At 37.1% G+C, this 144,179-nt stretch overlaps 4 protein-coding genes and 1 long non-coding RNA gene across 6 annotated transcripts; 1 reads left to right on the forward strand and 4 right to left on the reverse strand.

The window, feature by feature from the left end:
• Positions 1-48,017: 48,017 nt before the first annotated feature.
• Positions 48,018-48,407, forward strand: LOC112741646 (uncharacterized). Its single transcript, XM_025790737.1, has one exon. It carries the CDS (start codon positions 48,018-48,020, stop codon positions 48,405-48,407), a length of 390 nt encoding a protein of 129 aa, XP_025646522.1.
• Positions 48,408-60,510: 12,103 nt separating this feature from the next.
• Positions 60,511-64,140, reverse strand: LOC112695335 (phosphoenolpyruvate/phosphate translocator 1, chloroplastic). 2 transcript variants are annotated; one of them, XR_003150376.3, is made up of 9 exons: positions 63,378-64,140; positions 63,149-63,271; positions 62,841-62,993; positions 62,616-62,701; positions 62,334-62,418; positions 62,080-62,199; positions 61,863-61,931; positions 60,893-61,035; positions 60,511-60,811 (listed from the first exon to the last, which is right to left on the reverse strand). XR_003150376.3 is itself a non-coding variant. In XM_025747646.3 (9 exons), the coding sequence occupies exons 1-9, from the start codon at positions 63,732-63,734 to the stop codon at positions 60,741-60,743; spliced, it is 1,194 nt and encodes a 397-aa protein (XP_025603431.1). In that variant the 5' UTR covers positions 63,735-64,140; the 3' UTR covers positions 60,511-60,740. The 2 variants fall into 2 exon arrangements, 1 of the variants encoding a protein (XP_025603431.1); XM_025747646.3 differs by having other exon boundaries at positions 60,893-61,022.
• Positions 64,141-85,517: 21,377 nt separating this feature from the next.
• LOC140183682 (uncharacterized) lies at positions 85,518-85,832 on the reverse strand. Its single transcript, XM_072232204.1, has one exon. It carries the CDS (start codon positions 85,830-85,832, stop codon positions 85,518-85,520), a length of 315 nt encoding a protein of 104 aa, XP_072088305.1.
• A 98-nt stretch (positions 85,833-85,930) lies between these two features.
• Positions 85,931-86,572, reverse strand: LOC140183683 (uncharacterized). The gene is made up of 3 exons (XM_072232208.1): positions 86,357-86,572; positions 86,094-86,270; positions 85,931-85,963 (listed from the first exon to the last, which is right to left on the reverse strand). Exons 1-3 carry the CDS (start codon positions 86,570-86,572, stop codon positions 85,931-85,933), a joined length of 426 nt encoding a protein of 141 aa, XP_072088309.1.
• A 3,060-nt stretch (positions 86,573-89,632) lies between these two features.
• On the reverse strand, positions 89,633-90,566 carry LOC140183968 (uncharacterized). Its single transcript, XR_011880561.1, has 2 exons — positions 90,500-90,566; positions 89,633-90,012 (listed from the first exon to the last, which is right to left on the reverse strand). It is a non-coding gene; the product is annotated as an uncharacterized lncRNA (long non-coding RNA).
• Between the last annotated feature and the right edge of the window lie 53,613 nt (positions 90,567-144,179).

Genomic DNA, 144,179 nt, shown 5'->3' on the forward strand with positions numbered 1-144,179 from the left:
TGCCTCTGTTATTGGGATTTCTCTATTTTGCCAAAAATTTGTAGTGTGATGAACTTTTTGGTTTCATGGATTCTTATCCTTTTTTATATTTTAATAAGTATTTATGTTTTTAGAAGAGCAATTAACTCTGGTTGCAAACTCGAATTGTTGGTCGAAGGAATGCAAATTGGGATTGGTTTTCTAGTTGTTGGTGGACTAGCCTAGCTTGCTGGATTGATTAATTCACTAATAGAAGGGAGTGGTGTCATAATCTGCATTGACTCTAAAACAAGAAGTGATGTCTGAGTTCTTTTAGTTTTTTGTATGGTTGGCGAACTAAGATGAAAATGACTCTCTTTAGAAGGCCATTTTATTGTTTCGTACTAGAGATTCCTGTGACTTATTTTGGGTTCATGGCTTGATGTTATGATAAATGTTATGATAAATGTTATTTTTCAAGTGGTACAAGGCTTTTAAAATGTTATGATAAATGTTATGATAAACTCCCATCCTTTTCGATTATTTTTATCGTTAATCCTACAATACAAAATTTCAATACTGCAGTTATCATGAAAGGCTTTTTCTATTTTGAATAAATGATTGAAAAAGTAGAGCTTTTATGTAAGTACTAATTTTTTTATTAGGCATAATCTATCATAGTGCATATAAATGTTTGCTTGACATGTCTTAGTTTGTGAAGTTTTCATTAGAAGTGTGAATATCTCTTATACAAGTCTTTTTTTCCCACTAAAATGCTTCCTAACTTATGTTTCTCTATTAAAAGTTTTATGCCTATTAATGAAGAGTAATTTCTCTGATATATTTGTCATCTATTTCTTTATAGATTTTGCAATAGGCAAAGATGATATGTACAGAACTGCAGAAGCAATCAAACTTGCTGGAGCAAAGATAAAGAATGCAAATTCCTTTGATAGTTCACATTCATATAAAATTTTATCAGCCTTTGAAGTTTTAATATAATGATATCTTCTACTGTTGGATAGTACAGTGACATTTTGCAAGCTCTCAGAAGGGGGGATCTTCAACATGCACTCCAAGATCATGGCCCTTGGAGGATGCTCCACACTTCTACCAGCTACAACAATCTAATCCTCTCCATTAAATTGCCTTGACCTTAATTATTGGAAATATCTAAGGCAAAGGGAAATGTTTTGCTAAGATGTCAAGTCTCTGGTTCAAGTAGGACAGGTTAACTAGTGAGTAAAGGTAGAATCCCTTTGAATGTCATTTTAAGATTTATTGTTAATCCTTCAAGCTCCCCAGTCCTAATTAGCCAGGTTTCGGTTTTAACCATTAACGCTCTATAGATTTTGTAAATTGTATTCAAGAATAACGAAAGGGAAGATTGGTTCCTGCTCATTTTTGAGAAAGTGCCATTTAAAGTGACATATAAAGATAATTAGATGAAGTTTGACTCTTCACCATACACTATTTTATATTTTTTCAACATCATAGTCTGATTGTATTTCGATCATTTTGCACATATACATTACACGTATATTCAAAAGAAAACACTGTCAAATCAAATTTTATAAACAGCACTGGTAGTTAAATTAGATTTATATTACGAAAAGAAAGTTAAATTTGAATATGTTTAGTTTCATTTCATATTGGAATTATATATTTTGAAAACATTATACCAAATACGAGGCATATTTAATTTCATTTTAAATAACTTTAATTATTCTTTGTGAAATGTGAAGAAGGGCAAAAGAAAGAAAATGATAAAGAAGTACTTAACCCCCCTATTTTAAGGAAATAACAAATTTAGTGAAATTTTTGAAGAGTTGATGACGAGAATTGCGTTGGTTAGGAATTTTTCTTATAGAAAGAAGAATTTCGTTGTAAGCATAGCTCCAAACCAACAAACAACTCTCACATCAAATTAAATTTGGTTTTGTCACAAGTACAAACCCCAATGAAAATTAACCAAAGTATTTAAACTCCGGGTCGTCTCACGAGGATGGCAATGAAGTGTACGCTTATTGGCTATGAAGGAACAAGGGAGTTTGATTTGTAAGGGGCGGAAAATAAATGGCAAGAATTTAAATGACAAGAAGAGTAAATCAAGCAAGTAACTAAAGGAAGCAAGTAATAAAGGGAGACATTCATGGTAAGGGTTGAGAACATAGACTTTCCATCCTAGTCATACAATGATTAATTCATCTTATTTAGTCAACTCCAACACATAGGGAGAAAGTCAAATGAGATTAATCAATCATATCACAATAATAAACAAGAATTTATCTTATTACATCATCCCCGAAGATGGAAGAATGTATCATGTTATCCTCATACTCGAAGAAAGTCTAGTAAGACTAACTAATCTCAATCCAAAAGTACTAATCAACTTACTAATGAAATTAGCAAAAGATTAGAGTCAATGGAAATCATATTGACTAACAATTCTAGATCACCAACATAAGTTGGGTTTTTATGTCTCAAGATTGCCTAATTACTCTTTCCAAGCCAAGAATGCTCAAAATCTACTCTAAAGCCCAACCAAGCATTTTGTCAAACACTTGGTAGATATAAATGGAAAGCATGGTAAATGAGAAAGAATAATAAAATCTACCAACTACTAATTGAAAGAAAAGTAAAATCACAACTCAAATCAACAATAAAAGAACATCAAACATTAAATCTCATCAAATAAAATCCAAATTCAACATGAGTGCATGAGCATCAAAGAGACATGAAAGTAAAATTAACATCACAAACTAAGAGAATTAAAGGTGTAGAAGCAAGAATTCATAAAGGAAATAAGATGAAAACATAAAATTGAACCTAGATCTAAGATGAAAATATCCTAAACCTAACCTAATTCTAGAGAGAAGAGGGAACTTCTCTCTCTAGAAACTAAACTACATGATGTTAATCCTAAAAGCAATTGCTCCCCCTTTGCCCCAACTTGAAATCTGCATGAAATAGCATTAGAAATGAGTTGTATTGGGCCCAAATGCTCTAGAAATCGCTGGCCACGAGTTACTTTTAGTAAATCACATGCACCAATCGGCGCACACGCATACAGTGCGCATGCACATCCTTAGACGTCAGGAAACTATGAAAAATTTTAATCATTTTGAAGCCCCAGATGTTAGCTTTCCAATGCAACTAAAATCGCCTCATTTGGACCTCTGTAGCTCAAGTTATGATCGATTGAGTGCGAAGAGGTCAGGCTTGACAGCTTTACGGTTCCTTCATTTCTTCATGAGTTCTCCCACTTTGCATGTTTTTTCTTCATTCCTTCAATCCAATCTTTGCCTTCTAAACCTGAAACCACTTAACAAACATATCAAGGCATCGAATGGAATTAAAGTGAATTAAAATCACCAATTTAAGGGCCTAAAAAGCATGTTTTTACACTTAAGCACAATTTAAGGGAGAATTACAAAACCATGCTATTTTATTGAATAAATGTGAGAAAAGGTGATAAAATCCCCCAAATTAAGCACAAAATAAACCACGAAATCGGGGTTTATCAAGAGTAAACAAAATTTCTAAAATGATTTCGTCCCAAATAAAATTCCTTTAATTCTTAAATAAAAGTCATGCATTTTTATGCTATAAAACCCCTTGTAGGAACCAAGACTTGTGGAGTGTCATCGAATTTAAAATTTCATTACTAAGACTATAGAGCAACTATAGAATTACATGTAATGTAACCAAATTAAAAGTCTCAAATAAAATAAAACCATAACTATTGAAATTAAGATAGGTCAAATGAAATTCCCATGCAAGATTTCTTCTTATCTTTGATTTCTAGTTTCCTTGAATCCAAAGGCATGGTTTTCAATGTAACAAGTCTCTTCTATCCTTAATTCCGAGTTACCTTGGCCTCAACCAAAACAAAAAAACTATTCACTTTTTCTTAGCTTGTTAACATTATTGTATTTCAAGCAAAAAACCATTATAAATGCATACTCATCGTAGCCATTGTTACTGCTTCACAGTTTCCTGCTAGAATCAAAGCTTCAAGCTAAGATCAAGGCCGTAGCGTCCTGCTTCGCGCCGCCCGTGATGTGATCCAGGTGCATTCTTCCCCCACTCTGGATCCTTAACTTTTAAGAAGTTATAGAAAGGCTTATTGTCTGATGCATTTGATCCTAAACGATGGTTTAAGTCATCAGTACTATCCTATAAAGTTTCAAAACCAAATGTATAGTTAGACACACAAACTATAATTAAGAAAAATTGTCCTTCATTGTTCTAAACCTTTGGATAGATAGAAAATGTACAAATTTTATCTTATGAGAGGAGCATTTGTTTAATTATTTGCTTCATTCCTCAAAAATATTGATACAATTACTAAACGGAACCAAAGAGTTAAGAATATTGACCTTCTAAAATTTCTTGCAACTTACTTCCATGACTTGGGTGTAAGTTAGCATATTGCCCTTGGAAAGAACACCTTGAAACAAATACCTTGAAACAAATGCATAGGTAGTGGTGGTGGATGAACATTATGATGAGTAGCAAATGATGAAAAATTTGCTTGGCTATGTACGCCAATGTTAGAATTGAATCTTTTGTTGTTGAGATCCAACAACAAAAATTAATAGCCAAGAACTGAATCAATAGCTCGACAAAGAAATTTTCCCGGCAAATTCTTTTTGAAAAATCAATAGCTAAGAACTGAATCAATCATTGACCTTAATAGCATCAAGGCATCAACTATAACAAATCAAATGCCTATATGAAATTAAAGTAAAATATGCATTACAAAACCTACTCAACTAGAAGAAAAGATACATATTCTGAAAGAAAAGTTATTCCACCATGGTTAACCATTTCATAGGTCTCTCCAAGGATTGGATTAAAAGTCTTCCATGTTCTTTGGTATGCATAGTACACAGATATAGCCCATGATGCTGTGATGATTAATGAATTACAAAAGGTAAAGAAATAGTCGTAAAACACATACATAAGTCATATCAATAAAATGTTTAAGCTTAAATGATTTATACTATTGATTGATCACATGTCAACACTAGTTAAAATGCTACATAGAGGTTCTTGATTTCATTTGCCTAAATCTTTAACTATTCCGCCACTATCTCCAAATAAAATAAAATTATTGTATAGAAGGATTAAAAGGGGAGAAAACACTCACATGCATACACAAACTACATGTATAGATCCTCACACTTATCTGCTTTATCAAGCAAGTGGGAGTACTCCATCAACTAATCCAAACACTTTGAAGTTCAATGAAGCAGCATAAAAGAAAAGAAAAAGAAGCAATTGAATGATGGTAAAAATTGAAGCTTCACAAACCTCGGCCATTTTCTGAAGCATAGTCATAGGTTCAAAATAACTATGATAGCATCTAATTAACTCTTTTTTCTGTCCATATAGGAAGATTGGGTGTTGTGTAGGGTGTTCTACAAGAACAGAGAAGTTGGTGGCAAACCTAATAGCATGGGAAGCTGCTATGATGACACAGGCTCTTCATCTTTTCCAGCATTAATGGATTCTTACATCAGCTTTGACCAACAACAACAACCTCAAACCCATCTTCATGCTGATGAGTATGAGCAAGTGCCATGCTTCTCCATTTTCTCTTACACCCAAACAAGCGCTATTTTAAACTAAAAATTCAGTTTTAAAATCACTTTTTAACCAAAAATATTGTACATTTAAACTCTAATATGTCATTGCTAGTTTTTGAAATCTGATCTGTCATTACTCTAATTGGCATGTAAATTCCAATAAAAACTAAAACTTTAAAAACAGCAAAACAACCCAAAGAGTCATCCAAAGTATTACACCAGATAACATGAAGAGAAAAGGAGTACATAGAAGCAATCGAAGAATAGCAGCACCCAAGATTCACCTTCAGACAAAGATTAAACAGAGCAAAATTCCACACGTACACTGATGCACCACTATTTCGTGGTACATCTTGTATTTAATTGAGTGGATTTTATCCACTAGTCTCACACTTATTCATTGAGTTCGCATGTTTTACATTTTTCTTCCCGATTTTGTGCTATGATTGAAAACATGCTTCTTTGGTCTTAATTTTGCTATGTTTAATCCTCTCTTATTACCATTTGATGCATTGATATATGTGTTAAGTGTTTTCAGAGATTACAGGGCAGGAATAGCTTAGAGGATGGAAAGGAAGCATGCAAAAGTGAAAGGAATACAAGAAGTTGAAGGAACTGCAAAGCTGTTAGCCTGACCCTCTTGCACTAAAATGGCCATAACTTGAGCTACAGAGGTTCAAACGATGCGGTTCCAGTTGTGTTGGAAAGCTAACGTCCGGAGCTTCGATTTGATATATAATTTGTTATAGTGGCTATACAGGTAGATGACACGAACGCGCGCTCCACGTGGACACATCGCATCTGCGAAAATCAGCGTGGCAGAATTTGTTTCCAGCGAATCCTGGGCTATTTCCGGCCCAGTTTCAAGCCCAAAAAACACAGATTAAAGGCTGCAAAGTAGAGGAATGAAGAGGGAAGATTCATAACTCACACTTTTCATAATTTAAATATAGTTTTTAGAGAGAGAGAGGCTCTCTCCTCTCTCTTAGGATTTAGGATTAGGATTTTTAGAAATTAGGATTTATTTCTTCTTCATCACAGGTTCAATATTCTTTTTACTTTATATTTCTCTTCCACTTTTAGATACTCTAAGGCTTTTATTTGTATTTGACTTATGTTGCCCAATTGGCTTATGAACTTTTCCATGTTAGATTTGACTACTTTTATTAATGCAATTGAGGTATTTCAGATTTATGCTTGCTTTATTCCATTTATGATGTCTTCAATTTAATTTAGAATTTTTCCTTTTGGTTCTGCTTAAGTAATTGGTGACGCTTGAGTTATCAAATAAAGCAATTGTTGAAATTGGCAGATCGCTCTAAAGCTAGTCTTCCCACAGGGATTGACTAGGACTTGAGGATCAAACTAACTATTCCACTTGACTTTCCTTTGCTTTAGTAAAGGTTAACTAAGTGGGATTAAAATCCAATTCTCATCACAATTGATAAGGATAGGACTTCCAGTTCTAATACCTTGCCAAAAATTTATTTTATTATTACTATTTTAATTTTACTTGTCATTTAACATACTTCTTTCTTACTTTCAAAACCCCCAATTTACAGAACTCATAACCAATAATAAGAACATACCTCCCTAAAATTCCTTGAGAAGACGATCCGAGGTTCAAATACTTTGGTTATCAATTTATTTAGGAGTTTGTTACTTGTGACAACCAAAACGTTTGTAAGAAAGGACTTTTGTTGGTTTAGAAGCTATACTTGCAACAGGAATTTGTTCTGAATTCTAGACACCGCAAAAGTTCCTCTCTTCACACACTCAACCGACCCAAAAGCAAAAACCCCTTTTCACATAACAAGAAATAGGTCAGAATCCATGAACCACCAAAATCAATTCAGAAAGAAAGCAACCAATCAAAGTAAACAGAGAAAAGACCAGTGAGTCAGTGACCTTGGCGACACAGATCAAAGCAAGCTCGGCTTTCAGATCCTTGATCCACTAACCCAAAAGTAAGAAGGAAAACCGGTTGCCCGCATCTGTGACGGCGAGTCGGCGACAGCGAAATCAGAAAGAAGAGAGAGTTTCAGTCTGACAATTGAGAGAGAGACGTTCTTTGAGAGAGATGTAAAAAAACTCAGGAAGGATGAAGAACACTAGAACCATTCTTCTGAATATTAATATTTTTTGTTCTTTAGATGTGTTCTTTTTTTTTATGAATGAACATATGAAATTGGAGTTTATGAAAGAGTATAAGTATAATTAATTGTACATAAATATTTAATTAGATGTTGTTTTAAGTTTAAAGTTAGTTAAATTTAAAATTTTGATTAATTTAAATGGATAGTTTTTATCCAATATAAAAAAGATATTTAAATTTTTTTATAAAATTAAATAAAAATATATTTTTTATTTTTACTAAATTATAAAAATATTTTAGTAAAAATATTGATATGATATATTTTTTTTAAAAAAAATAAGTACTAATAGAAATAATATAATCTACATAACATTTTATTATTTATCTACATTTTTATTATATCAATACGTATGAATTTTTTATCGTACCGTACCAAACGCCTTAAATTAAACACAAAAGAAACTAACTAAGACAGAAAGTTCATGCCCTTTCACATCTAATACAGGAATGATAGACATCATATGTTCGGCGAAACGAAAGCAAATGCAGAAGAAATACATATTAAAGAAATATTAATAAGGACCATTGTTTATATGGATAAAATTTAGGAAATATTATGGACCACAGATTTTAAAGATCTTTACTTTATTTTAAGAATAACCTGGTCTTTTAACAACTAAGCAGAAATATTTTTAATGTGTGATTTAGACGAAATTCATACATTATTATCTATTATGTGACATATAATTCCATATGATGTGTAATTGTAAATCAATACACTAAGATCTAGTTGAACTATTTTCTTTATGATTGATTTTTTTTTTTTTGTTGACAAATTGTTGATAGCTGTAACTAGTTTCACAACCCAAAAAAATTATATTATTTTCGAACTTGTTGCATATCAAATATGATTGGATCTTTTTTAAATGTATTATTAGTTCACGGACATAAAAGACATAATATATTTTTGACATTGATGAATTTAAAAAAATGTTTAGAGTTCATTTTTACAATTATAGGTAGTCTTATGATAACAATGTGGCGGCCAATCTTCTCAACTTAAGGAATTAATTTTCAAGAGAAATTACATTTAATAAGGTTTGACAATGTAAATTTATATATATATATATATATATATATATATATATATAAATAGAGGCTTTGCCTCTAACGAAACACACAACAGTAATAAAAATAATAAATATTTTTTTTCTCTTTCATATATTTCTCTCTTTTATATACTTTATTATAATATAATTAAATATATTAATATTGATATAGTAATTTTAGAGAATATTACTAATAGAATTATGTAATTATATTTTCATATTTTATATTTGTTATTTCTTTTTTATTTATTTATTTAATTATTTTACAACAGTTAAGTGGAATGAGTCTAATTTTTTAGTTTTAATTTAGATATAAATTAAAAATCTATTTAGTAAAGACGTAATGTTTATAGAAGTTATTATGAATAATACCATTCATCTGAACAAGTATTAATTAAAAATTAATATCTCAATAACTATATATGATGTCTAAAAATTTTTTATAGAATGAAAAAATATAATGAAAAATTAAATTAAAAAGTTCATATAATAATAATAATAATAATAATAATAATAATAATAATAATAATAATAAGAATTTTAACATGAGATTGAAAAAGCATAATAGTTAGACGGGAGGGACGGTCTCGAAAAATACAGTGTGATTTTCTCTCTCGTATAATAATAATAATAATAATAATAATAATAATAATAATAATAATAATAATAATAGGGGTTTCTGAGTGTGAAAGCATGATTTTGATATGTGATGATTTGGTAAAGTAAATAATTTGACATTTAAATCGGTCAATGAGTTACTTTTTATTATTTGTGAACTAATTCCTCTATTTTTCATCAATTTTTTTATTATCTTATTCTTTAAGGTTCAGAAGATATTTTCTCCACCCAAAAAAGTTTTTTCTTTCGGTGATAAAAGTATATTAATGATCTTAAAGTATCAAGAAACGAATTAAATTAGCAAAAAATTTAGACATCGAGTTATAAATTTTGAAAAAATTAAATTCCGTTTTCATCAAACACGTCAAAGAGATAAATAGCCCCATTGTGTCTTTATTCTTAAAAAGGTTACAGCTACCATCGAATCTATTCGAAAACACATATATTACTTTACTCCTGTTGACCGAAAAATATTTTCGATAGAAGTGAATTGAATCGAAATAAGTTAAATAAGTTAAGTGTGGTTTCTCGAAAAGACATACATATAGATATGAAGTTAGAGATAATCGGCGCTGATTTGGATTTCGATTGTTTTGTTGATCGAGTGAGCCAAATTGAGTAGAAGACTCAATTCGAGGAATTGAGTAAAGCCTTCGAAGAGCTGATCGAATAGTTGTGAAAGTAGAAAGGTTAGTGGCTTTTATCACATGAGAAAAACATGGGGAATATCTACAATCACACGACAGAAACAGTTACCAAGAGGAATTGCATTTCAAATTTGTAATTTTATTTAATTGTAATTAATGATAATTTGGTTGTCCATTACATAAGTCAGCCTATAAATACTAGAAAGTGTTAGGGAATAAGGGTTGGAACTTTCACTCAGAAAAAACACTCAAGCATACTCACATCCCAGCAATTTTCTGAGTCTGCAATCGAGTTATCTTTTTTGTAGGGTTCCTTCCATCTTCATTTCTCTTCTTTAAATTTACTTTACTTTTCTGTAAATTTGACATTTCAAGTAATTTTATTTTCTAAGTCTTTTCTATTTTCTTTGTCCAATTTATCTTCGTATCCCTTAATTTCTATGTTGAAACCCTTTGATCTAATCAAAGGTATTTTATTGTTTTCTTTTAAATTTTACACATTTATTCTTCAAAAACTTTATTTTTTAAGTTTCATTTATCAATTTATAAACTTTCTTTAATTTTACTTTCAATATTGGTCTAATCGAAGACGCTTTGATGTACTTTTAGAAAACTGGTACTCGCATAGAGGAGTAGGTTTCGCTCCCAGATCATTATATATCGAACCACCATCGATTTGCAAAAAATCGAGAAAACAAATTGGCACGCCCGGTGGGACAGTTTTAAATCGAAGTGTGTCAAATCGAGTATTACCTAGTGTATGCGATTGCGAAGTGGGAAAATCATTCAAATGGCTGATGAGATATCAATTGTGAATGGTGGTTCATCCACTAATGAAAGCATACCAGTATCGGTGCAACAAGTCGATGTGTCTTCACATTCAGAAGGTGCAATTGGAACTAAAAGTATAGTCATTACGACTATTCAAACTGGAAATGTTGGACGAAATATTCGTCCACGTGGCCCTGTGCCACCATATCAACCTCCATTTGCTGCTGGTTGGCCTCCTTTTGGTCTTCCTCCTGGTTATACCCCACCAGTGGGTAGTTTTGTTCCGCCTATCCATTTTGGGAATACAAATGGAGTAAATAACATTCCAAACCCACAATAACATTCCGAGTATTCTCGTGATTATAATGTGGGCTCCACTTCGAATGCTGCGAATTCAATGGCAGTATATTACCAACAAGTGGAGTAAATTATCGTCAAGTAAAAATTCACAATAGAGTGAGGTTGAGTCCCACAGGGATTGGTTGGTTGAGAAACTTTAATTGGAGGATTGTTCTAGTTGAGAGAAATCATAGATTGAATTTGGGATTTCAGAATGTAAATTTGGCGGGAAGCTTAAATTGCAAGAAATTAAATGTGCAGAAAGTAAATTGCAAGAAATTAAATGACAGAAGCTTAAATTGCGATAAATTAAATGGGAATGGGGATTAAGCATGAAATTAAAGAACATAATGTAGAGAAAATGGGTAGATCAGAGAATGGGGATTCATTGGGTTTTGGAGGTATTAAATTCTCCGGATCAAATCATTTTCATCCCTTCCTCAATCAATGCATTCATTGACATTGCTTGGCAATCTTAAATGATTGGATCCCAATGTCTTGGCTCACCAATCTCTCTAAGCATGAACAATTTCCTAATGTCTTGATTTAACTGCTCATGGGGAGAGATGAAATTCGGGCATTGATTATACCACACAAATTCATAGATCAAAGTATTGGTAGGATTAAATGTCACAATATCCATCCAACCCCGGCCCCCAATCTAATCCAATGTGAGAAAGCAATTCTAGCATGAATTCTTCATCCTTCTCTCAAGGATCCGAAGAATTCCAACTATGTATAGCTTCTATGTCAAGATAACTATCTAATTGAATTAAGACCGAAAGCTTTCTAACAAAAATCAAGAGAAAAGAGAGAAGAAAAAGATGAAAACTACTATTGATCCATTGAATTACAATAGAACTCCCTAACCCAATGAAAGGGGTTTAGATGTTCATAGCTCTAAGAATTACAGAGAAAGAAAATGGTAGAAAGAAATAAAGAAAGTACAAAAGAAACTAAAAGAAAAGTGCAGGAAATGAAAATAAGGGAATTGAACCCCCAGAGCCCCCCTCAGGGCCTCCCGAGAGCTCCTCCAATCTTCAACAATTCTTCTATTTATAAACATCTTCTCATCATCAATTGGATCAAGTATTTGGATATGGGCCATTGCGGAAGCGGTTAGGAGTGATTCTTAGTGATGCAGAGAAGAGAGATTGCTCAATTGCAGAGTTCTAGTATCCACGTTGGAGTCAACGTCTTCGGGCAAACATTGAGCCAAATGTCCCTTTGAAAAATAGGTTCTGGTTGCTGTCATCGACATTTGACTCAACGTTGGAGTGCCAACATTCCGCTACCCACGCGTACGCGTTCTTTGCGCGTTGATAGACAAAATTGTGACTCATACTTTTCACAACTCGAACAATTCCTAGTAATGGCTCCAAAAACTTGGTGCACAATACCATGGTTCACACACATTCTTCACAACTTTGCACAACTAACCAGCAAGTGCACTGGGTCATCCAAGTAATAAACCTTACATGAGTAAGGGTCGATCCCACGGAGATTGTTGGTATGAAGCAAGCTATGGTCATCTTGTAAATCTCAGTCAGGCGGATTATAATGGTTATAATGGTTTTCGAATATAAAGATAAATAAAGCATAAAATAAAGAAAGAGATACTTATGTAATTCATTGGTGGGAATTTCAGATAAGCGCATGAAAACACTGTGTTCCTTCTGAATCTCTGCGTTTGTACTTCTTTCATCCAATCATTCTTACTCCTTTCCATGGCGAGCTGTATGTTGGGGGATCACTGTTGTCAATGGCTACCGTCCGTCCTCTCAGTGAAAATGGTCCAGGTGCACTGTCACCGCACGGCTAATCATCTGTCGGTTCTCGATCATGTTGGAATAGAATCGAGTGATTCTTTTGCGTCTGTCACTACGCCTAACACTCGCGAGTTTGAAGCTCGTCACAGTCATCCCATCTCATATCCTACTCGGAATACCACAGACAAGGTTTAGACTTTCCGGATATTAGGAATGGCTGCCAATAATTCTAGCTTATACCACGAAGACTCCAATCTTTCGGAATGGAGGCTAAGAGATACGCGCTCAATTTAAGGTAGAACGGAAGTGGTTGTCAGGCACGCGTTCATAGGTGGGAATGATGATGAGTGTCACGGATCATCACATTCATCATGTTGAAGTGCAGCGAATATCTTAGAATAAGAATAAGCATGAATTGAATAGAAGAACAATAGTACTTTGCGTTAATACTTGAGCAACAGCAGAGCTCCACAGCTTAATCTATGGTGTGTAGAAAATCCACCGTTGAAAATACATAAGTGATAATGGTTCAGGCATGCCCAAATGGCCAGCCTCCACAAAAGTCTAAGACAACATCAAACTGATCAAAGATCTGGTCAAAGACGCTTAGTACAATAGTAAAAAGTTCTATTTATACTAAACTAGCTACTAGGGTTTACAGAAATAAGTCTAAGTGCAGAAATCCACTTCCGGGGCCCACTTTGGTTTGTGCTTGGGCTGAGCTTGAGCTTTACACGTGCAGAGGCTTCTCTTGGGGTTAAACGCCAAGTTGTAACGTGTTTTTGGCGTTTAACTCTGGTTTGTGACGTGTTTCTGGCGTTTTACTCTAGAATGCAGCATGGAGCTGGCGTTGAATGCCAGTTTGAGTCGTCTAAACTCGAATAAAGTATAGACTATTATATATTGCTGGAAATCCTTGGATGTCTACTTTCCAACGCAATTAAGAGCGCACCATTTGGAGTTCTGTAGCTCCAGAAAATCCATTTCGAGTGAATGGAGGTCAGAATCCAACAACATCTGTAGTCCTTTTTCAGCCTCCTATCAGATTTTTGCCCAATTCCCTCAATTTCTGCCAGAAAATACTTGAAATCACAGAAAAACACACAAACTCATAGTAAAGTCCAGAAATGTGAATTTTGCATAAAAACTAATAAAAACATCCCTAAAAGTAGCTAGATCCTACTAAAAACTACCTAAAAACAATGCCAAAAAGCGTATAAATTATCCGCTCATCACAACACCAAACTTAAATTGTTGCTTGTCCCCAAGCAACTGAAAATCAAATAGGATAAAAAGAAGAGAATATAATATAAATCCCAAAATATCAATGAATATTAGTTCTAACTAGATGAGCAGGACTTGTAGCTTTTTGCTTCTGAACAGTTTTGGCATCTCACTTTATCCTTTGAAGTTTAGAATGATTGGCATCCATAGGAACTCAGAGTTCAGATAGTGTTATTGATTATCCTAGTTAAGTATGTTAATTCTTGAACACAGCTACTTTTATGAGTCTTGGCCGTGGCCCTAAGCACTTTGTTTTTCAATATTACCACCGGATACATAAATGCCACAGACACATGACTGGGTGAACCTTTTCAGATTGTGACTCAGCTTTGCTAAAGTCCCCAGTTAGAGGTGTCCAGAGCTCTTAAGTACACTCTTTTTGCTTTGGATCACGACTTTAACCACTCAGTCTCATGCTTTTCACTTGGACCTTCATGACACAAGCACATGGTTAGGGACAGCTTGATTTAGCTGCTTAGGGCTAGATTTTATTTCCTTGGGCCCACCTATCTATTGATGCTCAAAGCCTTGGATCTTTTTTACCCTTGCCTTTTGGTTTTAAGGGCTATTGGCTTTTTTTGCTTGCTTTTTCTTTCTCTTTCTCTTTTTTTTTTCGCAAACTTTGTTATTCACTGCTTTTTCTTGCTTCAAGAATCAATTTTATGATTTTTCAGATCATCAATAACATTTCTCTTTTGCATCATTCTTTCAAGAGCCAATAATTTTAACATTCATAAACAACAAGATAAAAAATATGCACTGTTCAAGCATTCATTCAGAAAATAAAAAGTATTATCACCACATTAATATAATTAAACTAATTTCAAGGATGAATTCGAAACTCATGTACTTCTTGTTCTTTTGTATTAAAAACATTTTTCATTTAAGAAAGGTAAAGGATTCATGGAATTATTCATAGCCTTAAGACATAGTTACTAAACACTAATGATCATTTAGTAAAGACTCAAAACATAGACAAACATAAAGCATAAAATCAAAAAACAGAGAGATAAGAACAAGGAAGTTAATGAATAAGTCCACCTTAGTGATGGTGGCGCCTTCTTCTTGAAGAACCAATGGTGTCCTTGAGCTCCTCTATGTCTCTTCCTTGCCTTTGTTGCTCCTCCCTCATAGCTCCTTGATCTTCTCTAATCTCATTGAGAATGATAAAGTGTTCTTGATGTTCCACCCTTAATTGGTTCATGTCATGACTCAATCCTTCTAGAGAAGTGTTGAGTTGTTCTCAATAGTTGTTTGGAGGAAAATGCATCCCTTGAGGCATCTCAGGAATTTCTTGATGATGAGCTTCCTCATGCATCTCTTGAGATCCATGAATATGCTCTCTTGTTTGCTCCATCCTCTTCTTAGTGATGGGCTTGTCCTCTTCAATGAGGATGTCTCCTTCTACGACAACTCCAGCTAAGTTGCATAGATGGCAAATGAGATGAGGAAAAGCTAGCCTTGCCAAGGTGGAGGGCTTTTCGGCTACTTGTAGAGTTCTACAAGGATGACTTCATGAACTTCTACCTCCTTTCCAATCATGATGCTATGGATCATGATGGCCCGATCCATAGTTACTTCGGATCAGTTGCTAGTGGGGATGATGAAGCGTTGGATGAACTCCAACCATCCTCTAGCCACAGGCTTAAGGTCCAGTCTTCTCAATTGAACCGGCTTGCCTTTTGAGTCTCTTTTCCATTGAGCTCCTTCCACACATATGTCTATGACGACTTGGTCCAACCTTTGATCAAAGTTGACCCTTCTAGTGTAGGGGCGTGCATCTTCTTGCATCATAGGCAAGTTGAACGCCAACCTTACGTTTTTCGGACTGAAATCTAAGCATTTTCCTTGAACAATTGTAAGCCAATTCTTTGGGTTTGGGTTCATGCTTTGATCATGGTTCCTAGTGATCCATGCGTTTGCATAGAACTCTTGAACCGTTAAGATTCTGACTTGTTAAATTGGATTGGAGAGAACTTCCCATCCTCTTCTTCTAATCTCTTGTCAAATCTCCGGATATTCGCCCTTTTTGAGCTTAAAAGGGACCTCAGGGATCACCTTTTTCTTGGTCACAACTTCATAGAAGTGGTCTTGATGGGCTTTTGAGATGAATCGCTCCATCTCCCATGACTCAGAGGTGGAAGCAATTGCCTTCCCTTTCCTCTTTCTTGAGGTTTCTCTGGCCTTAGGTGCCATCAATGGTTATGGAAAAACAAAAAAGCTATGCTTTTACCGCACCAAACTTAGAATGTTGCTCGCCCTCGAGCAAAAGAAGAAAGAATAGAAGAAGAAGAAGAAGAAGATATGGAGGAGAGGGAGAGAGGTGTGGGTTTCGGCCAAGGGGGAGAAGAGAGGGTAGTGTTGTGTGAAAATGAAGAAGGATGGAAGGGTTTATATAGTGGAGGGAGAGGGGTTTGGTTTCGGTCATTTAGGGTGGGTTTGGGTGGGAAAGAGATTTTAAATATGAAGGTATGTGGGGTTTATGGGGAAGAGTGGATGGATGTGATTGGTGAAGGGGTAATGGGGAAGAGAGATTGAGGTGATTGGTGAAGGGTATAGTGTTATTGGATTATGTAAAGAAGAGAGAAGCGGGGTAGGTGGGGATCCTGTGGGGTCCACAGATCCTGAGGTGATCCTGTGGGGTCCACAGATCTTGAGGTGTCAAGGATTTCTCATCCCTGCACCTTTTAGGCGTGTAAAACACCCTCTGTATGCAATCCTAGCGTTTAACGCCATACTGATGCTTGTTTCTGGCGTTAAACACCCAAATGTAGCTTGTTTCTGGCGTTTAACGCCAGCCTGATGCTTGTTTCTGGCGTTAAACGCCAGCTTGGTGCTTGTTTCTGGCGTTAAACGCCAGGCAAATGCTTATTTTTGGCGTTTAAATGCCAGACAGCTCTTCCTCCAGGGAGTGCTTTTTCTTTTGCTGTTTTTTATTCTGTTTTTAATTTTTGCAATTGTTTTGTGACTCCACATGATCATAAACCTAATAAAACATAAAAGAACAATAGAAATATAGATAAATAAAAATTGGGTTGCCTCCCAATAAGCACTTATTTAATGTCAATAGCTTGATAGTGAGCTCTCATAGAGCTTCACAGATGTTCAGAGCATTGTTGGGACCTTCCAACACCAAACTTAAAATTTGAATGTGGGGGTTCAACACCAAACTTAGAGTTTAGTTGTGGCCTTGATAAACCACTATTTTATGGTTTATCTTATGCTCAAATTGAGTGGTTTTTATCAACTCTTTACTCACTTATTCATACAATTCGCATGTTTTACATTTTCCTTCCTTATATTGTGCTATGATTGAAAACATGCTTCTTTGATCTTATATTTGCTTATTATTAATCCTCTCTATTACCATTAGATGCCTTGATATGTGTGTTAAGTGTTTTCAGATATTATAGGGCATGAATGGCTTGGAGGATGGAAAGGAAGCATGCAAAAGTGGAAGGAATACAAGAAGTTGAAGAAGTTGTTAAGCTGTCCAGCCTGACCTCTTCGCACTCAAATGGCTATAACTTTAGCTACAAAGGTCCAAACGACGCGGTTCTAGTTGCGTTGGAAAGCTAACGTCCGGGGCTTCGATTTGATATATAATATGCCATAGTTGCTCTGACGCTAGGCGACGCGACCGCGTGATCCACGCGGATGCGTCGCATCTGCGAACTTCAATCCGCGTGGGCGATGCCTTCGCGTCACTTGGCTGCGACCTGTACGGACCAGAAAGCGCTGGAAGTGGCTTCTGGGCTGTCTCTGACCCAGTTTTCGGCCCAGAACACACAGATTAGAGGCTATAAAGTGGGGGAATGCATCCATTCATCATCATGCTTTTCATAATTCACTTTCCATGATTTAGATCTAGTTTGAAGAGAGGTTCTCTCCTCTCTCTCTTTAGGATTAGGATTTAGGATTTAGGACTTCTCTTAGTTTTAGGAGTGACTTTCAATCCCAGGTTCAATGTTCTTTTATTCTATGTTATTTCTTATTTTCAGACATTTGAATGCTTGCTTGTATTAGTTATGTTGCCTATTCGGCCTATGCCACTTTCATGATGATTTTCTTATTTAATGATATTTGAGGTATTTCAGTTTAATATTGCTTTATTTACTTATGCCATTGATTCTTCCCAATCTGAAGACGCTTTTATTCCAGTAGATTTGATTTCCTTCCTTTTGGTGTTGGTTAAGAAATCAATAACTCAGGAGTTATCTTAACTCAAGATAATTGATAACTGTTATCTTTGCTAATTGAATTGAACTTCAATAATCCCAACCTTTTCTTAGGAAATAAATAGGATTCGAAGGTCTAACTAATTAGTCCCTTGACTTTCCTTTGCTCTAGCAAAGGTCAACTAAGTGGAATTAAGATTCAACTTTCCTTATTATTGCTAAGAATAACAAAGTCTAGACTTCCAATTTCTCATACCTTGCCAAAGGTTTGCTTTACAGTATTTATTTATTTTAATTGTCATATGAATTACTTGTCATACTTCTTCCTTATTTCCAAAACCCCAATTTTACCTTTTTTCATAACCAATAATTAGAACATACCTCCCTGCAATTCCTTGAGAAGACGACCCGAGGTTTAAATACTCGGTTATCAATTTTAAAGGGGTTTGTTACTTGTGACAACCAAAACGTTTGTATGAAGGGATTTCTGTTGGTTTAGAATCTATATCTACAACGCGACTATTTTTATAAAATTCTTTACTAGCAAAAATCCTCTCATCAAAATGGCGCCGTTGTCGGGGAATTGCAAACGTGTGCCTTATTATTGGTTATTGTAAATATTTTTCTTTTACTTATTTATTTGTTTCCTCTTTTTCCCCCTTATTTCTGATAACTACTATGAATTCTCACCCCTCTCGCTTTGAGTTTGGTTCTAACTTTGGTGAAGGAAATAGAAATCACAGCAGGAATATGCATCAAGGTCAGACCAATCAAGGATGGATGGAGCCAAAAGGATCTAATCAACCCTTTAGGCAACAACACCCTCCAAGATATAATGGACAACGACCATTCTATAATGCATACCCAGTTGAAAGATATGGTGGACAACCTTGTAACTACCAACAAGCCCCACCCCGTGCCTATAGACCATCCTCTCAACATAACCTCGAATCACCACACTCACAAGCTTTTCTTCACCATTCGCCACCATATGATCCTCACTTACCCCGACTCCAATCCAATCATTCCCAAGCACCACCACTTCCCTATGTGTCATGTCCAAATCCATCACCCCGAGAATCAGAAGTTCGCCTCAAGAAAATAGTAGAACAATTTCAAACAACCATTCGTCAACTGGAGCAAGCAGTAATTCAATTAGCTTCTAGACGTTCGAACATTCAAGAACCAACCACTGCCCTATGTGGACACTCTAATGAAGACCGTAGCATGAAGGAGATACTAGAAACTCCAGTGGACAAGACAGAGCATGAATTCGTACTAGAACAAGTAGAAGAAGATGTCATTATGCAAGAAGAAGAGTTGGTTGAAGATTTAGGAGACGCTGAACATCCATGAGAATCCAGAGTTGAAGAGAACTCCGTCAAGGACGTTACAGTTGATGCTAAAGAGGATAGTGCACAATCCCCAAGGCAAGCCGTTTATGAAGAACTAGACGGAATAACCCAGGACACAAATTCCCTTGATGATGATAGTCACAAGTCAAGTTCTCTTAGTAATGAACTTGCATCCGCAAGTGAATTCTCTGAGGTCGAAGAATCTTCCCCAAGTGAACACGAAGAAGATGCAGAGGTAGATTTCTCTCAACCTCCAGTCTATGACTTAAGTGATGAGGAAGACATAGAAGACTTTGATCAGGATAATGTTGCATTTGAAGAATCTTGCAAGGAAGTGGAGGAACCCACAGAAGATTACCAGGGAGCGGAACTTACAGAACCACTGGAAACACCTACCCAAAGGCCATTACCACCTAATACAAGCTTCAAGTGGGTAAAATCCTTAGCTTTAATCTTTACTTTTCCACTTGAATATGGTTTGCTTGAAACAGATGACCAACTTAGAGCTCTCTGCAGCTTTAAGAGTAAGATGGAAATGGCTCGTACTCAGAGCTGGTGCACAAGGTTCAAGAAGGTTCCACACTTCAACTCGAAGTGCAAGGATTGGTGTCAAGCTCAATCGAATGGATCTCAGAAGACGTTTGGTCACCTTGGTGAGAATATAACTTCTGAACCGCCCGAATGGATGCATATAGATCCAAACAAAGGCGGATTTAAAAGCGAAGTCTGGAATCCTGGAAAATATTCTGATAGTCGTCACCCCGGGTACCTGAGCATATGTCTGAAGCTGCTCAGAAGCTTTACATGCTTAGTTTGGGACCCCGGAGGATGCTGGCATTCCAAACACTGGTGGAGATTCCTGGATCAGTACAAGCACAAGCCGCCATGACAAGGAGCTCACCAAATGTCCAACTTAAGGTCTTTAACTAAAAGTGCTAGGTGGGAGACAACCCACCATGGTATGATCGTTTCTTCTTCAGTTTGAATTTTTGTCTATTTTTGAGTTTTGACTGAACCTGGAATCATGCATACTTGCATAGAATTCATATTAAGCATTGCACTCTGCATACTGCATTAAAAAAAATATGCACGCGACGCGACAGCGTTGCTGACGCGTCCGCGTCACTAGTGCGTTGGGAAGAAAAGAATTGAACATAGAGTCACGCAAGAGCGTAGCTGGAGGCGCGCCATTAGCATAATTTGACCCCACGCGACCGCGTCATGTGGAACTTTGGCCTCTCACGCGACCGCGTCACCCACGCGGCCACGTGACCTGAAAATTGACATCAAAAGGGTGCATGGCCAAAAGAATAGCTGGAGTGGTGCTGGACTGGCGTGCCCCACGTGTCCGCGTCACTTGCGCCGCACAAGTTTTTCAACGCAGCCAAATATCTTATCTTCTCTTCCCTATACCTAATTCTTTTCTTCCTTTCTTATTTCTTTTCTTCCTTCTTCTTCCTTTTCTTACTTTCTTCTTCTCATCTTTTTCACCTCCATTCTATTTTATTTAATTTAATTATTTGCATACTTTCTTCCATTGCATTTTAATTTTGTACATCTTTTTATTTTCTTTTCTAAATTTATTAATTTTTCCATTGGTGTTACTTGTTCATATTCAACTGTTGTGTCTTTTCTGGTATTATTTTGGTACTCAGTGACTTGTTTTACACTGTTGGGTAATATTGTTTAAGTCAATGCTATTCTTTTATGATATTTGTATTAATTTTGCATTGACATGAATTTATATTATCTTGCACTCTCTTTCCCATTGTTGCAAAATTTTTGCACTCTTGCTTTGCCATCTACTTCTACTGTTTTCTCACTTGCATGTTGTAGCTACCATGTAATTGAGACCCTTATTATCTGGCATTAACACCCATATTTTATTTATTTTCTATCTTTATTTTTGGGTTATTTTTCTTCTTTTCCCTCTTCTTTCAGGATGGCTGATAAACCCCAATTTTGTGGTTTATCTTGTGCTTATTTTGGGGGATTTTTTATCACATTTTCTTACATTTATTCAATGAAATAGCATGGTTTTGCAATTCTCCCTTGATTTGTGCTTAAATGTGAAAACATGCTTTTTAGGCCCTAAACTGGCGATTTTAATTCACTTTAATTCCATTTGATGCCTTGATGTGTTTGTTGATTGATTTCATGTTCATAAGGCAAGTATTGGATGGAAGAAGTGAGGAGAAAAGCATGCAAAGTGGGAGAACTCATGAAGAAATGAAGGAACCGTAAAGCTGTCAAGCCCGACCTCTTCGCACTCAAACGACCATAACTTGAGCTACAGAGGTCCAAATGAGGCGGTTCCAGTTGTGTTGGAAAGCTAACATCTGGGGCTTCAAAATGATATAAATTTTGCTATATGTTGCTTTGCGTTCAGGGCGCGCGCACGCGCAATTTTCGCGCGCTCCGATGCTGTCTGTGGCCCACTTTAATGAAATCGCCCACAGCGGTTTTGCAGCTCATTTTGGGCCCAATCCAACCCATTTCTGATGATATTAAACCCAAGGATTGAAGGGGGAATGAACACACTTAGTCATAGTTTAGTTTTTATCATGTTTTAGGTTAGAATTCTAGAGAGAGAGGCTCTCTCCTCTCTCTAGATTTTAGGGTAGTTTTAGTTAATTCTTCTTGAATCCAAATTTTAATTCTTGTTTTGATTTAGTTTCTCCTTTTAATTTTTTGTTATTACATCTCTACTCTTCTAGTTTTACTTGTCATTTCCTTTATTTTGTCCTCTTTTATGTTTATGAACATTGTTGAATCTTAATTTTCTTTAATGCAATTTTATGTTTGATGTTCTTTTTATTGTTGATTTGAGTTGAGATCTTACTTTCCTTGCTATTGGTAGTTGGTAGATTTTATTATTCTTGCACATTTACTATGCTTTCTTTTTATGCCTTCCAAGTGTTTGATGGAATGCTTGGAAGGATGTTAGAGTAGATTTTGAGCATTCTTGGCTTGGAAAGAGTAATTAGGCAATCTTGAGTCATGAAAACCTAAGTTATGTTGGTGATCTAGAGTTGTTAGCTAATATTGTTTCCATTGACGCTAATCTTTTGCTAGTTTAATTAGTAAGTTGGTTAGGACTTTTGGATTGAGATTAGCTAGTCTCGTTAGACTTTCTCCCTATTTGTTGGAGTTGACGTAATGAGATAAATTCTTGTTTATATGTGTGACATGATTGATTAATCTTGTTTGACTTTCTCCCTATTTGTTGGAGTTGACTAAATAAGATGAATTAATCATGCATGACTAGGATAGAAAGCCTATGATCTCAATCCATTGCCATGAATGTCTCTCTTTATTACTTGCTTGATTTACTTTTCCTGTCATTTAAATTCTTGTCCATTTAATTTCTTGCATCATATCAATCAAAACCCCCCTTGATCCCCATAGCCAATAATTGACCACTTCATTGCAACTCTTCGTGAGACGACCCAGAGTCTAAATACTCCGGTTATTTCTTATTTGGGATTTGTTCCTTGTGACAACCAATATTTTTGATGTAAGGATTGTTGATTGGTTTGGAAACTATACTTCACAACGAGACTCCATTGGATAAATTCTAAACCGTCAAGAAATTCGATCATCAAAATGGCGCCGTTGCCGGGGAGTTACAATGGTGTTGTGTTATTGGTTATTGTATATATGTGAATAGTGTGAATAGCTTGATTTTTGGATTACTTGCTAGTTTTACTAGTTTTAGGATTTTGTTTTCTTTGTTTCTTATTTGATTTTATTTTTCCTTTTCTCTTGCTATCATGAATTCTCACTTTGGCAATGAGTTTGGTTCTCACAATGTTGTAGGAAATGTGGACTTCAATGACAACATGTACCAAGGGTGGAACCAACAAAGATGGGAGGAACCTCAAGGGATTGATCACTCCTATTGGCAACAACCTCTGGATACTTATAGGTATAATTACCATCCTAATACATGTCAATTCAATGGCTATGGTGACTCCTTTTGTGACAATCAAGCACCACTACCATATGCTTATGATTCTTATCCTCAACATGAACAAAAGGTGGATTCCAAGTTTGAGAACACTTCCACACCAAGTAACATTGTTGATGATTTTGTGGAAGTTGTTGAACCCTCTTCCATTGAGCTTGAAGGCGATGTTAAGGAGGGTGCGCAACCTCCTAAGCATATAATGAATAATGAATGATGATCCCACACCAACACATGATCCTTTGGCACTTAAGGAATCTTCTCCTCTTGAAATTGAGGTGGATGTTGAGATAAGTTCCACATTACCCCCAAGTTATGACATGAGGAGTGGAGAAAAGCTAGAAGAAGTTGGTGAGGAAGTGATTGAATGTGAAGAGCATTTTCAAGAGGTGGACATTGAAGAAGCTTGTAAAGAGGTGGAAGTTGTCAAAGAAGAGCACAAGGGAGTGGAACTTGCAAGATCAATAGGACCATCCCTTCCTAAGTCACCATCCTACACAACATTCAAGTGCGTAAAATCCTTATCTCTAATCTTTACTTTCCCACTTGAATATGGTTTGATTGAAAATGATGGTCAACTTAGAGCTCTTTGTGGAATTAAGAGTAGGAGAGAGTTGTGTAGTGGTTGGAAACATCATTCTAGGTTCATTATGGTTGCATGCTCGAAGTTGAATGGCAATGGTTGGTGTAGAACCAAATTGCATGGGTCTAGGAGAATGTTTGGGTGCTTAATTGAGAATTCCAAGGCTAAACCACCCAATTAGAGCTATGATGATCAACTTGAAGATGGGTGCAAAAACAAGATTTGGGATCCGGGAATATATGAGGATCAATTTTGGGAGCTCATATCTTGGGAAGAATCTCACACAAGCTTGGTGGAAATGGTTGGAAATTCTGATAACCAATTGAAGATCAAGCATTCTTGGAGGATCAAGGATGAATACAAGCATAAGCCACCATGACAAGGAGCCTCCCAAATGTCCAAATTAAGGACTTAAACTAAAAGTGCTAGGTGGGAGACACCCCACCATGGTAAATTCTTTTCATTTTTCCCTTTTGTACATATTGGTAATTAGTTTAATTTAATGTTTTATTGAGTTTGTTGAGTATAATTGGTAGTTTAGTAGGTTAAATAAGGTTTTAGGGTGTTTTGGTAGCTGTTTGGAGGTTTGGAATGCTTGGATTGGTGCAAGAACTTGAAAAAAAAATTTTTTTTTTTTGAAAAACAGAGCACCAACCCGCGCATGTGCACACATGGCGCATACGCGCGCCTCAAGCATTTTCGATCATCCACGCGGACGCGCCATGTACGCGTACGCGTGGATGCAAAGATTTCATCTCCAAGCTAAATTCCAGAGAGTTGTGCCTAACTTGCGCCTACTTTGTGCGCGAGGCACAAACCACCCGCGCGTGCGCGCACCTGGCGCGTACGCATCCTTGAAGCTAAATACGCAATGCGCACGCACGCACGCTGTACACGTGCGCGCCGATGGCACTACATGCCCTCCTGGTACAAAAACCAGAGAGTTGTGCCATTATTGTGCCTATTCTGTGCCCACACTGACGCGCAGGCGCACTTGGCGCGTCCGCGCCGGTCGCCAACTCGGTCAGGCGCGCGTCTGCGTACTGTGCGCGTCTGCACCGGTAAAAAAAAAGAGTTTTTTCTCTCCTCCACCGTTTTCTTTTGTTTATCGCATTCGTATACTTCTATTCTTTGCATTTCAATTTTGTTTCTATAGCCTGTTTTCAATTTGTTTTTTCTAAGTCCCTTCTTTCAATAATGGTGTTGAATTTTCTTACTCAATTGTTGAGAATTTCTTGGTTAATCTTGGTGCTTCTTGACTTGTTTGATATTGTTGGGTGATGAGCGGATAATTTATACGCTTTTTGGCATTGTTTTTAGTATGTTTTTAGTATGTTTTAGTTAGTTTTTATTATATTTTTATTAGTTTTTAGTTAAAATTCACTTTTCTGGACTTTACTATGAGTTTGTGTGTTTTTCTGTGATTTCAGGTATTTTCTGGCTGAAATTGAGGGACCTGAGCAAAAATCTGATTCAGAGGCTGAAAAGGACTGCGGATGCTGTTGGATTCTGACCTCCCTGCACTCGAAGTAAATTTTCTGGAGCTACAAAAGCCCAATTGGCGCGCTCTAAATTGCGTTGGAAAGTAGACATTCTGGGCTTTCCAGCAATATATAATAGTTCATACTTTGCCCGAGATTTAATGGCCCAAACAGGCGTTCCAAATCAGCTCAAGAATTTTGGCGTTAAACGCCGGAACTGGCACAAGAATGGGAGTTAAACGCCCAAACTAGCACAAAAGCTGGCGTTTAACTCCAAGAAAAGTCTCTACACATGAAAGCTTCAATGCTCAGCCCAAGCACACACCAAGTGGGCCCGGAAGTGGATTTTTATATCATTTACTCATCTTTGTAAACCCTAAGCTACTAGTTCTCTACAATAGGACCTTTTGCTATTGTATTTTCATCTTTGGATCATTTTAGATCTTTTGATCATCTTTGGAAGTCTAGTTCTTAGATCATGGGGGCTGGCCTCTCGGCCAGGCCTAGACCTTGTTCTTATGTATTTTCAATGGTGGAGTTTCTACACACCATAGATTAAGGTGTGGAGCTCTGCTGTACCTCGAGTATCAATGCAATTACTGTTGTTCTTCTATTCAATTCAGCTTATTCTTGTTCTAAGATATCACTTATTCCTCAACTTGATGAATGTAATGATCCGTGACACTCATCATCATTCTCACCTATGAACGTGTGCCTGACAACCACCTCCGTTCTACCTTAGATTGAGTGGATATCTCTTGGATTCCTTAATCAGAATCTTCGTGGTATAAGCTAGAATTGATGGCGGTATTCAAGAGAATCTGGAAGGTCTAAACCTTGTCTGTGTATACTGAGTAGGATTCAAGGATTGAATGACTGTGACGAGCTTTAAACTCGCGACTGTGGGGCGTTAGTGACAGACGCAAAAGAATCACTGGATTCTATTCCGACATGATCGAGAACCGACAGCTGAATAGCCGTGCTGTGACAGAGAGCGTTGAACATTTTCACTGAGAAGATGGGACTGTAGCCATTGACAATGGTGATGCCCAACATATAGCTTGCCATGGAAAGGAGTAAGAAGGATTGGATGAAGACAGTAGGAAAGCAGAGAGACGGAAGGGACAAAGCATCTCCATACGCTTATCTGAAATTCTCACCAATGAATTACATAAGTATCTCTATCTTTATTTTATGTTTTATTCATCTTTTAATCATTAATCCTCCATAACCATTTGAATTCGCCTGACTGAGATTTACAAGATGACCATAGCTTGCTTCATACCAACAATCTCCGTGGGATCGACCCTTACTCGCGTAAGGTTTATTACTTGGACGACCCAGTGCAGTTGCTGGTTAGTTGTGCGAAGTTGTGATAAAGAGTTGAGATTGCAATTGAGTGTACCATGTTAATGGCGCCATTGATGATCACAATTCCGCGCACCATTGGGTGATGAAACTTTTGAATCAATGCTTAACCCTTGATGATTCTTGTATCCTTTGTGCATTGATATGAACTTACATGTCTTTCATGACCCACTCTTTCTAGTTGAACTTGATGCTTTTGAGTGCTCTTCATGCTTTGACTTTACTCTTGCATCAAGTATTAGTTGATATGCCTCTTGCCTACATTGCTCTCTCACTTACATGCGTAGCTAACATGTAGTGAGAACCTTACTCTTATTTGGCATTAGCCCCCGCCTATGTTCTAATTGCTTTCATATCTTTGTTATAGGCTTAATTCTCTTTCTTTTTCTTCCCCTTTAGGTTGGCCACCAAGAAAGGAGGAAAAGGAAAAGCTTTTAAATGGGGCAACAAACAAGTCACCCGCACAACCCTTTGAAGAAACTCATCAATTGTAGCAACCCGTCCACGTTGCTTTTCTTTGCATGCACCGAGGATGGTGCAAATTTCTAAGTGTGGGGAGGTCGTCCGACCGACCTCCATGGGTAACAACTTCCTTTTTCAACACCAATTTTTAATTTTTGTCTTTGTTAGATTAGTTGTTGCATTGCATGATAGATTGCATGTTAGTTAGAATTTGTACATATTTTTACCACTTCCTTTTTATGTTAGGACTACTTGGTTAGGGTGATAATTTCTTTTCCAAGAAATTATTTTTAAGGCACCCTACCAATTTGAAAAATTTTTTTTGTGACAAACCTGCTTGAAGAATTTATTTTGGAACATGGTTTTTGAGCTAAGAACACAAGCATGTGAGTTTTGAGCCTATTGTGTGGTTACATCTTATAACCACTTATTTTCCATTCTTGTGTGTATTATTCTCTCTCTATAATTGTGATCTTTGATTTGTTTGATTCTTTTTGTCCATTGTTCCATGTATACATGCATTTATATGATCGAGGCCATCATTTCATTTAGCTCACTTACCGAAATAGCCTACCTTTCATCAACCATTGTTAGCCAATTTTGAGCCTATGCTTAACCCATTTGTTCTTAATTGAAGCACATTACAAGCTTAAGTGAAAAACAATAAATGTCCTTAATTTTGTTCTTTGATTAGTTTAGGCTAGTGAGGGTGTGTATCATTTGGGTATGGGAAACTTGGGACATTGGTTGAGGTAAAAGTGTGATTTTTATTTTTGTTAAAAATATTGGAAATTGGGTACATATTCATGCACTATATATAAAACCATATGCATTGATATGTTTGTATCTACTTTAAAAAAAAATATATGATAAAGAAAAAGAAATACAACATGTATATATAAAAAAAAATATAGAAAAAAAAGAGAGAAAAAAGAAATAAAAAAGGGACAAAAATGCCCCAAAGTAAAGTTCAATAAAAATCAATGCATATGGAATGTGAATTAAAAAGAATGCATGAGTATGTGAAAAAGTGGGAATCATGGGTAGCTAGGCATTGTATTAAAATTGTATAGGTTGTTATATGTGTTTAGTGAGAGTTTAGGCTAATCAAAAAGCTCACTTGACCATATGCATCATTACCTTGACCCTAGCCCCATTACAACCTATGAATAAGTCCTCATGATGAATGTATGCATGCATTAAATAATTGTTGATTGTTAGATGAAAAACAAATCTTGGAAAGCATGATTAGAGGAGAATTAAGTGATCAACCCTATACACTTGAGCGACTAGAGCGGATACACGTCCGGTGAGGGTTCGATGCTCAATTCCTTGTTCCCGGCTTTCATGAGCTTTCTTCTTGCAAGTCTATTTGAACTTTATTTTGATATTTGAATTGGTGGAGTTTGTGAGTTGTCATATGACCTTTGCCCCACTTGTTCATACATGTTCTTGGAGATTGATTTGCTTTTCACCAAGTAGGTAGAATCATCTTGCATTTAGTTGCATTCACATAGATAGCTGCATATAGTTTCTTTGCATTGAATAAATGTTCATACCCTTTTCTTGTCCCTCTTTATTCTTAGCATAAGGACATGCTTGGTTTAAGTGTGGGGAGATTTGATAAACCTCAATTTTGTGGTTTATCTTGTGCTTATTTTGGGGGATTTTATCACATTTTCTCACATTTATTCAATGAAATAGCATGGTTTTGCAATTCTCCCTTGATTTGTGCTTAAATGTGAAAACATGCTTTTTAGGCCCTAAAATTGGTGATTTTAATTCACATTAATTTAATTTGATGCCTTGATGTGTTTGTTGAGTGATTTCATGTTCATAAGGCAAGTATTGGATGGAAGAAGTGAGGAGAAAAGCATGCAAAGTGGAAGAACTCATGAAGAAATGAAGGAACCGTAAAGCTGTCAAGCCCGACCTCTTCGCACTCAAACGACAATAACTTGAGCTACAGAGGTCCAAATGAGGCAGTTCCAGTTGTGTTGGAAAGCTAACATCCGGGGCTTCAAAATGATATAAATTTTGCTATATGTTGCTTCGCGTTCAGGGGCGCGCACGCGCACTTTGCTCGCGCGCGCCAATGCTGTCCGTGGCCCACTTTAATGAAATCGCCCCTTGCGATTTTGCAGCTCATTTTGGGCCCAATTCAACCCATTTCTGATGCTATTGAACCCAAGGATTGAAGGGGGAATGAACACGCTTAGTCATAGTTTAGTTTTTATCATGTTTTAGGTTAGAATTCTAGAGAGAGAGGCTCTCTCCTCTCTCTAGATTTTAGGGTAGTTTTAGTTAATTCTTCTTGAATCCAAGTTTTAATTCTTGTTTTGATTTAGTTTCTCCTTTTAATTTCTTGTTATTACATCTCTACTCTTCTAGTTTTACTTGTCATTTCCTTTATTTTGTCCTCTTTTACGTTTATGAACATTGTTGAATCTTAATTTTCTTTAATGCAATTTTATGTTTGATGTTCTTTTTATTGTTGATTTGTGTTGAAATCTTACTTTCCTTGCTATTGGTAGTTAGTAGATTTTATTATTCTTGCACATTTACTATGCTTTCCTTTTATTCCTTCCAAGTGTTTGATAGAATGCTTGGAAGGATGTTAGAGTAGATTTTGAGCATTCTTGTCTTGGAAAGAGTAATTAGGCAATCTTGAGTCATGAAAACCCAACTTATGTTTGTGATCTAGAGTCGTTAGCTAATATTGTTTTCATTAACGCTAATCTTTTGCTAATTTAATTAGTGAGTTGATTAGGACTTATAGAATATTGTTTCCATTGACGCTAATCTTTTGCTAGTTTAATTAGTAAGTTGGTTAGAATTTTTGGATTGAGATTAGCTAGTCTCGTTAGACTTCCTCCCTATTTGTTGGAGTTGACTTAATGAGATAAATTCTTGTTTATATTTGTGACATGATTGATTAATCTTGTTTGACTTTCTCCCTATTTGTTGGAGTTGACTAAATAAGATGAATTAATCATGCATGACTAGGATAGAAAGCCTATGATCTCAATCCATTGCCATGAATGTCTCTCTTTATTACTTGCTTGATTTACTTTTCTTGTCATTTAAATTCTTGTCCATTTAATTTCTTGCCTCATATCAATCAAAACCCCCTTTGATCCCCATAGCCAATAATTGACCACTTCATTGCAACTCTTTGTGAGACGACCCGGAGTCTAAATACTCCGGTTATTTCTTATTTGGGGTTTGTTCCTTGTGACAACCAATATTTTTGATGTAAGGATTGTTGATTGGTTTGGAAACTATACTTCACAACGAGACTCCATTGGATAAATTCTAAACCGTCAAGAAATCCGATCATCAATGGCCACCACGAAGGGAGAGGAAAAGCTTCTTAATGGGAACACAAACAAGTCCACCTGCACAATCTTTGGAGAAAGGCATCAGTTGGAGCAGCCCATCCACTTGTCCATCTTAGCATGCACCGAGGACGGTGCAATCTTTAAGTGTGGGGAGGTCGACGCCGATCTCCATGGGTTAGTGCTTTCTTGTCTCAACACCAATGTTTAAATTTTCTTTGTAGCTAGTTGTTGCATTTGCATATTTATTTGATTTTGTGCATATTTTACCACTTGGTTGAAGAAATATTTTCTTTTTCAAGAAATTTTTATAGTATTTCACTAATTTTAATTGTAAAATTTGTGTTAAACTTGTTTTGAAGTTGTATTTGGAATATGGTTTTTGAGCCAAAGAACACACAACCTGTGAGATTTTGAGCTTATTTATATGGTTACATTATTTAACCATAAATTTTTATTCTTGTGTGTTTTCTTCTCTATAATTGTAATCTTTGCTTTGTTCCATTCTATATGTCCAATATTTAATATATTTACATGCTTGCATATGATTGAGGCCATTGTTTGATTCTAGCTCACTTATCCCAAAATTAGCCTACCTTTTACATCACCCTTGTTAGCTCCCTTGAGCCTTTAATTCCCTCTTATTCTATAAACCACAACACTATCCTTAAGCAGAAAAACAAATTTAAAATCCCAAGTTGAATCCTTGGTTAGCTTAAGATAGAAATTGTGTAATTGTTTAAGTGTGGGAAACCTATTGGGAACATGGATGATAAAAGCAAAGGGTAGGAAGCTGAAAAGAATGAAATAATTCAAAATAAAAATTTTGGGAAGCATGCTCATGTGAAATCAAAATAATTGAATTACCATGTGCATTAAAAAAAATTAATTCAGTATTTGAATAAAGGGGATACAAAAGAATTCCCCAAATGCAAAATAAAGCAATGCACATGGGACAAAATTAAAACTAATACATGAGCATGTAACATCAAAAGTGGGAAAAATATGGGAGAATAGGTAAAGAAGCTTTGCTTTACAAAGTATGTATGTTAGGTGATATCTTAAACTAATCAAGGATTCACTTAATTAGCTCACTTAGCCTTATATATACCCTTACCTTTACCTCAGCCCCATTACAACCCTGAAAAGACCTCATGATGTTTGCATTGGTATGCTAAATATTTGTTGATTGATTAGATGAGGAACAAAAGTTTAGAAAGCATGATTAGAGAAGAGTAGAGAGATTGACCCTAGACACTTGAGAGATTTGAGCGCATATACACTTCCAGTGAGGGTTCAATGCTTGATTCTATGTTCCCTGCTTTCATGAGCTATCTTCTTACAAGTTTACTTGTCTTTTATTGTATAATTTGAATTAGTGAAATCTAATTTATGTTTGTCTTGGAGAACTTATTTATTTTTAACCAAGTAGGTAGAAGCATTTCACATTTAGTTGCATTCATATAGATAGGATTGCATTTCATAATTTCTACCATTCCTCTTCATCTTTATAGCTTCTCTTGAGCTTAGCATGAGGACATGCTATTGTTTAAGTGTGGAGAGGTTGATAAACCACTATTTTATGGTTTATCTTATGCTCAAATTGAGTGGTTTTTATCAACTCTTTACTCACTTATTCATACAATTCGCATGTTTTACATTTTCCTTCCTGATTTTGTGCTATGATTGAAAACATGCTTCTTTGATCTTATATTTGCTTATTATTAATCCTCTCTATTACCATTAGATGCCTTGATATGCGTGTTAAGTGTTTTCAGATATTATAGGGCAGGAATGGCTTGGAGGATGGAAAGGAAGCATGCAAAAGTGGAAGGAATATAAGAAGTTGAAGAAGTTGTTAAGCTGTCCAGCCTGACATCTTCGCACTCAAACGGCTATAACTTTAGCTATAGAGGTCCAAACGACGCGGTTTCAGTTGCATTAAAAAGCTAACGTCTGGGGCTTCGATTTGATATATAATATGCCATAGTTGCTCTGATGCTAGGCGACACGAACGCGTGATCCACGCGGACGCGTCGCATCTGCGAACTTCAATCCGCGCGGCCGCGTGGGCGACGCCTCTGCGTCACTTTGCCGCGACCTGTATGGACCAGAAAGTGCTGGAAGTGACTTTTGGGCTGTCTCTGACCTGGTTTTTGGCCTAGAACACACAGATTAGAGGCTATAAAGTGGGAGAATGCATCCATTCATCATCATGCTTTTCATAATTCACTTTCCATGATTTAGATCTAGTTTGGAGAGAGGTTCTCTCCTCTCTCTCTTTAGGATTAGGATTTAGGATTTAGGACTTCTCTTAGTTTTAAGAGTGACTCTCAATCCCAGGTTCAATGTTCTTTTACTCTATGTTATTTCTTATTTTCAGACATTTGAATGCTTGCTTGTATTAGTTATGTTGCCTATTTGGCCTATGCCACTTTCATGATGGTTTTCTTATTTAATGATATTTGAGGTATTTCAGTTTAATATTGCTTTATTTACTTATGCCATTGATTCTTCCCAATCTGAAGACGCTTTTATTCCAGTAGATTTGATTTCCTTTCTTTTGGTGTTGGTTAAGAAATCAATAACTCAGGAGTTATCTTAACTCAAGATAATTGATAACTGTGATCTTTGCTAATTGAATTGAACTTCAATAATCCCAACCTTTTCTTAGGAAATAAATAGGATTCGAAGGTCTAACTAATTAGTCCCTTGACTTTCCTTTGCTCTAGCAAAGGTCAACTAAGTGGAATTAAGATTCAACTTTCATTATTATTGCTAAGAATAACAAAGTCTAGACTTCCAATTTCTCATACCTTGCCAAAGGTTTGCTTTATAGTATTTATTTATTTTAATTGTCATATGAATTACTTGTCATACTTCTTCCTTATTTCCAAAACCCCCAATTTTACCTTTTTTCATAACCAATAATTAGAACATACCTCCCTGCAATTCCTTGAGAAGACGACCCGAGGTTTAAATACTCGGTTATCAATTTTAAAGGGGTTTGTTACTTGTGACAACCAAAACCTTTGTATGAAAGGATTTCTGTTGGTTTAGAATCTATATCTACAACGCGACTATTTTTATAAAATTCTTTACTAGCAAAAATCCTCTCGTCAGGCCTCCTAACACCAAACTTAGAGTTTGACTGTGGGGGCTTTGTTTGACTCTGTATTGAGAGAAGCTTTTCATGCTTCCTCTCTATGGTTGCAGAGGAAGATCCTTGAGCTTTAAACACAAGGTAGTCCCCATTCAATTGAAGGACTAGTTCTCCTCTGTCAACATCAATCACAACTCCTGCTTTGGCTAGGAAGGGTCTTCCGAGGATGATGCATTCATCCTCATCCTTTCCAGTGTCTAAGATTATGAAATCAGCAGGGATGTAAAGGCCTTTAACCTTCACTAACACGTCCTCTACCAATCCATAAGCTTGTTTTATTGACTTGTCTGCTATCTCTAATGAGATTCTTGCAGCTTGTACCTCAAAGATTTCCAATTTCTCCATTACAGAGAGTGGCATGAGATTTATACCTGACCCCAGGTCACACGGAGCCTTCTCAAAAGTCATGGTGCCTATGGTACAGGATATTAAGAATTTACCAGGATCTTGTTTTTTTGAGGTAAAGTTTGCTGAACTCATGTATTTAGTTCACTAATGAGCAAGAGGGGTTCATCTTCCCAAGTCTCATTACCAAACAACTTGGCATTCAGCTTCATGATGACTCCTAGATATTGAGCAACTTGCTCTTTAGTTACATATTCATCTTCTTCAGAGGAAGAATAGTTCTCAAAACTCATGAATGGCAGAAGGAAGTTTAATGGAATTTCTATGGTCTCTATATGAGCCTCAGATTCCTTTAGGTCCTCAATAAGGAACTCCTTTTTGTCTGGAGGACATCCCATGAGGTCTTCCTCATTGGGATTCACGTCCTCCCCTTCCTCTTTGGATTCAGCCATTTTGATAATATCATTGGCCTTGCACTCTCTTTTTGGATTCTCTTCTGTATTACTTAGGAGAGTACTAGGAGGAGTTTTAGTGATTTTCTTACTTAGCAGACCAACTTGTGCCTCCAAGTTTCTAATGGAGGACCTTGTTTCATTCATGAAACTTAAAGTGGCCTTAGATAGATCAGAGACTATATTTGCTAAGCTAGAGGGGCTTTGCTCAGAATTCTCTGTCTGTTGCTGAGAAGATGATGAAAAAGGCTTGCTATTGCTAAACCTGTTTCTTCCACCATTATTAAAGCCTTGTTGGGGCTTTTGTTGATCCTTTCATGAGAAATTTGGATGATTTCTCCATGAGGGATTATAAGTGTTTCCATAGGCTTTACCCATGTAATTCACCTCTGCCATTGCAGGATTCTCAGGATCATAAGCTTCTTCTTCAGAAGATGCTTCTTTAGTACTGTTGGATGAATTTTGTAATCCATTCAGACTCTGAGAAATCATGTTGACTTGCTGAGTCAACATTTTGTTCTGAGCCAGTATGGCATTCAGAGCATCAATTTCAAGAACTCCCTTCTTCTGAGGCGTCCCATTACTCACAGAATTCCTCTCAGAGGTGTACATAAATTGGTTATTTGCAACCATGTCAATAAGTTCTTGAGCTTCTGTAGGCATTTTCTTTAGGTGAATAGATCCACCTGTAGAATGGTCCAGTGACATCTTAGAGAACTCAGATAGACCATCATAGAATATATCCAAAATGGTCCACTCTGAAAGCATGTCAGAAGGACACTTTTTGGTCAACTGCTTTTATCTTTCCCAAACTTCATAGAGAGATTCACCATCTTTTTGCTTGAAGGTCTGAACATCCACTCTAAGCTTGCTCAGCTTTTGAGGAGTGACCAGCTTATCCCAAGAGTGCAGACTATCTTTAAGTTGTGAGTCCAACCATGTTCTAGCTCTATCTCTTACAGCAAAAGGGAAAAGCATGTGCCTGTAGACTTCATAATCTACTCCATTAATCTTAACAGTATCACAGATCTGCAAGAACTCAGTTAGAAACTGATAGGGATCTTCTGACGGAAGTCCATGAAAATTGCAGTTTTGTTGAATTAAAGCAACTAGTTGAGGCTTCAGCTCAAAATTGTTTGCTCCAATGGCAGGGATTGAGATGCTTCTTCCAAAAAAATTGGAAATAGGTGTAGTGTAATCACCAAGCATCCTCCTTGCATTATTGTTGTTGTCATTATTTTTGGCTGCCATCTCCTCTTCTTTTTTGAAAATTTCTGTAAGGTTTTCTCTGGATTGTTGTATTTTAGATTCTCTTAGTTTCTTCTTCAGAGTCCTTTCAAGTTCAGGATCTGCTTCAATAAGAATGTTCTTGTCCTTGCGCTTGCTCATATGAAAAAGAAGAGAACAGAAAAGAAGAGGAATCCTCTATGTCACAGTATAGAGATTCCTTTATGTGAGTAGAAGAAGAAAAGAATAGAAGAAGGAAGAGAAAAATTCGAACACAAAGGAGAAGAGAGGGTTCAAATTTTTAGATGAAGAGAAGTGCTAGTAAATAAATAAAATAAATAGAAAGAGATGAGAGGGAGAGAATTTCGAAAATTATTTTTGAAAAAAAAGTTAGTGATTTTTGAAAATTAAGAGAAGAAATAAAATTAAAATTAAAATTTGAAACAATTAGTTAATTAAAAAGAATTTTGAAAAAGGGTAAGGTGATTTTCGAAAATTAGAGAGAGAAAAGTAGTTAGGTGGTTTTGAAAAAGATAAGAAACAGTAAAACAAACAAAAAGTCAGTTAGTTAGTTGAAAGAGATTTGAAAATCAATTTTGAAAAGATAAGAAGTTAGAAAAGATTTTGAAATTTATTTTGAAAAAGATATGATTTGAAAAAATATGATTGAAAAGATATGGTTGAAAAGGATTTGATTTTTAAAATTGATGACTTGACTAACAAGAAACTAAAAGGTATGATTCTAGAATTAAAGATTGAACATTTCTTAACAAGATAGTAACAAACTTCAAATTTTTGAATCAATCACATTAATTGTTAGTAAAGTTTTTGAAAATTGTGAAATAAAGTTAAGAAAAAGATTTTGAAAATCAATTGAAAAATTTTTTCGCAAATAACAAAAGGAAAAAGAAAAGATTTGATTTTGAAAAAGATTTTGAAAAGATAAGATTTTTAAGGTTGAAATCTTGACTTGACTAACAAGAAACAACTTATTTTAAATTTTTTTGACTAAGTCAACCCAAAGATTTCGAAATTTATGAGTAAAATAAGGGAAAGATAATTTTTTTATTTTTGAATTTTTAATGAGGAGAGAGAAAAATACAATATAACCCAAAACATGAAAATTTTGGATCAAAACCAATGATGCATGCAAGAACACTATGAATGTCAAGATGAACACCAAGAACACTTTGAAGATCATGATGAACATCAAGATTTATTTTTGAAAATTTTTCAAGAAAGCAAAAACATGCAAGACACCAAACTTAGAAATTTTTCATACTTAGACGCTATGAATGCAAAAATGCATATGAAAAACAACAAAAGACACAAAACAAGAAAATATGAAGATCAAACAAGAAGACTTACCAAGAACAACTTGAAGATAATGAAGAATGCAATGCATGAATTTTTCGAAAAAATGCATAAATTTTAAAAACATGCAATTGACACCAAACTTAAAAATTGACTCAAGACTCAAACAAGAAACACAAAATTTTTTTTTTATTTTTTGCTTTTTATGATTTTATTAATTTTTTTTGGATTTTTCAAAAATTTCTTTTTGGAAAAACGAAAATAAATAAAAAAATTTTGAAAGATTTTTGAAAACTTTTTGAAAAGAAAATTACCTAATTTGAGCAACAAGATGAACCGTCAGTCGTCCAAACTCAAACAATCCCCGGTAACGGTGCCAAAAACTTGATAGGCAAAATTGTGACTCATACTTTTCACAACTCGAACAATTCCTAGTAATGGCTCCAAAAACTTGGTGCATAATACCATAGTTCACACACATTCTTCACAACTTCGCACAACTAACCAGCAAGTGCACTGGTCGTCCAAGTAATAAACCTTACGTGAGTAAGGGTCGATCCCACGAAGATTGTTGGTATGAAGCAAGCTATGGTCATCCCGTAAATCTCAGTCAGGTGGATTATAATGGTTATAATGGTTTTCGAATATAAAGATAAATAAAGCATAAAATAAAGATAGAGATACTTATGTAATTCATTGGTGGGAATTTCAAATAAGCGCATGAAGATACTGTGTTCCTTCTGAATCTCTGCGTTCCTACTGCTTTCATCCAATCATTCTTACTCCTTTCCATGGCAAGCTGTATGTTGGGAGATCACTGTTGTCAATGGCTACCATCTGTCCTCTCAGAAAAAATGGTCCAGGTGCGCTGTCACCGCACGGCTAATCATCTGTCGGTTCTCGATCATGTTGGAATAGAATCCAGTGATTATTTTGTGTCTGTCACTACGCCCAACACTCGCGAGTTTGAAGCTCGTCACAGTCATCCCATCTCAGATCCTACTCGGAATACCACAGACAAGGTTTAGACTTTCCGAATCTTAGGAATGGCTGCCAATAATTCTAGCTTATACCACAAAGACTCCGATCTTTCGGAATGGAGGCTAAGAGATACACGCTCAATCTAAAGTAGAACGGAAGTGGTTGTCAGGCACGCGTTCATAGGTGAGAATGATTATGAGTGTCACGGATCATCACATTCATCATGTTGAAGTGTAGCGAATATCTTAGAATAAGAATAAGCATGAATTGAATAGAAGAACAATAGTACTTTGCATTAATACTTGAGGAACAGTAGAGCTCCACACCTTAATCTATGGTGTGTAGAAACTCCACTGTTGAAAATACATAAGTGATGATGGTTCAGGCATGGCAGAATGGCCAGCCTCCATAAAAGTCTAAGACAGCATCAAACTGATCAAAGATCTGGTCAAAGACGCTTAGTACAATAGTAAAAAGTTCTATTTATACTAAACTAGCTACTAGGGTTTATAGAAATAAGTCTAAGTGCAGAAATCCACTTTCGGGGCCAACTTTGGTGTGTGCTTGGGCTGAGCTTGAGCTTTACACGTGCAGAGGATTCTCTTGGCATTAAACGCCAAGTTGTAACATATTTTTGGCGTTTAACTCTAGTTTGTGACGTATTTCTGGCATTTTACACCTGAATGCAGCATGGAGCTAGCGTTAAACGCCAGTTTGAGTCATCTAAACTCGAATAAACTATGGACTATTATATATTGGTGGAAAGCCCTGGATGTCTACTTTTCAACGCAATTAAAAGCGCGGTATTTGGAGTTTCTTAGCTCCAAAAAATCCATATCGAGTGCAAGGAGGTCAGAATCCAATAGCATCTGTAGTCCTTTTACAGCCTCCTATAAGATTTTTGCTCAGGTCACTCAATTTCAGCCAGAAAATACCTGAAATCACAGAAAAACACAAAAACTCATAGTAAAATCCAGAAATTTGAATTTTGCATAAAAACTAATAAAAACATCCATAAAAGTAGCTAGATCCTACAAAATATTACCTAAAAATAATGCCAAAAAGCGTATAAATTATCCGCTCATCACACGTCTGCAAACTTGGGGTCAAAATGCACATCCACGCGTGCACGTGATGTACGCGTGTGCGTGGATGAAAAAAAATCCCAATTCCAGATTTTGCTTTCTCATCGTGCACGTAGCCTTAGCGTTCGACTACAAATGCTCCCTCCAACGTTAGCACTTCCACGCATGCGCATGGATGCTAAATTCTCAAATTCCAAAACTGAATGTTGCACATCAAGCCGTTACTTTGTCCTCTTGTCAATGTTGCCAATTTCATATCCACTATAAAATATTATATATGGTTGAAAAGCTCTGACTGTCAGCTTTCTAACCCAATTGGAATCACCTCAATTGGACATCTGCAACTCAAGTTATGCTCCTTTGAAGAAGACAGGGTCGCTGGCGTCGGTGTGCAGCGTTGGTGGTAACGTTGGCACACCAATGTGGTCGAAAACGCCAGATTCTGGAGCTCAAACGCATTGTCCACCCCATACTATCATATATTGTGGAAAATCTCTTAATGTCTACTTTCCAATGCCGTTGGGAGCGCATCATTTGGAGCTTTACAGCTCGAGTTATACTCCATCGAAGGTGCAGAGGTCAGCTGGCCTTACTACAGGTTAGTACCATGTTCGTCTATGCATTTTCGGGCCAAGTTTTCTCCCTCAAATTAAGTATCCACCATGCAATGCCATATATGCTTGGAAAGCTCTAAATTCATACTTTCCAATGTTTTTGGAATTACCTCATTTGGAGCTCTGTAGCTCAAGTTATTATTGTTTGAAGTATACCACCTTCAAGCTGTGAGGAGCAACGTTCCAGCAACGTTGGAGCCCCAACTTTGGCTCCAACGTTGCTTCTCTTTGCTTCCTTTCATGGCTTTCTTGTTGCTTCTTTACCTTCCCTTTTCTTTGCTTCTTCTTATCTATCATCAACCAAACAAAATGCATCAAAGTATTGCCTTAATCACAAGATAATTCATCATTCATAACATCAAACAATTTTTTACATAAATCTCCTGAAAATGCATAAAATTAATAATGTTTGAATGAATCAAGGTAAGCATGAATTTCTCATTCAAATACTTACTTATTGCCTAAGAAATGCATGAAACTACTCTAAAAGAAACTAAAAATGGCTTGTGAAACTAGCCAAGATGCCCTGGCATCAACTTGGTCAATTTATTGACTCAGCAAATGACTACAACTTTGAATCCCATGATGGCTGATCATGAATCGAGATTCGAGCGTCTTGCTAGACAAGTCGAGAGGATTGCTCAAATTGTCGATTATGACGAAGGTGAGAGGCATAATGCCAGGGGAAATAACGAAGGGATGAGAAATATTTTTCAAAATGAATACAAGAATCCAAATTGAGAAAATCCTCACGTGGTTCCCCGAGGTCAAAATGTTGATGACTTTTTAGCCGGATTGCGTGGTGATCGTTATCAAGTAACTAGAATTGTAGAAGAGGTATTAAATCAGGTTGGGCTAAATGTTGGTTTTATGAATCAACCACATTTTGTGTCCGCTTTTCCCCAAGTGGTCCAAATGGCTGAAGTGCCAAGAGGGGTAAAAAAATCCGAAGATAGCCACAAAATTTGCTGGAAAAGTTGGAGAATCAACTACTGAACATGTTGCTTGTTATTTGGCCGAGATTAGGAATCTAGCTAATGATGAAAATTAGAAAATGAAATTTTTTCCTTCATCATTAACAAAGAATGCATTTACTTGGTTTTCGAATCTTAGACCAAATTCGATCACAACATGGAATCAGTTGGAAACTGCTTTTCACGCTCAGTTTTATCGAGGTGAAATGAACATAGCAGTTACTGATCTAGTGGCTTTGAAATGTGAAGATGGTGAAACCATCGATGATTATTTAATACGTTTTAAAAATGCTAGAAGTAGATGCTCTGTGACATTACCTGAAAATGAGATAGTGAAAATAGCAATTATGGGTGTTAGGATTTTATATGCGCAGAAAATTGCTGAATGGGCATATTCCTGATTTGGCTCATTTGGCTGAAAAGGTTCGACAGACCGAACTCATGAGAAAAGAAAAAGAAAAATATAAAAATGAGCAGAGTTCTAAAAGTAAGCCTTTTACTCGAAAAGAAAAGGTTGCTTATGTAACTATGGAGTTCTCAGAGGAGGAATTCGATTTCGAAACAGAAGTCGATTTGGCTGAACGTAAGAAAAGTCCTCCATATGTGTGTTCTTTGTTGAAGAAGCTTTCTAGTAACGAAAAGTCGAATGATTCAAAACTAAAAAGTGAAAAGAAATATAGTTTCGATATTTCAAAATCTGATCAAAATTTTTATGTGTTGCTTAAAGATAAACAATTAGTTTTGCCTAAGGGTAGAACTTTGCTTTCTGTAAAAGATTTAAAAGGAAAGACTTACTGTAAGTTTCATCAAGCAACAAGTCATTCGACTAATAGTTGTGTCCGTTTCAGGGACTTGATTCAAGAAGCAATCTGATAAACCACTATTTTATGGCTTATCTTGTGCTCAATTAAGTGGTTTTTATCAAGCTTTTGCCCACTTATTCATATGATTTGCATGGTTACATTCTCCTTCCTGATTTTGTGCTATGATTGAAAACATGCTTCTTTGGCCTTATATTTGCTAATATTAATCCTCTCTTATTACCATTAGATGCCTTGATATGTGTGTTAAGTGATTTCAAAGATTACAGCGCAGGAATGGCTCAGAGGATGGAAAGGAAGCATGCAAAAGTGGAAGGAATACAAGAAGCTGAAGGAACTGCAAAGCTGTCAACCTGACCCTCTCGTATTAAAACGATCATAACTTGAGCTACAAAGGTCCAAATAATGCGGTTTTACTTGCGTTGGAAAGCTAACGTCCGAAGCTTCGATTTGATATATAATTCGCCATAGTGGCCATAAAGATATGTGATGCAAACGCGCGCTGATGCGTCACATCAGCGAACTTCAATCCATGCAAACGCGTGGATGACGCCTCCGCGTCACTATGTCGCGACCTATACGGACCAGAAAGTGCTGGGAGTGACTTTTGGGATGTTTTTGACCCAGTTCTCGGCCCAGAAAACACAGATTAGAGGCTGGGAGTGGAGCAGAATCAAATCATTCAATCATTACTCACAATTTTAGGTTTTAGATGTAGTTTTTAGAGAGAGAGGTTCTCTCCTATCTCTTAGCATTTAGGATTAGGATTTCTATTAGGATTAGGATTGTTTCTTCATACCAGGTTCAATAATTTATGTTTCTCTTCTATTTTTGTTTATTCTGAAGCTTTTATTTGTGTTTGATTTATGTTGCCCAATTGGCTTATGAATATTGTCCATGTTAGAATTGACATCTTCATTCAATATAATTTGAGGTATTCCGGATATTTATGATTTCAATTTAGCTTTTTATATTCTTGGCTTTAATTGATTAATTGGTAACTCTTGAGTTGTCAAACTCATTGTCGACTGAAAATTGGAATTCTTCAAGAATTAACTCGAGTTCCAATAACTCTAGCCTTTTCTAAGGAAAGACTAGGACCTGAGGAACCAAACTTATTTCATCCACTTGACTTACCTTCATAGTTAGAGGTTAACTTAGTGGGAGAAAAATCCAATTCTCATCACAATTGATAAGGATAACTGGGATAGGACTTCCAGTTTTCATACCTTGCCAAGAGTTTTATTAGTTATTAATTTATCAATTCTTGCAATCTATTTCTCTTGCTTAAAACCTTTTTCAAACCCAAACACTGTTTTTCCATAACCAATAATAAATCATACTTCCCTGCAATTTCTTGAGAAGACGGCCCGAGGTTTGAATACTTCGGTTTATAAATTTATTGGGTTTTGTTACTTGTGACAATCAAAACGTTTGTACGAAGGGATTTTCTGTTGGTTTAGAATCTATACTCACAACGCGACTATATTTTATAAAATTCATTACTAGCAAAAATCCTAACGTCACAATCATAGAAGGACGGTTGAAGTTCGATGATGGCAAGAAGGAAATGAAGGTTGATGTAGATCCCTTCGAAATCGATGCCAGTTGTGTCGAACCTTGCCTAGGGGTGAACATGGTTGGCATGTCCTATGATTTTGATATGGCTCTAGATGACTTTGTGTCACAAGTAAGATCTGTATACCATAGGATAGGAGATGGCCTACTGGATTTCTTAGTTCAGCAAAAGATTAAAGACCGGGATGTATCTCTGTGTCCTTGGTGCAATGCTGTTTTCGATGCTAAAGCAGCGGCGATCTTTGAAAAAGAAAGGATGAAGAAAGAATTGGCTCATAGGGAGGAACAAGCATGCCAAAGAAAGCTAATTCGACGTGTAGAGGGTTCTAGTTCAAAGATTCCTCAGCATGATGTGACTGCACATTTAAGCCGATCCCAGGCTATAGGCATTCAATGGATTAAGAATTGTCAGGAATTCCAAAGGCGTGATCATCTGTATCGACGTAACCCTCAGTGGGGGCATCGAGCACCTTCCCGAAATTAGTATGCCTTCTATCGGGGTCGAGCCGGAGGTTATCCAAGAAGAAGAGGTGGAGGAAGAAGTTTCAATCGGAATAAGAAACTTCATATGGAGACAGGAAAAGAGGTTAGCAAGGGGGCAACGCCTTCTGTGCATTCTTGAATTGTCTTTCCTTCTGATGGAGAGACTTACCCTAAAGAAATTCCATCACCTGCAAAGATGGAAAAAGGTAAAGCAGTGGCTCAATCCTCTGGGGTCGACAAACATAAAGACGTTGATGTCGATGAGGAGTATTTTGATGAAGGAGATGATGATATGGTAGGGACGATCTCGATCATTCCAACTAAATACCTTGGGGAATGTGAGAGTAATCCAGACGAGGATTATGATCAGGAAGATGAAGGCGATTTCTCCTTCATTCGCATAGAAGATGAGCCAGGGTTCTTTACCCGGCCTAATGAGAGACAAATGTCTTATCTGCGCCCCCTTCATATTATTGCCATTCTGAATGGGTTTAAAATAAACATGGTATTGATTGATGGTAGGGCAGCAATTAGTCTTCTGCCTGAGAGGATGTTGGGAAAAGTAGGAAAACGTACTGATTGTAGTGGGACTTCTACGCTAGCAGGAGGGTTAGTCACTTTGACTGTAAAAGTGGGGTCATCAGAAAGACATTTTGTGTTTGTAGTAGTGCCATCAAAGGCTAGTTACAATGCCTTGTTAGGAAGAGATTGGATCTATGGTGTAGGAGTTGTGCCTTCTACTATGCATCAGAGTGTGCTTTGTGAACTAAGGAGGGTAAACCTGAAATTGTCAAAGCAGATTCGAATTTGTATGTCAAACAAATGCATGCGATTTTAGGATTTATAATAGCAAACCGAAGCCTTTAAATGTTGATCTATCTCTAAATCCTTATAATTGTGAAGGGTGTTATTTGACTTCAGAAGGCTTGCCGGTAAAGTTGCGTTATCCAGACGTGGGCTTCGAACCGACTGGTTGGGACTGTCTTTCTTGAAGACTCTGAAGATTGCACTGTGAGCCAGGTTGAGGAGGTTTCCGATTACCTGGTAACATTACAAAATTAGTTAAATAATTTTCAGTTTTTAAAAAATAAAGATGATTCTTTTGATGAAGTTAAATCAGATAGGGTTAGTAAATTTGTTAATTGTAGTGTGTTCGATTCGACGCTTCCATTCGAATTTAGTTATGATTTTCCTACTTCTTATAATGAAACTAATGATGCGAGCCGGACTGCCAATTTAATACCAGAGGCTCATCGTGTAGAAAATAAAAGTAATGATGTTTTAATAAAAGATCAAGTTTCCTCTTTTTCTGATGTTTCTATTGATTTTACTTTTGATTGCATATATGATTTAGAACCTTTGGGGTTTGAAAAATATTCAATTAAAGAGGATAATTATTATAAAGAGTTTGAATCTCAAGATCCCATAGAAGAAGTTAATCTAGGGACTCCTGATGATGTTCGAATTACATATATTTGTAAAGATCTTGTTGATCTTTTTTGAACTGAACTCTTCAACCTTTTATATGAGTTTAAATATTATTTTGCATGGGATTATCATGAGATGCCTAGTCTCGATCGTTCATTAGTAGAACATTGGTTAGCACTGAAACCCAATGCTTGACCAGTAAAATAGATTCCGAGACGCTTTGCTCCTGAAATCAATGTTAAGATTAAAGAGGAAATAGAACGCTTGATTAAAGCAAAATTTATTCGAACTGCACGTTATGTGGAGTGGGTATCGAATATTGTCCCTGTTATGAAGAAGAATGGGAAGTTAAGAGTGTGCATCGATTTTAAGAATTTAAATAATGCTACTCCAAAAGATGAATATTTTATGCCTATTGCAGATATGTGAATCGATTTTGCAGCAGAAAATGAAGTTCTCAATTTCATGGACGGTTATTCTGGATATAACCAGATTTTCATTGCAGAAGATGACGTGGCTAAAACTGACTTCCGTTGTCCTGGGGCATTAAGTACATATGAATGGGTAGTTATGCCTTTTGGTTTGAAAAATGTTGGAGCCACATATCAACGGGTAATGAATGCTATTTTCCATGAGTTTCTTGGGAAATTTATGGAGGTGTTTATCGATGATGTCATGGTTAAATTGATCTCAGTAAGCCAGCACATTGATCATTTAAGGAAAGCATTCTTTACTATGAGGAAGAAAGGGCTGAAAATGAATCCTTTGAAATGTGCTTTTGGGGTATCGGCTGGAAATTTCTTAGGTTTTTTTATTCATAAAAAAGGAATAGCTATCGATAAAATAAGGCAGATGCAATATTAGCATTGTCTGCACCCAAATCGAAAAAGGAAGTACAATCGTTTTTGGGTAAAGTAAATTATCTTCGAAGATTCATTTCGAATCTTTCAGTTCGAACTAGGGTGTTTGCACCTTTAGTGAAATTAAAAAATAATTCACATTTCGAATGGACAGCAGACCATCAATCAGTGTTCAATTCGATTAAAACTTATTTGTCTCGAGCCCCGATTATGGCAAATGTTCGTCCATCTGAACCTTTGAACTTATATATTGCAACATCTAAAAATACTATAGGATGCATGTTAGCCCAAGATGATGAAAATGGGCATGAATGGGAAGTTTACTATCTTAGTCGAGTTTTAACTAACATTGAAACGAGATATTCCCCAATTGAGAAATTGTGCTTATCTTTATATCATGCTTGTATGAAATTGAAGTGTTATATGGTGGCTAAATCGGTGAAATTTATAGCACAAACTGACCTAATTAAGTATATGTTAAGTTTCCCTATGTTAAAGGGACATTTGGGGAAATGGATGTTGGCATTGATAGAATTTGATTTACAATATGTCCCAGCAAAGGCTATCAAAGGCCAAGTCATCGTAGATTTTCTCGTGGAGAATTCGAAAGATCTACATGACCAGGGGGCAAATATAGTTGATGTGGAAATCAACTACTAGAAGTTGTATTTTGATGGATCTAAGCATAAAGATGGTGCAGGGGTTGGAATCCTCATTATTTTACCAGAGAGTATTCCATTGGAATTCTTGTTCGAGTTAAAGTATCTTTGTTCTAATAATGTGGCTGAATATGAGGCTCTAATTTTGGGTCTTGAAATTTTAATCGACAAAGGAGCTTTAGAGGTTTAGATTTTAGGGGATTCACAATTAGTTTTAAAGAAGTTGTCAAAAGAATATAAGTGTAATAATTAGACGTTACAAAAATATTTAGTAATTGCTTGGGAATTATTAACATCTTTTCGAAGGGTTTCCTTAGTGTACATTCCTAGAATTCATAATGAAATTACTAACGAGTTAGCCCAAATTGCTTCGAGGTATCGGGTTGGTCCGGAGACTTTGAAAAAATTATCTGGTATCCATCAAATTTTAGTACCAGAAAATGAAAGAGAGGTTTTGTGTATGGATGAATGGGAGAATTCTAATTGGAGAAAGCCTATTGCTCTTTATTTAAAAGATCCCAATATTGTAGTTGATAGAAAGATAAAGTTACGAGCAATGAATTTTGTTTTATTGGCTAATGATCTGTATAAAAAAGGGATCGATGGAAGTTTGTTAAGATGCTTAAGTCAAGATGATCAGAATATTGCCATGGGTGAAGTCCATAATGGAATATGTGGCGCTCATCAGGCAAGAAAGAAGATGAGATGGGTATTATATCGAAATCATGTATATTGGCCATCCATGATAAAGGATTGTATTGATTATGTGAAGGCATGTCAGGAATGTCAGAAAAATGGTTCGATACAACAAATTCCAGCAGCTGAATTGCATTCAATAATAAAGCCATAGCCCTTTAGAGGTTGGGCTCTGAATTTGGTTGGGTTGATCCACCCTCCTTCATCAAAACAACACAAGTTTATTTTAGTAGCTATTGATTATTTCACAAAATGGTTTGAAGCAGTTCTCCTAATAGAAGTTGGCCAAAGTGAAATAATAGACTTTGTCGAGAAACATATTATCCATCAATTTGGAATTCCTCAGACGTTAAGTACTGATCAAGGAACCATGTTTACTAGTTAGAGAGTTAAGAATTTTGCGGCCTCGAGGAGTATTAATATGGTTACTTCAACTCCTTACTATGCACAAGCTAATGGGCAAGTAGAGGCAGCGAATAAAATCCTGATAAGTCTGATTAAAAAGCACATCGGAAATAAGCCTCGAACATGGTATGAAACTTTAAGCCAAGTGTTATGGGCTTATCGAAATTCGCCAAGAGGATCAACAGGAACTTCACCTTATAAATTGGTATATGGCCATGATGCAGTATTACCATTTGAAATTAATTTGAATACTTTAAGAGTATCAAGACAGAATGATTTGCCAGTTGATGATTATTGGAATGCAATGTTCGATGAATTAAATGAATTAGATTCAGAGCGAATCCTTGCACTTGATAATATAATTCGACAAAAAGAGTGTTGCTCGAAGTTACAATCGTCGAATTAAAGAAAAGTCTTTCAGGATAGGCGAGTTAGTATTAAAAGTCATTTTACCGATGGAAAAGAAATCAAGATTTCTGGGTAAATGGTCCCATAGTTGGGAAGGTCCCTTTCAAGTAATAGGGACATATTTTGGAAATGCCTATAAAATTAGAAATATCGAGTTAGGAAAAGTAGTTAATCCGATTAATGGGAAATACTTGAAACATTTCTATTGTTGGCAAATATAGAAGTTCAACATCCATAAAGATCAGAAAAGACAGAAATCATTACAAAATGAAATGAAACTTGAGAAGAAAATAAATTCAAGGTGCTATCAGCCTCGCTAAGTCTGCGCGCAGCTTTGCTCTTTTATTTTCCAGAATTGAAAGCATTTCAATTTGTCTGAACTTGTCAGCTTGGATTTTCTCAAGTTATTTCTCATATTCTCCCCGCTTGGTATCAATTGAGATTAGTTCCTGAATAAGGTGATGTTGTTCTTGTTGGGCTGCAGCCAGAGGTTTGGCTATGGTGGCTCGATTTCAGCGTATGGTGGCTAGTTGTTCTTGGATCTGTGTTAATTCTACTTCGAGTCTTGCTTCTTCTTGATCATGAAAAGCTTGAACAGAAATACCATGAGAGATTCTTAGATCAAATTCCTCACGAGAGGTTTAGATTGGTTGAGCAATTGCAAGACATTGTTCTATATTAGATTTGGCTGTAGCTTCTTCACTTTCAGTTTCTTGGAGTTGAAATTGAGATACAACGCTTTCATTGAGAAGTTGTTTGAACTCTCGAATTGAAGCAGAATGTGGTGTGTTAGTTGGAAGTTCAAGAGAAGATTTCAAAAGATCTGCCAAGAGTTGGTTGAGAATTGTATTATTAACCCATGTGGTAGGTGGATGATCCAAGAGTTTGATGAGTGATCGAAGTTGTTCCCAAGTGTCAGGATCTAATTCGATTGAAGGCCTTGATGTAGTAGGTCTTGAGATTGCTGGTACAGGCACTAGCACTTTGTTTTCTTGAATAACTTTATTCAAAACAGAGAACAAGTCATCCAAGGTAGCACTAGTTGTAGTGGTAGGAACACTTGATGTTCCAGGTCTTGGTCCTAGAGGGGTTTGAAGATTAGCTTGAAGTGAAGGATTAGGTTACAATTCTAGAGGGGTTTCTAAAACCTTGGATCGAGAAGAATCTAAATTGGTGGTGTCAGCAGATTTAGAAGCAGAATCGGAGTCTGGGACCATTTGGTTCTCTTCAGAGAAGGCAGCTTGATTGTTTGGTGAAGTTAATTCAAGTCTATGGGTTTCTTCTGGAGAGTGCTGTAAGGGATTTGTTGTTGGATCAATCACCTATGTTGTGTGAAGAAGAGATGGAAAAGCGGCTGGAATTGGTTGAGTGGGTCTTGTGAATTGAATTAAGTTGTGTGATGTGGATTGTTCTTGATTATGTTGTTACGGCAGAATTGGTTGGTCAAGAGTCCCAGTGGTTGAAGTCGAGTGGGCAACATTGATAGGCTAGTACAGAAAGTACACAGTTATTAGTTTAAAATTTATTTTAAATCAAAGCATGATGTGTGTAGAAATAATTGTGTTACCTGAGGAAGTCTGGATCTTGGTACTAGCTGAGAACTAGGGTCAGAATCGGCTGCGTCTTCCGATGGGGAGGAGACAGTAATAGCTTCCTTATTGGTTGGTTCACTTTCATTAGCGCTCTTACTTGATAACAGTAGCACTAACTGATAAGAGATTCAGAGTTAGGTATATATATATATATATATATATATATATATATATATATATATATATATATATATATATATATATATATATATAATTTGTAGTGCCTTCTAAGTTAGAAGGAAAAGCCTAAAAAGGTTAGTTACCTTTTGGAAAGTTCTGGTGGGAGTTCTTTTACTTTTGTATGGTGGTGGTCGAGCAGTCTCAGTTTTACTTTTTTGAGTTCTTTTTGGAGAGCTCTCAGCAACAGGGGCAGTTCAAATAGTAGTTTGTTGAATTTCTTCTAAAGTACGAGTATACTTTGAATAATAAGCAGTCCACCATTCGAAACAGGATTTGGTGATGAAGGAAATGCGTTCATAGATCAAGAAATTAAAACGATCCCTGCGCTGTTGGTTTTTCAGGAGACAAGTATTGAAATCTTCCTGAGTTGTTAAAATAATGTGGCAAAATGGATCATCATTTCGAGGCTGTGGTATTGGAATGGCTTGAGAAAACCCCAGTTGTCTGGTTGTTAAATGAGGGGCGTATAGAGTTATTTTGAACCTTTCTTTTTTGTTTGAAGGTAGTCCTATTGGAATCACTTGAACAGCCAGTAAGTTCGCCCAACTTCGATTTGTAAGTTCACTCTCTTCATTAGTATCGGAAAAGAGTAAACGATCCAGCCAAGCAGGGCCACGATTGCAGTGCAAAAAGGGGGTAAAATTGAGTTGATCATTGTCAAAATCTTTACAGGAATGGAAGAGAGAAAAAAACAGCACAGAATTTGTCTTCATCTGATTGGGCATCCAGAAATTGGGTTTGATTTCAGATAATCGAAAACCTTCATTGTATTGCTTGTTAGTACTCCCACTATCAGGTTTTGTCATAAAATTTTCAAAAATGGCATTGAGCCATAATTGAAGAAGCCATAGAGGGCCTCCTGCACTAATTATTTTATTATCTCGAAGGTCACAAACAAATTGACCAAGCTCTTCAAAAATGTGTCCTAGAAGAAGCTTTGCCAAATTGAGAACTTTTTCTTCGTGAAGGAGAACAGCCAAGGGAAGGTAGAGTTTCGACATTTGTATGCTTCGAGAGCAGAACAAAATTGCATTTAACCAATAAAATAAGAAGGCTACATGTTAATTTTCGATTATTTTTGTACCTTCTGCACCCATATTGTGGGCAATGAAGTCACTATAAGAGCTGGTCAGAACAATGTTGTATTGACGCCTGGATTGCATGTCAGGAGTACAGTCTGAGGAATTGATTGAAAGCCCTGTAATAGCAGTTACATCAAGGAGAGACATTCCAACCATTCCGCAAGGAAGGTGGAAGTTGTTGGTTGTTCTGTTCCAGAAACAAGTCATAGCCCCAATAATCCAAGGGTATGTGATAAGTGAGAAGTGAGAGAGCCTTAATAGTTCATGAATTCCTAAAGCTCTCCAGTCCGCATTTTTGGTAGGTTCAAGACGATGATACCAAGTTGTAAAATCGTATCCCCGAGGATTAATCTTTGGATTGTTCCTGAAGGACTTTTGGTTGATAAAATGAGAGATGTTGAAAGGTTGGTTTATCAATAAATCTTCCACTTTGGCACTTGGAAAGAAAGAAAGTTTTTTATTTGCTCTTTCAAGGGATTCAATTGGTCTAAGAAAGCAATGTGTGTCAGCACCGATTGTAAAGGAGATTAGAATTCTGGTATCATTAGTTTGCAAATGAGGATCGTCAATGACTTCGTCATTGACTTGATTGAGGATGCAAAGAGCTGGTGGAGATGGTGGTGCTATTTATGGGGCCTTTACCCTTGTCTTAGGTGGCAGCTTGAGAAGAAGAACTAGCCATTTTTCTAGGAGAGGAAGTAAGAATGAACGTTGAGGGTTTCTGTGAAGAAATTTTTGGTACAGGGAAAATTTAGAGAATGATAAGGTTTGAGAAGTTCAAACAAAGGAGAAAGTGATGGATTTAAAGTATTATTGTAGCCGTTACTGTGGAAGGAATGCGAATAGAGGTAACTTCGCAAGGAAGATGAAGTAATGGAAAGAGAAAGCGCAAGTCTCGGGAGATGTGTCGAGTGGATCAGTAGTAATGGGAGAGTTTAACTGATAATTATTACTGATTTGAAAACTGACGTCTTTTGGATTAAGTGCTTTATTGTTCGACAATGATATCGAAGGCAACCACATTAATCCAAGGGGGCAGTTTGTTGATGGAAAAATATTTTCAATAGAAGTGAGTTGAATCAAAATGAGTTAAGTGTGGTTTCTCGAGAAGACACGCGCGTAGGTATGAAGTTGGAGGTAATTAGCACTGATTTGGATTTCGATTGTTTTGTTGATCGAGTAAGCCAAATTGAGTAGAAGACTCAATTCGAGGAATTGAGTAAGGCCTTCGAAGAGCTGGTCGAATAGTTGTGGAAGTGAGAAGGTTAGTGGCTTTTATCACACGAGAAAAATATGGGGAATATCTACAATCATGCGGCGGGAACGGTTACCAAGAGGAATTGCATTTCAAATTTGTAATTTTATTTAATTGTAATTAATGATAATTTAGTTGTCCATTATGTAAGTCAGCCTATAAATACTAGGAAGTGTTAGGGAATAAGGGTTGGAACTTTCACTCAGAAAAAATACTCAAGCACACTCACATCCCAACGATTTCCTAAGTCTGTAATCGAGTTATCTTTTCTATAGGTTCCTTCCATCTTCATTTCTCTTCTTTAAGTTTACTTTACTTTTCTGTAAATTTGACATTTCAAGTAATTTTATTTTCTAAGTCTTTTCTATTTCCTTTGTCCAATTTATCTTCGTATCCCTTAATTTCTATGTTGAAACCTTTGATCTAATCAAAGGTATTTTATTGTTTTCTTTTAAATTTTGCACATTTATTCTTCAAAAACTTTATTTTTTAAGTTTCGTTTATTAATTTATAAACTTTCTTTATTTTTACTTTTAGTATTGGTCTAATCGAAGACGCTTTGATGCACTTATAAAAAACTGGTACTCGCATAGAAAAGTAGGTTTCGCTCCCAGATCATTAGATATCAAACCACCATCGATTTGTAAAAAATCAACAAAACAACTCCATATTTCAAATACCACAACTATCAAATGGTTATTTTATATTCTTAATATTGCCACATTTCATCATAGTAGAACCCCTTTAGCATAAACCTTTGATTAAAAACAACCGTTAACCTCCTTGGTATCCATTATTTCCGATATTGTAACACTAACAATCAATATTTTTTTTCATTTATCCTTATTATTATTATTACATTTATCCTTATTATTAACTATATTATTATTATTATTGATCTTATTATTATTATTATTATTATTATTATTATTATTATGATGATGAAGACTCTTCTTATAATGTTATAAATTATTTGCTTTTTATAATTTAGCAACAAATTTTTATTGTAATTAGTAATATTTTTTTAGTGTAATGAGTATTTTTTTAGATTTTATATTTTAACTATAATTATTCTATAAGAAAAAAGTTCATTACTTTTGGTAAAAATATTTTATTTTAATTATAATAAAAAGATGGCATGTAACATATTTTAATTATCAAATTAATAATATAATAGAATGAGAAAAATAAAAAGAAATAGAAAAAGAAACGAAAATAAGGAAAGAGAGAACGAAACAAAGAACAAAAAGATAGAACGGAACTCATTAATTTTATAAATAAATATTTTATTTTAGTTAAAATAAAAAAAATATTATATAATATATTTTAGTTGTAACAATAATAATAATAATAATAATACTAATAATAATAATAATAATAATAGTATATTTTAGTTGTAATAATAATAATAATAATAATTGTTAGAAAAAAGAGATTGAACTAGAGAAAGGATTGTGTATTATTCAGAGTTGTGTTTAAAGTACAATGTACAAGGGGTATATATAGCCACTAGAATAATCAAAATAATAAAAGCACAGAATTCTACAATTAATATACAGATATGTTGTATAAATATAAATGATACTAATTGATTCTAATGATTCTCTAACATCCCCCCTCAAACTCAAGTGGGAGCTATGAACACCATCTTGAGTTTGGATAACAGAGTCCGAAAATGAGTCGGATAATGAGCTTTTGTGAAGATATCAGCAGTCTGATCCAGTGTTCCAACATCAATGAGACGAACAACATCAATAAGAATACGTTGCCGAACAAAGTCACAATCAATCTCAATGTGTTTGGTGCATTCATGAAGCACATGATTATGGGCAATCTGAATAGCATTGCGATTGTCACAAAAAATATCAGTAGGAAACAACTGAGGAGCACCAAAATCTTCGGGAAGCCAACGAATCGAGACAACCTCAGCAGTGGTGTCAGCGAGAGCACGGTACTCAGCTTCTGTGCTTGATCGAGCAGTGAACATTTGCTTCTTAGCACACCAAGAAATGAGAGCGTCGCCAAGAAACAAACAGTAACCAGTAGTAGAACGACGATCAGTGGGATCACCAGCCCAATCAGCATCGGCGTATGCCTGAAGGGACAAAGATGAATGGACAGAAAAATAGAGGCCATGAAATAGGGTGCCTTTGATGTAGGGAAGAGTGCGAAGAACTACCGCATAGTGAGTAGTACGAGGAACTAACAAGAACTAGCTAAGTACATGAACCGGATAGGCGATGTCTGGTCGGGTGACAGTCAAGTAGACGACACCTCCAACTAACTGTCGATAAAGAGTAATATTATCCAAAACAGTGCCATCCATAGGGGTAAATCGAACATTAGGCTCGGGGGGAGTAGACTCAGTGGACTATCTGTAATTCCGACACGAGCAAAAAGATCTGAAGCATACTTTACCTGAGAGAGATAGATGCCATCATCTGTGGATATGACCTCGAGAGGGAACCAACATCTTTCATCTCAAAGGTATGGTGAAGGGAGCCTTTGAGATTGGCGATACCATCAACATCATCTCGAGTAATAATCATGTCATCAACATACAAAAGCAGAAGAACAACTCTACATTCACTTTTACGAATGAAAATCGCATTCTCATGAGGGCTGCAAGTGAAACCGAGATTGCAGATAGTGGTGCTAAACTTGTCAAACCATTCACAAAGAGCTTGCTTAAGACCATAAAGTACCTTGCGAAGGAGATAGACTTTGCTAGAAGGACAAGAATAACCTGGAGATGGTTTCATATAGACCTTCTTTTTCAAATCTCCATTATGAAATGCATTCTTTGCGTCCATCTGACTGAGAGACCTTTTTTCAGAGCAATGGCAAGAAAAGCCCGAACAGATGTGAGATGAGCAACAGGAGCAAAAGTCTCTTCATAGTCAATACCATACACTTGCGTACAACCTTGAGCAACTAAGCGTGCCTTATAACAGTCAATAGAGCCATCAAAGCAAGTCTTGATCTTGTATACCCATCTACTGCCCACAACTTCCTTATTAGAAGGAGGGTCAACTAAATTCCAAGTGTGTGCTTTTTCAAGTGCCTGTATTTCTTCATGCATTGCTTGTTTCCAATTTGGATTTGTGGAGACTTCTTTGAATGACTTAGGTTAATATTGATGAAGAATAGTAGAAAAGCAACGATAATAAAGAAGATGAGGAGTTGGATTTCTTACCCTAGAAGAACGAGTGGTAGGAGGAGGTGTAAGAATCGCAAATTAATTAACCGATTAATTAACGTAAAATAATAATAATTTAATTACCCGGAATAGGTTCAAAATTTTAGAATATTAAATAGAAAATTTAAATATGATATTTGGACTCATTAAATTTTTCTGAGTTAAAAAATGTAATTTTCTTCGGAAAATTGCGTAAAAACGCATACCGGTAAATTGACCAGCAGTACCGGATTAAGTCTGTCTGGTATTGTGCGAGAATAATTAAAAACAGTAGAAAACCTTAAAAAAATATTTAGAATTGAAAACCGGGCACTAATTTTAAATGTTTGGCCCAAAATTGGGCCAAATGAAGCAAAAACACTAATGGGTTAGACCGGGCCAAGTTGGGCCCAAGCCCAACATATAAATACACTTAAAATGAGCCATTTCAGCCCATAACCCACCCACACACTAAATCTAGCAGCTGCAAGAGAAGAGAGGAGAAGAGAGGGTGTTACTATTCACATACAACTTCCGGTAGCCATAACTCGAGCTACAGTGCTCCGATTTGCGTGTCGTCAGTGGCTACGCAAAGCTCTTGCCGAACCCGTTAGTTCTATATAACATTTGTTGGTAACATTTCGAATTTTCATCTCTTTCTCTCTGGCCTAAAAATCGAAAATGTGGGTAATGATTTTGAATGAATTTTTGTGTTTTGATTGTTAAGGTAGTACTTAAGGTTGGGCTATTGGTGGTTTGTGCCCAAAAACACCATTGGGTTGAAAGCTTACTTGGGCTCAAATTGGTGTTTTGTGCAAATTGGAAATCGGCCAAGGTATGGTTTCAGTTTTCTCTATGTAATATGTAATATCTCTGGACACTTAGGCTGGTAGACCTTAGGATAGGATTGAATTGGTTGGTAATGAATGTTGATATGTCATGATTTTGATGGAGGTATGATTTTGATGAATGTTGAAGTTAATTTATGATGTGGGATTGAAAAGGATGAATTTGGATATTGATAATGATTTATGAAGTGTATTGATGTTGATAAATAATGAGAATAATAAAATGATGCTTTGAGTTATAATAGTTGAGAATTGGAGACTTGAAAGTGGGAATTTCGGCTGGAAATGGGTGAAATTGTATATTAATAGGTTGAAGAATGATTTGAGAGTATATGCATATGGTTTAGGTATATTAGGACTCTTCTGAAAGTGGAATAAGTATTTTTGGATTAAAAGTTTGGTAAAATTGAGGTTTAGTGATTTTTGGTAAAATTGGATTTTAGGCTAAATTCGACGGATCATATCTTGAGCTACGGTTTTTGAAATTGAATGATTTTTATATCAAATTAAAGATAATTCAAAAAGCTTTTAAATGGTTTATATTTTTTGGAAATTCAAATTTTGTAGAAAAAGATATGATCGTTGAAATTTGGTGTTTGAAATCTGAATTCTGTGAATGCTGCAGAATTTTTTATTTCTGGTCTGTGTGCGCATGCACACCCTGTGGTTTTTTTTAAACTATGCGCACACACAGCCTTGTGTGCAAGCACACGTGGGGATATGGCAACTACTAGGAGCTCTAGCACGCTCTGTGCGCACACGCAACCAACGAAGCTTTGTAAGTTGTGCCCACGCACAGCCTTGTGCGCACGCACATGTTGGAAGGTGTATTCTGTTGAGGGCGTTCACACGCCTTGTGCGAGCGAACAGAATTGAAAAATTTTACTCCTTTCCCTGCACACACCTCTATGCATACACACAAATCTTGAAAATCCTCCTGGGCCTGCGCACGCACACCCTTGTGCGTATGCACACCCTTGTGCGTACGCACACTACCCTGTTTTTTCAATAATTTTTTTTTAATTGTTTCACCTTCCTGACAGGCTTGTAAACTTCTGTGACACCTATCTAGGACTTTTTGGCTTGTTTTGAATGTTATAACATAGAAAAGGTCTTGGGTGGAATTATTTTGGTATTTCCGGTAAAAGTTAGAGAACGGAGGCTTAGGTTTCTGGTGTACTGAAAATGGGTTTGGTTGAATGAGAAGCATGCGTATGGTATTGGTGATTATTGATAAGGAATTGTGAAAGTGGTGAACTGGTGAGTTCTGAATGAATTGTGATAGCGGTGAACTAATGAGTCTGGGAATTGGAATGGAATGATCGATCCATGATATATTGAAAAAATGATTTCTGAAAACTACTGAATCACTATTTTATATTGAGATTGTTGAGACGCTATGCGCCTGACAGGGATGGTTTGGTTGGATCCTGCCTGTCGAGGTAGCGGCGGCGTAAGGGGGGTGGTTCGTCCCGCATACGTTGAAATGTGAAGTCCGTGGCAATAGTATCCCGCTCACATCCCTTCGGATCACTAGAGTGTGCAAGCACAAAATCCTGGACGGTGTTTTGAGCGCCATATCTCAGGGGTTCCCATAGTGATTCTGAAAGGCGACATTTCCATGGAGATGTGTCGAGTTGGCAGTTGAACTAACAATATGATATCACAGCCAATAGGGCAGACATTCATGGTGGCCATTTTCTATATGGTTGCTTACTTTGTCTACTTGCATTCTATGCCTCTTGTATAACATGCATAATTGCTTCTTGATTTACTTGCTATACTTGATTATTTCTTGTGTATTACTTGTATGTAATTATTTGTGCTTTCTACTAGGATTGAGGAGGCTCGGTAGGCAGTGGCGATGGGATCGCATGGCGGTTAGGATGGAGAAGGCTGTGGGACAGCGGTGAACTGATAGTTAAAAATCCCTTAAGTTAGTTTACCCCCTTTTTATAAAGGTGTTAAAGTTATGGTTTTAAATTTTAGTATGCTTTAAGTTGAATCTTGTGTTGATATGAAGCTCTAGGATTGCCTCTGGCGTCCCGTGGTCTTATATCTTACATTACTGAGCACTGTTACTATACTGAGAACTTCCAGTTCTCATTCCATACATTGTTATTGTTTTTCAGATTCTGGTCGCAACGCACCTCGGTGAGTTACTTTGATGGTGACAGAGCGGAGGATTCTTTACCATATTTTAGTAGTCTCTTGATTTATTTTTATTAGTACTCTCACTCTTATATTTATTTGCCTTAGAGCCTTACTTTTTGTGAGATATTCTGTGTATGCTTTTTACGTTCAAAACTCTGTATGTCAGTATTAACTATTCGGCCTAAACTCCGCGGGCTGTGGCTAGTATCTTATGATCGTTATACTCTTATATTTTGTTATCTTGTACCTTTATCTTGTGCCTTAAGTTTGTAGCTTTGTTCGTGCTTTGTAATTCCGTATTTGAGCTTATTTTCTAAATCGGGCTTCTAGAATTATTATTTCTTCTACTTATATTTACGTATAAAAAGCCTTAGGATTGTCATAATCTTTGATTAACCTTTGCTTTACGGCATGAGGTAAGGCTTAGAGTAATTAGGGTTTTACAGGAGGCATGATGGTAGGAACGCCGTCCGGTCTGGAATCATCGAGAGATAGAGAAGGCGGAAGAGCAGGAGGCTGTAGAGAGTGACCCGAGATAGAACCTGTAGAATCATCACTAGGAAAAAGGTCAACATTGGGGTTAGTGAAGAAAGGTGACTGAGTAGAAGGAATGGACTTAAAGGAGGAAAATCAAGAAAACATGTGATGCTCCTAGAAGACAATTTGATGAGATATACAAATACGTTTAGAGAGTGGATCCCAACAACGATAACCTTTGTGTTCAATGTCATAACCAGGAAAATAACACATGCGAGCTCGAGGTTCAAACTTACTATGTTCATGAGGCTGAAGAAGAACGAAACAGATACAACCAAAAACTCGAAGAGAACAGTAATCTGGAAAGGTATGATAAAGACGCTCAAAGGGAGTAACATTACCAAGAACAAGAACAGAAAAAGGAAATCTATTGATAACATGAACAGCAGTAAGAACAACTTCACCCCAAGTACACTCAGGACACGAAAAAAAAAGAAGCACTGCCTTTGGGAGATCCACGTACCATTTTTTGCTTTGGGTGATATAAGTAATATTTTCATGCCTTTAGTTTATCTAAGTAGTTTACCCTAATTAATTTTATGACTGATTTTCGACGTATATATAACATAGTTGAAATTTATGATACCAGAAGATCATCACCTCATCACTTTGAAATTTGAACAAAACTTTAAACGGTATAAAAAAAATACAATAAAAAAGTATTTTTTTAAAAAAATAAAATTAACTAACTAGCAGCTTAAATTAGTATCTAAAAATTTTTTAAATACCCTAAATTTTATTTTATTTCAATTTTGTTCTAAAAGTTTTTGATTTGCATCAAATATACTCTTGACGACTAATTTTTCAAAAAATTTAGAACCAATTCAACAATAATTTTACAAAAACAATCATTAATCAAATAAATCAGAAATAGTTACCATACATTATTATTCGATTAGTCCTAAAATATTTAAAAATTTAATTGTCAGAGATATATTTGATACAAATTAAAAAACTTTTAATAAAATAAAAAAAAAATTAAACTATTTTAAAAACTTTTAACTGATTAAAAAAACATATATTTTACCCAAAGTTTTAAAACTGATGAATCTATGTATTTGATATTGTATCATATCCTGTATCTACTCCCGTATCCGTGCATAAATTAAGTTTGGGTGTAGATCAAGCCTGCCATTAGTAGTGTTAAGGAAATGTACCACAAATGTAAAAACATCTCTGCCATCATGAGGAAAAGAAACAACATGCGTTGCATAATGATTATCATAAGACATTTTCGTCAACGATAATTGGGGAACAGGAAAAGTGAAAAGATGATTCCCCAAAAAATGATTTTAGAAATGTTCATTAGGAGATCATTAATATGTAAAGAGAAAATATCGAATCAGACCATCATTTTCCTAAATAATGATATACACAACAAAATCACTACAAAACTAGAGAGAAAAAGGAAGGGTAAAAAAAAGTGACCCTCTCTCTCTAAACAAAAATGAACAAAACTTAACTAAATGGCTTGTTATGTAAGTAACAAAATTTTACAACGAAAACTAAGTAGTCTTTGGTTTAGTTCCGGTCACCCTGGAGTAGAAGAAAACACCAGCAAGAGCTATAACAGTTCCTGCAGATTAAAAAAGCAATTTACAATCTCAGTATATAGCAACTTCAACACAAATTTTCTTCACATAGAAGAAATTCTTACCAATTGCATTGACAAGTGAGACAGGTGTACGGAAGAACAAGATAGAGCTCACAATAACCACAACTCTCTTAGCACAATTTGCCACGGAGTGGGTAACAGGTGACACCCACTGTAATATCATGTAAGCAACCTGCACACAAATACTCCCATTCACGAAAACAAAAAGGTTATATAATTCAGTCCAAAAATACAGAATGACTTTAGATAAATTTAGAGACTAGACCTTATTTCTGTTTCTATGACTTGGTAACAAACCATGATAGATGGACACCGGACACACATATATATAAAATATAAAATATTTTTTAGATAATGATATTTTGATATTTTATTGATATTAAAATATAAATTAATTTTTTAATTATTTATAGTGTTTTATTTTAATTATATAAAATATTTAAAATATTTTTTATTTTAATAAATAATAATATATACTATTTTTAAATTTATTCAAGAATACATGTTAATAATAAAGCTGGACACGCTGATATGTGATGGTATTTAAGTGTGTCCAAATGTGTCTCCAAAAAAAAATTTCTTTTTATTAAGACACAATTAAATACAACAGACATACGTGTCGGACGAATGTCAAAGAGTATCGTATCTGAAATGTGTCTGACACACGGATACGGCAACTAAGCAAAGTGTACATACTTGATAGGTAACAAATACTAGAAGTTCTTGACTAAGCAAACTTCCCAAAGGTTTTAGTATTTCATGAGAGATACTCAAGAGTTCAATCTAGTATGTCAACAAGTATTTTACATCAAACAATAGTATGATAAGTTTGCGTTTTTAATTTTTCTTTTCTCATTTTCATTACTTCTATTTTTATGATTGTATAAACAGCAAAAGTAAAGAAAAAAATATTTACTATTTTCATTGTTTCTTTTACAAATCAGACTGAAGTTTTTTTGTTTTAAGTTATTGCTCATGAGTTATGATTTATGAATATAAGAGAAAAACTCACTTGTTGATATGCATGGAAACAGAATGCAGCAAGAAAAGATCTGATGTACACTTGTTTAACATTTAATCCCTGCCAACAAAGATCAAGTGAGAAAATATATTAGTCCCCTCAACACCATAGAACATAGTATATTCTGGTTTATGAGAATGCTGATTGCTAACACCAATTGTATCAATTTTAAGTTTTAACCCTCAAGTAATATTATACATATACTCACAGCAGAATGCAGATAAGCAGGGGTAAATATGAAACCCTCCATAATGAGAGTCAAAGGTGCCGTCAATAGGAAGGACATAACTGTAATTATTGAGAAGAGGGTAATGTTGTCCATTGATTCCTAACAAGAATAAAATGACTTGTCAATGTCACTTTCTGCTTGTATATGACATACAAGTTAACAGTATATATGCAAAAAATATAAACATAAGTGGAATTCATGCAAAACTTTTGGAAATGGCTTTAGATTGTTACCTCCTCCTTAACCATGAGCTTTTTGCTAAGAACATTACGAGATTGATTTGACAAATTAGAAGCCATTGCACTCCAAAATCCAGTCCTTTATATATCATGCCGGGAAAAATATGCACATATGAGAATTCAAACGACAAATACATTCTAGTAAATATTTTCAGTTTAATTACTTTGCTAGTTCTTAAAGTTTCACCAAATTTGTAATTAACTCCCTATACTTTAAAAGCTTTTACTTTTGTTCCTACACTCTCTTCTGTTCCACCAGAAGGAGGGAGATCGTACCAATTGAAAGAGGCCTCGGTAGCAGAAGCCAGTGCCACCCCACCAGCAATAGGCACAAGGGAGCCAATCACCAATGCAGTAGGCATCTATAAGGAAGTTCGAATTAAAATAGAGTTATTAAGATTAGAAAACAAAATTCAGAATTGAATATTAAACATTCAATGTGTTCATTTTTTTATTCAGCTAATTACAATTATTATAAGGATGCTGGGGTTAGGCAATAACCTCTCGAAGGAACATAGCAGAAAGGATCACAGAAAAGAAAGGCTCCATTGCCTTTATTGTATGTGTGAAAGACACAGCAACCTTGCCAAGACTCATATTAGTGAAAAGATTCCCCAAAGTATGTACCACAGCCAGTGGCAATATGGCTGCAAGCTACCATGCCAACCAAGAAGAAAAAAATTATATATACACCCAAAAACATAAGCAACACATCAAGTAAAAATAATAAAACGTATAAGAGTAGCATAACAGATAACAACAACAACAACGACAACAACTCATTTGAATACATATATCAATTTAAATACCTGAGCACCACTGAGGTTTGGCCTCTTGTAAAGATTGGAACACCACATAAAGGACACAAGGGCAGCCCCAACAGCAAATTGAACCGCGGTGACAGTTATAGGAAAATGGTACACCTTCAATACCTATATGATTATAGCCAACATCACAGCATGAACAAGGTTAAGTACAATTTCAGATTTACTTTTAAGACGCAAAAAGAAAAGTTCATGATGATATGTGAGTGTTGACCTGTTTGTTGTAGATGTTGAAGTATATGTTAAAGATGATCCAAAGACCAAACAAGGCTCCTAGCTTCAAAGCTCTGAGCAAAACGTCGCCGCCGCTGCTGCGGTTTTCGCTGGCACTCTCCGCGGCAGCCTTGGGGACGAAGCGATCGGAGGGTAGTTTGAAAGAGGATGAAGAAGAAAGAGGCCATGATGGTGTTGCTGGTTGGCGTATGAATGAACATGAAAATGAAGAATCCACATTGATGATGTTGGCTTTGGAACTGAAAGAGGAAATGAAAGAAGAAGAAGAGACGGAAAGATGGTGGAGGAAGGGTTTGCGGAAAGGGGTGAGGGAGAGAGTGAAAGCCGAGCTCTGCATGTTTGAAAATCCGATAGAACAGAGCAGCAACAGTTCATTAAGGTTAAGATTTATTGTCGTATATTACAGTTTGACTCTCATGAACCACTTTTCCTAAGGTTGCATTCCTTTTGGCAAACCTTAGGGAATATGAAATTAATCAAGGAAAGGTCGTGTGGATCTCAATAGTTCTCGTGATCTTTTCAAAATTATTATTGGTATGTTAGATATTTCTAAAATGTAAACAAAATATATGGTTATTATTAATTAATTATAATTATATATATTTTGATTATCTTAATTTTTAAATAAAAAATGTGTTAATTATTGATAAAATATTAATCCTAAAACCTCTTTGATAAAATATAAGTGTAGTGAACTATTTTTTTAATTTTTTTTTCATTGGTGGGTATATCATGTTTATACTTTATACTGCGTGGCCATTGCCATGTTCTGCTTTCTTTGTCAATGGGACTTGTCTTTTTAGGAGAAACGTGTCAAATTTGACCTTATTGAACTTGAAAAGGTGACATCAAATAATGTGGTTAGAGAAGAAAGGAGAAACACTCGAAGCTAACGAATGAGGAAAAGAAAGTGAAGTGCGACTTTTGATCCTCTCACCATTATATGGCCGGCGGCTACCTTCCTTTATCTTTTAAGTGGAGAGATTGAGGCCCTAATGGGCAATTAGAATTAGGATAAGCTACAATAATTAAATTAAATCTATTATTTATTATGTATTATATATTATTAATTCTAAAATCAAAATATACTATATATTTTTTTTCATTGAAATTGAAATCAATTTTTTTTTTTAAATTAAAGAATTGTCTCTGTTTTTCTCTCTCATTATTTCACCCACTCTATCTCTCTTATTCATGCATCAATTTTATCTCTTTTACATATCATTATCAATGACTAATTACAAATTTAACAATCAAAATATGCAACATAATATTCTCTAATTTCAATTAAAATTGAAAATAAAATATTAAAATCGAAATTGAAATATAATTATATTATATTATTAATTTAGCGACCAAAATATGTCACATGACACTCTCACATTAAAATTAAAATAAATTTTTACCTCTAAAATTAACAAATTATCTTCCTCCAATCTCTTATCTATCTCTTTTCCCTTCTCTATTTTTTCTATATTTCTCACTCTATATATAACTTATAATTTATATTTTATATTACTAATCTGACAAATAAAAATATATCACGAAATATTCTTTCATTACAATTAAAATAAATTTTTTCTTTCCAAAATTAACAAACTCCCTCTTTTCTTCTTCTTTATCTTTTTCTCTCTTTTCCCTCTTATTCACTATCTCTTTCTATATTTTTATTCTTAAAAAAATAAAATTAATAAAATAATATAATTTAAATAAATTCATAAAATTATAAAAAATACATTAAATTTATAACTAAAAATTAATTTTGTAATATTATTTACATAAAAATATATTATTATTATTATTATTATTATTATTATTATATGTATATTTTTTTAGTATTTTTTTATTTAGTTTCAAAGTTTCACCACTTATATTTTTAATATATACTTTCACTTCTCTTCCTTTAAATATTTATAACATATAATTTTAAAAAAATACTAATAATGTAATTAATAATTAAAATCAAAATTTAATTATTTCAAAAAAATTAATTTTGAGTTAATTTTATAATTATTAATATAAATTTTTTTATACTAATATCTAATTTTATTTATATATATATATATATATATTATTTTAAAATAATTAACAAAGCATGAAAATTAAATATTTTTATTTGCGTAATAGATTTAACATTTAATTAAATATAAATGTATACACATTAAATTCTTTCATTTTAGATAACGAATACTAAAATCAATTATTAGTAAAAATTAAACTATTTCACATAAAAATAGTAACTAAAAAATTTATTATTTAAATTTGTTACTTATTCAGACTCTAATCTTCTTTGTTGATAGAGACTTTTTTTATACAATCTTTTTATAAAAATAATTTGATTTTATAAATCTTTAATTTTTTTGTCATAATTTATAATGTCAAGATAAAATTAACATAATTTTAAATTTATATATCCACAATGTTATTAGGGACAAAAATATTAGTTAAATTAAATTAAAGTAAAGATGGAATGATATGATATATGGTAAGAAAAGGAGGTGAGTTCGGTTTCGCTATTGATAGGAACTAGGAAGATTTTGTTAATGAGCAATTTTCTTTTCCGGTAAGCCAACTAAGAATATTATCTCCTTTACGTTTAGCTTGTTTTGCTCTAAAGCCAACTATAAATAAGATGAGTCATGCATTCATCTCTTTTAAATCATTTTGTTAATTTCTAACTAAAAAATACAGGTATTATATATATATATATATATATATATATATATATATATAAACTAAATAAGATATTTAAGATATTATAAATTAGTATAGTATTGGTTTTATTTATTTAATTTTATATTAAATTAAATTACACTGTTGGTCTATAAATATTATTATATAGAGTAAAATATTGATTTTATTTTTAATATTTGGAGTAAGTTTTAAAGTTGTCCATAATATTTAAATCGTTCTATTTGAGATAATTTTGAAATGTTGGGGACTTAAATAAGATAAAAACAATATATTACTCTTAGAAAAATTACCATATTATGTTAAGTAAAATAAATTGTATTACGAATTAAAGATTTTCACTCATCATAAAATACTTGTAGAATGATTAGTAGATAAATTTTCAGAAAAAAATGAGTATGATACATATATGTACTAGAAGTCTCTGGTACGGATTGTGAGATGGATTGAGAACTGGCGGGTTGAGGCGGTTGACAGATCGTTTGATTGGAGCAATAGGGGATGGTACCTGCAAAGACACTCCGACGCCCAAGTCAGAATGGATCTGAGAGGTATAAAGTGTGTAGGACGAATGACGTACCTGAGGGGGCTTTTGGCTTCCCTTTATATAGCTAGTGAAAGTTATCTCATCTTATCTTATTTAGCTAAGATAAGGAATGTATTTGAATTTGAATATTGGTTAGAAGATGTGGAGGCCGGTTTGGGCCTTCTAGAGATAGGGGGCAGGGACAACCCCGGGTATCCGGGTCGGAAAGCCATTCCGGGTGCGGGACCCGAGGGTCGGATCCGTAACAGTTGCCCTCACAGTGGGAGAGCAAGCAAGGTCAATCTCAACGTTAGAGGATTTGTGTTTTCCATTTGTGGATTTATTTTGGCCTGCTAGAAGAGGAGCCTAAGTCCAGAAGGTCGGTCAAGAGGTGGTTCCGGTGTGGGGCCTGGGAACTAGGCCCATAAGTGAGGGAGCAAGTGAGCTTGGGGTCGTCGCTTTCTATAGTTGTAATTTGGGAGGCTCGTAATCCGGTTTTTCCGGTCAAGGTCGGGAGCCGCGAGAGTTTTGTGGTTGCTTTGGGGTTCGGTGTTGGAGACCTGTTCGAGTTTTGGTCGGTTTGGGAATCTTATGATGTGCTTGTTGTTCTTTCCGAAGGAGAGTTTGTTAGTTATATTTTTCCAGGCGTCATGATGGCATTTAATGCGATGGGATGTTTCGGTCTTCCCTCCCATTTCTGTCTTTTGTCATTTTATTTTTCGAAAGCATTTGGAAAATTGCTTCTCTTTCTCTTCTTTGCTCTCTCTCTCTCTCTTGCTTCACATTCTCTCTGGCTATTTTCGAATTAGATTATGGTAGATGGTAAATTTGGCGTTTTGTGTTTTTCTACTATTTTCCATCGTATGGCTTTGGTAGGTTGAAGGTGGTGCTCTCTCCTTTTTTAGGTATGTCTCGGTGGAGGAGTGAGGGTGTTGGTGCTCCAATAGTCCTGGCCGGCGGCGTCCCCTCGACGTACTACTCGAGGAATTCTGATGTTTGGGGGACGCTGTCTCGAATGACGGAGGTCGATCTCCAGCAGCTCCATGACCAGGGAGCGATATGTGGGGGTGGCGACGCTGAGCGTCAATACGAGCTCGCGCTCTCCGGGGTTGACGTGAGGGTTTGTTATATAAACCCTAACTCGCCCCACCGTGCCGGATTGGATATGGGTATTTGAGTCGATATTCACGCGGCTCGGTGTGCGGCTTCCCTTCTCCGGTTTCGTTGAGGCATTGTTAAGTTGTTGTTTCGTAGCACCATCCCAATTACACCCAAATTGTTGGGTGGCCATCTGGACGTTTAAGCTCGTTTGCGAGTATCTCGAGCTCCCATTTTCGGTTGATGTGTTTCTATTTTATTTCCTGTGCATCCTTCCAACCAAGGACATAAGAAGGGATATGTGTCGTTTAGGGCTCAACCTAATCAACGTATATTTGTCCTTTTTAAGGACTCTTTTCACGGGTTCAAAAGGAAGGGCGTTGGTTCACGACATATTGGAACTTTGGTGTCGGGGCATCGTATTTGATGCGGGTCACCTATGAGGGGCTGTCCTTAAAAAACAAGGACATCGCTGAGGTCCTTTGGCACATTTTTGGGGAGCGTCCTTTGAACCCTCAGGATTTCATGGGAGATCCGGCAACTTGCCGAACTTATATTGGTGTGTAACTCTTCTTTTATTTTTCTTTATTTTTAAGGGCATGTGACTTACGTTTTTCCTTTTGATTTTTTTAGTTCAAATGGTTGTTGGTCTGAGTACCTCGGCAAGATTAAAGGCCACCATGGACCAGGAGGTGGGTTCGGATGCTTTCTCTTTCACTCCTTCTACCCGACCTCAGGAGGACTCCCAAACTATCTCCCAGGAGATGGTCTCCACTGGGGGTTGGGGTCCGATTCTTGTTGGTCTGGTGTTCGTGGAGACCGAGGAGGAGGTGATAGTTGTTTTAGTTTCCGAAGCATCTCGAAAGGAAGGCAGCAGTGAAAACTTCGAGGAGGAGGGTACAGTGCCCTCCGTGATGGATCGGAGCTTGGATGCTCTGGCCTTCATTGATCAGCATCTCCTTCTGGGCACTGAAGAGTTTTTCGAGGATTGCGACATTGTCGGGTAAGCGAAGTCGGTGTACTATGCCCTCTTCCGCTCCGCTGTGATAGTTCAGAAGGCGGAGCCAGTGATAGCCCAAGTGAGCTTGCTGGATACAAAGCTACGTTAGGCCTAGGATGACATTGGCAGGCTGAAGGAGCAATAGGAGTCGCCGGAGGTAGCTCGGCTGAAGGCTGTTAAGGAAGCTGAGGATGCTGGGTCCAAGCTGCTCTGCTTTTCTAAGGCAGAGATTTGGCTTTTATCCTAGCTAGGAAGTGAGCGAAAGAGGGCTTCAGATGCTGAATCCTGGGCTGCAGTTTTGCTTGCCAAAGTGAAGTCTCTGCGGGTCAAAGTGGCGAGCTTGAGGAAGGAAAAGGCGGAGCTACTGGCCGACTTGAAGGGTGCAATCTCTACTACCTAGGAGACGATGCGGGCCCAAGCTTTGGTTCTTGCGCTAGATGCGGATGTGTCCGTGATGGGGGTGTTCAAGACCATCCAAGATAACCAGATCGTCGAGTTGGAGTAGAGTATTTTCTTTTATTCTAATGCTTCTAAGTTTGTAAGCCGTTTTGTTGGCTCAACAATTTCATTTTGTTAGACTTCGCTTTTGTTATAGTGGGCCATTTGGCCGTTAATGTGACACTTGCCTTTTAGTATCTTTAAGTCAATTTTATAACTTGCATATTTTGTAATAGGACCGTCTAGGCCATATTTTTGTGCCTTGTTTATATTGATGGGGCCGTTTGATGACAAGTCATTTTATGCTAGTTTCACAAGCATTTTTCACTTGTTTCATTAGGTTTTATGCACTTTCTTGCACAATAAGTAAGTGGTTGGAGTGGAATTTCATATTTATCTTGATTCAACCAAACATCATTAATATTATACAAAATCATGAGATTTATGCAAGAATTAAGTGATTATTATAAACGATGCAATTTCTTATGATTTTGGTGAGACTTTGATTTCTTGTTTGATTGATTTTAGGTGAGAAAGTGAAGAAAAGAAGAAGCACTCCAGAGTAACATTGCGTTCAAAGAAAGAACTTCACTAGCGACGCGCACGCGTACAGGACGCTTACGCATCAGAGGCAATTTTCGAAAACCTACGTGTACGCGTGCATGACGCGTACGCGTGGAAAGGATTGGCGCTCGTTTTAAAAATAGAGCACTACGTTCATTTACTCAGCGTTTTCGGGCAAGATTCAAAATTGGAGGCAAAGTTCTGCAAACGACGTGCACACGTGCTTGACGCGCACGCGTCAATGGTGCCTGAGACGAAGCACGCGCTTGCGTGAATGGCACTGAAGCCTGGATTTGAGATTATACTACCCATGGGCACGTGCAGAGGACGCGCACGCGTAGGCAGCGCTCACTAAGCTAACGTAGCGCTCAATAAGAGAACGCTATTAAAGATGCGCACGCGTACATGACGCGTATGCATCGATGAGCAAAAACGCAAAAGGACGCGGACGCGCCAGAGATGCGCACGCGTGGGTGAATGAACTTTGCGCTCACTTAGAGAACGCAACGTTCCACTAGAAGCTGCAACAAAGTGCCATTCTGATCCACTTCTCCACAGCATAAAAAGCCCACTCCAAGTACGGGAAGCCAGAATTGGAAAGTGTATAAATAGATAGGATTTTGATTTCATAGAGAGCTCTCTTTTTAATTTTCATTTGGAGAATTTTTAGCATTGGGATCAGATCTAAATTTTCTTTTCTGTTTTTCTTTCTCTTTTTTGCAATTGTTACTTTCTATTTTTAGGTCTCTGGGATTTCGGATTGAAGAATTCTTCTGAATTTCTTCTTTTCTGTTTTGTTAAGAGAGCATTTGAGATCTTAGTTTTCTTTCTGTTTCGTTACTCTTCTAAAATTTTACTTTTTTGTTTTGGTACTGAAGTCCTGAATTAAATTCTGTCATCTGAGAGTTCTTTAGTTTACTGCACTTTACATTTTCCAGTTCTGTTTGATTCCCAAACACCCAAATCCCTTTATTCTTCATGCAATTTAAGTTTCCTTGCAATTTAGATTTAGCAATTTAAATTTCTTGCACTTTAAGTTACAGTCATTTATCTTTCTTTCAATTTAAGTTTCAGCTCTTTTTAATTCCTTGCACTTTAAGTTTCTGCAATTTACCTCTTCTACAATTTAAGATTCTGTCAATTTACTTTCTGCATTTTGTTTTCATGCAATTTATTATCCGTTAATCAAAATTTCACCAAATTCATCAAATATTCGCTTAACTAAATTCATCACCATACTAAAGTTGCTTAATCCATTAATCTCCGTGGGATCGACCTCACTCTGTGAGTTATTACTACTTGGTGCGACCCGGTACACTTGTCGGTGAGTTTGTGTGGAATCGTTTTTCCCTCATCAAGTTTTTGGCGCCGTTGCCGGGGATTGATATAGATTGACAATGAATAAGTAGGGTGATAATCTAGATTAAGCATTTTTTTCTTTGTTTTGTTAAGCACACTAACTATTTGAGATTTTGTCTCTACTAATCCTAACTGCACTCAAGGAATAGAGTGCTCTATTTTTGTTTCTTGTTGTTTTGGTTACATGTCAGGAGGGAGAAGAGGTAACTCCACTTCTTTTGATCCTGAACCAGAGAGAACACTCTTGAGATTGAGAAGAGAAGCAAGAGGGAAGGGCATAATTGGAGAAGAAGAATCAGAGGAATAGAATCAAGAGATGCAGGGCAATCCCCCTAATCCACCAAATGAAGGGGTGGCTAATAACAATGGCCAGCCTCAAAGGAAAGTTCTAGCCTCCTACACCTTCCCCAATGCAAGAAACTATGGAAGTAGCATACTCACTCCAAATGTTCATTCAAACAACTTTGAGTTGATCATTACACTGGTGTAGAACAACTGTTCCTATGAAAGAGGTCCCTTGGAAGATCCAAATCAGCACCTAGCCATCTTTCTGAGGATATGTGACACAGTTAAGACAAATGGTGTACATCCAGATATCTATAAGTTGCTGCTGTTTCCATTTTTCCTGAGGGATAAAGCAACTCAATGGTTAGAAGCATTTCCCAAAGAAAGCATCAACAACCGGGAGGATTTAGTGAGCAAATTTTTGGCTAAATTCTACCCACCTCAGAGGATAATAAGATTGAAGATAGAGGTGTAAACCTTCACCCAAATGGATGGAAAATCACTTTATGAGGCCTAGGAAAGATACAAAGCCTTGATTAGGAAGTGCCCACCAGAGATGTTTAATGAATGGGACAGACTTCAAAATTTCTATGAGGGATTGACTTTAAAATCTCAAGAAGCTTTGGATTATTCTGCTGGAGGATCAGTACAACTAAGGAAGAAAGCTAAGGAAGCTCAGAATCTCATAGACACTGTGGAAAATAACCAATACTTTTATGCTCATCAAAGGCAACGCCAACAAGCTCAAAGGAAGGGTGTATTGGAGTTGGAAAGTGTGGATAACATCTTAGCACAAAACAAGGTGATGCATCAACAGATCCAGCAGCAAATGGAGATGATGGCCAAGAGGATTGATGGTCTTCAAATTGCAGCAGTGAACTGATGAGCGGATAATTTATACGCTTTTTGGCATTATTTTTAGGTAGTTTTTAGTATGTTTTAGTTAGTTTTTAGTATATTTTTATTACTTTTTATGCAAAAATCACATTTCTGGATTTTACTATGAGTTTGTGTGTTTTTCTGTGATTTCAGGTATTTTCTGGCTGAAATTGAAGGACCTGAGCAAAAATCTTATTCAGAGGTTGAGAAAGGACGGCAGATGATGTTGGATTCTGACCCTCCTGCACTCGAAGTGGATTTTCTTGAGTTATAGAGGCCCAATTGGCACGCTCTTAATTGCGTTCAAAAGTAGACATCTTGGGCTTTCCAGCAATATATAATAGTTTATACTTTGCCCGAGATTTGATGGCCCAAACTGGCGTCCAAACGCCGACCAGAGACCCTTTTCTGGCATAAAACGCCGGAACTGGCACCAGAACTGGAGTTAAACGCCCAAACTGGCATCCAAGCTGGCGTTTAACTCCAAGAATGGCCTATTCATGTGAAAGCTTCAAAGCTCAGCCCAAGCACACACCAAGTGGGCCCCAGAAGTGGATTTCTGCACTATCTGCACTTAGTTACTCATTTTCTCTAAACCCCAGTAACTATTTTAGTATATATAGCACTTTTTACTATTGTATTAGAGGGAATAGCTTTTTGATCACTTGAGATCATTTTGCACATTTGGGAGGCTAGCCATTCGGCCATGCCTAGACTTTCTTCTCTTATGTATTTTCTATGATGGAATTTCTACACCTCATAGATTAAGTTGAGGAGCTCTGCTGATCCTCATGAATTAATGCAAGTAATATTTTTTTTCTTTCAATTCACGCCTACTTCTTCTCCAAGATATACTCTCGTACTTAATTTAGTTAAGTCAGAATGAAGGGGTGACCCGTGACAATCACCCACTATCTTCATTACACGCTTAGCCAAGATCCACGTGCCTAACAATCACAAGCGGTCTACATGAAGTTCAATGTAGTCATTGGATGACAGCCGGAGTATATTCTCTTGGGTCTCTGATCCGTGATTTGCATCGCCTCTCCTGACATCAGAGCATCCGAATTTGAGATCAGAACCCTCGTGGTATAGGCTAGAAACAATTGGCAGCATTCTTGAGATCCAGAAAGTCTAAACCTTGTCTGTGATATTCCGAGTAGGGTCTAGGACGGGATGACTGTGACAAGCTTCAAACTCGCGACTATTGGGTGCATTGACAGTGTGCAAAAGGATCAAGGGATCCTATTCCGACACAAGTGAGAACTGACAGATGGTTAGCCCTACGGTAGCTATGCCTGGTATTTTTCATCCTAGATGAGAAATCTGACAGTTGATTAGTCGTACAGAAACCGTAGCCGGAACATTTTCACTGAGAGGATCATACAGCTTACCATGGAAGGGAGGATGCATGATTGGATGAAGACAATAGGAAAGTAGATGTTCAGAAGCAACAAAGCATCTCCAAACGCTTATCTGAAATTCCCACCAATGAGTTACATAAGTATCTCTATGTTATTTTCCATTTTATTTACCTTTTAATTATCAATACCTCATAACCATTTGAATCTGCCTGACTGTGATTTACAAGATAACCATAACTTGCTTCAAGCCGTCAATCTCTGTGGGATCAACTTTTACTCACGTAAGGTATTACTTGGACGACCCAATGCACTTGCTGGTTAGTTGTTGATAAACCCCATTTTTAGGGTTTATTTTGTATTGAATTTAGAGTATTTTAATGACCTTTTCTCGCATTTAACCTATGAATTAGCATGGTTTTGTAATCTCTCCCATATTTGTTCTTAAGTGTAAAAACATGCCTTTTAAACCTTATTTTGATAAATTCTAATTCCTCCTTGATTCCATAAGATGCCTTGATGTGTTTGCTAGTAATTCCAGGATTGAAATAGGCTAGGCATGGATCAAAGGGAGCAAGGAAGGAAGCATACAAGTGGAGAGAAGCATAAAAAGTCAAAGAAGTGAAATCAGCTAAGCACGCACACGCGCACAAGGCGCTCGCGCGCACATTGCAGAATCGGCCAGGGACGCGCACGCGTCAAAATCCGCACATAACTTCATTAAAGCAGCACGTGCCTGGCGATCTTGGGGAGTTTCTGAACCAACGTTGGCGCCAAAATGCACTAAAAGGACCAAGGATAGGGGGAAGACATCAATCTATCATTTTAGCATCATTAGTTTTAGTTTAGAGTAGTTTTAGAGAGAAAATAAACTAACAAAGAAAATAAACTAACAACTAACAAAGCTCTTGGCAAGATATGAGAACTAGAAGTCCTATCCTAGTTATTCTCCTCAATTGTGATAACAAATTGTGCATTGCTCCCACTTAGTTAACCTCTAACCATGGAGGAAAGTCAAGTGGATGAATCAATTTGATTCCTCAAGTCCTAATCAACTCCTAAAGGAAAGACTAGCTTTAGAGGCATTCAAATCAATTAGCAACTTCTAATTATCAATCGACAAAGGAATTAGATAACTCAAGAGTCACTAATTACTCTACCTAGGCCAAGATGAACAAAACCTACACTAAAATCCAACCAAGCATTTCATCGAACACTTGGAAGGCATAAAAGAAAAGCATAGTGAATCAACAACAAAAACCAGATCTAACAACAATTATTGCAAAGAATCAACAACAACAATCAAGGAAATCACAATTATCATGAATTACCTCAAATTGCATTATTGAAAGAAAACAAAGGAATAACAATCTATCCAAAACAAAATGAAGAATTACAATTATTAAAGCACATAACTAGAAAGAGGAAGAGGAGAAGAGTAAGAATTGATAAAGGAGAAGTGAATTAAATCATGAATTAAACCTAGATCTAAGAAGAGAGATTAACCTAAACCTAATCCTAATTCTTTAATTCACTTCTCCTTTATCAATTCTTACTCTTCTCCTCTTCCTCTTTCTAGTTATGTGCTTTAATAATTGTAATTCTTCATTTTGTTTTGGATAGATTGTTGTTCCTTTGTTTTCTTTCAATAATGCAATTTGAGATAATTCATAATAATTGTGTTTCTTTTGATTGTTGTTGTTAATTCCTTTTGATAATTGTTGTTAGATTCTATTCTTGTTATCAATTTACTATGCTTTCCTTTTATACCTTCCAAGTGTTTGATGAATCACTTGGTTGAACTTTAGTGTAGCTTTTATTCCTCTTGGCCTAGGTAGAGTAATTAGTGACTCTTGAGTTATCTAAATTCCTTTGTTGATTGATAATTAGAAGTTGCTAATTGATTTGAATGCCTCTAAAGCTAATCTTTCCTTTAGGAGTTGATTAGGACTTGAGGAATCAAATTGATTCATCCACTTGACTTTCCTCCATGGTTAGAGGTTAACTAAGTGGGAGCAATGGACAATTTGTTATCACAATTGAAAAGGATAACTAGGATAGGACTTCTAGTTCTCATATCTTGCCAAGAGCTTTGTTAGTTGTTAGTTTGTTTCTTTACCATTTATATTTCTTGTCTAAAACCTTAAAAACCCCAAATATAACTCACAACCAATAACAAAACACTTTATTGTAATTCCTAGGGAGAACGACCTGAGGTTCAATACTTCGGTTTATAAATTTAGGGGTTTGTTACTTGTGACAAATAATCTTTTGTATGAAAGGATTATTGTTTGGTTTAGGAACTATACTTTACAACGAGACTTCATTAGTGAAATTCTAAACCGTCAAAAATCCAATCATCAAAAAATGGCGCCGTTGCCGGGGAGTTGCAATGGTGTTATGTTATTGGTTATTGTATATATGTGAATAGTGTGAATATGTTTGCTTTTGTTAGCTCTTACTAGTTTTAGGATTTAATTTTCTTGCTTCCTATTTGATTTTGTTTTCATTTTCCTCTTGCTATCATGAATTCTCATTTTGGCTATGAGTTTGGTTATCAACATGTTGTAGGAAATGAGGACTATAATAAAGGTGTGTATCAAGAATGGGATAACGAAAAGTGGGAGGAGCCATATGCTTATGATCAATCCTCATGGCAACAACCCCCACCAATGCACTATGAAGAAGAGCCATTCTATGATGCATATCAATCCAATGGCTATGGTGAATCACCTTGTGACTTTCAAGAACCACCACCATATGCCTATGAACCATATCCTCAACATAACTCTCAACCATACTCACAAGCCCGTTCTTACCAACTACCTTCATATGACCCTAATCTATATCCATCCTACCAACAACCATATGAGCCATATGAACCACACATAGAGCCACCACCACTCCAACATCAATATTTTCAAGAGCCACCCCCTCCATATTATTACCAAGATGAACCACCTCCAATAAATGAAAATTTTCAACCACAAGATGAATACTACTTTCCACCACAACCTCCCATGGAAGAACACTCATATCCATTGAACCAAGAGCCACATGATCCTAATCATATTATCCAAGAGGAACAAGAGTCAAGGGATCATCTCAAAGAAGCATTGGATCAATTTCAAGCAACCATGGAGTGTGTTGTGCAACAAGTGGAAAGAATGGAAAATACCGAACCACCACAACTCTACCAAGAAGAACCACCTTCCTATTATGAACCCTTTTTCCAAAATGAGGAACCCTTCCACCAACCCCAATCTCTAATAGATGAAACCCTTGGTGTTCTTGTTCAAGGGAAAGAATAGATGAAAAGGGATGTGCAAAATTTCATGGCCACCTTGGATGCAATAATAAATCAATTAGCCTCCCAATGCTTGAACACTCAAGGAACTCCTACGGCTACATGTGGAGAATCGAATGAAGAACATAGCATGAAGGAGAGATTGAAAACTCCGGTGGGAAATGAGGGAAGTTGCTTTGTATTGGAACAATTGGAGGAAGCTTTAATTGTTGAAGACAAGAAAGAAGCGGTAGAAGACTTAGGAGATGCGGAGCATCCATGGGAACATAAAGTTGAAGAAAACCCCTCCAAGATGATTGAAATTGATGCTAGGGAGGAAAGTGCACACCTTCCAAGGCATATTCCATATGAAGACTTGGATAGGATAGAGCAAGAATTGAGTGGAGTGGAATACGCTTTGTCAAGATCGTTGGAAGCATCTTTGCCTAGGTTGTCATATACTCCTTCACCTGAGTGGGTAAAATTCATTTCTATTAGCTTTATTGTCCCACTTGAGTATGACTTGCTTGAAACGGATGGTCAACTTAGGATGCTTTGTGGGATGAAGCGTAAGCGAAAGATGTTTTGTGGTTGGCGTTGTAAATCAAGGCTCATTTTGGTTGATACTTCAAGAGTTGAATACAAAGGTTGAAATAGTGCTCAAATAGATGGGTCTAGGAGGATTGTTGGGCACTTCATAGAGGATTCTTCTTGTTCACCACCCAGATGGACTAATAATGATAATCAACCTCAAGATGGGTGTGAAAACAAAGTGTGGGATCCCGGATTACAAGAAGAGGATCAACTTTGGGAGCCCCAAGCTTGTGAAGAACTCCATCAATACTTGGCTCAATCCATAAGAAATCTTGGGGCACAATGGAGAACCAAGCATTGGTGGGAGTTCCAAGACGAGTACAAGCACAAGCCACCTTGATGAGGAGCTCCCCATAAGTCCAACTTAAGGACTTAAACTAAAAGTGCTAGGTGGGAGACACCCCACCATGGTAAACTCTTTCCATTCTCTTTTAATTTTGCTTAATAAGTGATTTGAGTTGCCATTGTAGGTAGATGTTTCATATAAATTTGTTTGTACAACTTAATTGTTGCATAGTCACATGTATGCTGTGTTTAGTAGTAGATGAATAACATCAAATTGCATTTTTTGTGAATTGTATGATGGTTGATTGAATAAAGAGTTGTGAGCAGTATAGGGAGCATCTGAGCACAATTTTTCTGCTTAAAGGGCAATAAAAAAAGGGGGGTAGGCGCGCGCGCATGACGTACGCGCACGTGTCCCTGAGTAGGTGCATCATTACCCAAATTCCAGAGAGTTGGGCCTCTTCTAGGCCAACGTTGTGCCTCGAGCCCAACTCATTACACGTTGACGCGCACTACGTGCGTGCGCGTCCATACAGCTATAAGGAAATGCACGCGGACGCGCACCTGCTGGGTCCGCGTCGATCTGCTGCTGCAACTTCTGAGCCAATATCCAGAGAGTTGCGCTAGATCTGGGCCAACTTTAATTCCCCAACCCAACTCACCTCGCGCGGACGCGCACTTGCCGCGTGCGCATCCCCTAGCTGATGCCATCATTCCAGGCCTTTGTCCAGAGAGTTGGGCGCGCGCTGAGCCCACTTTAAGCCTCCATCCCAACTCCTTGTACGCGTGCGCGCACTGTACGCGCGCGCCTCTGCCATCTTCGCCATCCACGCTTGAGCGCACTGTGCGCACCCGCGTCGATTCGAAAATGAGATAACCCTATTACGCGAGAACTACTGCGCAGCAGTGCACATCTCTTCTTCTTCCCGTTTCACCATCTCCGTCCCCTCTCTCCTTTCAACAGCCCGCCACCGCCAGCGGCCGTCCATCGCCACCACCACATCACTAACCCTCATCCTATCCACCCTCTCGCTCGCTCCCCTTCTCTCACAACCACTCACCCTCACTCTCTCCGCCAACCATCTGTCACCACCGCCGTAACCCTACCCTCCGCGGCGGCATCCTGCGCCCAGCTCATTTCTCTGCCGCCCCTACTTCCCATTTCCATTTCTTTTTACTCTACTCCCAGGTTCCATGCTTCAACTCTGTGTTCATTAACTTTCCATTACTGTTAGCTTAATGTTATTTAGTTGGAATTTGAATTTTTGTATGTTAGGTTAGATAGAAATAATTGCTGTTAGGTAGCTAGGTCTGGTTAGAGGATTCTAGGCCTGATAAGTGCTCTGTTTGTGCATGTTCGTTGTTTATTTACTTGGGTGTTGTATGCTGATTTTGGATTGCTATGTATGCAATTTGTGTTGCTGGGTTGTATTTCACTGTTGCTGTGCTTAATTGATGTTGTCTTCTTGCTGCTTATGCTATGTTACTATCTGGGAATGTCCAATTTTTAGCCGGGATGCTGCCCAATTTTCAGGAAATCTATTTTCATTGTAGTCTCTATTGCAAATTTGGGCTAATTTTCGTTTCCTTTTGACTTCCGGGATTTGCACCAATCATTGTGAACATGATTTCTATGTTTAGTCATGACTCTACTTTTATTGAGCCTATATATCATCATACCACTAATCCACCTTCCTAACTCTCTAATCTCGTTAAACACTTACTTTTTACTCACATTTAACCCTCTTTAACCATTCTTTCAAGGTATGACGATTTTAGTGCTTAATGAGTAAGGGTTGTTGCTTTCCTTAAAACTTTGATTTCTTGATTTACAGCTTTGTTTTCTATCCTTACTTCCAAACCAAGTTTTCAAGTTTAGTTCACATCATGATTGCTTATCATCCATCTCATATCCTGAACATATTTTCCTTGTTTCATGCTAAGTGCTTCATTGCTTGTATTCTATCATACTTTTCAGGATGTCGGATAAAGGAAAAGCCATAGCCACTACCTCCAAGAAAAGAAAACATTCTACACCCTCTATTCCCTCAATTTACAAGAATTATGCTAAGAATCCGTTGAATGAAGAAGAAAAGGAAAATCAGTTGCTACCTTCTACCAATCCAACAAAGTTTCCCAATCTTTACTGTGAGCTTCGCCTTCCCAAGTATCAGACGAAGAAGCTGAGTACTGAGAAGAGATTACTCCTACCCAATGATGTGAGACGAGCCATTACTAGTCGCATCCTAGAGTTGGGTTTGGACTTTGTTGATAGAGATTTGGGAGATATCAACATTTCTTGGGTTAAGGAATTCTATTGCAACTTCTTCCGTCCTACTTTAGATTCAGTTCAGTTGAGGGGTAGAGAGGTTATGATCACTGATTCAGCCATAGAGGAGGCACTGCAGTGTCGACACATCCCTGATGACACCTGTGCCCATCGGCAGGCAGAGGTAGCCATTCACTGTATGACTTTTGACTATGAGGCGCTTAGGCGCGTGATTGGTTTACCAGATGCCACTTGGGTGATGGACTCAGGCAACACAAAGCCCAAAGGGATGCTCTTTGCACACTTGAACAAGGAGGCCAAGACTTGGCAGATGATCTTCACTACGTCTTGCCCACCACTCACTTTTCTGAGATCCCTATGGAGATGCTACTTTTGATTGGTTGTGTTATGGAGGGAAAGGAGGTTTATTTTCCTCGATTGATTCGGCAGTGTATGTGGCGAGCACATATTCGTGGCCTACTCCCGTTTCCCACATTGGTTACCAGTATGGCCGCCTTAGCTGAGGTCCCTTGGTTGGATGATGATGTGATACCACCACCCCCAGATGACGATGACAAGGAGGTTACTATTCCTTGGGGTGGCTGGGTGCACGAGAAGCCCCCGACTAGACGCCGATCTAGGGCTAGAGTAGTTGTAGGGACGGCTGGACCTTCAGCCTCGACAGCAGCCCCATCCTCTTCTACAGCAGCAGCTCCATCTTCTTCGACAGCCCCTTCTTCAGTACTTGAGCCGACTTACCTACTGGTTCAGTGCCTGTTTCCGTTTCTGGAGCGCGAAAAGCGCCAGATCATGCGCCGACTGGATCGGATGGATCAGGCACTCATCTCCCTGGGTGCTGAGTTACCTCCGCTCTCAGACTCTCCAGCCTCCGATGAGCAGGATCATCAGGAGGAGGATGTTGATGAGCCGACTCAGCAGGATGCACCTTCAGCTGCACCTGACGCCACAGAGACTCAGCAGCCCCATGAGAGCCGGTCCCATAGCCTCAGACAGAGTCAGCACCTACCGGTGTCCCTACCCCTGATCCTCAGGATTAGCATCGGGGACGATGCTTAATCTTAAGTGTGGGGAGGTTGCCGGTGGCACTATTAGAGGACCGGTGAACACTTTAGTTATGCTGCCTAGTTATCTCATTTTTCGTACTTTATGTATATACTTGTCATTTTGGGTTATTTTGGATACTTTTACTGGATTTTAGATATTTTGGATGCTTCTGCATATTTTTAGATGTTTTGGATGATAGATTCCATACTTTTAGTTAGATTTTTTTTCTTTATAAAACTTTTGCATATTTCATATTTCTCTTTAGCTCATGGTTATGATTAGAAATTGTTTGTGAATTGTTAAAACTTGGTCACCTTTTTGCATAAGAAATTGTTTCTAGTTGAAAAAGAAAAGGGTAAACTAGGGAATCTTTTTAGAAATTCTCAATCACAACAATACTTAGTCAAATATTGAGATTTTCCAAGAAACTTAATTATAGGGCATAGGGCACCAACCTAATTGATTGAAGAAAATTTTTGGTGAAACTTGCTTGAATTCTTACTTTGTGAAGCATGTATTGAACTAAGAACACAAGCTTGTGAGACTTGAGCCTATTGATGTGGTTGCATTTTTATAACCACTTATCTTCCATTCTTGTGTGCAATTATTCTTTTTCTATGATTGTGATCCTTGATTTGCTTGATTCTATATGTCCATTTATTTCTTGTATTCATGCATTTGTATGATTGAGGCCATTATTTCATTAGCTCACGTACCCAAATAACCTACCTTTTACTCTCTATTGTTAGCCAATTTTGAGCCTATGCTTAACTAACTTGTTCTCATTTTAGCACATTACAAGCCCAAAGCGAAAAACCAATCAAAGATGTGTTTGCTAGTAATTCCAAGATTGAAATAGGCTAGGCATGGATCAAAGGGAGTAAGGAAGGAAGCATACAAGTGGAGAGAAGCATAAAAAGTCAAAGAAGTGAAATCAGCTAAGCACGTGCACGCGCACAAGGCGCTCTCGCGCACATTGCAGAATCAGCCAGGGACGCGCACGCGTACCGTGCGCGCACGCGTCGAAGTCCGCACATGACTTCATTAAAGCAGCACGTGCCTGGCGATCTTGGGGAGTTTCTGAACCAACTTTGGCGCCAAAATGCACTAAAAGGACCAAGGATAGGGGGGAAGACATCAATCTATCATTTTAGCATCATTAGTTTTAGTTTAGAGTAATTTTAGAGAGAGAAGCTCTCACTTCTCTCTAGAATTAGGATTAGGTTTAGGTTAATCTCTCTTCTTAGATCTAGGTTTAATTCATGCTTTAATTCACTTCTCCTTTATCAATTCTTACTCTTCTCCTCTTCCTCTTTCTAGTTATGTGCTTTAATAATTGTAATTCTTCATTTTGTTTTGGATAGATTGTTGTTCCTTTGTTTTCTTTCAATAATGCAATTTGAGATAATTCATAATAATTGTGTTTCTTTTGATTGTTGTTGTTAATTCATTTCAATAATTATTGTTAGATTCTATTCTTGTTATCAATTTACTATGCTTTCCTTTTATACCTTCCAAGTGTTTGATGAATTGCTTGGTTGAACTTTAGTGTAGCTTTTATTCCTCTTGGCCTAGGTAGAGTAATTAGTGACTCTTGAGTTATCTAAATTCCTTTGTTGATTGATAATTAGAAGTTGCTAATTAATTTGAATGCCTCTAAAGCTAGTCTTTCCTTTAGGAGTTGATTAGGACTTGAGAAATCAAATTGATTCATCCACTTGACTTTCCTCCATGGTTAGAGGTTAACGAAGTGGGAGCAATGGACAATTTGTTATCACAATTGAAAAGGATAACTAGGATAGGACTTCTAGTTCTCATATCTTGCCAAGAGCTTTGTTAGTTGTTAGTTTGTTTCTTTACCATTTATATTTCTTGTCTAAAACCTTAAAAACCCCAAATATAACTCACAACCAATAACAAGACACTTTATTGTAATTCCTAGGGAGAACGTCCTGAGGTTCAATACTTCGATTTATAAATTTAGGGGTTTGTTACTTGTGACAAACAATCTTTTGTATGAAAAGATTATTGTTTGGTTTAGGAACTATACTTTACAACGAGACTTCATTAGTGAAATTCTAAACCGTCAAAAATCCGATCATCAGTTGTGCGGAGTTGTGAAAAGTGTGATCACAAGCGTGTTTGAATGGAAAATAGAAATCATTGCATTAATTCATCGAGATGCTGCAGAGCTCCTGGTGCACGAAATTGCAATCACACTTTTGCAATCCGCACAACTAACCAGCAAGTGCACTGGGTCGTCCACGTAATACCTTACGTGAGTAAGGGTCGAATCCCACGGAGATTGTTGGCTTGAAGCAAGCTATGGTTATCTTATTGATCTTAGTCAGGATGCCAATAGGGTTCTTTCATTTTAATTGTAAAAAGTCAAAGGGCATAAAATAAATACTTATTGTGCAATAATGGAGAATATGTTGGAGTTTTGGAGATGCTTTGTCTCTTTATTTCAGCTTTTCTCTTGTACTCCTCTTCACACACGCAAGGTTCCTTCCATGGCAAGCTGTATGTAGGGTGTCACCGTTGTCAATGGCTACTTCCCATCCTCTCAGTGAAAATGGTCCAAATGCTCTGTCACAGCACGACTAATCATCTGTTGGTTCTCGATCATGTAGGAATAGAATCCATTGATTCTTTTGCATCTGTCACTACGCCCAACAATCGCGAGTTTGAAACTCGTCACAGCCATTCAATCCTTGAATCCTATTCAGAATACCACAGACAAGGTTTAGACTTTTTGGATTCTCATGAATGCCGCTATCAATTCTAGCTTATACCACGAAGATTCTGATTAAGGAATCTAAGAGATACTCATTCAATCTAATGTAGAACGGAGGTGGTTGTCAGGCACATGTTCATGGATTGAGGAAGGTGATGAGTGTCACGGATCATCACCTTCTTCATGGTGAAGCGCAAATGAACATCTTAGATAAGAACAAGTGTGTTTGAATGGAAAACAGAGATAATTGCATTAATTCATTGAGACGTTGCAGAGCTCCTCACCCCCAACAATGGAGTTTAGAGACTCATGCCGTCAAAGAGTATAAAATTCAGATCTAAAAATATCATGAGATCCAAAATAAGTCTCTAAGGGTGTGTGTGGTTCAAAGATTAAATTTTATTACCAAGTAATCTCATTCCTAGGTATTATATTCCTAGGAATAAGATTACTTGGAATATATGATTTCCATATTTGGTTGTAAAATTTAATACATTGGAATATTATGTAATAATCCTAGGAATGACTAAATTTTTGTTTGGTTGAGTTTAAATATCTTGGTCATATTATGTAATATGTCAAAATTACCCTTAATCATTCAAATTAAAATATTAATGACTAAAAGTTAAATATTTTTTAAGTTTACTAAAATACCTCTAATAATAAATATTTTTAGTTAAAATTATTATTAATTCTAATTTTTTAAAATTTACTAAAATACCCTTAATAACAAATATTTTAGTTAAAATTATTATTGATTCTAATTTTTTTTAAATTTACTAAAATACCCCTTGTAACGAATATGTTTAGTTAAATTATTATTAACTCTAAATTTTTTACTAAAATACCCCTAATAACAAATATATTTAGTTAAATTATTATTGACTCTAAATTTTTTTAAATTTACTAAAATACCCCTAATAACAAATATCTTTAGTTAAAATTATTATTGACTCTAAATTTTTTTAAATTTACTAAAATACCCCTAATATCAAATATCTTTAATTAAAATTATTATTGATTCTAATTTTTTTTTAAATTTACTAAAATATCCCTAATAACAAATATCTTTAGTTAAATTATTTTTTACTCTAAATTTTTTTAAATTTAGTAAAATACTTCTAATATTAAATATCTTTAATTAAAATTATTATTGATTCTAAATTTTTTTAAATTTACTAAAATATCCCTACTAAAATATCCCTAATAACAAATATCTTTAGTAAAATTATTATTGACTCTAAATTTTTTTAAATTTACTAAAATACTCCTAATATCAAATATCTTTAATTAACATTATTATTGATTCTAAATTTTTTTAAATTTATTAAAATTAGTTAAATTATTATTGACTCTAAATTTTTTAAATTTACTAAAATACCCCTAATATTAAATATGTTTTATTAAAATTAACACAAAATACGTATCTAAAATTTTTAAAAATTCCATAATTCATAATTCGTGTTATAATCCATAATTGAACTTATATAAAACAAATCTCAACGATTCTAACCACATATATATTAAAAAGCTTTACTATTATCCAAATTAAAGTTACAAAGAAGTCTCAAAAAGTTAAAATTTACTAACAGACACACAACTCTTATACAAGAACACAAACACATCAACAAAATAAAATCATTGTTATGACAAACAGCCTCATACATAAAAAAATTATTACAATTATCGAACGTGATGTCTTCTCCATTGGTTCCACATTTCTTGTGCAAGTTGATCTCTCCATCTACCCCAAGCATCACTTGTCTCAATATGGTGGATCGTCTCACCATCTACTCCAAGTATATTTTGATCTTCTATCTCATCAATAGGATCCACAACCATCACTCTTCTAATATGATTATGCAAAAGGCAACAAGCAGTTATAATTCTTCCTTGAGTCTTAATAGGATAAAATGATCTTCCCCTTAAAATTTCCCATCTTGCTTTCAATACTCCAAATGCCCTTTCAATGACATTCTTAGCTTGTGAGTGTTTCATATTAAAAAACTCTTAAGCTGTACTGGGTTGATTATGTGAATTAAACTCACTCAAATGATATTTTTGTCCTCTATAAGGTGCCAAAAATCCTTCACAATTCATGTATCCAGCATCGCATAAGTAGTAATGACCTAGTGTAACATATAAAATTGAACAAAATTAATGAAAGATCAAATAGTTACTTTGATAACATGATAAAGTCTCAATAAAAATACCTTGGAAAACACTAAACCCATTGCGAAATAGTGCATCTCACAATACCCTAGAATCCGTAGCTGAACCCTCCCAACCCGCCAGTATGTAGATAAATTGCATATCAGGAGCAACCACTCCAAGCACATTGGTTGTTATGTCACCTTTTCTGTTTCGATATCTAGGCTTATCAGCCTCAAGGACATTGACTTTGATATGAGTACCATCTAAGGCTCCTAAACAATTCTAAAATCCAAAAAAAGAGATCAATTAACTCAATTCTAAAGCACACAAAGTATATTAGGTTTAATAACATTAGCAAGATAAATTACCTTGAACCATTTCCATCGTTCATCCATTCTATCCTGGCTAAATGGTTGAGGTTTCTTCAGTAAGAGATTATGACATCTCAAAATAGCAAGCAATACATCATTAAACCGCCTACTAATTGTTTCTTCAGATCTCACAAATTGTCTCTTTATTACTCTAATTTTGACGTCATGTGCTATAACATGTAAAAACATGGCAACCATTTCTTCCACACCCATATTCCTACTTGGTTCTAACCTTCCAACCCTTTTAAGCAAGTTACACAATGCATGAAAGGCACATCCATCCATTCTTGTGTTTTCTATACATGCTAGATCACTAAAATAAATAATCATATCGACACTAACATCCCTTATTACTTGCCTACTGTAACTATCATTCCATTTTCTTTTTTTTTTCAATTGCAATATAATCAAAACATAGCAAATCATCAACAACTTAACCATAAGGTCATTCATTAATTCAAAATGTAAAATCAAGCAGGCAATAACTCTCATATTCTGTTTGGGATCCATTCTGTCAAAAAAAAAACATTAAAATATTTAGTTAGAAGACTTTACTATTTATTTATTCTATGTAAACTTTTTTCTATCATTTGAAAAATAAAATTAATAGCCAAAAGGACATCTCACAACACATGATATATATCTTAGCCAAAAGGATAATTTTTTTCCCCTTCAATTTCCTTTGTGCTATGTTAGATTTCTTTACATCTCTGATCAGTGATCACTACCTTAGCTTATTGCATAAATCATACTTCAAAGCTAAATAATGAGATCAGACCATATATATATATATATATATATATATATATATATATATATATATATATATATATATATATATATATATATATATATATATATATATATATCATTTAATTTGATTTCAAAATTTCAATTTCATGAAGGGATAAGGACACACATACACATATATAGATATAGAAGTAGTTTGGCAGTTTCAAGGAGACTAAAATAATAAAATGGTTCTGTCTAAGGCACATTAATGGTTCTCTCCATAGTGTTGTTGGTCAAACCATAAATAGATGAACTACTTACTACTGGAATTCAAGAAAATCAATTAAACACAAGAGGATTACTTCAAGGAACACATCTTGAAAATGTTATTATGAATAATCATCCAACGGTTTACAATATCATCTTCATTAGTGTTAATAGAAATAGTCACCTAAGCACAAACACAACAAAATGAGTCAATGACACATTAACTATTGTTGATGCTTCCAGGAAGCTGACAAGATTGAACTGGCTAAGTCAACAGGGCTAGATCAGAAGCAAATTAACAATTGGTTTATTAATCAAAGAAAGCGTCATTGGAAGCCATTGAGAATATGCAACTTTCTATGATGGAAAATCTTGGTGGCCGATTCCTTCCTGATGAATGATTATTGTATACATTATTCCCGGCCCCTGTAATATTTGTATATCCTGATTAATTAATTACTGCTTATAATTTTCTCTTGTAAATTCTGAATTTAAATTAAAGTAGGTTACCGATTGTAAAAATGCTTAATTACTCTCAGAAAGAGAATGGGAAGTGATCATATATTAATGATTAATTTGCGTATCTTATATATAATATATATTATGAGAAATGTTAGGAGTCAATATAAAAAGTTAGATAGTATTGACTTAAATATATGGAAAGAAAAATTGATGATCTAATATTCGAAAAGTAGTTGTCTACATTGTGAATGAATGCATGCTTATTTGCTTTTTTTGGTTCATTATCATACGTACTTCACTTGCTGTTGCTACATCGTTGCATAGTCATTTTACGTCCTCAATTCAAATCAAACTTTTTTACTCCCAAAGTTACTCAATCAGTTCTAGTGGCTTCATTCTGGCCCTATGGGTGTGTGTTGGTGATATATAAATGAGTTTAATTGGAGGTGGACTAGAGCTAGTTGCATAAAGATAAAGTTTCTACTCCTGCCCTTTTTTTATTTGTTCCTGCTTTCTCTTTTTCTTTTCTAAATAGATGAAGGATGAATCACAATATTAGTCAAACAGCATAGAAATTTAACACAAGGGTTTAAAGCAAAGAAAGCTCCTCCACATCCTGTTCTGTTCTATGAACAAGCTATGAGAATACAAAGTAAAGGGACAGGTGTGTTTACTTCACAGTCCTTATGAATCCTTATGCTACAAGAATCAAACCCAGAATTTTATAATACAGACCCAAAAACCTTGATAGCAGATTTGACTTCCCAACCCCTGAGTCCCCAATTAGAACAGCTTTGAACAGATAATCACACTCCTCATCAAATGCATCAGCCATATATCTATCTTGTTAATTAACCTCTCTACCTCATCAAATGCATCAACCATATATCTATCTTGTTAATTAACCACTCTACCTGCTTTCACTTTCACCCTTCTATCTATCTATCTATCTATGTATATGCCTATATTGGAAATTCTAAAGGAACAAACCTAGTGACTAGTGAGGAGGTGAAAATAAAACCAAACCAAAAATAAGAATTGTTGGATATGAAAGGAGAAAGCTACAGGGTGCAAGGTCATGATCACACTTATGTAATGTTATAATTAATTAAGATTACGAAACTGGGAGGGGCCAAGACACAATCCTTTCTTTGGATGGTATTATTATTATTATTATTATTATTATTATTATTATTATTATTATTATTTACTCTCACAGTTACACTTGAATGATTACTAGTCCTTGATAAGAGGTTATATAATTATTATTTGTTTCTGATATGTTAGCTTGTAACTACTACTTTTTCAGTCTTTCTCTGGAGCAATTTATGCTCCTCCACATCCTGCTCTGTTCTATGAACAAGCTATGAGAATACAAAGCAAAGGGACTGGCATGTTTACTCCACGGTCTTTATGAATCCTTATGCCACAAGAATCAAACCCAAAATTTCATAATGCAGACCCAAAAACTATAACAATTCTAAGTCACAGCATATGACTAAAAACAGAATCAACAGAGAAAAAATAAACACAACTCTATCTTATAACCTCAGCATTCAACCTTTGATTCAATCCACCATAGCCTTTGGGCATTTCTTCGTTCCCATCATAAATAGTAAAAACTAGTCATAAAATTAGTAATAACGAGTTTTATCCAAATTTTCACAGAAATATTTTTCAGTGGATTGAAAACCAGATCGAGAATTCAAGATAGACAGATAAGTTTCTCTCAATCCACTTTTATATTTGTAGTGTGAATTTTATAATTACTTTTTCTGTTTTCTATCGACAACAGGACAGTGGCACTCAACATCAATGAGAATGCTGTTCAGCTATGCACTTCTTGTGTTCTGTACTTTGATAATAATCAAATATACATGTGCTATCGGCTATCTTTCCCTCAAGAAATAACTTTAAGCTACACCTATTAATCCTTGACTACATTGAGATAGTAGAACATAAATCTAATTCTGAGACATGCTCTTGAACAACGTATCAAGTGTAAATCTTAGCAATTTTGTTAATTTTAAGTTAGAAACTGGAGATACACACCTAGTAAAACAAGGAAGCTACAATCTCTCGATAAATAATACAATAGTTATGGTTTTTAGCCAACCTGAAAATTGACAGGCTCCTATGGCTCAGACTTAACAAGCTCCTCGACAGAATTTCGGTAATTAGCAATCAAGTCTCTGTAACAAGAAGAAAAATAAATATGTCTTTAGCATCAAAATTTAAAGCTGCTTTGATTTCTTCCAAATGTTACAGAGCATCTTCACAGATATGTATGCAGTTCTCAGTTGTCACACCCCACAAGAAACATATGATTAGTAAAACCAGGTTAGAGTTATCTTTTTTTAGCTCTCAGTGACATAATTGCAAATATCTGGCAGAGTAAAAGAATTGCAAGCAATTTTGGTTCTTGAAAAACAATAAAAAACAGCAAACACAAGACTAGGTGATGTGCTCCAAAACTCAATCACCAATTCACCATCTAATCTTCATTTTCTCCCCTTAAATTTCAAACACCAAAACTCAAAAGCACTCACTGTGGAAAACAACTTTTCAACTTGTGACCTTATGCAAACTTAACAACAATGTTAACTACCTCAGATCAGTGTCATCATCAAATCATCAGAAATTTGGTGTAAAAAACATCGTAATCATCAACTTACATACCTTATTCGGAGGGTAGCCCCTGTTTCCAACATCAATAGCAACCAATTTGCTCTTATTTAGTATCCCCTGCAACCAACAGAAGAAAGTGAAAGACGGCAAGAGAGAGAGAGAAAGAGAGAGAGAGAGATCGAAAGTGAAAGAGAGAAAGAGGGATAGAGAAAGAACTGTATGCGAAGCACTAGAGAAACAGTGGCAAAGCTTCCTCGTCGACGGCGAACTCGACGCTAAGCAAGAGAGTGACGGAGAAGAGAGACCAAACGCGAACACGCGACGCAGAGGATCCGGCTAGAGGCGCGGCAGCGACGACGGCAAGCATACAGTCGCGGTGAACTGATGTGAGCTGCGATGATGGAACATGAACGTAAACGAATGATTGAAGTGAATTTCCTTCTATAATAAGGTGACGGGTGGTTGTGCAAACTCAAATCGGCGGCAAGACAGTGCTGACGCCGGTGGAGCTTCCATGAATTTGGGGAAGAAGCTTGGCTAGGTTTTAGTTTTGATGGGGGAAGGGCTCTGCTAGGGTTTTGGTTTCTAATCAAATGAGGAGTAAAAATATTAAAAGAAGGGCTGGAGTGAAATTAACAAGGGTATTTTGGTCTTTTCACTTTATTATACACATTCCATTCCCATTAGAATTAAAGATAACCAGGAGGGAGATGGGAATGAAATGGGTTGGATTTTGATTCCAGGGAATAAAACATACCCAGGAATAATTTTTTAAATCTTGAACCAAACATGGGAATAAGATATTCCCATCTCAAAATCTTGGGAATATACTTGTATTCCCTCCAACCACACACACCCTAAAAGTTGTTTAAATACTAACCTATTAGCCTAGGTTTACAGAAAATGAGTAAACTAAGATAATTGGTGCAGAAATCCACTTCTGGGGCCCACTTGGGGTGTGTTGGGGATGAGACTTAAGCTTCTAACGTGCCTGGGCTGTTTCTGGAGTTGAACGCCAGGTTGTAACCTGTTTCTGGCGCTGAACTCCAACTTGCAACCTGTTTCTGGCGCTGAACGCCAGACTGCAACATGGAACTGGCGTTGAATGCCAGTTTACGTCGTCTATCTTCGCGCAACGTATGGACTATTATATATTGCTGGAAAGCCCTGAATGTCTACTTTCCAACCCAATTGAGAGCGCGCTAATTAAACTTCTGTAGCTCCAAAAAATCATTTCCGAGTGCAGAGAGGTTAGAATCCAACAGCATCAGCAGTTCTTTTTCAACCTAAATCAGATTTTTGCTCAGCTCCCTCAGATTCAGCCAGAAAATACCTGAAATCACAGAAAAACACACAAAATCATAGTGAAGTCCAGAAATATGAATTTTGCCTAAAAACTAATAAAAATATACTAAAAAGTAGCTAGAACCTACTAAAAACTACCTAAAAACAATGCCAAAAAGCGTATAAATTATCCGCTCATTACAACACCAAACTTAAATTGTTGCTTGTCCCCAAGCAACTGAAAATCAAATAGGATCAAAAGAATAGAATATACTATAAATTCCAAAATATCAATGAAGCTTAGTTCTAATTAGATGAGCGGGACTTGTAGCTTTTTGCTTCTAAACGGTTTTGGCATCTCACTTTATCCTTTGAAGTTTAGAATGATTGGCATCTATAGGAACTTAGAATTCAGATAGTGTTATTGATTCTCCTAGTTAAGTATGTTGACTCTTGAACACAGCTACTTTTTGAGTCTTGGCCGTGGCCCTAAGCACTTTGTTTTCCAGTATTACCACCGGATACATAAATGCCACAGACACATGACTGGGTGAACCTTTTCAGATTGTGACTCAGATTTGCTAAAGTCCCCAGTTAGATGTGTCCAGAGCTCTTAAGCGCACTCTTTTTGCTTTGGATCACGACTTTAACCACTCAGTCTCAAGCTTTTCACTTGGACCTGCATGCCACAAGCACATGGTTAGGGACAGCTTGATTTAGCCGCTTAGGCCTGGATTTTATTTCCTTGTGCCCTCCTATCCATTGAAGCTCAAAGCCTTGGATCATTTTTACCCTTGCCTTTTGATTTTAAGGGCTATTGGCTTTTTCTGCTTGCTTTTTTTTCTTTCTATATATATATATATATATATATATATATATATATATATATATTTCGCTACCCTTTTTTTTCCGCAAGCTTTTGCTATTCACTGCTTTTTCTTTCTTCAAGAATCAAATTTATGATTTTTCAGATTATCAGTAACATTTATCTTTGTTCATCATTCTTTCAAGAGCCAACAATTTTAACAACAAGATAAAAAAAAATATGCACTATTCCAGCATTCATTCAGAAAACAAAAAGTATTGTCACCACATCAATATAATTAAACTAAATTCAAGGATAAATTCGAAACTCATGTACTTCTTGTTCTTTTGTATTAAAAATATTTTTTTTCATTTAAGAAAGGTGAAGGATTCATGGAATTATTCATAGCCTTAAGACATGGTTACTAAATACTAATGATCATGAATTAAAGACACAAACATAGACAAACATGAAGCATAAAAATTGAAAAACAGAGATAAGAACAAGGAAGTTAAGGAATGAGTCCACCTTAGTGAGGATGGCGCCTTTTTGAAAGATCAATGGTGCTTTTTGAGCTCCTTTATGTCTCTTCCTTGCCTCTGTTTCTTGATCTCTAGTGATTTTGGTACTCCTATCCTTAGTTGTTCCCAATAGTTGTGTGGAGGAAAATATATCCCCTGAGGTGTCTCAGGGATTTCTTAATGAGGGAATTCCTCATGCTCTCTTGATGTGCAGTCAAATGCTCTACTACTGAGCTATGGACCCTTGAGATGAATCTCTCCATCTCCCATGACTCAGAGGTGGAAGCAATTGCCTTCCCTTTCCTCTTTCTTGAGGTTTCTCTGGCCTTAGGTACCATAAATGGTTATGGAGAAATAAAAGAGCTATGCTTTTACCACACCAAACTTAGAATATTGCTTACCCTCGAGCAAAAGAAGAAAGAATAGAAGAAGAAGAAGAAGATAAAGGGAAGAGGGAGAGATGTTTGTGTTTTGGCCATGTAGGGTGGGTTTGGGTGGGAAGGATGGATGGATGTGAGTGGTGAAGAGGTGATGGGGAAGAGAGATTGAGGGGATTAGTGAAGAAGAGAGAAGGTGAGTTGGGGTAGTAGGGATCCTGTGGGGTCCACAGATCCTGAGATGATCCTGTGGGGTCTACAGATCCTGAGGTGTCAAGGATTTACATCCCTGCACCAATGAGGCATGTAAAATGCCCTCTGAATGCAATCCTGGCATTTAACGCCAGATTGATGCTTGTTTCTGGCGTTAAACGCCAGCTTTATACTTGTTCTGGGCGTTCAACACCCATTTACAGCATGTTTCTGGCGTTGAATGCCAGCTTTCCTCAGTGTGCAATCCTGGCATTTAAACGCTAGATTGTTGTATGTTTCAGGCGTTCAACGCCAGATCCATGCTCTGTTCTGGCGTTGAACGCCAGCTAGATGCTCCTTACTGGCGTTTAAACGCCAGTAAGCCCTTTCTCCTGGGTGTGCTGTTTCTTCTGCTGTTTTTGATTTTGTTTTTAATTTTTGTATTTGTTTTATGACTCCACATGATCATGAACCTAAGAAAACATAAAAGAATAATAAAATAAAAATAAAAATTTGGGTTGCCTCCCAATAAGCGCTTCTTTATTGTCTTTAGCTGGACTATTACTGAGCTTTAATCCAGTCTCAGTCTTGAGCATTCTTGCTCAACATTGCCTTTAAGATAATGATTGACTCTTTGCCTATTAATAATGAACTTTTTGTCAAAGTCACTATCATGAAGCTCTGCAAACCATGGTGCTTCCTGAATGGCAAAAAGTTGCTCATCCGGAAAGGTTTCAGAGATCTCAGTAAGAGGGAGGAACGTCCCTTCTACTGGTTCTATTCGGGACAGGTGATCTGCTACTTGGTTCTCTGTCCCTTTTCTGTCTCTTATTTCTATATCAAACTCTTGCAGAAGCAACACCCATCTTATGAGCCTGGGTTTTGAATCCTGCTTTGTGAGTAGATATTTAAGAGCAGCATGGTCTGTGTATACAATCACTTTTTATCCTACTAAATAGGATCTGAACTTGTCAATGGCGTAAACCACTGCAAGCAATTCCTTTTCTGTGGTTGTGTAGTTCTTCTACGCATCATTTAGAACACGGCTGGCATAATAAATGACGTGCAGAAGCTTGTCATGCCTCTGTCCCAACACTGCACCAATGGAATGATCACTGGCATCACACATTAATTCAAATGGTAATGTCCAGTCTGGTGCAGAGATGACTGGTGCTGTAACCAGCTTAGCTTTCAGAGTCTCAAACGCCTGCAGACACTCCTTATCAAAGATAAATGGCGTGTTAGCAGCTAGCAGATTACTCAGAGGTTTTGCAATTTTTGAAAAATCTTTTATAAACCTCCTATAGAATCCTGCATGCCCCAGAAAGCTTCTAATTGCTTTAACATTGGCAGGTGGTGGTAATTTTTCAATTACCTCTACCTTGGCTTAATCCACCTTTATTCCCTTGTTCAAAATTTTGTGCCCAAAGACAATTCCTTCAGTCACCATAAAATGACATTTCTTCCAGTTTAAAACCAGGTTAGTCTCTTGACATTTCTTTAGAACAAGTGCTAGATGGTCAAGACAGGAGCTGAATGAGTCTCCAAATACTGAAAAGTCATCCATGAAGACTTCCAGAAATTTTTCCACCATATCAGAGAAAATTGAGAGCATGCACCTTTGAAAGGTTGCAGGTGCATTGCACAGACCAAATGGCATCCTTCTGTATGCAAATACTCCAGATGGACATGTGAATGCTGTTTTCTCTTGATCCTGGGGATCTACTGCAATTTGATTATAACCTGAATATCCATCCAGGAAGCAGTAGTATTCATGAACTGTTAGTCTTTCTAGCATCTGGTCTATGAAGGGTAAAGGAAAATGATCCTTTCTGGTAGCTGTATTGAGCCTTCTATAATCAATACACATACGCCACCCTGTAACTGTTCTTATAGGAACCAGTTTATTTTTTTCATTATGAACCACTGTCATGCCACCCTTCTTAGGGACGACTTGGACAGGGCTTACCCAGGGGCTATCAGAAATAGGATAAATAATCCCAGCCTCTAGTAATTTAGTGACCTCCTTTTGCACCATCTCCTTCATGGCTGGATTTAGCCGCCTCTGTGGTTGAACCATTGGCTTAGCATCACCCTCCAATAGGATTTTGTGCATGCATCTGGCTGGGCTAATGCCCTTAAGATCACTGATGGACCACCCAAGGGCTGTCTTGTGTGTCCTTAGCACTTGAATTAGTGCTTCCTCTTCCTGTGGCTCTAAGGTAGAGCTTATGATCACAGGAAATGTATCACCTTCTCCCAGAAATGCATATTTCAGGGATGGTGGTAATGGTTTGAGCTCGGGTTTAGGAGGTTTCTCCTCTTCCTGAGGAATTTTCAAAGGTTTTATTATTCTCTCTGATTCCTCCATATCAGGCTGAACATCCTTAAGGATATTCTCTAGCTCTGATTCGAGACTCTCAATCATATTGACCTCTTCCACGAGAGAGTCAATAATATCAATGCTCATGCAGTCGTCTGAGGTGTCTGGATGCTGCATAGCTTTGACAACATTCAACTTAAACTCATCCTCATTGACTCTCAGGGTTAATTCCCTTTTTGGACGTCAATGAGGGTTCGTCCAGTTGATAGGAAAGGTCTTCCTAGAATGAGAGTTGCACTTTTGTGCTCCTCCATTTCCAACACCACAAAGTCAGTGGGAAAGGCAAATGGCCCAACCTTGACAATCATGTCTTCAATCACGCCTGATGGGTATTTAATGGAGCCATCAGCAAGTTGGAGACATATCTGGGTTGGTTTGACTTCATCAGTCAAACCAAGCTTTCTGATAGTAGATGCAGGTATTAGGTTGATGCTTGCCCCAAGATCACATAGAGCTTGCTTGGTACAAGTACCCTCCAATGTGCATGGTATCATAAAGCTTTCGGGATCTTTAAGCTTCTCAGGTAAGCTTTTTCAGAATGACTGCACCGCATTCTTCAGTGAGGTAAACTTTTTCAGTTTCCCTCCAATCTTTCTTATGACTTAAGGTCTCTTTCATGAACTTAGCATAAGAAGGTATTTGCTCAAGTGCCTCTGCAAATAGAATCTTTATTTCAAGAGTCCTTAGATAGTCTGCAATGCGGGCAAATTGCTTATCATGTTCCGCTTTGCGGAGTTTCTGAGGATAAGGCATTTTGGCTTTGTATTCCTCAACCTTAGTTGCTGTAGGTTTATTGCCTACAGATGTGGGTTGAGAAGCCTTTTTAGAGGGGTTGCTATCAGCACTTGTATGTGTCTGATCTCCCACTGGCGTTTGAATGCGAGGGGTGGAAGCTGGAGTGGCGTTAGACGCCAGCTCCTTACCTGTTTCTGGCATCTGAACGCAAGAACTGTGCTTCCTTTGGGCGTTCAATACCAATTCCTTGCTTGTTTTTGGCGTTGAACGCCAGGACTGAGCATGGTTTGGGCGTTCAACGCCGGCTTTCCACCCATTTTCTGGCATTTGAGCGCCAGAATTATTCCTCTTTGGGCTCTTACTGTCCTCAGATGGATTTTGGGTAGTTTGCTCATTTCTTGGCTTCCTGCTACCTTGAAGTGAGGTATTTAATATTTTTCCACTTCTTAATTGAACTGCTTGGCACTCTTCTGTTATTTATTTTGATAACTGCTGTTTTGTTTGCTTTAACTGTACTTCCATATTCATATTAGCCATTCTTGTTTCTTGTAGTATCTCCTTGAATTCGGCTAGCTATTTTGTTAGAAAATCCAGTTGCTGATTGAATCAGTAACTTGTTCTACAGGACTGAGTTTAGCAGTTACTGTTTTGGTCTCTTCTTTCAAGGAAGGTTCACTGCTCAGGTACAGATGCTGATTTCTGGCAACTGTATCAATGAGCTCTTGAGCTTCTTCTATTGTCTTTCTCATGTGTATAGATCCACCAGCTGAGTGGTCTAGAGAAATCTGAGCTCTCTCTCTAAGCCCATAATAGAAGATGTCTAACTGCACCCACTCTGAAAACATTTCAGAGAGGCATTTTCTTAGCATCTCTCTGTATCTCTCCCTGACATTATAAAGGGATTTATTATCTCCTTGTTTAAACCCTTGGATGCTCAGCCTTAGCTGTGTCATCCGTTTTGGAGGAAAATAGTGATTTAAGAATTTTTCTGACAGATGTTTCCATGTCTTTATGATGTCCTTAGGTTGGTTATTTAACCACCTCTTAGCTTGGTCTTTTACAGCAAATAAATAGTAATAATCTGTAGACATCCTAATCTACTTCCTTATCATGTACTGTGTCAGCAATTTATAAAAATTATGCCAAAAACTCTGTAGGTTCTTCCTGTGGAACACCGAAATACTGGCAACTTTGCTGCACCATGATAATGAGCTGAGGATTCAACTCAAAACTACTGACTCCAATGGAGGGTATACAGATACTACTCCCATATGAAGCAGTAGTGGGGTTAGCATATGACCCCAGAGTCCTTGTGGATTGTTCAATTCTACTTAGGTCCATGTTTGGAGTAAAGGAGGTAATGTGGATTTAATTTTTTTTAATATCGAAAATTAAAAGGAAGATAAAATAGAATAAATGAAAAATTAAATAAAAATTTGAAAATTAGAAAACCAAATAAAAAAATTGAAAACAAAAATAATTAATTAATTGAAAAGATTTGAAAAATTTTGGATATAATTTTCGAAAATTGAAGAGAGAAAAAGTGGTTAGGAAGTTTTGAAAAAGATATGATTTTAAAAAATTTGACCAAGTCAACCAAAATTTCGAATTTTTTGAGAGAAAAAAGGAAAAGATATATTTTTTTATTTTTGAATTTTTAATGATGAGAGAGAAAAATACAAATATGACCCAAAACATGAAAATTTTGGATCAAAACCAATGATGCATGCAAGAACACTATGAATGTCAAGATGAACACCAAGAACACTTTGAAGATCATGATGAACATCAAGAACATATTTTTTGAAAAATTTTTTATGCAAAGAAAACATGCAAGACACCAAACTTAGAAATCTTTAATGCATGGACACTATGAATGCAAAAATGCATATAAAAAACAATAAAAGACACAAAACAAGAAAACATCAAGATCAAACAAGAAGACTTACTAAGAACAACTTGAAGATCATGAAGAATACTATGAATGCATGAATTTTCGAAAATTGCAAGAACAAGATGAATATGCAATTGACACCAAACTTATAACTTGACTCAAGACCCAAACAAGAAACACAAAATATTTTTAGTTTTTATGATTTTATGAATTTTTTGTATTTTCTTTTATATTTTTTTTGAAAAACATATAAAAAAAAAGAAAATAAGAAATCCAAAATTTTTTTAATAAGAATTCTAGGAATCTTTCAATATTAGCCTAAAGCTCCAATCCAAGGGTTGGGCATGGCTTAATAGCCAGCCAGCTTTAGAAGATATAAATCAGGCATGTAACAACTGATATTCCAATTAACTTGCCTCTATGCTGATGGTTTTGAAGCCTCAATCCAATTGAGTTAGACATGGATTTACAGCTAGCCAAGCTTCAACATACTTTATGAAACACTAGAATTCATTCTTAAAAATTTTGAATAATTTTTCGAAAACAAAGAAAAATTTTGAAAAATATTTTTGAAAACTTTTTGAAAAGAAAAATAAAAAGAAAATTACCTAATCTGAGCAACAACACGAACCGTCAGTTGTCCATACTCGAACAATCCCCGGCAACGGCGCCAAACACTTGGTGCACGAAATTGTGATCATCAGCAACGACGCCAAAAACTTGGTGCACGAAATTGCAATCACACTTTTGCAATCCGCACAACTAACCAGCAAGTGCACTGGGTCGTCCAAGTAATACCTTACGTGAGTAAGGGTCGAATCCTACGGAGATTGTTGGCTTGAAGCAAGCTATGGTTATCTTGTTGATCTTAGTCAGGATGCCAATAGGGTTCTCTTGTTTTAATTGTAAAAAGTCAAAGGGCATAAAATAAATACTTATTGTGCAATAATGGAGAATATGTTGGAGTTTTGGAGATGCTTTGTCTCTTTATTTCAGGTTTTCTCTTGTACTCCTCTTCACACACGCAAGGTTCCTTCCATGGCAAGCTGTATGTAGGGTATTACTATTGTCAATGGGTACTTCCCATCCTCTCAGTGAAAATGGTCCAAATGCTCTATCACAACACGGCTAATCATCTGTTGGTTCTCGATCCTGTAGGAATAGAATCCATTGATTCTTTTGCGTCTGTCACTACGCCCAACAATCGCGAGTTTGAAGATCGTCACAGCCATTCAATCCTTGAATCCTACTCGGAATACCACAGACAAGGTTTAGACTTTCTGGATTCTCATGAATGCCGCCATCAATTCTAGCTTATACCACGAAGATTATGATTAAGGAATCTAAGAGATACTCATTCAATCTAATGTAGAACGGAGGTGGTTGTCAGGCACACATTCATGGATTGAGGAAGGTGATGAGTGTCACGGATCATCACCTTCTTCATGGTGAAGCGCGAATGAACATCTTAGATAAGAACAAGCGTGTTTGAATGGAAAATAGAGATAATTGCATTAATTCATCGAGACGTTGCAGAGCTCCTCATCCCCAACAATGGAGTTTAGAGACTCATGCCGTCAAAGAGTATAAAATTCAGATCTAAAAAATATCATGAGATCCAAAATAAGTCTCTAAAAGTTGTTTAAATACTAAACTAGTAGCCTAGGTTTACAGAAAATGAGTAAACTAAGATAATTGGTGTAGAAATCCACTTCTGGGGCCCACTTGGTGTGTGTTGGGGCTGAGACTTAAGCTTCTAACGTGCCTGGGCTGTTTCTGGAGTTGAACGCCAGGTTGTAACCTGTTTCTGGTGTTGAACTCCAACTTGCAACCTATTTCTGGCGCTGAACACCAGACTACAACATGGAACTGGCGTTGAACGCCAGTTTACGTCATCTATCTTCGCGCAAAGTATGGACTATTATATATTTCTGGAAAGCCCTGGATGTCTACTTTTCAACCCAATTGAGAGCGCGCCAATTGGACTCCTGTAGCTCCAAAAAATCCATTCCGAGTGCAGGGAGGTCAGAATCCAACAGCATCAGCAGTTCTGTTTCAGCCTAAATCAGATTTTTGCTCAGCTCCCTCAATTTCAGCCAGAAAAGACTTGAAATAACAGAAAAACACAAAAACTCATAGTAAAGTCCAGAAATATGAATTTTGCCTAAAAACGAATAAAAATATGCAAAAAAGTAGCTAGAACCTACTAAAAACTACCTAAAAACAATGCCAAAAAGCGTATAAATTATCCGCTCATCAGCTCCTCACTCCCAACAATGGAGTTTAGAGACTCATGCCATTAGAGAATACCAAATTCAGATCTAAAAATTTCATGAGGTACAAAATAAGTATCTAAAAGTTGTTTAAATACTAAACTGGTAACCTAGGTTTACAGAAAATGAATAAACTAAGATGGATGATGCAGAAATCCACTTCTGGGGATCACTTGGTGTGTGCTGGGGCTAAGACTTGAGCTTCTCACATGCCTGGGCTGTTTCTGGAGTTAAACGCTAGGTTGTAACCTGTTTCTGGCGTTTAACTCCAACTTACAACCTGTTTCTGGCGTTGAACGCCAGAATGCAACATGGAACTGGCGTTAAACGCCAGTTTACATCGTTTATCTTCGTGAAAAGTATGGACTATTATATATTGCTGGAAAGCCCTGGATGTCTACTTTCCAACCCAATTACGAGCGCGCCAATTGGACTTCAGTAGCTCAAAAAAATCCATTCCGAGTTCAGGGATGTCAGAATCCAACAGCATCAGCATTCCTTTTTCAGCCCAAATCAGATTTTTGCTCAGCTCCCTCAATTTCAGCCAGAAAATACCTGAAATCACAGAAAAACACACAAACTCATAGTAAAGTCCAGAAATATGATTTTTCCTAAAAACTAATAAAAATATACTAAAAAATAACTAGAACACACTAAAATCTACATGAAATTACCCCCAAAAAGCGTATAAAATATCCGCTCATCATGCACCAACTTCCAACTTCTATGGAAGAAGCTTCTCAATTCCTGACATTGGAGCAAATAACTTTGAGCTTAAGCCTCAATTAGTTTCTCTAATTCAGTAGAATTGCAAGGTTCATGGACTTCAATCGGAAGATCCTCATCAGTTCTTAGCTGAATTCTCGCAGATCTGTGATATTGTTAAGACCAATGGGGTTGATCCCGAGGTCAAACGACTTATGCTTTCCCCTTTGCTGTAAGAGACAGAGCTAGAACATGGTTGGACTCACAACCTAGAAAAAGTCTGAACTCTTGGGACAAGTTGGTCAATGCTTTCTTGACCAAATTTTTTCCACCTCAAAAGATGAGCAAGCTTAGAGTGGAAGTCCAAACCTTCAAACAGAAGGAAGGTGAGTCCCTTTATGAAACTTGGGAATGATACAAGCAATTAACCAAAATGTGTCCTTCTGACATGCTTCCAGAATGGAGCATCATATGTATATTCTATAATGGTCTGTCTAAATCATCTAAGATGTCATTGGACCATTTTGCTGGTGGATCTCTTCATCTGAAAACACCTGAAAAAGCCCAGGAACTCATTGAGATGGTTGCAAATAACCAGTTCATGTATACTTCTGAAAGGAATTTCGTGAATAATGGGATGACTCAAAAGAAAGGAGTTCTTGAGAGTGATACTCTAAATGCCATATTGGCTCAGAACAAAATATTGACTCAGCAAGTCAATATGATTTCTCAGAATTTGACTGGATTGCAAGTTGCATCCGACAGTGCTAAAGAAGCCTCCTCTGAAGGAGAAGCTTATGACCCTGAGAATCCTGCAATGGAAGAGGTGAATTACATGGGAGAATCCTATAGAAACACTTATAATCCTTCATGGAGGAATCATCCAAATTTCTCATGGAAGGATCAACAAAAGCCTCAACAAGGCTTCAACAACAATAATGGTGGGAGAAATAAGTTTGGCAATAGCAAACCTTTTCCATCATCTTCTCTGCAACAGACAGAGAATTTTGAGCAAAGCCTCTCTGGCCTAACAAACATAGTCTCTGATCTATCTAAGACCACTCTCAGTTTCATGAATGAAATAAGGTCCTCCATAAAAAATTTAGAGCCACAAGTAGGTCAGCTGAGTAAAAGAGTTACAGAAACTCCTCCTAGTACTCTCCCAAGCAATACAGAAGAGAATCCCAAAAGAGAGTGCAAGGCCATAACTACAACCAAAATGGCCAAACCTGGAGAGAGTGAAAAGGCAGTGATTCCCAGTCAGGAAGACCTTAAGGGACATCCACTGACCAATAATAAGTTCCCTATTGAGGAACCACAGGAATCTGAGGCTCATACAGAGACCATAGAGATTCCACTGTACTTACTATTGTCATTCATAAGCTCTGATGAATATTCTTCCTCTGAAGAGGACGAAGACACTGTTGAAGAGGAAGTTGCTCAGTATCTAGGAGCAATCATGAAGCTGAATGTCAAGTTATTTGGTAATGAGACTTGGGAGGATGAACCTCTATTTCTCATCAATGAACTGAATACATGGATTCAGCAGACATTGCCTCAAAAGAAATCGGATCCTGGAAAGTTTTTAATACCTTGCACCATAGGCATCATGAACTTTGAAAAGGCTCTGTGTGACCTAGGGTCAGGTATCAACCTCATGCCACTCTCTGTAATGGAGAAACTAGGGATCTTTGAGGTACAAGCTACAAGAATCTCACTAGAGATGGCAGACAAATTAATGAAACAGGCTTATAGACTTGTAGAGGATGTCTTAGTGAAGGTTGAAGGCCTTTACGTCCCTACTGACTTCATAATCCTAGACACTGGGAAGGATGAGGATGAATCCATCATCCTTGGAAGACTCTTCCTAGTCACAGCAATGGCTGTGATTGATGTGGATAGAGGAGAGTTAGTCCTTCAATTGAATGAGGACTACCTTGTGTTTAAGACTCGTGGATCTTCTTCTGTAAACATGGAGAAGAAGCATGAAAAACTTCTCTCAATACACAGTCAGACAGAGCCCCCACACTCAACTTCTAAGTTTGGTGTTGGGAGGCCACAACCATGCTTTGAGCATATGTGAAGCTTTGTAAGGGCTTCCTGTCAAGCTATTGATATTAAAGAAGCGCTTATTGAGAGGCAACCCAATTTTATTTATCTATATTAATTACTTTTTCATTTTATTTTCCATTGTTATTATATGTCTTCTTTAGGTTGATGATCATGTGGAGTCACAAAAATAGCTGTAGCATTAAAGCAGGAATAAAAAATAGCATAAAAAGTAGCACACCCTGGAGGCGAGCTTACTGGCGTTTAAACGCCAGTAAGGATAGCAAAATGGGCGTTTAACACCCAGTCTGGCAGCATTCTGGGCGTTAAATGCCAGAAATGGCACACAGACTGGCGATAATGCCAAAAAAGGGTGTCTGGTGTCTGGCTGGCGTTAAACGCCAGTAAGGGTAGCAGAATGGGTGTTTAACCCCCAGTCTGGCAGCATTCTGGGCGTTAAACACCAGAATTGGTAGCCAGACTGGTGTTTAGTGCCAGAAATGAGCATCAGCCTGGTGTTTAACGCCAGAAATGGCACACAGCGGGCGTTTAAATGCCAGAAAAGTGCAGAGATGAGAAATCCTTGACACCTCAGGATCTGTGGACCCCATAGGATCCCTACCTACCCCAACTCACTCTCTCCCTTCCTCACACCTTTCCATAACACTCTTCCCCAAACACCATTCACCTATCAAATCCTATCCTCTTCCCCATAACCTATCCACCACACACATCCATCCACTATTTCCCAAAATAAACCCCACCTACCTTACCATTCAAGTTCAAAACCATTTCCCTCCCAAACCCACACCTTCTTACATGGATTCCCTCTCTCCCTTACCCTATAAATACCCCTTTCACTCCTTCATTTTCACACATCACCAACACTTTCTACCCCCTTGGCTGAACCCTTCACACACCTCTATCTCCTCTAATTCTGCTTCTTCTCCTCCTTTCTTTCTTCTTTTACTCGAGGACGAGCAAACCTTTTAAGTTTGGTGTGGAAAAAAGCGTTGCTTTTTGTTTTTCCATAACCATTAATGGCACCTAAGACCGGAGAAACCTCTAGAAAGAGGAAAAGAAAGGCAATTGCTTCCACCTCCGAGTCATAGGAGATGGAGAGATTCATCTCAAAGGTCCATCAAGACCACTTCTATGAAGTTGTGGCCAAGAAAAAGGGGATCCCCGAGGTCCCCTTCAAGTTCAAAAAGAGCGAATATCCAGAGATCCGACGAGAGATTCGAAGAAGAGGTTGGGAAGTTCTCACCAACCCCATCCAACAAGTCAGAATCTTAATGGATCAAGAGTTCTATGCTAGTGCATGGATCACTAAGAACCATGATCAAAGTGTGAACCTGAACCCAAAGAATTGGCTCATAGTGGTTCAGGAGAAATACTTGGATTCAGTCCAAAAACCGTGAGGTTGGCATTCAACTTGCCAATGATGCAAGGAGATCTTCATCCTTTCACAATAAGGGTCAACTTTGATCAAAGGTTGGACCAAGTCCTCATGGATATCTGTATGGAAGGAGCCCAATGGAAGAGAGACTCCAAAGGCATGCCAGTTCAACTGAGAAGGCTTGACCTCAAACCCATGGCTAGAGGATGGTTAGAGTTCATCCAACGCTCTATCATTCCTACTAGCAACCAGTCCGAAGTAACTGTGGATCGGGCTATCATGATCCATAGTATCATGATTGGAGAGGAAGTGGAAGTTCGTTAGATCATACCTCTAGAAGTATACAAGGTGGCTGACAAACCCTCTACTTTGGCAAGGTTAGCCTTCCCTCATCTCATCTGTCACCTATGCAATTCAGCCGGAATTGTCATAGAGGAAGACATCCTCATTGAAGAGGACAAACCCATCACTAAAAAGAAGATGGAGCAAACAAGAGAGCCCACTCATGGACCAATATATTCTCCATCTTTCTCTGCTCTTCTAGTTCAGAATGTATTCTCCATCTTTGTTTTCATCTTTTAGAGCTATGAACAACTAAACCCATTTCATTGGGTAGGGAGCTCTGTTGTAATTTGATGGATCAATACTAATTTTCTTCATTCTTCTTCTATATTTTCTCTTGATTTTACTTGAAAGCTTTCGATCTTCATCCCATTGGGTATTTATCTTGGAAAAGAAACTATTCAAACTTGGATCCCTTCTGAACCTTGAAAGAGGAATGAAGAGATCAAGCTAGAAATGCTTTCTCATGCTGGACCAAATTGGGTTTGGATGGATATGTGATTATAATCCTCTCAAAACTTGATTTGGGAAATGCATGTGGTATAACCAGTGACCACACTTCATCTCTTCTCATGAGCAATTGACCAAGGAATTGGCTATTGATCAAGATTTGAGAGATTGAATTGCAAGAAATTGTAATTCAATCAATTAAGATTGCCAAGGAGATCAATGAGTGCATTGATTGAGGAAGAGATGAAAATGAACTTGATCCGGAGAATTGCAACATCTCCTGTGCCCAATGAACTCCCCAATTCTGATCTCACCCATTCTCTTTAATTTCTGCGTTTATTTTCATGAGCAAACACCCCATTCCCATTTACAATTCTGCAATTTAATTTCAGTCATTTACTTCCAGTTCTTTAATTCTAGCATTTACTTTTCCGTCATTTACATTACCGCCATTTTATTTTCTGCAACTCTCAACCCAAATTCTGAGTTTGCTCAACTAGAACAATCTTCTAATCAAAGTTGCTTGATCAATCAATCCCTGTGGGATTCGACCTCACTCTATTGTGAGTTTTTACTTGACGACAAAATTCAGTACACTTGCCGAAGGAAATTTGTTGAGAGACAATTTCCACCTGCATCAAGTTTATGGCGCCATTGCTGGGGATTAATTGTGATTAACAAACTACCGGTTGGTTGATTACCTAGATTAGACATTTTCTTTTGTTTTGCTTTATTCATGTAATTGCTTTAGTTCTTTATTTTCTATGCTCTCTAACTGTTTGTGTTAATGCCTCACCAAGACGCCCCTGTCGTGATAGCTCTGGCTCTTGGTGATTTTGTTATTAATACAACAGTTCTTTTACTCAGATTTTTTTTCCAAATAAAATTGGCATATGATCACATTCTAAGTTTGGTGTTGCCCTGCAACAATCTGTTTTCAATCTTTCTGGATACTTGCATAAATTCTAAGAGAAAGTGTCACACTAAGTTTGGTGTGCCACTTATTTTTCTATGCAATGTATCCAGCAACACCACTTGTTTGTATAATCATAATGCCTTTGCTTCTTAGGCTTGCGGTGTTATCCTTAATTTTTGCTTGCTTAACCACATACATCACTTACATTGCAGTATGTAAGACGTTCATGACCCATCATAGACCCCACCACCACTGTTTTATTTGCTGCTTGAAGACAAGCAATTAGCCTAAATTGGTGTGGGAAGGGAGAAAATTAGGAGAAAAAAGGCAACAACAATAAAGATGAACTACAAGGTGGTAAAGTTCCTTTTTCCTCTTACTTATTTCCATTACATTCAACTGCATGATTGTCTTCTAAGTTCTTTGTATGTATGTGTGCTTGCTCCTTGTAAATAAGCATGTCAATTCTGTCTTTTAAACTTTTTATTGATTAAGGCTATGTTTTCTAGTCTTTATGTCACTGCATCCTTGCTTTACTTAATTGTATGCTTGTCCCTTTGAATCAAATGAAAAAGAGAATGAGTGTTTTACAAAAGACCAGAGAGGAGTTCATACTATGGAATAAGTTCATGAGTTTATGGTATAGTTATAAGTTAGCTAAGTTGGTTCAACCACAAGGTGGGAGGACAACTATCTGTTAGGAATACTATGCTTTGAACACACCCCATGAGACTAGCTAAGTAAGAAGATCCTAATAAGAAAAAGGGAAAGAATAATAAAGGTTGAAAAATAAAAGAAAAAGAGTAAGCAATAAGGCTAGGCACCAATGGTTTTAAACTTGAGGCATGTGTCTGTGGTGCTCCTGTGTGAGGGATCTACTTGGATGAATAAGCTCTTAGGGGTGCCTTATCACCTGGTAACTTGGGTTAACTAACTCGGGATTATCAGCTGAAAGTCCACTATCAAGAGTAACCATCACTACAAAGCATTTACTAACCCAAAGAGGTGCTGGACACCAAGGTCTCAAGAAAAGAAAATGAATAAACCATATGCCTGTGGTGTGTATGTATGGGGGAGAAACTTGAGGAAGTAAGTCCGTAGGGGTGTTTCAACACCTAGCACCTTAAACCAACTGGTTCGGGAGTGTTGGCTGAAAGCTTATGTTAAAGAGTTGCCCCCTTACAGAGCACCTAGCCTGAAGAACACAAATAAGCCCTGAAATGACAATAAAAGGATCAATAAAAGTCTCATGGTATGTAAGCAAAACCAGTGTTTTAGAACATGATAAAGGTCTGAAAGCCAGTAATGGAATGAACCTAAGTTGCTATGCATGAAACCACCATAAAATCAGTAACATGACCTCTACAAGAAAATGACTCATTTCTCTTGGCATTCCATTCATCATTCTCTTGTTCCAGTACTTGCTTAGGGACAAGCAAGCTTTAAGTTTGGTGTTGTGATGCAAGGGCATCTTGGCCAGTTTCACTGACCTTTTCTTTACTGTTTTTAGGGTAGTTTCATGCATTTCCTTAGGAAATAAGCTAATTTTGGGTAGATATTCACTTACACCTTGATTCAAGCATACATTGTGTATTTTACATGATTTCATGAGGATTTTGCATGAATTTAGTGACAAATTGTATGTTGCATTACCCATGACTTGGACTAGAACTTTGATGCACTCTATTGCTTGATTTCAAGACCAAAGGAAGCAAGGAGGAACCACTTAGCAGTCACGTTAATCTAATTAACGTGGCCACTAGCGTGGAATAGGAGGTAACTTGCAAAGTTAATGAGAAAAGTGATTGCCAATAACGCTCTCGAAGCCATCATTGCCCACGTTAAGAGTCACGTTAACTAAGTTAACGTGAGCTCTAACGTGAAGAAAGGATTTTGAGCCAACGTTAGTGACACTTAACATTATCACTAACGTTGGCCAATGATCATTAGTGGCCACGTTAGAGTCCACGTTAACTTGGTTAACGTGGCCTCTAACGTTAACAAGGGGAAGGAAGCCAACGTTAGTGACATTCAACATTGTCACTAACGTTGGCCTAAGGTGCAATGTACCACGTTAACTTGGTTAACGTGGGAGCTAACGTGAAAGGCAAGAATGGTCGACAACGTTAGTGACACCCAACATTGTCACTAACGTTGGAAGCAACCATAAAACCCCAAGGAGCCACGTTAACTTCTACGTTAACTTAGTTAACGTGGAAGCTAACGGCAATGAGTGAAAGATGAGCCAACGTTAGTGACACTCAACATTGTCACTAACGTTGGAAATGGTTTGAAAAGCCACGTTAGAAGCCACGTTAACCTAGTTAACGTGGACTCTAATGTGAATAGGGGCATATTGGAACGTTAGTGACAATGTTGAGTGTCACTAATGTTCTCGAAGATTGGTGATGAGCGGATATTTTATACGCTTTTTGGGGGTAATTTCATGTACATTTTAGCATGTTTTAATTAATTTTTAGTAGAATATTATTAGTTTTTAGGCAAAAATCATATTTCTGGACTTTACTATGAGTTTGTGTGTTTTTCTGTGATTTCAGGTATTTTCTGGCTGAAATTGAGGGAGCTGAGCAAAAATCTAAGTTAGGCTGAAAAAGGACTGCTGATGCTGTTGGATCCTGACCTCCCTGCACTCGAAATGGATTTTCTGGAGCTACAGGAGTCCAATTGGCGCGCTCTCAACAGTGTTGGAAAGTAGACATCCAGGGCTTTCCAGCAATATATAATAGTCTATACTTTGCGCGAAGATAGACGACGTAACTTGGCGTTGAACGCCAAGTACATGCTGCTGTCTGGAGTTAAACGCCAGAAAAACGTCATGATCCGGAGTTGAACGCCCAAAACACGTTATAACTTGGAGTTCAACTCCAAGAAAGGTCTCAGCTCGTGGATAACTCTAGTCCCAGCCCCAGCACACACCAAGTGGGCCCCAGAAGTGGATTTCTGCACCAATTATCTTAGTTTACTCATTTTCTGTAAACCTAGGTTACTAGCTTACTATTTAAACAACTTTTAGAGACTTATCCTGTACCTCATGACATTTTCAGATCTGAATTACATACTTTTTGACGGCATGAGTCTCTAAACTCCATTGTTGGGGGTGATGAGCTCTGCGGCGTCTCGATGATTTAATACAATTCCTTTGTTTTCCATTCAAACATGCTTGTTCTTATCTAAGATGTTTATTCGCGCTTAATTATGGAGAAGGTGATGATCCGTGACACTCATCACCTTCCTCAATCCATGAACATGTGCCTGACAACCACCTCTGTTCTACATTAGATTGAATGAGTATCTCTTAGATTCCTTAATCAGAATCTTCGTGGTATAAGCCGGATTGATGGCGGCATTCATGAGAATCCGGAAAGTCTAAACCTTGTCTGTGGTATTCCGAGTAGGATTCTGGGATTGAATGACTATGACGAGCTTCAAACTCCTGAAGGCTGGGCGTTAGTGACAGACGCAAAAGAATCAATGGATTCTATTCCAACCTGATTGAGAACCGACAGATGATTAGCCGTGCTGTGACAGAGCATAGGAATATTTTCACTGAGAGGATGGGAAGTAACCATTGACAACGGTGACACCCTACATAGAGCTTGCCATGGAAGGAACCTTGCGTGTGGAAAAGGATTTCAAGGAAGAGTTAAAGTTCAGAGGACAAAGCATCTCCAAAACTCCAGCATATTTCTCATTACTGCACAACAAGTAACGCTTTTATTCTCCATTATTAAAGTAATAATTATTTATTTTATACCCTTTTCTTTATTAAAATACGAGGCTAAAGAATCCTATTGGTATCCTGACTAAGACAAATAAAATAAACATAGCTTGCTTCAATCCAACAATCTCCGTGGGATTCGACCCTTACTCACGTAAGGTATTACTTGGACGACCCAGTGCACTTGCTGGTTAGTTGTGCGGATTACAAATTCGTGCACCAAGTTTTTGGCGTCGTTGCCGGGGATGGTTGAGTTTGAACAATTGAAGGCTTATTTTATTTCTTAGATTAGGAATAATTTATTCTTGTTGTTATAGAGTCATTAAATTTTGATAGGATAGTCTCTTTTCAAAAAAAAAATTTCTTTTCAAAAAAATATTATTTTTCTTAATTAATTGTTAATTTTTCGTGAGTTTAGTGTCTTATTCTAAGTTTGGTGTTAATTGCATATTTTATATTTTCTTTAAAATTTTCGTGTTAGTGTTCTTGGTTCTTCCTTGATCTTCAATTTGTTCTTGTTTATTTTCCTTGTTTGATCTTTAATTTTCCTTGTTCTGTGTCTTTTCTTGTTTTTCTTGTGCTTTTTCAAAACATTAGTTTTCAAAAATTTATTTTATCCATAAAAATAATACATCTTTAAAATCAACACTGAAGTTGCTGCCAATTGCCTGGAGCTTTAGTAGTTGTTCTTGATAATTGGGTATACCCTTTGGAACCTTTTTCAAAACAAAAAATTTTTTTTTTCTTGGATTGAATCTTGTGCCAAACTCTAAGTTTGGTGTTTTCTTGTTAATTTCTCTTTAATTTTCGAAAATTTATCTTGTCTTTTTAAAAAATTTTAAGTTTGGTGTTCTTTCTTTTGTTCTTGGTGTTCTTGTGAATCTTCAAAGTGTTCTTGAATTTTTCTTGTGTCTTGATCTTAAGATTTTTAAGTTTGGTGTTCCTTGGTGTTTTCCCTCGAAAATTTTCGAAAATAAGGAGCATTAGATCTAAAAATTTTAAGTCTTGTGTCTTTTATGTGTTTTTCTCTTTCATCATAAAATTCAAAATTCAAAAAAATATATATATATATATATCTTTTCTAACCAATTTTAAAACTACATTTTCGAAATTTTTAATATAAAATTCAGATTTCAATTTCAAAATTTTTTTGAAAAAAAATTTTCATAAAATATTTTCAAAAATTTTTTTTTATATATATTCCACTTTTATTTATTCCACTTCTATAAAATAAAAAAATCAACATATAAATTATCTCTTGTATTCCATCATGGAAGCAAGTAGGAATGAACAGTCCAAGAGGACTCTGGGGTCATATGCTAACCCCACTACTGCTTCATATGGGAGTAGTATCTGTATACCCTCCATTGGAGTTAGTAGCTTTGAGTTGAATCCTCAGCTCATTATCATGGTGCAGCAAAACTGTCAGTATTCTGGTCTTCCACATGAAGAACCTACAGAGTTTCTGGCACAATTTTTACAATTTGCTGACACAGTACATGATAAAGAAGTGGATCAGGATGTCTACAGATTATTACTGTTTCCATTTGCTGTAAAAGATCAAGCTAAGAGGTGGTTAAATAACCAGCCTAAGAACAGTATAAAAACATGGAAACAGTTGTCAGAAAAATTCCTGAATCACTATTTCCCTCCAAAACGGATGACACAGCTAAGGCTAAGCATCCAAGGCTTCAAACAAGGAGATAATGAATCCCTTTATGATGCCTGGGAGAGATACAGAGAGATGCTAAGAAAATGTCCCTCTGAAATGTTTTCAGAGTGGGTGCAATTAGACATCTTCTACTATGGGCTTACAGAAAAAGCTCAGATTTCTCTAGACCACTCAGCTGGTGGATCTATACATATGAGAAAAACAATTGAAGAAGCTCAAGAGCTTATTGATACAGTTGCCAGAAATCAGCATCTGTACCTAAGCAGTGAATCTTCCATGAAAGAAGAAGCTAAAACAGTAACTGCAGAACTCAGTCCAGTGGATCAGGCTAATGAATTTAATCAGCAATTAGACTTTCTAACTCAGCAGCTAGCCGAATTCAAGGAAATATTACAGGAAACAAGAATGGCTAACAGGAATATGGAAGTGCAATTAAAGCAGACAGAAAAGCAATTGTCAAAACAAATAGCAGAAGAATGTCAAGCAGTTCAATTAAGAAGTGGGAAAACATTAAATACCTCACTTCAAAGCAGCAGGAAACCAAGAAATGAACAAATGGTTACTCAAAATCCCTCTGAGGACAGTCAGAGCCCAGAGAGGAATAATGCTGGCGCTGAACGCCCAGCCTATGCTCATTCCTGGCGTTCAACGCCAGAAACAAGCATGAATCTGGCGTTGAACGCCCAAAGGGAACATGGTTCTGGCGTTCAAACGCCAGTAACAAACAAGGAGGTGGCGCCTAACGCCACTCCAGCTTCCACCCCTGGCATCCAAATGCCAGTAGGGGATCAGTCACATACAAGTGCTGATGACAACCCTTCTAAAAAGGCATCCCAACCCACTTCTGTAGGTAATAAACCTGCAGCAACTAAGGTTGAGGAATACAAAGCCAAAATGCCTTATCCTCAAAAACTCCGCCAAGCGGAACAGGATAAGCAATTTGCCCGCTTTGCAGACTATCTCATGACTCTTGAAATAAAGATCCCGTTTGCAGAAGCACTTGAGCAAATAACCTCTTATGCTAGGTTCATGAAAGAGATCTTAAGTCATAAGAAGGATTGGAGGGAAACTGAAAAAGTTTACCTCACTGAAGAATGCAGTGCAGTCATTCTGAAAAGCTTACCTGAGAAGCTTAAAGATCCTGGGAGCTTTATGATACCCTGCACATTAGAAGGTACTTGTACCAAGCAAGCTTTATGTGATCTTGGGGCAAGTATCAACCTAATACCTGCATCTACTATCAGAAAGTTTGGTTTGACTGAAGAAATCAAACCAACCAGGATATGTCTTCAACTTGCTGATGGCTCCATTAAATACCCATCAGGCGTGATTGAAGACATGATTGTCAAGGTTGGGCCATTTGCCTTTCCTACTGACTTTGTGGTGCTGGAAATGGAGGAGCACAAGAGTGCAACTCTCATTCTAGGAAGACCTTTCCTAGCAACTGGCCGAACCCTCATTGACGTCCAAAAAGGGGAAGTAACCTTGAGAGTCAATGAGGAGGAGTTCAAGTTGAATGTTGTCAAAGCCATGCAACATCCAGACACCCCAAATGACTGCATGAGTGTTGATATTATTGACTCTCTGGTAAGAGAGGTCAATATGGCTGAGAGTCTCGAATCAGAGCTAGAGGACATCTTTAAAGATGTTCAGCCTGACCTGGAGGAATCAGAAAGAATAGTAGAACCTCTGAAAATCCCTCAGGAAGAGGAGAAACCTCCTAAACCCGAGCTCAAACCATTACCACCATCCCTAAAATATGCATTCCTGGGAGAAGGTGATACCTTTCCTGTAATCATAAGCTCTACCTTAGAGCCACAGGAAGAGGAAGCACTAATTCAAGTGCTAAGGACACACAAGACAGCTCTTGGGTGGTCCATCAGTGATCTCAAGGGCATTAGCCCAGCCAGATGCATGCACAAGATCCTATTGGAAGGTGACGCCAAGCCAGTGGTTCAACCACAAAGGCGGTTGAACCCAGCCATGAAGGAAGTTGTGCAGAAGGAGGTCACTAAATTACTAGAGGCTGGGATTATTTATCCTATTTCTGACAGCCCCTGGGTGAGCCCTGTCCAAGTCGTCCCTAAGAAGGGAGGCATGATAGTGGTTCATAATGAAAAAAATGAACTGGTTCCTACAAGAACAGTTACAGGGTGGCGTATGTGTATTGATTATAGAAGGCTCAATACAGCCACCAGAAAGGATCATTTTCCTTTACCATTCATAGACCAAATGCTAGAAAGACTAGCAGGTCATGAATACTACTGCTTCCTGGATGGATATTCAGGTTATAATCAAATTGCAGTAGATCCCCAGGATCAAGAGAAAACGGCATTCGCATGTCCATCTGGAGTATTTGCATACAGAAGGATGCCATTTGGCCTGTGCAATGCACCTGCAACCTTTCAGAGGTGCATGCTCTCAATTTTCTCTGATATGGTGGAAAAATTCCTGGAAGTCTTCATGGATGACCTCTTAGTATTTGGAGACTCATTCAGCTCCTGCCTTAACCATTTAGCACTTGTTCTGAAAAGATGCCAAGAGACTAACCTGGTTTTAAACTGGGAAAAATGTCACTTTATGGTGACTGAAGGAATTGTCCTTGGGCACAAAATTTCGAACAAGGGAATAGAGGTGGATCAAGCTAAGGTAGAAGTAATTGAAAAATTACCACCACCTGCCGATGTTAAGGCAATCAGAAGCTTTCTGGGGCATGCAGGATTCTATAGGAGGTTTATAAAGGATTTTTCAAAAATCGCCAAACCTCTGAGCAACCTGCTAGCTGCTGACACGCCATTTATATTTGATAAAGAGTGTTTGCAGGCATTTGAGACTCTGAAAGCTAAATTGGTCACAGCACCAATCATCTCTGCACCAGACTGGACATTACCATTTGAATTGATGTGTGATGCCAGTGACCATGCCATTGGTGCAGTGTTGGGACAAAGGCATGACAAGCTCCTACACGTCATTTACTATGCCAGCCGTGTTTTAAATGACGCACAGAAGAATTACACAACCACAGAAAAAGAGCTACTTGCAGTGGTTTATGCCATTGACAAATTCAGATCCTATTTAGTAGGATCAAAAGTGATTGTGTATACTGATCATGCTGCTCTTAAATATCTACTCACAAAGCAGGATTCAAAGCCCAGACTTATAAGATGGGTGTTGCTTCTGCAAGAGTTTGATATAGAAATAAGAGACAGAAAAGGGACAGAGAATCAAGTAGCAGACCACCTATCCCGAATAGAACCAGTAGAAGGGGCGTCCCTCCCTCTCACTGAGATCTCTGAAACCTTTCCGGATGAGCAACTCTTTGCCATCTAGGAAGTGCCGTGGTTTGCAGACATTGCAAACTACAAGGCAGTGAGATTCATACCCAAAGAGTACAGTAGGCTGCAATCAAAGAAATTGATCACAGATGCAAAGTACTATCTTTGGGATGAACCATATCTCTTCAAGAGATGTGCAGACGGAGTAATCCGTAGATGTGTGCCTAAGGAAGAAGCGCAAAAGATTCTGTGGCACTGCCATGGATCACAGTATGGAGGACATTTTGGAAGTGAACGAACAGCCACAAGAGTCCTCCAATGCGGCTTCTACTGGCCTACTCTCTATAAAGATTCCCGAGCGTTTGTACTTAATTGTGACAGTTGCCAAAGATCTGGCAATCTGCCTCACAATTATGCCATGCCTCAACAAGGGATCTTGGAGATTGAGTTGTTTGATGTATGGGGCATTGACTTCATAGGACCTTTCCCACCATCATACTCAAACACTTATATTCTGGTGGCAGTGGATTATGTATCCAAATGGGTGGAGGCTATTGCAACACCCACTAATGACACTAAAACAGTGTTAAAATTCCTCCAGAAACACATCTTCAGCAGATTTGGTACCCCTAGAGTATTAATCAGTGATGGGGGCACTCATTTCTGCAATAAATAGCTTTACTCTGCTTTGGTTCGTTATGGAGTTAGCCACAGGGTGGCCACTCCATATCATCCACAGACTAATGGGCAAGCTGAAGTCTCAAATAGAGAACTCAAAAGAATCCTAGAACGGACTGTAATTAACCGTAGAAGGGATTGGGCAAGGAGCTTGGATGATGCTCTGTGGGCATACAGAACAGCATTCAAGACCCCTATAGGGACCTCTCCATACCAGCTTGTGTATGGAAAGGCATGTCACTTGCCAGTGGAACTGGAACACAAGGCCTACTGGGCAACCAGATTCCTAAACCTTGATGCCAAGTTAGCTGGAGAAAAACGATTGCTCCAGTTAAATGAGCTAGAGGAATTTAGACTCAATGCTTTCGAGAATGCAAAAATATACAAAGAGAAAGCGAAAAGATGGCATGATAAGAAATTGTCATCCAGAGTCTTTGAGCCGGGGCAGAAAGTTCTGCTATTTAATTCTAGGCTCAAATTATTCCCTGGGAAATTAAAATCCCGGTGGAGAGGTCCATATGTAATTACAAGTGTATCACCATATGGATACGTAGAGCTTCAGGATAATGACTCTAACAAAAAGTTCATTGTTAATGGACAGAGAATTAAACATTATCTTGAAAGTAACTTCGAGCAAGAATGCTCAAAACTGAGACTTGATTAGAGCTCAGTGGTAGTCCAGCTAAAGACAATAAAGAAGCGCTTGCTGGGAGGCAACCCAGCCACTTACAAAGTTTATTTACTAATTAAATAAATTTCCTTTTTTTACAGGTATGAGTCCAAGTATCTTCAAAGGGTAAAAATAGCAATTGATTGAATTCACAGAGTTACAGGGAAATTTGGAAGCTCACTGGCGTGAAAAAGCCAGTAAGAAATATTTTGGGCGTTGAACGCCCAAAAGAAGCACCCACTGGGCGTTCAACGCCAGTAAGGGTAGCCATCTGGGCGTTAAACGCCAGAAAGGAGCATCTTCTGGGCGTTGAACGCCAGAAAGAAGCACCTTCTGGGCGTTTAACGCCAGATTGACAGCGTCCTGGGCATTCAGAAAAACGCCCAGTGACAAAGGACTTCCTGGCGTTCAACGCCAGAAAGAAGCATCAGCTGGGCGTTGAACGCCCAGGAGAAGCAACAATTGGGCGTTAAACGCCCAAAACATGCACCAGTTGGGCGTTTAACGCCAGGATGGTGGGGAGGAGGTAAAATTCGTTTTTCTTCACAAATTTTCTAATTTTTATGTTTCAATTCATGATTTCTTGCATAAACATGTTTCAAAATATCATCCTTCAAATTCCAAAAATTTTAATCCTAATTTCTAAAAACCCTAATTTCTAAAATCCCTTTTTCAAAAATATCAAATGTATCTTAATTCATAAACACAAATCTTTTTCCAATCCAATTCTTTTTCAATTCTTTTTAATTTCTTCTCATATCTTTCTCAACTCATCTTATCTTTTTTTTCAAAACTGCCTCTCCTTCTATTCCTCTCCTTTCCTTTCTTTTGCTTGAGGACAAGCAAACCTCTAAGTTTGGTGTGATTTGCCAAGACTCACTGAGCTAAAACTCATTAAGATCATGGCACCTAAGGGAACAGGAAGAGCAAGGATGTGAACTTAAGGGAGCTGAAGCGTCAGAAATTAATTCTTGAAGGCACCCCACAGACTAGAGGAACATCCACTTCCCAAAACACAGGTCGTTGAGTTCTAATCTTTGCCTTAACTCTGTGATAACTGTTCTTATTAAAAATTTACCTTAGAAGTTATATATTAGTAGTAGTAATTAGTATCTCTACTTTGATTTTAATTCCAATTAAGTTATAATTTATTTTTCTCATCATCATTAAACATGAATAAAATAGTAGATTTTTAGAATAAAGAGGCAATATTTTTTCGAGTTCTTAATAAGAAAAATTCTAATTAATTATATGTGGTAGCAATACTTTTTGTCTTCTGAATGAATGCTTGAACAGTGCATATTTTTATATTGAATTTTATGAATGTTAAAATTGTTGGCTCCTGAAAGAATGATGAATAAGAGAAATGTTATTGATGATCTGAAAAATCATGAAAGTGATTCTTGAAGCAAGTAAAAGCAGTGAAAAAGCAAAAGCTTGTGAAAAAAAAAGAGGAATAAAATAGAAAGAAAAAGAAAAAGCAAGCAGAAAAAGCCAATAGCCCTTAAAACCAAAAGGCAGGGGTAAAAAGGATCCAAGGCTTTGAGCATCAATGGATAGGAGGGCCCAAGGAAATAAATCCAGGCCTAAGCGGCAAAATCAAGCTGTCCCTAACCATGTGCTTGTGGCATGCAGGTCCAAGTGAAAAGCTTGAGACTGAGTGGTTAAAGTCGTGATCCAAAGCAAAACGAGTGTGCTTAAGAACTCTGGACACCTCTAATTGGGGACTTTAGCAAAGCTGAGTCACAATCTGAAAAGGTTCACCCAATTATGTGTCTGTGGCATTTATGTATCCGGTGGTAATACTGGAAAACAAAGTGCTTAGGGCCACGGCCAAGACTCAATAAGTAGCTGTGTTCAAGAATCAACATACTAAACTAGGAGAGTCAATAACACTATCTGAATTCTGAGTTCCTATGGATGCCAACCATTCTGAATTTCAAAGGATAAAGTGAGATGCCAAAACTGTTCAGAAGCAAAAAGCTACTAGTCCCGCTCATCTAATTAGAATCTGAGCTTCACTTAAAACTCGGAGATATTATTGTTTCTTAATTTCTTTTCATCCTATTTTATTTATCTAGTTGCTTGAGGACAAGCAACAGTTTAACTTTGGTGTTGTGATGAGCGGATATTTTATACGCTTTTTGGGGGTAATTTCATGTAGATTTTAGCATGTTTTAATTAATTTTTAGTAGAATATTATTAGTTTTTAGGCAAAAATCATATTTCTGGACTTTACTATGAGTTTGTGTGTTTTTCTGTGATTTCAGGTATTTTCTGGCTGAAATTGAGGGAGCTGAGCAAAAATCTGAGTTAGGCTGAAAAAGGACTGCTGATGCTGTTGGATCCTGACCTCCCTGCACTCGAAATGGATTTTCTGGAGCTACAGGAGTCCAATTGGCGCTCTCTCAACGGTGTTGGAAAGTAGACATCCAGGGCTTTCCAGCAATATATAATAGTCTATACTTTGCGCGAAGATAGACGACGTAACTTGGCGTTGAACGCCAAGTACATGCTGCTGTCTGGAGTTAAACGCCAGAAAAACGTCATGATCCGGAGTTGAACGCCCAAAACACGTTATAACTTGGAGTTCAACTCCAAGAAAGGTCTCAGCTCGTGGATAACTCTAGTCCCAGCCCCAGCACACACCAAGTGGGCCCCAGAAGTGGATTTCTGCACCAATTATCTTAGTTTACTCATTTTCTGTAAACCTAGGTTACTAGCTTACTATTTAAACAACTTTTAGAGACTTATCCTGTACCTCATGACATTTTCAGATCTGAATTACATACTTTTTGACGGCATGAGTCTCTAAACTCCATTGTTGGGGGTGATGAGCTCTGCGGCGTCTCGATGATTTAATACAATTCCTTTGTTTTCCATTCAAACACGCTTGTTCTTATCTAAGATGTTTATTCGCGCTTAATTATGGAGAAGGTGATGATCCGTGACACTCATCACCTTCCTCAATCCATGAACATGTGCCTGACAACCACCTCTGTTCTACATTAGATTGAATGAGTATCTCTTAGATTCCTTAATCAGAATCTTCGTGGTATAAGCCGGATTGATGGCGGCATTCATGAGAATCCGGAAAGTCTAAACCTTGTCTGTGGTATTCCGAGTAGGATTCTGGGATTGAATGACTATGACGAGCTTCAAACTCCTGAAGGCTGGGCGTTAGTGACAGACGCAAAAGAATCAATGGATTCTATTCCAACCTGATTGAGAACCGACAGATGATTAGCCGTGCTGTGACAGAGCATAGGAATATTTTCACTGAGAGGATGGGAAGTAACCATTGACAACGGTGACACCCTACATAGAGCTTGCCATGGAAGGAACCTTGCGTGTGGAAAAGGATTTCAAGGAAGAGTTAAAGTTCAGAGGACAAAGCATCTCCAAAACTCCAGCATATTTCTCATTACTGCACAACAAGTAACGCTTTTATTCTCCATTATTAAAGTAATAATTATTTATTTTATACCCTTTTCTTTATTAAAATACGAGGCTAAAGAATCCTATTGGTATCCTGACTAAGACAAATAAAATAAACATAGCTTGCTTCAATCCAACAATCTCCGTGGGATTCGACCCTTACTCACGTAAGGTATTACTTGGACGACCCAGTGCACTTGCTGGTTAGTTGTGCGGATTACAAATTCGTGCACCAAGTTTTTGGCGTCGTTGCCGGGGATGGTTGAGTTTGAACAATTGAAGGCTTATTTTATTTCTTAGATTAGGAATAATTTATTCTTGTTGTTATAGAGTCATTAAATTTTGATAGGATAGTCTCTTTTCAAAAAAAAAATTTCTTTTCAAAAAAATATTATTTTTCTTAATTAATTGTTAATTTTTCGTGAGTTTAGTGTCTTATTCTAAGTTTGGTGTTAATTGCATATTTTATATTTTCTTTAAAATTTTCGTGTTAGTGTTCTTGGTTCTTCCTTGATCTTCAATTTGTTCTTGTTTATTTTCCTTGTTTGATCTTTAATTTTCCTTGTTCTGTGTCTTTTCTTGTTTTTCTTGTGCTTTTTCAAAACATTAGTTTTCAAAAATTTATTTTATCCATAAAAATAATACATCTTTAAAATCAACACTGAAGTTGCTGCCAATTGCCTGGAGCTTTAGTAGTTGTTCTTGATAATTGGGTATACCCTTTGGAACCTTTTTCAAAACAAATTTTTTTTTTCTTGGATTGAATCTTGTGCCAAACTCTAAGTTTGGTGTTTTCTTGTTAATTTCTCTTTAATTTTCGAAAATTTATCTTGTCTTTTTAAAAAATTTTAAGTTTGGTGTTCTTTCTTTTGTTCTTGGTGTTCTTGTGAATCTTCAAAGTGTTCTTGAATTTTTCTTGTGTCTTGATCTTAAGATTTTTAAGTTTGGTGTTCCTTGGTGTTTTCCCTCGAAAATTTTCGAAAATAAGGAGCATTAGATCTAAAAATTTTAAGTCTTGTGTCTTTTATGTGTTTTTCTCTTTCATCATAAAATTCAAAATTCAAAAATATATATATATATATATATATATATATATATATCTTTTCTAACCAATTTTAAAACTACATTTTCGAAATTTTTAATATAAAATTCAGATTTCAATTTCAAAATTTTTTTGAAAAAAAATTTTCATAAAATATTTTCAAAAATTTTTTTTATATATATTCCACTTTTATTTATTCCACTTCTATAAAATAAAAAAATCAACATATAAATTATCTCTTGTATTCCATCATGGAAGCAAGTAGGAATGAACAGTCCAAGAGGACTCTGGGGTCATATGCTAACCCCACTACTGCTTCATATGGGAGTAGTATCTGTATACCCTCCATTGGAGTTAGTAGCTTTGAGTTGAATCCTCAGCTCATTATCATGGTGCAGCAAAACTGTCAGTATTCTGGTCTTCCACATGAAGAACCTACAGAGTTTCTGGCACAATTTTTACAATTTGCTGACACAGTACATGATAAAGAAGTGGATCAGGATGTCTACAGATTATTACTGTTTCCATTTGCTGTAAAAGATCAAGCTAAGAGTGGTTAAATAACCAGCCTAAGAACAGTATAAAAACATGGAAACAGTTGTCAGAAAAATTCCTGAATCACTATTTCCCTCCAAAACGGATGACACAGCTAAGGCTAAGCATCCAAGGCTTCAAACAAGGAGATAATGAATCCCTTTATGATGCCTGGGAGAGATACAGAGAGATGCTAAGAAAATGTCCCTCTGAAATGTTTTCAGAGTGGGTGCAATTAGACATCTTCTACTATGGGCTTACAGAAAAAGCTCAGATTTCTCTAGACCACTCAGCTGGTGGATCTATACATATGAGAAAAACAATTGAAGAAGCTCAAGAGCTTATTGATACAGTTGCCAGAAATCAGCATCTGTACCTAAGCAGTGAATCTTCCATGAAAGAAGAAGCTAAAACAGTAACTGCAGAACTCAGTCCAGTGGATCAGGCTAATGAATTTAATCAGCAATTAGACTTTCTAACTCAGCAGCTAGCCGAATTCAAGGAAATATTACAGGAAACAAGAATGGCTAACAGGAATATGGAAGTGCAATTAAAGCAGACAGAAAAGCAATTGTCAAAACAAATAGCAGAAGAATGTCAAGCAGTTCAATTAAGAAGTGGGAAAACATTAAATACCTCACTTCAAAGCAGCAGGAAACCAAGAAATGAACAAATGGTTACTCAAAATCCCTCTGAGGACAGTCAGAGCCCAGAGAGGAATAATGCTGGCGCTGAACGCCCAGCCTATGCTCATTCCTGGCGTTCAACGCCAGAAACAAGCATGAATCTGGCGTTGAACGCCCAAAGGGAACATGGTTCTGGCGTTCAAACGCCAGTAACAAACAAGGAGGTGGCGCCTAACGCCACTCCAGCTTCCACCCCTGGCATCCAAATGCCAGTAGGGGATCAGTCACATACAAGTGCTGATGACAACCCTTCTAAAAAGGCATCCCAACCCACTTCTGTAGGTAATAAACCTGCAGCAACTAAGGTTGAGGAATACAAAGCCAAAATGCCTTATCCTCAAAAACTCCGCCAAGCGGAACAGGATAAGCAATTTGCCCGCTTTGCAGACTATCTCATGACTCTTGAAATAAAGATCCCGTTTGCAGAAGCACTTGAGCAAATAACCTCTTATGCTAGGTTCATGAAAGAGATCTTAAGTCATAAGAAGGATTGGAGGGAAACTGAAAAAGTTTACCTCACTGAAGAATGCAGTGCAGTCATTCTGAAAAGCTTACCTGAGAAGCTTAAAGATCCTGGGAGCTTTATGATACCCTGCACATTAGAAGGTACTTGTACCAAGCAAGCTTTATGTGATCTTGGGGCAAGTATCAACCTAATACCTGCATCTACTATCAGAAAGCTTGGTTTGACTGAAGAAATCAAACCAACCAGGATATGTCTTCAACTTGCTGATGGCTCCATTAAATACCCATCAGGCGTGATTGAAGACATGATTGTCAAGGTTGGGCCATTTGCCTTTCCTACTGACTTTGTGGTGCTGGAAATGGAGGAGCACAAGAGTGCAACTCTCATTCTAGGAAGACCTTTCCTAGCAACTGGCCGAACCCTCATTGACGTCCAAAAAGGGGAAGTAACCTTGAGAGTCAATGAGGAGGAGTTCAAGTTGAATGTTGTCAAAGCCATGCAACATCCAGACACCCCAAATGACTGCATGAGTGTTGATATTATTGACTCTCTGGTAAGAGAGGTCAATATGGCTGAGAGTCTCGAATCAGAGCTAGAGGACATCTTTAAAGATGTTCAGCCTGACCTGGAGGAATCAGAAAGAATAGTAGAACCTCTGAAAATCCCTCAGGAAGAGGAGAAACCTCCTAAACCCGAGCTCAAACCATTACCACCATCCCTAAAATATGCATTCCTGGGAGAAGGTGATACCTTTCCTGTAATCATAAGCTCTACCTTAGAGCCACAGGAAGAGGAAGCACTAATTCAAGTGCTAAGGACACACAAGACAGCTCTTGGGTGGTCCATCAGTGATCTCAAGGGCATTAGCCCAGCCAGATGCATGCACAAGATCCTATTGGAAGGTGACGCCAAGCCAGTGGTTCAACCACAAAGGCGGTTGAACCCAGCCATGAAGGAAGTTGTGCAGAAGGAGGTCACTAAATTACTAGAGGCTGGGATTATTTATCCTATTTCTGACAGCCCCTGGGTGAGCCCTGTCCAAGTCGTCCCTAAGAAGGGAGGCATGATAGTGGTTCATAATGAAAAAAATGAACTGGTTCCTACAAGAACAGTTACAGGGTGGCGTATGTGTATTGATTATAGAAGGCTCAATACAGCCACCAGAAAGGATCATTTTCCTTTACCATTCATAGACCAAATGCTAGAAAGACTAGCAGGTCATGAATACTACTGCTTCCTGGATGGATATTCAGGTTATAATCAAATTGCAGTAGATCCCAGGATCAAGAGAAAACGGCATTCGCATGTCCATCTGGAGTATTTGCATACAGAAGGATGCCATTTGGCCTGTGCAATGCACCTGCAACCTTTCAGAGGTGCATGCTCTCAATTTTCTCTGATATGGTGGAAAAATTCCTGGAAGTCTTCATGGATGACTTCTTAGTATTTGGAGACTCATTCAGCTCCTGCCTTAACCATTTAGCACTTGTTCTGAAAAGATGCCAAGAGACTAACCTGGTTTTAAACTGGGAAAAATGTCACTTTATGGTGACTGAAGGAATTGTCCTTGGGCACAAAATTTCGAACAAGGGAATAGAGGTGGATCAAGCTAAGGTAGAAGTAATTGAAAAATTACCACCACCTGCCGATGTTAAGGCAATCAGAAGCTTTCTGGGGCATGCAGGATTCTATAGGAGGTTTATAAAGGATTTTTCAAAAATCGCCAAACCTCTGAGCAACCTGCTAGCTGCTGACACGCCATTTATATTTGATAAAGAGTGTTTGCAGGCATTTGAGACTCTGAAAGCTAAATTGGTCACAGCACCAATCATCTCTGCACCAGACTGGACATTACCATTTGAATTGATGTGTGATGCCAGTGACCATGCCATTGGTGCAGTGTTGGGACAAAGGCATGACAAGCTCCTACACGTCATTTACTATGCCAGCCGTGTTTTAAATGACGCACAGAAGAATTACACAACCACAGAAAAAGAGCTACTTGCAGTGGTTTATGCCATTGACAAATTCAGATCCTATTTAGTAGGATCAAAAGTGATTGTGTATACTGATCATGCTGCTCTTAAATATCTACTCACAAAGCAGGATTCAAAGCCCAGACTTATAAGATGGGTGTTGCTTCTGCAAGAGTTTGATATAGAAATAAGAGACAGAAAAGGGACAGAGAATCAAGTAGCAGACCACCTATCCCGAATAGAACCAGTAGAAGGGGCGTCCCTCCCTCTCACTGAGATCTCTGAAACCTTTCCGGATGAGCAACTCTTTGCCATCTAGGAAGTGCCGTGGTTTGCAGACATTGCAAACTACAAGGCAGTGAGATTCATACCCAAAGAGTACAGTAGGCTGCAATCAAAGAAATTGATCACAGATGCAAAGTACTATCTTTGGGATGAACCATATCTCTTCAAGAGATGTGCAGACGGAGTAATCCGTAGATGTGTGCCTAAGGAAGAAGCGCAAAAGATTCTGTGGCACTGCCATGGATCACAGTATGGAGGACATTTTGGAAGTGAACGAACAGCCACAAGAGTCCTCCAATGCGGCTTCTACTGGCCTACTCTCTATAAAGATTCCCGAGCGTTTGTACTTAATTGTGACAGTTGCCAAAGATCTGGCAATCTGCCTCACAATTATGCCATGCCTCAACAAGGGATCTTGGAGATTGAGTTGTTTGATGTATGGGGCATTGACTTCATAGGACCTTTCCCACCATCATACTCAAACACTTATATTCTGGTGGCAGTGGATTATGTATCCAAATGGGTGGAGGCTATTGCAACACCCACTAATGACACTAAAACAGTGTTAAAATTCCTCCAGAAACACATCTTCAGCAGATTTGGTACCCCTAGAGTATTAATCAGTGATGGGGGCACTCATTTCTGCAATAAATAGCTTTACTCTGCTTTGGTTCGTTATGGAGTTAGCCACAGGGTGGCCACTCCATATCATCCACAGACTAATGGGCAAGCTGAAGTCTCAAATAGAGAACTCAAAAGAATCCTAGAACGGACTGTAATTAACCGTAGAAGGGATTGGGCAAGGAGCTTGGATGATGCTCTGTGGGCATACAGAACAGCATTCAAGACCCCTATAGGGACCTCTCCATACCAGCTTGTGTATGGAAAGGCATGTCACTTGCCAGTGGAACTGGAACACAAGGCCTACTGGGCAACCAGATTCCTAAACCTTGATGCCAAGTTAGCTGGAGAAAAACGATTGCTCCAGTTAAATGAGCTAGAGGAATTTAGACTCAATGCTTTCGAGAATGCAAAAATATACAAAGAGAAAGCGAAAAGATGGCATGATAAGAAATTGTCATCCAGAGTCTTTGAGCCGGGGCAGAAAGTTCTGCTATTTAATTCTAGGCTCAAATTATTCCCTGGGAAATTAAAATCCCGGTGGAGAGGTCCATATGTAATTACAAGTGTATCACCATATGGATACGTAGAGCTTCAGGATAATGACTCTAACAAAAAGTTCATTGTTAATGGACAGAGAATTAAACATTATCTTGAAAGTAACTTCGAGCAAGAATGCTCAAAACTGAGACTTGATTAGAGCTCAGTGGTAGTCCAGCTAAAGACAATAAAGAAGCGCTTGCTGGGAGGCAACCCAGCCATTTACAAAGTTTATTTACTAATTAAATAAATTTCCTTTTTTTACAGGTATGAGTCCAAGTATCTTCAAAGGGTAAAAATAGCAATTGATTGAATTCACAGAGTTACAGGGAAATTTGGAAGCTCACTGGCGTGAAAAAGCCAGTAAGAAATATTTTGGGCGTTGAACGCCCAAAAGAAGCACCCACTGGGCGTTCAACGCCAGTAAGGGTAGCCATCTGGGCGTTAAACGCCAGAAAGGAGCATCTTCTGGGCGTTGAACGCCAGAAAGAAGCACCTTCTGGGCGTTTAACGCCAGATTGACAGCGTCCTGGGCATTCAGAAAAACGCCCAGTGACAAAGGACTTCCTGGCGTTCAACGCCAGAAAGAAGCATCAGCTGGGCGTTGAACGCCCAGGAGAAGCAACAATTGGGCGTTAAACGCCCAAAACATGCACCAGTTGGGCGTTTAACGCCAGGATGGTGGGGAGGAGGTAAAATTCGTTTTTCTTCACAAATTTTCTAATTTTTATGTTTCAATTCATGATTTCTTGCATAAACATGTTTCAAAATATCATCCTTCAAATTCCAAAAATTTTAATCCTAATTTCTAAAAACCCTAATTTCTAAAATCCCTTTTTCAAAAATATCAAATGTATCTTAATTCATAAACACAAATCTTTTTCCAATCCAATTCTTTTTCAATTCTTTTTAATTTCTTCTCATATCTTTCTCAACTCATCTTATCTTTTTTTTCAAAACTGCCTCTCCTTCTATTCCTCTCCTTTCCTTTCTTTTGCTTGAGGACAAGCAAACCTCTAAGTTTGGTGTGATTTGCCAAGACTCACTGAGCTAAAACTCATTAAGATCATGGCACCTAAGGGAACAGGAAGAGCAAGGATGTGAACTTAAGGGAGCTGAAGCGTCAGAAATTAATTCTTGAAGGCACCCCACAGACTAGAGGAACATCCACTTCCCAAAACACAGGTCGTTGAGTTCTAATCTTTGCCTTAACTCTGTGATAACTGTTCTTATTAAAAATTTACCTTAGAAGTTATATATTAGTAGTAGTAATTAGTATCTCTACTTTGATTTTAATTCCAATTAAGTTATAATTTATTTTTCTCATCATCATTAAACATGAATAAAATAGTAGATTTTTAGAATAAAGAGGCAATATTTTTTCGAGTTCTTAATAAGAAAAATTCTAATTAATTATATGTGTGGCAATACTTTTTGTCTTCTGAATGAATGCTTGAACAGTGCATATTTTTGATATTGAATTTTATGAATGTTAAAATTGTTGGCTCCTGAAAGAATGATGAATAAGAGAAATGTTATTGATGATCTGAAAAATCATGAAAGTGATTCTTGAAGCAAGTAAAAGCAGTGAAAAAGCAAAAGCTTGTGAAAAAAAAAGAGGAATAAAATAGAAAGAAAAAGAAAAAGCAAGCAGAAAAAGCCAATAGCCCTTAAAACCAAAAGGCAGGGGTAAAAAGGATCCAAGGCTTTGAGCATCAATGGATAGGAGGGCCCAAGGAAATAAATCCAGGCCTAAGCGGCAAAATCAAGCTGTCCCTAACCATGTGCTTGTGGCATGCAGGTCCAAGTGAAAAGCTTGAGACTGAGTGGTTAAAGTCGTGATCCAAAGCAAAACGAGTGTGCTTAAGAACTCTGGACACCTCTAATTGGGGACTTTAGCAAAGCTGAGTCACAATCTGAAAAGGTTCACCCAATTATGTGTCTGTGGCATTTATGTATCCGGTGGTAATACTGGAAAACAAAGTGCTTAGGGCCACGGCCAAGACTCAATAAGTAGCTGTGTTCAAGAATCAACATACTAAACTAGGAGAGTCAATAACACTATCTGAATTCTGAGTTCCTATGGATGCCAACCATTCTGAATTTCAAAGGATAAAGTGAGATGCCAAAACTGTTCAGAAGCAAAAAGCTACTAGTCCCGCTCATCTAATTAGAATCTGAGCTTCACTTAAAACTCGGAGATATTATTGTTTCTTAATTTCTTTTCATCCTATTTTATTTATCTAGTTGCTTGAGGACAAGCAACAGTTTAACTTTGGTGTTGTGATGAGCGGATATTTTATACGCTTTTTGGGGGTAATTTCATGTAGATTTTAGCATGTTTTAATTAATTTTTAGTAGAATATTATTAGTTTTTAGGCAAAAATCATATTTCTGGACTTTACTATGAGTTTGTGTGTTTTTCTGTGATTTCAGGTATTTTCTGGCTGAAATTGAGGGAGCTGAGCAAAAATCTGAGTTAGGCTGAAAAAGGACTGCTGATGCTGTTGGATCCTGACCTCCCTTCACTCGAAATGGATTTTCTGGAGCTACAGGAGTCCAATTGGCGCGCTCTCAACGGTGTTGGAAAGTAGACATCCAGGGCTTTCCAGCAATATATAATAGTCTATACTTTGCGCGAAGATAGACGACGTAACTTGGCGTTGAACGCCAAGTACATGCTGCTGTCTGGAGTTAAACGCCAGAAAAACGTCATGATCCGGAGTTGAACGCCCAAAACACGTTATAACTTGGAGTTCAACTCCAAGAAAGGTCTCAGCTCGTGGATAACTCTAGTCCCAGCCCCAGCACACACCAAGTGGGCCCCAGAAGTGGATTTCTGCACCAATTATCTTAGTTTACTCATTTTCTGTAAACCTAGGTTACTAGCTTACTATTTAAACAACTTTTAGAGACTTATCCTGTACCTCATGACATTTTCAGATCTGAATTACATACTTTTTGACGGCATGAGTCTCTAAACTCCATTGTTGGGGGTGATGAGCTCTGCGGCGTCTCGATGATTTAATACAATTCCTTTGTTTTCCATTCAAACACGCTTGTTCTTATCTAAGATGTTTATTCGCGCTTAATTATGGAGAAGGTGATGATCCGTGACACTCATCACCTTCCTCAATCCATGAACATGTGCCTGACAACCACCTCTGTTCTACATTAGATTGAATGAGTATCTCTTAGATTCCTTAATCAGAATCTTCGTGGTATAAGCCGGATTGATGGCGGCATTCATGAGAATCCGGAAAGTCTAAACCTTGTCTGTGGTATTCCGAGTAGGATTCTGGGATTGAATGACTATGACGAGCTTCAAACTCCTGAAGGCTGGGCGTTAGTGACAGACGCAAAAGAATCAATGGATTCTATTCCAACCTGATTGAGAACCGACAGATGATTAGCCGTGCTGTGACAGAGCATAGGAATATTTTCACTGAGAGGATGGGAAGTAACCATTGACAACGGTGACACCCTACATAGAGCTTGCCATGGAAGGAACCTTGCGTGTGGAAAAGGATTTCAAGGAAGAGTTAAAGTTCAGAGGACAAAGCATCTCCAAAACTCCAGCATATTTCTCATTACTGCACAACAAGTAACGCTTTTATTCTCCATTATTAAAGTAATAATTATTTATTTTATACCCTTTTCTTTATTAAAATACGAGGCTAAAGAATCCTATTGGTATCCTGACTAAGACAAATAAAATAAACATAGCTTGCTTCAATCCAACAATCTCCGTGGGATTCGACCCTTACTCACGTAAGGTATTACTTGGACGACCCAGTGCACTTGCTGGTTAGTTGTGCGGATTACAAATTCGTGCACCAAGTTTTTGGCGTCGTTGCCGGGGATGGTTGAGTTTGAACAATTGAAGGCTTATTTTATTTCTTAGATTAGGAATAATTTATTCTTGTTGTTATAGAGTCATTAAATTTTGATAGGATAGTCTCTTTTCAAAAAAAAATTTCTTTTCAAAAAAATATTATTTTTCTTAATTAATTGTTAATTTTTCGTGAGTTTAGTGTCTTATTCTAAGTTTGGTGTTAATTGCATATTTTATATTTTCTTTAAAATTTTCGTGTTAGTGTTCTTGGTTCTTCCTTGATCTTCAATTTGTTCTTGTTTATTTTCCTTGTTTGATCTTTAATTTTCCTTGTTCTGTGTCTTTTCTTGTTTTTCTTGTGCTTTTTCAAAACATTAGTTTTCAAAAATTTATTTTATCCATAAAAATAATACATCTTTAAAATCAACACTGAAGTTGCTGCCAATTGCCTGGAGCTTTATCACAACTTCGCACAACTAACCAGCAAGTGCACTGGGTCGTCCAAGTAATAAACCTTACGCGAGTAAGGGTCGATCCCATGGAGATTGTTGGTATGAAGCAAGCTATGGTCAACTTGTAAATCTCAGTCAGGCGGATTCAAATGGTTATGGAAGATTAATGATTAAAAAATAAATAAAACATAAAATAAAGATAGAGATACTTATGCAATTCATTGGTGAGAATTTCAGATAAGCGTATGGAGATGCTTTGTCCCTTCCGTCTCTCTGCTTTCCTACTGTCTTCATCCAATCCTTCTTACTCCTTTCCATGGCAAGCTATATGTTAGGCATCACCGTTGTCAATGGCTACAATCCCGTCCTCTCAGTGAAAATGTTCAACACGCTCTGTCACAGCACGGCTAATCATCTGTCGATTCTCAATCAGGTTGGAATAGAATCCAGTGATTTTTTTGCGTCTGTCACTAACGCCCAGCCTTCAGGAGTTTGAAGCTCATCACAGTCATTCAATCCTTGAATCCTACTCAGAATACCACAGACAAGGTTTAGACCTTCCGGATTCTCTTAAATGCCGCCATCAATTCTAGCTTATACCACGAAGATTCCGATTAAGGGATCCAAGAGATATCCACTCAATCTAAGGTAGAATGGAGGTGGTTGTCAGGCACACGTTCATAGGTGAGAATGATTATGAGTGTCACGGATCATCACATTCTCAAGTTGAGGAACACGTGATATCTTAGAACAAGAATAAGCCGAATTGAATATAAGAACAATAGTAATTGCATTAATACTCGAGGTACAGCAGAGCTCCACACCTTAATCTATGGTGTGTAGAAACTCCACCGTTGAAAATACATAAGAACAAGGTCTAGGCATGGCCGAATGGCCAGCCCCCCAATGATCTAAGAACTAGACATCCAAAGATGATCAAAAGATCTAAAGTGATCAAAATATCTCAAGTGATCCAAAGATTCTCAATGCAATAGCAAAAGGTCCTATTTGTAGAGAACTAGTAGCTTAGGGTTTACAAAGATGAGTAAATGATATAAAAATCCACTTTCGGGCCCACTTGGTGTGTGCTTGGGCTGAGCATTGAAGCTTTTATGTGTAGAGACTTTTCTTGGAGTTAAACGCCAACTTTTGTGCCAGTTTGGGCGTTTAACTCCCATTCTTGTGCCAGTTCCAGCGTTAAACGCCAGAATTCTTGTGCTGACTTGGAACGCCTGTTTGGAAAGCCCAGGATGTCTACTTTCCAACACTATTAAGAGCACGCCAATTGGGCTTCTGTAGCTCCAGAAAATCCACTTTGAGTGCAGAGAGGTCAGAATCCAACAGCATTTGCAGTCCTTTTCAGCCTCTGAATCAGATTTTTGCTCAGATCCCTCAATTTCAGCCAGAAAATACCTAAAATCACAGAAAAACACACAAACTCATAGTAAAGTCCATAAAAGTGAATTTTAACTAAAAACTAATAAAAATATAATAAAAACTAACTAAAACATACTAAAAACATACTAAAAACAATGCCAAAAAGCGTATAAATTATCCGTTCATCACTCATCCTCTATACCCTCTCTGTTTTTCTTTCTTTCTTTGTTATTATCTACAATTCTGCTCACTAACCCACTAACTGTTTGATAATTTGCATCACTCACACTAACAATCACTCTAACAAGAATAACCTCTTCATTTTATCTCTTGCTGCTTGTTTTGTTAGTTGTATGACAAGGAGAAGAGAGGGAACCTCAACTTCCTTTGATTCAAAACCTAAGAGAACCTTCTAGAGATTAAGGAGGGAAGCAAGAGGGAAAGGAGTTGTTGGTGCTGAGGAAAAGGAAGAGTACTTTGAACCCAACAACGCAATTTAATGCTATTTTATTTCCATGCACACCAAGTGTTTGATAAATTGCTTGGCTTAGTTTCTACTTAGTTTTTCTTCACTCTTGGCTTGAAATTGTTGGTTTTGGTGATCCTTGAGTTATCGATGTCCATTCTTGTTTGATACATTAGAGTAGTTAGTTGATTTGGTCTCCCTTGACTCTATGTGACCCATTAGTGTTGACATAGGACTTAGGGATTGAAATCAACTATGCCTACTTGACTTATCTTCGATGTAAGGTTGACTAAGTAGGATTAACTCTTCATAATCATCATGTGTTTATAATCAATGGCTAGGATAGGTAACTGGTGCACGAATTTGCAATCCGTACAACTAACCAGCAAGTGCACTGGGTCGTCCAAGTAATACCTTACGTGAGTAAGGGTCTATCCCACAGAGATTATTGGTTTGAAGCAAGCTATGTTTATTTTATTAATCTTAGTCAGGATGCCAATAAGAATTATCAGTTGGAATTATTAGAAAAATAAAAGAGTGTGAAATAATTACTTGTTATGCAGTAATGGAGAATATGTTGGAGTCTTGGAGATGCTTTGTCTGATTTATTCCTGTAATGTAATATTCCATCCATGGAAAAGTGCAAAGTTCCCTCCATGGCAAGTTGTATGTAGGGTGTCACTCTTGTCAATGGCTACTTCCCATCCTCTCAGTGAAAATGGTCCAAATGCTCTGTCACAGCACGGCTAATCATCTGTCGATCCTCAATCAGGTTGGAATAGAATCCAATGATTCTTTTGTGTCTGTCACTGACGCCCAGCCTTCAGGAGTTTGAAGCTCGTCACAGTCATTTAATCCCGGAATCCTACTCGGAATACCACGGACAAGGTTTAGACTTTCCGGATTCTCATGAATGCCGCCATCAATCTAGCTTATACCACGAAGATTCTGATTAAAGAATCTAAGAGAAGCTCATTCAATCTGATGTAGAACGGAGGTGGTTGTCAGACACACGTTCATGGATTGAGGAAGGTGATGAGTGTCACGGATCATCACCTTTTTCATAATTAAGCGCGAATGAATATCTTAGATAGGAACACACACGTTTGAATGGAGAAATAGAAACAATTGCATTAATTCATCGAGACGCTGCAGAGCTCCTCACCCCCAACAATGGAGTTTAGAGAATCATGCCGTCAAAGTGTATAAAATTCAGATCTAAAAATGTCATGAGAGATGCAAAGTAAATCTCTAAAAGTTGTTTAAATAGTAAACTAGTAACCTAGGTTTACAGAAAATGAGTAAACTATGATAGATAGTGCAGAAATCCACTTCTGGGGCCCACTTGGTGTGTGCTGGGGCTGAGGCTTAAGCTTCTCACGTGCCTGGGGCTGTTTTGGGCGTTCAACGCCAGGTTGTAACCTGTTTCTGGCGTTGAACTCCAGCTTGTAACCTGTTTCTGGCGCGGACGCCAGACAGCAGCATGATACTGGCGTTGAACGCCAGTTTACGTCATCTATCTTTGCGCAAAGTATGGACTATTATATATTGCTGGAAAGCTCTGAATGTCTACCTTCCAACGCCGTTGAGAGGGCGCCAATTGGACTCCTGTAGCTCTAGAAAATTCATTTCAAGTGCAGGGAGGTCAGAATCCAGCAGCATCAGCAGTCCTTTTTCAGCCCAACTCAGATTTTTGCTCAGCTCCCTCAATTTCAGCCAGAAAATACCTGAAATCACAGAAAAACACACAAACTCATAGTAAAGTCCAGAAATATGATTTTTTCCTAAAAACTAATAATATTCTACTAAAAACTAATTAAAACATGCTAAAATCTACATGAAATTACCCCCAAAAAGCGTATAAAATATCCGCTCATCACAACACAACACTTAAACTGTTGCTTGTCCTCAAGCAACTAGATGAATAAAAGAGGATAAAAAGAAATCAAGAAGCAATAATATCTCAGAGTTTTAAGTGAAGCTCAGATTCTAATTAGATGAGCGGGGCTAGTAACTTTTTGCTTCCAAATAGTTTTGGCATCTCACTTTATCCTTTGAAATTCAGAATGATTGGCATCCATAGGAACTCAGAATTCAGATAGTATTATTGATTCTCCTAGTTAAGTATGTTGATTCTTGAACACAGCTACTTTTATGAGTCTTGGCCATGGCCCTAAGCACTTTGTTTTCCAGTATTACCACCGGATATATAAATACCACAGACACATGACTGGGTGAACCTTTTCAGATTGTGACTCAGCTTTGCTAAAGTCCCCAGTTAGAGGTGTCCAGAGTTCTTAAGCACACTCTTTTTGCTTTGGGTCACGACTTTAACCACTCAGTCTCAAGCTTTTCACTTGGACCTGCATGCCACAAGCACATGGTTAGGGACAGCTTGAATTAGCCGCTTAGGCCTGGATTTTATTTCCTTGGGCCCTCCTATCCATTGATGCTCAAAGCCTTGGATCCTTTTTTCCCTTGCCTTTTGGTTTTAAGGGCTATTGGCTTTTTCTGCTTGCTTTTCTTTTCCTTTCTATTTTTTTTGTCACTCTTCTTTTTTTTTCTTTCAAGCTTTTACTTTTTCACTGCTTTTTCTAGCTTCAAGAATCAATCTCATGATTTTTCAGATTGTCAATAACATTTCTCTTTGTTCATCATTCTTTCAAGAGCCAACGATTTTAACATTCATACACAACAAGATCAAAAATATGCACTATTCAAGCATTCATTCAGAAAACAAAAAGTATTGTCACCACATCAATACAATTAAACTAAATTCAAGGATGAATTCGAAGCTCGTATACTTCTTGTTCTTTTGAATTAAAAACATTTTTCATTTAAGAGAGGTGAAGGATTCATGGAATTATTCATAGCCTTAAGACATAGTTACTAAATACTAATGATCATGTAATAAAGACACAAACATAGATAAACATATAACATAAGAAAAACAAAAAGTAGAAAAAAATTTAAGAACAAGGAATAAGTCCACCTTAGTGAGGGTGGCGCCTTCTTGAAGGACCATTGATGTCCTTGAGCTCTTCTATGTCTCTTCCTTGTCTTTGTTGCTCTTCCCTAGTGATTTTGGTGCTCCTAATAATTATGTGGAGGAAAATGTATCCCCTGAGGTATCTCAGGGATTTATTGATGAGGGAATTCCTCATGTTCTCTTGAAGTGCAGTCAAATGCTCTTCTATTGAGCTATGGACCCTTGAGATGAATCTCTCCATCTCCCATGACTTGGAGGTGGAAGTTTTTTGTCTTCCCTTTTCTCCTTTTTCTCTTTTTTTTTTGAGGTTTCTCTGAATTGTTGATTTTTAGTTTCTCTTGACTTCCTCTTCAGAGTCCTTTCAGGTTCAGGATCTGCTTTAATAAGAATGTTCTTATCCTTGCTCCTACTCATATGAAAAAGAAGGGAACAAAAAATAATAATAGGGATCCTCTTTGTCCAGATATAGAGGTTTCTTTATGTGAGTAGAAAAGAAGAAGAATAGGAAGGAGAAGAGGAAAATTTGAACTCAAAGAGAGGGAGGTTCGAATTTTAGGATGAAGATAAGTGTTAGTAAATAAATAAAATAAATAGAAGGAGGTGAGGGGGATAGAAATTTGAAAAATAAATTTTGAAAAAGGGATAGTAATTTTCGAAAATTAAAATAAAATAAAATTAAAATTAAAATTTGAAATAATTAGTTAATTAGAAGAATTTTGAAAAAGAGGAAGGTAATTTTCGAAAATTAGAGAGAGAAAATTAGTTAGGTGGTTTTGAAAAAGATAAAAGATAAAACAAACAAATAAATCAATTAGTTAGTTGAAAAAGATTTGAAAATTAATTTTGAAAAGATAAGAAGTTAGAAAGATTTTTGAAATTAAAGTTTGAAAAAGATATGATATGAAAAGATATGATTAAAAAGATATGACTTTAAAAAGATATGATTTTGAAAAGATAAGATTAAAAAGATATTTTTGAAAAGATATGATTTTAAAAGATATGGTTTTAAAAAGATATGATTGAAATTAGTTTTGAAAAAGATTTGAATTTTAAAATCACAATTGATGACTTGACTCACAAGAAATCACAAGATATGATTCTAGAACTTAAAGTTTGAATCTTTCTTAACAAGAAAGTAACAAACTTGAAATTTTTGAATCAAAACATTAATTGATGATGTGATTTTCGAAAATATGATATAAAAATAAGAAAAAAAATTTGAAAATATTTTGAAAAAGATTTTTGACATTTTCAAAAATAATAAAAAATGGAAAAGATATGATTTTTGAAAAAGATTTTAAAAAGATAAGAATTTTTAAAAGATAAGATATTTTTTTATTTTTGAAATTTTTTTATGAGAGAGAAAAACACTAAAAATACTTAATGCATGAAAATTTTGGATCAAAACACATGATGCATGCAAAAACACTATGAATGTCAAGATGAACACTAAGAACACTTTGAAGATCATGATGAACATCAAGAACATATTTTTGAAAAATTTTCAATGTAAAGAAAACATGCAAGACACCAAACTTAGAAATCTTTAATGCTTGGACAATATAAATGCAAGAATGCACATGAAAAACAACACAAGACACAAAACAAGAAAACATTAAGATCAAACAAGAAGACTTACCAAGAACAACTTGAAGATCATGAAGAACACTATGAATGCATGAATTTTTGAAAAATGCATAATAATTTTTAAAACATGCAATTGACACCAAACTTAAAAATTGACTCAAGACTCAACCAAGAAACACAAAATATTTTTTGTTTTTATGATTTTATGAATTTTTTTGTATTTTTATTAATTTTTTTGAAAATATATAGGGAAAATAAAATAAGAAATTCTAAATTTTTAATGAGAATTCCAGTGTTCATCAAATGTCAGTCTAAAGCTTCAGTCTAGGAATTATACATGGCTTACTAGCTAGCCAAGCTTTTGTAAAAGCTCCGGTCCAAAACACTAGACATGGCCAATGGCCAGCCAAGCTTTAAGTGACAAATCAAGCATACAGCAGCAGATGGATTAGTAACAGCTAGCTTGCTCTTGTGATGATGGGTTGAAGCCTCGATCCAAAAGATTAGACATGGCTTTACAGCCAGCCAGATTTCAACATATCATCATGAAACTCTAGAATTCATTCTTAAAAATTCTGAAGAACAGGATAAAATATTTATTATTTTTTTTGAAAATTTTAATAATAAAAACAAAAAGCTTAAAATTAAAATAAAATTACCTAATCTGAGCAACAAGATGAACCCTCAATTGTCCATACTTGAACAATCCCCGGCAACGGCGCCAAAAACTTGGTGCACGAAATTGTGATCATTAACAATGGCTCCAATGACTTGGTAGCTCTCACACGTGAATCACACTTTGTCACAACTCCGCACAACTAACCAGCAAGTGCACTGGGTCGTCCAAGTAATACCTTATGTGAGTAAGGGTCGATCCCACGGAGATTGTTGGTATGAAGCAAGCTATGGTCATCTTGTAAATCTCAGTTAGGCAGATAATAAAAGGTTATGGAGTTTTTGAATAATAATAATAAATAAATAGAAAATAAAGATAGAAATACTTATGTAAATCATTGGTGAGAATTTCAGACAAGTGTATAGATGTGCTTGTCCCTGTTGAATCTCTGCTTTCCTACTGCTTTCATCCAATCCTTCTTAATCCTTTCTATGGCAAGCTGTATGTAGGGCATCACCGTTGTCAATGGCTACATCCCATCCTCTCAGTGAAAATGGTCCAAATGCTCTGGCACAGCATGGCTAATCATCTGTTGGTTCTCGATCATGTTGGAATAGAATCCCTTGATTCATTTGCGTTTGTCATCACGCCCAGCAATCGCGAGTTTGAAGCTCGTCACAGTCATTCAATCCCGCAATCAATTCTAGCTTATACCACGAAGATTCTGATTAAGGAATCCAAGAGATATGCGCCCGGTCTAAGGTAGAACGGAAGTGATTGTCAGTCACGCGCGTTCATAGGTGAGAATGATGATTGAGTGTCATGGACCACCACATTCATCAAGTTGAAGTGCAACGAATATCTTAGAACAAGAATAAGTCGAATTGAATAAAAAATAGAAGTACTTGCATTAAAACTCGAGGTACAGCAGAGCTCCACACCCTTAATCTATGGTGTGTAGAAACTCCACCGTTGAAAATACATAAGTGATGAAGGTCCAGGCATGGCCGAGAGGCCAGTCCCCAAAATGTGATCACAGGATCAAAAATACAATCCAGGATCCAGGATGAAAATATAATAGTAAAAAGTCCTATTTATACTAGACTAGCTACTAGGGTTTACAGAAGTAAGTAATTGATGCAGAAATCCACTTCCAGGGCCCACTTGGTGTGTGCTTGGGCTGAGCTTGAACTTTACACGAGCTAAGGCTTCTATTGGAGTTGAACACCTAGTTGTAACGTGTTTTTGGCGTTCAACTCTGGTTCCTGACGTGTTTCTGGGGTTTGACTCCAGAATGCAGCATGGAACTAGCGTTGAGCGCCAGTTTACGTCATCAATTCCCGAATAAAGTATGAACTATTATATATTTCTGGAAAGTTCCGGATGTCTACTTTCCAACGCCTTTAAGAGTGTGCCATTTGGAGTTTTATAGCTCCAGAAAATCCATTTCGAGTGCAAGGAGGTCAGATTCCAACAGCATCAGCAGTCCTTTGTCAGCCTTTTATCAGAGTTTTGCTCAGGTCCCTCAATTTCAGCCAGAAAATACCTGAAATCACAGAAAAACACACAAACTCATAGTAAAGTCCAGAAATGTGAATTTAGCATAAAAACTAATGAAAACATCCCTAAAAGTAGCTTGAACCTATTAAAAACTACCTAAAAACAATGCCAAAAAGCGTATAAATTATCCGCTCATCAGCAATCTTAGGTGATTGAATTCCAATTCCTTGGCAATTCAATCTTATTAAGCTTGAACAATTGCCTAATTCCTTGATCTAATTGCTCATGAGAAGAAATAAAGTGCGATCACTGATTATACCACATGTGTTTCTAGATCAAAGTATCGGGGAAATTATATTTCATTATATCCATCCAACCCCAATCTAGTCCAACATGAGAAAGTATTTCTAGCATGATTTCCTCATTCCTCTTCCAAGATTCAGAGAAAATCTAAGTATGAACAATTTCTCTTCCAAGACAATTGCTCAATTGGATTAAGATCAAAAGCTTTCAAGCAAACCAAAGAGAATGAAAAAAGAAGAAGAATAAGAACTATGATTGATCCATTGAATTACAACAGAGCTCCCTCCTCCAATGAAGTGGGGTTTAGTTGATCATGGCTCTGGGAATGAAAAATGGAAATGTAAAATGCATTGAAAGTAAAGTGGAGTACAGAGAAAAGTAAAATTTATGTTTACAATCCTGGATCCCCAGGGCCCAATCCTTTTTTAGTTGAAAACTATCCCTTAATATACTACTTCTATGATCCTCAGTTGAGTTTGCCAGTCAGTGGATGTGAGCCCTTGATCTCATTTGAAGCAGTTAACTAACTCATTGGACTTTGCTCAGCTTGCTGGAAGGGTTTGAGTTGGGCAGCATTCACGTTAGTCAGAGTAACGTGATGCACCAATTCCTGGCTCAATGACGTTAGTGACACCAACGTGGTCACTAACATCCCCAATCCCCTTTGAGTCACGTTAACCCAACCGTTAGTGGCACTAACGTGGCCTTTCTATCCTTTAGTCACGTTAATGGTGTTAACTTCACCATTAACATCCAAAACTTCACCTCCTCCACGTTAATAGCTCACATTAGTGGCATTAACGTGGCCACTAACATGGGCTTTCTTGGATTCGATCAAGTATGTGGTGTTAACTTTACTACTAACGTACCATGCTACTCCATTCTCCACGTTAATGGCACACGTTAGTGGCATAAACGTGGCCACTAATGTGGGCTTCCTTGGCCCTTCAATCAAGTTAGTGGTGTTAACTCCACCACTAACTTCCAATGCTGCTCCATTCTCCACGTTAATGGCTCACGTTAGTGGTATTAACATGGCCACTAACGTGGACTTTCTTGGCCTTCGATCAAGTTGATGGTGTTAACTTCACCACTAACGTCCCAATGTCTTCTTTCTTCCACATTAGTTCCCATGTTAGTGGCACTAACATGGGTCTCCTCTGCTTCTTCTTTCCTGAAATCAATAAAACAAATTACATCAAAGTCTTGCTCTGATCATGAGATGATGCATCATTCATTCTATCATTCAATCCTTGCACTATTCTAAAAATGTTTAGAATTCATAATGTTTGATTAAATCAAGATATGAATGCATACTCAACCAAATACTTGCTTATTGCCGAACAAAATGCATGAAACTAACCTAAAATATACTCAAAATGGCTTGTGAAACTAGCTAAGATGCCCTGGCATCAACAGCTTGCCATGGAATGTGATGCCAGGGCATTTTGGCTAGTTTCACTATCCTTTTCTTTACTGTTTTAGGGTAGTTTCATGAAATTTCTTAGTAAATAAGCAAGTTTTGGATGAAAATACACTTACACCTTGATTCAAGCAAACATTGTGAACTTTACATGATTTCATGAGAATTAGGCAGGAATTGAATGATATAACTGATGATGCATGATCTCATGACTAGGAACAAGAGCTTTGATGCACTTTAATTGCTTGATTTCAGGACAAAGGAAGCAAGAAGGAGCCATGTTAGTTGTCACATTAAGCTAATTAACGTGATCACTAACGTGGAATGGGGACAACCTTGTAACGTTAATGGAAAAAGTGATCGCCAATAACGCCTACAACGGCATCATAGCCCACGTTAGTTGCCACGTTAAGTACATTAACGTGGTAGCTAACATGGATGAAAAGAGGAGCTCCAATGTTAGTGGTAAAAGTGAATGCCACTAACGTTCCACAAAGGCACATTTAGCCACGTTAAGAGCCACGTTAATCCAATTAATGTGAACTCTAACGTGAGGGAGGAAGCAATTGCCAATGTTAGTGACACTCACCTTTGTCACTAACGTTGGACTAAGCCAAGAGTGCCCACGTTAGTGGTCACGTTAAGACCACTAACGTGAAGAGTAACGTGGAGCTAAGCATGATGGGCCAACATTAGTAATACTCACCTTTGTCACTAACGTTGGAGATGGCAATCACCACCACGCTAGTGGTCACGTTAATCCAATTAACGTGAACTCTAACGTAGGAAGAAGGGGCGTTTGGAGCGTTAGTGACAAAGGTAAGTGTCACTAACGCTCTCGAAGCTTAGGCATGCCCACATTAAGGGTCACGTTAGTTACACTAACATGAACTCTAACGTGGGGAGAAGACCCAAGAGCCATCGTTATTGAAAAAGGTGAATGATGACAAGTCATCATATACCTATTTTTCAATACTTTTTCATACAAGAAATTGATGATTAGTGCTTAACTATTGCATTCTTTTGTGCTTAATTAGAATACTTTCTTGATCTTTTAAATTTATAAATCTTGTAGGAAATAAGAAGAAAAAGAAGCAAAGAAGCACAAAATAAGCTAAAAAGGAGAAAAAAAGAGCTTTGGGGCACACTTTGAAGTTGGAGCAAACCTTGGAGCCTTAGGCCATGCTTTTAAAAGCATGGCCCATGACCAAATCAAAGAAGGAAGCAACCAGCACGCACATTACTCTGCCCTTGCCAAGAGCAGGGCAATATCGTGATGTAAAAAGTGAGGTTGGAAGCAAATTTTCGCTAAGTTAAATCTGGGCGCTCACAACATGACCATGCCTACTTCAAAGGGCTATAACTTGAGCTACAGACGTCTAATTGATGTGCTTTCAGTTGCGTTAGAAAGCTGACATTCAGAGCTTTCCAACGATATATAGCAATCCATATTTGGCATAAAATTGAGGCATGAGTGAAAGGCATCTTTAAGGGCAAAAAATAAGCGAAAATAAACCAAAGTGCTTCCACCAAGGCTCGAAGAGGGAGACACAAGGAAATCAAGGAAGTCTGCTCTCAAGGAGAGCAGAGTGCTCTCTTGGAGAGCAATGTCGTGCTTCTCTTCATGAAAAATCAAGGAAAATTGCTGCCCCAAATGCTTTCACCAAGATTCGAACTTGGGACCTCAGCCGAGAACAAGGAAAGTTTTGCGCTGCCCACAAGGAGAGCAGAGCAACATTCCTTGGTGCATGGCACGCATGCTTGGACGCACACAAAGGAGCTTAGGCATGCAGCATTATGACACAGCCAGAGACTTGTTGCACGTATCACAGCACGGGCAAAGGCAAGGTGCGCACAAGACACCACTGCCCCGCTCTCCACAAGAGGAGAGCAGCCTCCTGGGAGCAACATGGGCCAAAATTCAACTAAAATTCCATTTAAATTCAATTCCTCTCCAAATTATATCAAGGCCAACCAAACCCTTTTCTCCTCAAATCCAAAGCAAGCAAAGCCCACATCATCACTCAAAGGTACACAGAGAAGCTAGATTAGGAATTTCATTTTGTGAATTTGTTTTTTATTTCAATTTCATTTTATTTTCATTTTGTAAAAAGCCTATATAAAGGCATCACTCTCATTTCAGAGGGGGGGCTCCAAAAAAAAGGCTAGCTCCACTAGGGAGCATTAGGAGTAGTAGTAGAGAGCTCTCTCTCCTTTAATTTTCATTTCTATTTTGAATCTTGGATTGAGATTTGAAGGAATTCTGTTTCATTCTTGATCTAAGATTGCTCTTTGTTAATTTTCTGCATAATTCAGTGAATTGAGTTTTGGATCCAAGTTTTTCTCTACGGCTTTCATATTTCTTTCTTCTTCAATCTGCTTTCTACTTTGATCAAGGAAGGAATTGAGATCTAGACTTGTTTTCTAGTCTCATTGATTCCCTGAGATCTTATCTCTTTGAATTTCACAATTGAGCTGAGTTACATTCTGTGTTGCTTCTTCAAGAAATTTTGCCTTGCTGTTTACATCTGCTGCTTTTATTTCATCTGCATTTTTACCTTTCTGTTCCTATTGCTTCCAATTTACTTTTAAGCAATTTAAGCTCCCTGCAATTGTTCTACGCTTTGCTTTACTGCTCTCTTTAATTTCCAGCACCCTAGCCCCCTTTACATTTGATGCACTTTACTTTTCTTGCAATTTAAGTTTCAATGCAATTTACATTTCTTGTCATTTAAGATTTTGTCAATTTACTTTTCTTGCTCTTTAAGTTTCCTGCCATTTACATTCTGTGATTTAAGTTCATTGCTATTTACATTATGCTACAACAATTCTCACTCACCAATGTTAGCTTGACTAAACTAATCACCCACTAAAATTGCTTGATCCATCAATCCCTGTGGGATCGACCTCACTCTTGTGAGTTATTACTACTTGATGCGACCCGGTATACTTGCCGGTTAGATCTATATGTTTGGAAATTCGTTTTTCCACAAAAACACCATCAAGTTTTTGGCACTGTTGCCGGGGATTGATTAGATCAACAATGATTAAGTGGGTGAAAAGTCTAGATCAAGCATTTTCTTTTTTTTTTGTTCTATGTTTTAAAGTTGAAACCAAGGTGTTTGTGTTTTTGCCTCACTAAGCAAAACTCATCTCTGATATGAGTAATTTCAATTTTTATTGGTGTTGTGTTTTACAAAATTTAAATGGAGTTCACCTCATATTTTAGTCAAACA

This window comes from Arachis hypogaea, chromosome 1 (assembly GCF_003086295.3).
Source record: "Arachis hypogaea cultivar Tifrunner chromosome 1, arahy.Tifrunner.gnm2.J5K5, whole genome shotgun sequence".
Taxonomy (NCBI): Eukaryota; Viridiplantae; Streptophyta; class Magnoliopsida; order Fabales; family Fabaceae; genus Arachis; species Arachis hypogaea.

Excerpts from the sequence above, each read along its gene's own strand:
- LOC112741646 (XM_025790737.1), top strand. The coding sequence starts at position 48,018 with ATGGTTACTTCAACTCCTTACTATGCACAAGCTAATGGGCAAGTAGAG.
- LOC140183683 (XM_072232208.1), bottom strand. The coding sequence starts at position 86,572 with ATGGGTGTGGAAGAAATGGTTGCCATGTTTTTACATGTTATAGCACAT. Across the intron at positions 86,271-86,356 it reads AACGATGGAAATGGTTCAAG|AATTGTTTAGGAGCCTTAGA; the intron begins GTAATTTATCTT and ends TTTGGATTTTAG. Across the intron at positions 85,964-86,093 it reads GTTCAGCTACGGATTCTAGG|GTCATTACTACTTATGCGAT; the intron begins GTATTGTGAGAT and ends ATGTTACACTAG.
- LOC112695335 (XM_025747646.3), bottom strand. The coding sequence starts at position 63,734 with ATGCAGAGCTCGGCTTTCACTCTCTCCCTCACCCCTTTCCGCAAACCC. Across the intron at positions 62,994-63,148 it reads CAAACCTCAGTGGTGCTCAG|CTTGCAGCCATATTGCCACT; the intron begins GTATTTAAATTG and ends TTGGCATGGTAG. Across the intron at positions 62,200-62,333 it reads AGCTCATGGTTAAGGAGGAG|GAATCAATGGACAACATTAC; the intron begins GTAACAATCTAA and ends TATTCTTGTTAG.
- LOC140183682 (XM_072232204.1), bottom strand. The coding sequence starts at position 85,832 with ATGAAACACTCACAAGCTAAGAATGTCATTGAAAGGGCATTTGGAGTA.